Source organism: Oryctolagus cuniculus, chromosome X (genome assembly GCF_964237555.1).
Source record: "Oryctolagus cuniculus chromosome X, mOryCun1.1, whole genome shotgun sequence".
In the NCBI taxonomy this organism is placed as follows: Eukaryota; Metazoa; Chordata; class Mammalia; order Lagomorpha; family Leporidae; genus Oryctolagus; species Oryctolagus cuniculus.
The window spans coordinates 40239618-40383796 of record NC_091453.1 but is presented as its reverse complement, the minus strand read 5'-3'; the positions used below and the strand labels follow the sequence as shown (position 1 = coordinate 40383796).

Genomic DNA, 144179 nt, shown 5'->3' with positions numbered 1-144179 from the left:
TTCTGGGGTCTTATCCAAGAATTCTATCTAGTACAGTATCTTGTAGCATTTCACCTATGTTTTTCTCTAGAAATTTATGTTTTACTGTTTGACATTTAGATCTTTGATCCATTATGAGTTGATTTTTGTATACGGTGCAAGGTAGAGGTCTTGCTTCATGCTTCTGCATACAGAGATCCAATTTCCCAACACTGTTTTTTGAAAAGACTATCTTCCTCCAGGGAGTGATTTTAATTCATATGTTAAAGATTATATTTTTGTGGATGTGTGGATTAATTTCTGGTGTTTTTATTCTGTTCTGTTGGTCCACATGTCTATTTTTGTACCAGTACCAGATGGCTTTGACTTTAACAGACCTGCAGTGTATTTTTAAATATAATTTTTGTCATGCTGCTGGCTTAGTTTTTATTGTCTAAGATTGTTTTAGTTATTCAGGATCTCTTGTGTTTACATATGAGCTTTACAATCATTTTTTTCTAGATCTCAGAAGAATGTCCTTGGTACTCTTGGGGGATTATATTGAATCTATAAATTGCTTTGGGTAGTATGGACACTTTGTATCAGTTCTTTGTGTTTTGTGTCTTCTGTTTCTTTCCTTAAGACTTTGTAGTTGTCCTTGTAGAGATCTTTCACATCATTGGTTAAATTTAGCTTGATATGTAAATGTTTTTTAGTTATTGTGAATGGGACTTTTTAAAAATTCTTTTTCAGCCATAGCATTCTTAGTGTATACAAATGCTATTGTGTTTTGTGTGTTGATTTTATATCCTGCAACTTTACTGAACTCTCTTATGAGTTCCAATAGTCTTTCAGTGGAGTTATTTGGTTGCCCTATGTATAGGATCATGTAATCTACAAACAGAAAATTTGACTTCCTCCTTTGCAATTTGTATCACTTGAATTTCTTTTTCTTGCCTAATGACTCTGACCAAAACTTCTTTATTTAATAGTAATGGTGAGAGTAGGCATTGTTACCTGGTTCCAGGTATTAATGAAATGCTGGAAGTCTTCCAGGTTCAATATGAGGCTAGTTGTGCATTTGTCATACATTGCCTTGATTGCGTTGTTATATTCCTTCTATACCCAGTTTTTTAAGTATTTTTTTTCATGAAAGGATATTGCGTTTTACCAAACGCTTTCTCTGCATCTATTGAAATAATCATATGGATTTTACTTTCCATTTTGTTAATGTGTTGCATCATATTTATTGATTTATATATGCTTTTTTAGAAGATTTATTTGTTTATTTGAAAGACAGAGTCACAGAGAGAGGTAGAGACAGAGAGAAAAGTCTTTCATCCACTGGTTCAGTTCCCAGATGCCTGCAATGGCCGGAGCTGCGCCTATCCGAAGCCAGGAACCTCTTCCGGATCTCCCACGTGGGTGCAGGGGCCCAGTGACGTGAGCCATCTTCTACTGATATCCCAGGCCATAGCAGAGAGCTGGATTGGAAGAGGAGCAACCAGGTCTTGAACCAGCACCCATATGGGATGCTGGTGCTTCAGGCCAGGGTGTTAACCTGCTGTACCACAGTGCCAGCCCTTGATTTATGTATGCTTAACCATCCCTGCATCCCTGGGATAAATCTGACTTGTTCCAGGTGGATGACCTTTTTGATGTTGAACATTTTTGCATCTATGTTCATCATGGATATAGGTCTAAAATATTTTTCATTCTTATATATTTTTCTTGTTGTACAGTTGAGATGATACTGACCTGAAAGAACTAGTTTGGGAAGGATCCCCTCCCTTTCAATGTTTTAAAATACTTTAAGAAGAACTGAGGGTGCTGGCATTGTGGAGTAATGGGTTTGGTTCACCATCTGTGATTCCAGCATCCCATATGGGCGGCAGTTAATGTTCTGGCTGCTCCTCTTCTGATCCAGCTACCTGATGATGTGCTTGGAAAGGCAATGGAAAATGGCCCAAGTCACTGGGCCCCTGCACCCCCACAAGGGAGACCCAGATGAAGTTCCTTGTTCTTGGCTTTGGCCTGGCCCAGCCCTAGCCATTGCAGCCATTTGGGGGAGTGAATTAGTGAATGGAAGATTCTCTCTTTCTTTCTCTCTGTAACTCTGACTTTCAAATAAAAAAAATCTTTAAAAAAAGAATTAGGATTAGTTCTTTAAAATGTTGGTAGAATTCAGCAGTGAATCCTTCCAGTCTTGGACTTACCTTTTTGGGGAGGTTGTTTATTACTGAATCAATGTATGTCTTGGTAATTATTGATCTATTTATGTACTTCTTTGTCTCTTTTCAGTTTTTGATTTAGGTTCTGTTCTATCTATGAGTTTATGTACTCCAGTTTGTTTTGGGTTTCCATTTGCATGATGTATCTTTTTCAAGCCTTTCACTTTTAGTCTATACATATCTTTACCTGTGAAGTGAGTTTCCTGTAGATAGCACATAGTTGGATATTTTTATTATCTTTTTGGCCAATCTATATCTTTTGACCAAAGAATTTAATCCATGTACATCCAAAGTCAGTATTAATAGACAAGAACTAACTCCTGTCATGATGTTTATTGGTTGCTGAGTGTACCTGCTCTGTGAGTGAATTTTGTATTGTTCTGTGTTTTCATAATGTATGATTCCCTTCAGAATTTCTTGCAACCCCCATCTGGTGATGATGAATCCTCTCAGTTTTTGCTTGTCTAGGAAATATTTTATATGTGTTTCACTTTTTTTTTTGACAGGCAGAGTGGACAGTGAGAGAGAGACAGAGAGAAAGGTCTTCCTTTGCCGTTGGTTCACCCTCCAATGGCCGCCGCTGCAGCTGGCGCACCGCGCTGATCCGATGGCAGGAGCCAGGATCCAGGTGCTTTTCCTGGTCTTCCATGGGGTGCAGGGCCCTAGCACCTGGGTCATCCTCCACTGCACTCCCTGGCCATAGCAGAGAGCTGGCCTGGAAGAGGGGCAACCGGGACAGAATCCGGCGCCCCGACCGGGACTAGAACCCGGTGTGCCGGCACCGCAAGGTGGAGGATTAGCCTATTGAGCCACGGCGCCGGCCCGTGTTTCACTTCTAAATGATACATTTATAAGGTATAATATTCTTGGTTCAAAGTGTTTTTCTTTCAAGATTTTAATATATCATCCCTCTTTTGGTCTATAGGCTTCCTATTGAGAAGCTTACTCTTTCCCACACAGTCTTTATTATTATCTCCTAGTCCTTAACTTTTGAAAATTTTATAATATGTATTATAGGGAAGATTATTTTTTGGTTGAATCTAGTTAAGGTACTTTGAGCTTCCAATATCCAAATGCTCATATCTCCTCTAAGACTTGGGAAATTTTCATTTATTTCGTTCAGAGTGATCTCTGTGTTTTCTTCCTTCTCTTCTTCAGTTGTTCCTATAATATGAACTTGGGTTGGCTTAAATGTATCCCATTGACTTTCATACTTCTTTTTAATTCATTTATTTTCACCTAACTGGGTTGTTTCAAAAGTCTCAACCTCAAGATCGGAGATTTTTTTCTCCTGGATCTATTCTGTTGTTGAATCTCTCAATTGTACTTATCATTTCATTAATCTAAGTTTTAAGCTCCAAAGTTTCTATTTGGTACTCTTTTAATAGTTTCTATTCCTTTGTTGTATGTCTGTTTTGTATAATTTATTGTTTTCTTATTTCTTTGAAGTGGCACGCTGTATTCTCTTTCTACTTTTTAAGTTTCCTTGAGATGACTATTTAGGATTCTTCTTCGGGCATTTCATATATTTCCTTAAGATCAGGATATATTTTAGGAGAACTCATCTGCTCTTTTTGAAGATATCATACATCCTTAAATCTTCATGTTCCTTATGTCTCTACATTCATAGCCATGTATCTGTTATAATAGTTGATTCATTTTTCTTTATGGTTTAGTTTTCATTGGAAAATACTTTTTGTTTGAACAGAAAGCAGAATATCACTTGGGTTGTTACTTTGGTTTTGGTTCTGGGTGAGCCCAGAACTGTGTTCTCTGTGTGATTTCTTCAGCTGTAATCAGTGTTAGCAGTTTATATAAATGCCAAAATTTTCTAGCCCACAGCATTTTATAGAAGTAGCAGTATGACTTTGAGGTGAATATGTGCTTTCAACAGTGTATGTCTTCAGTTCCCAGAGAGTTGGCTAATCAATCACACTAGGGTTTGTGATGCCTTTAACCACTTTCCTGTTGCTGTGAGACACAGTAGGTGCTGTCCTCCCAGGCAAATATGAGTGATGGTGGAGCTTCAGGCAACAATAATCATAACCTTGGGACTGTGATGTGGGTGAGACCTTCCCTAGGTCCAATTGGGTAGACCTGAGTGATGTTGGGACTTATAGTTATCAAGAATCTGAATCATAACAGTGGATGGTGTTAAAGTAAACTTGCAAATAGGGTGAATGTAGATTTTTTTCCTTGAGATTGTGCATTGGTCAGTGGATGTCTGGAGCAGTGGGATACTTATAGATGCTATTGGCATGTTCCATTGACTCTGAAGAATATAGCACTAATAGTCACAGTCCTGGAGCTGTAGTTTTCCATAATGTCCTTACCTAGATCTCACACAGTCCAGTTATGCCACCAACCAGAAGCAGAAGAATGAGTGTGAGTTACTTAAGGGGTTGTAGGACCAATAGTGAAAGTCCCATAGCATTAAGGCACATAGGGGATCACCCCTAGTTCCCACAGAGTATGCAAGAGTGATGCTTATTTTGCTTAGGATCTGGGATTCCTGGAAAAGAATCCCTCAAGATAAGACCCAACATCAGATGTTATCTCTAGGAAGGATAAACAACCTTATGAGTCCTGTATTCAGGAATCTTGTAGAACTGGCTGCACCACTCCCTGAATTTAGTGAGTAAATTTTATTCAAAGGGCAAGGAAACTTTAAGTTAAGAGAAGGGAAGCTAGGAAACTGCAGGAAACTAGGACCTGATAATATCTATCATCTGCATAAAAGGCACTATATCGGGGCAGTTTTATTAGTGGTTGTGAAATGGTATCTCATTTGTGGCTTTCATTTACATTTCTCCAATAAGGAATGATGATGAATTTTCTTTCTTATACATATTGGACATTTGCATCATTTCATAAATGTCTATATTCTTTGTTAATTTTTTATGTTTAATTATTTTTATTTATTTGAATGGGAGGGAGGGGAGGAGGGAGGGAGGGAGAGAATGCCTTCCATGCACCGATTCACTCCCCAAAGGCTTGCAACACTCAGGGGAACTGGCTATGCAAAAGCCATGATCCTGGAACTCAATCCAGGTCTACTACATGGGTTGCAAGAACTCAAATACTTGAGCAACCATATGCTACCTCCCAGAAGGCACATTAACAGGAAGCTGTTTCAGAAGCAGGAATAGCCAGATTTTAAATTTGGTTCACTAGAGTTCAGTTGCTCAGGGGTTCTTGTCTTCATGAAAGAATAAATTCAGGCATGAGACAGAAAAGTATTGGTGAACAATGTAGCAAGGTTTAATAGGGTAGGGCATCATCAGAATGGAATGGATGGCACCCCTCTTGACAGAATCTGAGAGTACCCAGCCATTGAGAGAGGTAAGCAAGGTCATATAGTTTTCTTAGGTAGGAAGTCATAAATTTAGCCTATGTGTGTTTGTGAGATAGGCCTGAAGACCAACACCTACTGTGGAAGCTACAGAAGCCCAGCATCTTGCACTTCAAAGTCCTGTTCAGACCCTGACAACCTCTCAGGTGGTCCCAGCCCTTCCCCCAAGGAAAGCTCCCAGGAGAATTTTCTCTATTTGGGACTAAATGGGTTACCTGATAACATGGGGCAATAAAACTTTCAGAGATACCCTAAGGGAAGCTCCCCTACTCCACCAGGGTGCGAGCAAATCTAGGGAGGATTTTGCTAATTTTCTTTTTTTTTTTAAATATTTCTTTATTTATTCAAAAGTCAGAGTTACCCAGAGAGAGGAGAGGCAGAGAGAGGGAGATAGAGTGGTCTTCCATCCGATGGTTCACTCCCCAGATGGCTGCAACATTTGGAGCTGCGCCAATCCAAAGCCAGGAGCCAGGAGCTTCTTCCGGATCTCCCACGTGGGTGCAGGGGCCCAAGTGTTAGGTAGGAAGTCACTTATGAGCTTATGTGTGTGTGACATAAAGGCCTAAAGAGAAGACATCTATGTCCAGCATATGCATCTGCTGACAATGTTTCAGGGGCAGCCCAGTATTCACATTCTGCCCTGCCCCCTTCTACCTGATAACCTGCCAGGTAGAGATCCCCGCCCCTTCTGCCTGACAAATCTTCCACAATCTCCCAGATGCAGCCCAATATCTGCATTTCAAACACCCTGCTCCGGATCCCCATTCTCTAGGGGGTCCTGCTCACCCTTCCTCTGAACCCAGGATGGCGCCAGCTAGGCTTCCTCCTGTCTTGATACCTTCAAGGGAAAACTCAGATAGGAGCTTCTTAATATTTACAGCCATAAAATCCTTTGTTTCAGGAGGAGATGTGTGAAGACAAAGACCCATCTCCTTAAAATCCCCGGCCTCAACTGGGCTGCGCACTTAGCACTCTGCCTCTCTGCTGAGCCACCTGCCTGCCTGGCCAGGTGTAATCTCTCCACTCAACCATGTAACCTCACTCCTTCCTCCCCCCCCCAAGTCTGAGCGACTGCACTCTTTCCGACGTCCTGTCTGGAGAGGTGCCTATCCATTCTTACGGATGTACCTTCCCTAATAAACTTTGCTACTTTTACTTTCCACTACTCTGTATCATGCCTGAATTCTTTCTTGCACGAAGACAAGAACCTTGCATTTCTCTGGTAACAGTTTGGTAACCACGAAAGGATTTTGAGAAGACATCGGAGGTCAGTATTCCTTCCCTCAAGCGGGACTGGATCTGAGGAAGTGACCTTTGAGTGTCCGGCACCCCACAGCTCTCCAAGAATGAGGATGTCCGCCCCCCCCCCCCCCCCCCGCCATGGCTTAGCTAGGGCCGAAACTTCAGAGGGATTGTACAGATCCGGAGGGAAATTAGGAAGGGCAGTTGGCTGAGAGCCTGGAGACCCCCTGAGCTCGCTTTGGCTTCCCGGCGGCCGGACTGCGACCTGAAGACCAGGTCTCTCTCTTGGAGGGACGACTGGTCACACTGCCTACTGCTGTGCGAGCAGGACTTAGCTTCGGTAGAGGCTAATATTGGCCCTCCATGTAAACTCAGACAACTAGGTAGTGGGCAATCTTGAGTGATAGGAGATTCTGAAAACCCATTCAGCCCCCAGACATAAGGGCCTCCAGCTGAGATTCCTAGGGGAAGGTGAGGGCAGTCTCTCACATCTTGTTCTCTGTTGCCTTCTGTCTCCCTCCCCCACTCTTCCCTCTGCTCTCCTCATCTCCATTCCGACACCGACACCGATACCGCTGGCCTGGAGAAAGGGAGAGGGAATTCCACAGATTTCTCCACCTAGGGAAAAGCTGTTACCAGTTAACCCTTTCAAACCTGGTAGAAAGTTTTCTGTCTTTGCAACTTATGGTAGCTCTGGTGCATCTTAAAGTTTTTGTGCGCTGTTACTATTGCTAAGCTTTGATTGTCTGAGGATTGAATCTGGAAAGGAGCTAAAGTTAACCATCTGTTTCAATTGACTGAGTGTTTGCAGTAGTCCTGATTTGTGGGGAGCCGCAGGCAGTCGCCCCTTTTGTTTATGCTTAAACATATGGATGGAGACATCCCAGCACAGACAATTAGGCTAAGGAGATTCCAGGAAGAGGCAGGAAGAACTGTATCTCACTGCTAGACTTCTCACAAGAAATGATGTAGATAATCAACCACACCTGAAACCAGCATTTATTACCTAGGTGTTTTATTATGCCCTTGTAATCTATGATTGATAACATTTTGTGATCTGTTAAGTGGAGGAACTTTTTCGGGAACTCTTTGGGAACTCTTTGTAACCCCAAAAGAATTTTAGATATGTAAATCCTCTGTGTGCCTTCTTGTGTACAACTGGCCATGTTTAAATACTACTGGACTTGTTGAATAAACGAGCCTTGATCAGGATTTGTCTTGGCTCCATTCTTTGCATCCTTGTCCCTACATTCCCACTCTCTGTTTCAGGAAACCTGGTTCTTTGTGCTGCAGGCCGGCACAGTGATTGATCTGGCTTTGGTTGAATTATAGGACGTTCCCAGCACTCTTGGTGAAAGGGCGCACCTACCCAACCCCATGGCCAGTCCTGCCAGGCCCCGGTGTGTGTAGTCTTTCCTGTAAGTGGGGGACCACAGCCTTTCTCTGCACTCTATTCCAGTCCAAGTGGCCTGCTGCACCTAGGCAGGCAAGGCCAGAAATCTCTAGGGAGAGCGCACCCCAGGGCTGCTTTTTTCCTCTCCAATTCAATACTACTGCTGGCCTTACCTAAGGGAGCCAGAACCTTAAGTCATTAACCCTTTCCAACCTGATGGGCTTTTCTCTTTGCAGTTAATGGAAACCTAAGCAATGGGCTCATATGCTGATGATCAGCTCTTTTCTGTGCTGCTGTACCTGACTTAGCTGATAAGAGTTTTCATGTCTCTTGAAGGTTTCATGTTTTTCTATTTGTAGTACTGAGACTATGTTATTTGTCTGTTTTTAATGTTTGAGTGATTACCTAACTGATCAGAAACGTACTAATTTTGGCTAAACGGTTTGACTCTCTGACAGCTTAAATTCTAAACCGAGTCTTCCAACTTTGGGCTTCCAGTTGGATCCCTGGAACTCTCAAAGAATGAGACTCTAAATTTGTTAAAGTAACAGCTGTTTGAGTCCATTCAAATTATGCAAAATGCACTAAAATGTTGTAAATGATGTCAGACCTATGCTGTATTCATGTTTTTGCTTTCCAGCTAGAGTGGTCTTATGAAAACGAGAGTAAATTATGTGTATACAAGCCTTTATATTGTTAACTAAAGTAAGCCAATACAGATTGGTTCAGAGAATTGAGTTAATGCAAAAGCCCTTCGGTTTGCTTGGTGGCTCACTTGCTCAGTTTTACATGTCTTTGATTTGCTTTAAACTTGTTTCTCTTAACAATGAAGATCTTTTCAAAGTTGTAAACATGCAATAGTGTCCCTGTTTGCTGCTCAGGTGTTATCCTTATGTTACTTAAAAGCATGGAAATGTAATTTTGACTTTTAATTCAGATAATGGTGTGGTATTCATTAATAACTCAGTGTTTTAAGTCATCTAGGCATTGGTGCTAAGTAAAACGTGGGAAAATGTATTATGTGTACTTTTCACATAATTCGATAAGAGAGACTGTTTGAGTTTGTTAGCATGTATTCTCATAGGTTGTCCATACATGACAATTCAAGACTATGTAGAAGTAACTATGGGTGAAAAGTTTCAGAAGGTATAAGCAAGTCATGAAGTTTTCCAATGTTTACGATTTTAAGATATTGTTTACAGAGTTTTCTTTAAGTTGAGTGCTAATGCCAAAATTACACTGACCTAAAGCTGAAGTCTGATCTTCTGTTATAACAATGGGGTTCTTAAAAAATGTGCACTAATGTTAGTAAATATCTGGAAATGGTCTAAATCATAAATCTTGGAATCTGTTTTTGCAAAAACTGTAACATCTATTTTAACAGTGTCTGTTTAATTGGTTACTCTGCCATTTCTAAAGTTAGGTCGTGTAAGCTCTTTTGACTCTGTTAAATAATTCTGAGTTATGTGATGATTTTGTGTTCTAACTCTTATGTTCCAGGTTTTTTTTTTTATTTCTGGTTTATTCAACAACAAAAGACATAGAATTCATGTTCTGCCAAAGTAATCTATTGTGTACTCTACTGTCTCTGTTAAGTTCAGATTGATGAAAAGCATTGTTAAATATCATGATCAGGTTTGGTCTAAAAGTGTTAAAATTGCCCTAAATGAATGGCTATCATTTCAGGATGTTAAGGAATTCTGTTTTGACCAGATACTCTAAGTTCTCTTGGCACCTTTAACAGACTTTCTGAAAATCAAAGTTCTAAATTTTCTGGACTTTTGGTATCTCCAGAGGGGCCCCTGGAGATGTCAAAAGATATATCTCTCATCTTGCAGAGATAATAACCAATTGGGCTGTTTAGATTAAAAGTGGTGCCAAGATGTAAAATGATGCTAAACTTCAGTTATAAACATGTTTCTTTCTAGCTGCTCCAGTCTCTGACTCAGAAGCCAGATCCTTTAAAGAGGGACTGACAAAGTCTCCCTCCGTCCAGCTAATGCTGAATAACCAGGCATTGCTGGTTCAAATGTATTGCTAGTTCAAATGTGGATCAAATGGGAGGTCTAGCCAAAAGGGAGAAATTGTTCCTAAAGAGACTTAGAGATGACGGGAGATGGTTATGCGGCAGATGCTAGAGAACTGAGTTCCAGGAGCCCAAGAAAGCTCTAGTGTCCACAGGCTACACGGTGAAAGCCTGGAAGCCCAAAAACCTAAACTTATGGGTTACACGGTAATACTAGTTAAACTCGGAAACCCAGGCCCATAACCCACTGGCTACATGGTAAATATCTGGAAGCCAAAGGATGGCAGAGACCTCTGCCATAATTTCTCCTCTAAGTCAGGCTATGCAGTAAGCACTGGTTAAACTGCAGTTAAATCTGAAAGCCCAGGAAGTCAGGCTAGAGACCCAACTCGCTACCTCACTTCTCCTCTTTTCTCTTCCAGAAGGGAAGTTACTACTGTTCTGCAGGACTCTCCACTGTGATGTACGGTTTGATCCCCAGACCTTATGTAAGGGATGACCTTTTCTGTAATAATGCCTGGCCACAGTATAGAGGACCAAACAGCATAGCCAGAATAAGAGGTTAAACTATGAAATAATGTGACATCTAGATTGATTTTTCAGTGTATGCGGTAAATTTGCAGAACTCCCCTTTTAAACCAAACTGAGGGGGGCGGAGCCAAGATGGTGGAATAGTGAGGACGTGCAATGATAGTCTGGGAAAAGATAGGTTGATAAAAGAGGAATTACAGTAATCACAGGGAAAGGCTCGGGGGAGGGGGTGGAAATGCAGAGGAAACCCTTCCAGATCTAGTGGATGTGACACAGACGACCAGCAGGGAGAGCAGGGATGCCCACGGCTCCGAGTCCACATATCAGCGCTGGAAGGGGAGGTGAGCTCAGTAACCCGAGACGGTGGACAGAGCTTAGAGGGAGCTGGGCTGGAGGCCCCGCTGGGAAAAGTTCACCAGACAGACTACAGGAGAGAAGAGGAAAAAAAAGAAAGAAAGAAAAAAGGAAAAAAAAAAGAGGGGGGGGACTGGTATGGACGAGTTTCTCTCTCCTCCGACCTTGCAAAGGTGAGCAAGAGACAAAGAGCAGGTGCCATTCTGGATATGCATAACAGGTGTGCAACCTCAGGACTGTGAATGACCTCAGAGCTATGCGTGACGTCAGAACTGTGCGCGAACTCAGAGCTCAGTGTGACAGACCTGTGCCTGCCCTAAGTCAAACAGAAAAACCTGACTCTGAGGAGGTGAAATATCAGGAGGTTAGGATTTATTGAAAGGGTAGAGCTAATGAACTGAGGGGTGGGGGGAGACAGTGGGTGAGAAAACTAACAGAGTGCTTTCCAGAGATGCTACAATTCGGTAACCTAGGCAACCTGGTGGGAGACCACAGGAGAAATCGAGCCCAAACTGAGGGCAGTACAGACTCTTTGGGTGGTCTGTGGGAAAAAGCAGATGAATGACATACACATAGAAGCCAGAGAATGGAAGCTAAATACCATCAATTCTGCTCAGCTGCGTGGTACTAATTCCCTCCTGAATAAAAAATTAATTAATTAATTAATAAAAAGAGAGAGATTTAACACTCCTAACCTGAGTGTGTCTCCTTTGGCACACCCTTAACCCTGAAGAACTAAGCAGAACTCTCTGGCCACACCCATCTCAAGCCTCCAAGGCTCCTCCAACAGCAGACAGTCCACTTAACACAGACATAGTTTAAAAAAAAAAAAGAAAACACCACAGTGAGGGAAGAAGAATGCACAATGCCAACCAACAAACACAAAAGCAGAGGGAACAAGATCAACAAAGACAATATGACACCTCCAAATAAACAAAACACCCCAAGCCAAGATTATGAAGATGATGAGATAGAAGAAATGCAAGATACGGATTTCAAAAAATTTATGAGAAGAACATTTAGAAGTTTTCAAAAGCAAATCCTTGAACTACAGAAATCCTTATTGGACAGGATAGAAAATCTCTCTCGTGAAAATGAAATCTTAAGGAGGAATGAAAATGAATTACAGAAACTAGTAGAACAGGAAAGTGTGATAGTGAAGAGAAATCAAAATGAAATGAAGAACTCAATAGATCAAATGACAAACACATTAGAGAGTCTAAAAAACAGAGTCAGTGAAACAGAAGAGAGAATATCAGACTTAGAAGATAGAGCACAGGCTGGTGCCGCGGCTCACTAAGCCTAGTGGTGCATTGTGGTGCCGGAACACCGGGTTCTAGTCCCGGTCGGGGCGCTGGATTCTGTCGCAGTAGCCCTTCTTCCAGGCCAGCTCTCTGCTGTGGAGGATGGCCCAAGTGCTTGGGCCCTGCACCCCATGGGAGACCAGGAGAAGCACCTGGCTCCTGCCATCGGATCAGCATGGTGCGCTGGCCACAGTGCACCGGCCACGGCGGCCAATGGAGGGTGAACCAATGGCAAAAGGAAGACCTTTCTCTCTCACTGTCCACTCTGCTTGTCAAAAAATAAAAAATAAAAATAAATAAAAAAAGAAGATAGAGCACAGGAAAACATACAGTCAAACCAAAGAAAAGAAGAGGAAATTAGAAATCTAAAAAATATTGTTGGGAATCTACAGGATACTATTAAACAAAAAAACAATATTCAAGTTCTAGCAGTTCCTGAAGGCATGGAGAGAGAGAAAGGATTAGAAGGCCTTTTTAGTGAGATACTAGCAGAGAACTTTCCAGGTTTGGAGAAGGACAGAGACATCCTAGTACAGGAAGCTCATAGAACCCATAGTAAACATGACCAAAAGAGATCCTCACCACGACACGTTGTAATTAAACTCACCACAGTGAAACATAAAGAAAAGATCCTAAAATGTGCAAGAGAGAAACGTCAGATTACTCTCAGAGGATCTCCAATCAGACTCACAGCAGACTTCTCATCAGAAACACTACAGGATAGGAGGGAATGGCGAGATATAGCCCAGGTGCTAAAAGAGAAAAATTGCCAGCCCAGAATATTATATCCTGAAAAGCTCTCATTTATGAATGAAGGTGAAATAAAGATCTTTCATAGCAAACAGAAATTGAAAGAGTTCGCCGCAACTCATCCGGCCCTGCAAAAGATGCTTAAAGATGTGTTACACTCAGAAACACAGAAACACGGCCATCAATATGAAAGAAGGTAAAGGAAGAAAACCTACCAGTAAAAGAACATAGCATGATCAAAGCATATACTAGAAAATATCTTTGGGAAAATGGCAGGGCAAAGTCACTACTTATCAATAGTCTCATTGAACATTAATGGACTGAACTCTAAAGTTAAAAGGTACAGACTGGCTGAATGAACTAAAGAACAAAACCCATCAATTTGTTCCCTACAAGAAACACATCTTTCTAACAAAGATGCATGCAGACTGAAAGTGAAAGGTTGGAAAAAGATATTCCATGCCAACAGAAACCAAAAAAAGCAGGTGAAGCCATATTAATATAAGACAAAATAAACTTTAACACAAAAACTGTTAAGAGAGACAAAGAGGGGCACTATATAATGATTAAGGGTTCAATTCAATAGGAAGATGTAACTATTATAAATGCATATGCACCTAATTACAGGGCACCGGTATATTTAAAAGATATGCTAAGGGACTTAAAGGGAGACTTAGATTCCAATACAATAGTACTGGGGGACTTCAATATTCCACTCTCAGAAACAGACAGATCATCTGGACAGAAGATCAACAAGGAAACGGCAGATTTAATCGATACTATTGCCCAAATGGATCTAACAGATATCTACAGAACTTTCAACCCTACATCTAAAGACTTAACTTTTTTCTCAGCAGTGCATTGAACCTTCTCTAGGATTGATTACATACTAGGCCATAAAGCAAGTCTCAGCAAATTTAAAAGAATTAGAATCATACCATGCAGCTTCTCAGACCACAGTGGAATGAAGGTGGAAATTAGCAACCCGGGAATCCCTAGAGCATATGCAAACACATGGAGACTGAACAACATGCTCCTGAATGAACAGTGGGCCATAGAAGAAATCAAAAGGAAATCAAAAACTTTCTGGTAGTAAATGAGGATAACAACACAACATATCAGTACTTATGGGATACAGCAAAAGCAGTACTGAGAGGAAAGCTTATAGCAATAGGTGCCTGCATCAAGAAATTGGAAAGGTACCAAATAAATGAGCTTTCAGCACATCTCAAGGACCTAGAAAAACTGCAGCAAACCAGACCCAAATCTAGCAGAAGAAGAGAAATAATTAAAATCAGAGAAGAAATTAAGAGGATTGAATCCAAAAAAAAATTACAAAAAATAAGCCAAGCGAAGAGTTGGTTGTTTGAAAAAATAAACAAAATTGACACCCCATTGGCCCAACTAACAAAAAAAAAAGAAAAGACCAAATCAATAAAATCAGAGATGAAAAAGGAAATGTAACAACAAACACCACAGAAATTAAAAGAATCATCAGAAATTACTACAAAGAGTCATATGCCAGCAAACAGAAAAATCTATAAGAAATGGATAGATTGCTGGACACATGCAACCTACCTAAATTGAACCAGGAAGACATCAAAAACCTAAACAGACCCATAACTGAGACAGAAATTGAAACAGTAATAAAGGCCCTCCCAACAAAGAAAAGACCAGGACCAGATGGATTCACTGCTGAATTCTACCAGACATTTAAAGAAGAACTAATTCCATTTCTTCTCAAACAATTCAGAACAATTGAAAAAGATGGAATCCTCCTAAATTCTTTCTATGAAGCTAGAATCACCTTAATCCCTAAGACAGAGAAAGATGCAGCATTGAAAGAGAATTACAGACCAATATCCCTGATGAACATAGACGCAAAAATCCTCAATAAAGTTCTGGCCAATAGGATACAACAGCACATCAGAAAAATCATTCACCCAGACCAAGTGGGATTCATCCCTGGTATGCAGGGATGGTTCAACATTCGCAAATCAATCAATGTGATACACCATATTAACAGACTGCAGAAGAAACAAAATATGATTATCTAAATAGATGCAGAGAAAGCATTCGATAAAATTCAACACACTTTCATGATGAAAACTCTAAGCAAATTGGGTATAGAAGGAACATTCCTCAATATAATCAAAGCAATTTATGAAAAATCCATGGCAGCATCCTATTGAATGGGGAAAAGCTGCAAGTATTTCCACTGAGATCTGGTAGCAGACAGGGATGCCCACTCTCACCACCGTTATTTAACAAAGTTCTGGAAGTCTTAGCCAGAGCCGTCAGGCAAGAAAAATAAATTAAAGGGATACAAATAGAGAAGGAAGAAGTCAAACTATCCCTCTTTGCATACGATATGATTCTTTATTTAGGGGATCCAAAGAACTCTACTAAGAGACTATTGGAACTCACAGAAGAATTTGGCAAAGTAGCAGGATATAAAATCAATGCACAAAAATCAACAACCTTTGTATACATAAGCGATGCCATGGCTGAGAAAGAACTGCTAAGGTCAATCCCATTCGCAATAGCTACAAAAACAATCAAATACCTTGGAATAAACTTAACCAAGGATGTCAAAGGTCTCTATGATGAGAATTACAAAATCCTAAAGAAAAAAGTAGAAGAGGATACGAGAAAATGGAAAAATTTTCCATGCTCATGGATTGGAAGAATCAACATCATCAAAATGTCCATTCTCCCAAAAGCAATTTATAGATTCAATGGGATGCCAATCAAGATACCAAATACATTCTTCTCAGATCTGGAAAAAATGATGCTGAAATTCATATGGAGACGCAGGAGACCTCGAATAGCTAAAGCAATTTTGTACAAGAAAAACAAAGCTGGAGGCATCACAATACCAGATTTCAGGACATACTACAGGGCAGTTGTAATCAAAACAGCATGGTACTGGTACAGAAACAGATGTATAGACCAATGGAAAAGAATAGAAACACCAGAAATCAACCCAAATATCTACAGCCAACTTATATTTGATCAAGGATCTAAAACCAATCCCTGGAGTAAGGGCAGTCTATTCAATAAATGGTGCTGGGAAAACTGGATTTCTATGTGCCGAAGCATGAAGCAAGAACACTACCTTACACCTTACACAAAAACCCACTCCACATGGATTAAAGACCTAAATCTATGACCCGACACCATCAAATTATTAGAGAACATTGGAGAAAGCCTTCAAGATATTGGCACCGGCAAAGACTTCCTGGAAAAGACCCAGGAGGCACAGGCAGTCAAAGCCAAAATTAACTATTGGGATTGCATCAAATTGAGAAGTTTCTGCACTGCAAAAGAAACAGTCAGGAAAGTGAAGAGACAACCGACAGAATGGGAAAAAATATTTGCAAACTATGCAACAGATAAGGGTTAATAACCAAAATCTACAAAGAGATCAAGAAACTCCACAACATCAAAAAAACAACCCACTTAAGAGGTGGGCCAAGGACCTCAACAGACATTTTTCAAAAGAGGAAATCCAAATGGCCAACAGGCACATGAAAAAATGTTCAAGAGCACTAGCAATCAGGGAAATGCAAATCAAAATTACAATGAGGTTTCACCTCACCCCAGTTAGAATGGCTCACATTCAGAAATCTAGCAACAACAGATGCAGGCGAGGATGTGGGGAAAAGGGACACTAACCCACTGTTGGTGGGAATGCAAACTGGTTAAGCCACTATGGAAGTCAGTCTGGAGATTCTTCAGAAACCTGAATATAACCCTACCACACAACCCAGCCATCCCACTCCTTGGAATTTACCCAAAGGAAATGAAATTGGCAAACAAAAAAGCGGTCTGCACACTAATGTTTATTGCAGCTCAATTTACAGTTGCTAAGACTTGGAACCAACCTAAATGCCCATCAATAGTAGACTGGATAAAGAAATTATGGGTCATGTACTCTATAGAATATTATACAGCAGTCAAAAACAATGAAATCCGGTCATTTGTAACAAGATGGAGGAATCTGGAAAACATTATGCTGAGTGAATTAAGCAAGTCCCAAAGGGACAAATATCATATGTTCTCCCTGATCAGCGACAACTCACTGAGCACCAAAGGGGAAACCTGTTGAAGTGAAATGGACACTATGAGAAACAGTGACTTGATCAGCTCTTGTCCTGACTGTTGATGTACAATGTAATACTTTATCCATTTTAGTATTTTTTCTTTGTTTTGTTCTAGTACTATTGGTGAACTCTGTAATTAACACACAATTATTCTTCGGTGTTTAAATTTTAACTGAAAAGTGATTCCTGTTAAATATAACAGTGGGAATAAGAGAGGGAGGAGACGTACAATTTGGGACATGCTCAATCGGACTTGCCCCAAAAGGTGGAGTTAGAATCATGCCAGGGGATCCCAATACAATCCCATCAAGGTGGCATGTACCAATGCCATCTCACTAGTCCAAGTTATCAATTTCAGTTCACAATTGATCACACTGACAGGTCTAAGAGGCAAAGAGATCACACAAACAAGACTAGTGTCTGCTAATACTAACTGATAGAATCAAAAAGGGAGAGAATGATCCATCATGGGAAGCGGGATACATAGCAGACTGATAGAATGGCAGATGTCCTAAATAGCCTCAGAATCAGCCCTTAAGGCATTTGGATATGGCTGAAGAGCCCATGAGAGTATTTTAGGCATGGAAATCCAAGACACCTTGGGAAAAAAAAAAAAAGAAGACCTAAATGAAAGATCTCTGCGAGTGAGATTCCAGTGGAAAGAATGGGGCTCCATCAAAGAAGGAGGTACCTTTCTCTGAAGGGAGGAGAGAACTACCAATTTGACTATGACCCTGTCGGAATAAGATCGAAATCGACGAACTCAAAAGACTTCCATAGGCTTGGCAACTCATGACTAGAGCCTAGGGAGATTACTGATGCCATAAACCAGAGTGTCACATTGTTAAGTCAGGCCAGCGCCGTGGCTCACTAGGCTAATCCTCCACCTTGCGACACTGGCACACCGGGTTCTAGTCCCGGTAGGGGTGCCAGATTCTGTCCCGGTTGCCCCTCTTCCAGGCCACCTCGCTGCTGGGGCCAGGGAGTGCAGTGGAGGATGGTCCAAGTACTTGGGCCCTGCACCCCATGGGAGACCAGGATAAGTTCCTGGCTCCTGGCTTCGGATGAGCGTGGTGCACCGGCAGCAGTGCGCCGGCCACGGTGGCCATTGGAGGGTGAACCAACGGCAAAGGAAGACCTTTCTCTCTCTCTCTCTCTCTCTCACTGTCCACTCTGCCTGTCAAAAAAAATTGTTAAGTCAACAACAGGAGTCACTGTGTACTTACTTCTCATGTGGGATCTGTCCTTAGTGTGTTGTCCAATGTGAAGTTATGCTATACCTAGTACTGAAACAGTATTTTACATTTTGTGTTTCTGTGTGGGTTCAAACTCATGAAATCTTTACTTAATATATACTAAATTGATCTTCTGTATATAAAGATAATTGAAAATGAATCCTGATATGAATGGAATGGGAGAGGGAGCGGGAGATGGGAGGGGTGTGACTGGGAGGAAAATTATGGGGGGGGGAAGCCATTGTAATCCATTAACTGTACTTTGGAAATTTTATATTTACTAAATAAAAAATAATAATAAAAAAACAAACTGAGGGATAGATAGGAAATTGCACTTATGACCTCAAAGTATGCAAGCAGGTCACCACAGTTGATCTTACCTAAAAGGTCATAGTTCTCCTCATGGGCATGGTCTTAACTCTCAGGAAAATACTAAGTGTCAGCATTTGTCCATGATCATAGTTTTTCTAGCTCACCCTGATATTAAAAAGATCTCCAAAAATCAGGGTTGGGTTGAGCACCCCCTTGATTGACATCATAGAGGCTGCCTCCATGGTCTACTTTATTAGAGACCAGGAGAATGAGGAGCAAGCTAGCCAGTCAATGGCTGCTTTACAGGATGATCTGCCGTCAAGGAGACCCAGCAAGGCCAGTGCACCCAAAACGGCACCTGTTGCTGATATAAGGAGCCAGGGCATTGGGCAAGCAGCTGTTGTGACAGAAACTGCCTTCTGTCAGCTCTGCCAAGAGCATGGCCACTGGACACAGAACTGCCCTGGGTGTTGAAGGACTCCTGGTTCAGAACCACAGAACCTGTGGCCCTGAGATAAAAGCCTTTGGCTCTGCCCAGCCTCTACCCAGCTTCCAGCTCCAGCCACTGCTATTGAGGGGATGGGCTAAAGTCAGTGAAACAAAATTTGCCTGTTTCTATCAGCCTCCTATTCAGCTATCCTCGAGTCCAGCCATGTAATGCAAGTCAACAGGGTGCCTCCCTTAAAGGAGATTTGCATCTCTTGAAATTCTCTTCCAGCACCCCATGGATAGGTTTGGGCCTCACACACCCAGCCAGGCCTTAAAAGTCTATCCAAGCTGGCACCGCGGCTCACTAGGCTAATCCTCCACCTTGCGGCGCACGCACACCAGGTTCTAGTCCCGGTCGGGGCGCCAGATTCTGTCCCGGTTGCACCTCTTCCAGGCCAGCTCTCTGCTGGGGCCAGGGAGTGCAGTGGAGGATGGCCCAAGTGCTTGGGCCCTGTACCCCATGGGAGACCAGGATAAGTACCTGGCTCCGGCCATCGGATCAGCACGGTGCACTGGCCGCAGTGCACTGGCCACGGCGGCCATGGGAAGGTGAACCAATGGCAAAAGGAAGACCTTTCTCTCTGTCTCTCTCTCTCACTGTCCACTCTGCCTGTCAAAAAAAAAAAAGTCTATCCAAATAGTATTAAGCTTAGAAAGCCCTCCCTGCCAGTTCCTAAAAACAGGGCTGTTAGTAACAGCTAACTCAGATAGTCCTGCACCTATTTGGACAGGTCCTCCCTGAGGACTTAAAGGGCCTATCTCTTGAGGGGGTGCACAATAATCCATAATGTAGATGGTTAAATGTAAATGATTTGTTGGTTTGTCTCTTTTCCCAGCCTGAGACTCTAGTCTTGTACATTGGCTTAACTTCTTAGCAAAACTAGCTACTAGGTATCCAGAGGAAAACAAAGCATTGCTAGTCCATTAGAGTGTTATTTAACCCTTATCCTCACCCCTGGGGAGAGAAAACCTGCCCCAGAGAGGATATGGTCCACGCAGCAAATTCCTACTTCTGCAAACTTCAGGCAGTCCCAGTTTTCTCTATCAGATTCCTAGATACAGGGAAACAGCACAGTTCCTAAACCAGGCTCTCGACAGGCAGTCAAAGCAGAGCCCCCTCCTTTGGGGGAAAGAGCAAACCACAGCCTTTGCTCAGCTGAAGGATGCTATGACTAAAGCCCCTGTGCTAGGACTGCCAAACCCAGGGAGACCCTCCCAGCTGTACATCACTGGGAGGCAGGGAGTCACCTTAGGAGGGTTAACTCAGGATCCAGGACCTGTTAGGCAACCTGTGGGCTACTTTTCTAAAACCTTAGACATGGTTGCACAAGGATGGCCTCACTGCCTAAAGACAATGGCAGCAGCTGCCTTGCTGACAGAGGATGTATCTAGAATTACAGTGGGACAAGATATCGCCCTTTATACCGCACATCAAATAAATTCTCTATTAGAGCAAAAGGACTCTCACTGGCTCACAGATAGTAAAATACTAAAATATCAGGTCCTCCTTCTAAAAACCCCTCAGGTAAAAATAAAGTGGTCCCCTCCACTCCTCTGCTGAGACTATAGACTTGATCTATGCCAGCAGAAGGGACCTAAAAGACAGCCCCCTGACTAACACAGATGAAGTTTGGTTCATAGATGGAATCAGATTTGTCAGACGGGATCTGCTTCTCAGGGTATGCAACAGTTATGGCATGGCACGTTATTGAAGCGTGCTCTGGCCCCAGGAAATTTTGCTCAGTTAGCAGAACTTATCACTTAACCAGAGCTCTAGAACTAGGTAAGGACACGAGAAAATAACTCTCAGGGGTCTATACAGCAAAAGGGAACTTACCTCGGGAAAGACTGGCAAATAGATTTTACACAAATGCCACTCTGTCAAGGCTATAGGTACCTGCTTGTACTTATAGACACCTTTACTGGATAGGTAGAAGCCTTCCCAACCAGAACTAAAAGAGCTCAGGAAGTGACCAAAACTCTCCTGAAGGAAGTTATTCCATGCTTTGGTCTCCCAAAATCTTTACAAAGTGACAATGGGTCTTCCTTCATCTCCCAGACTACATAAGGGATTTGTAAGGCCCTAGGAATAACCAGCCCCTTCACTCTGCATGGAGACCTCAGTCTTCTGGTAAGGTAGAGAGAGCCAACCAGACTCTATGGAAAACACCACAAGTATAAAAATGTGTGCTTGGTAAGGAAGGTTAAAAAGGAAATAGTGTTCTTGGTAATGAAAGTTAGAAGGAAAGAGTTTTTTAATAAGGAAAGGAAATGGTTTGTAAGAATGACTTTATCCTGATGGCTAGTTTACTCTAGGCTGGAATGGAAATGATGGAATGTTTCAAGTAAGTTGAAGAGGGTATGTGGAAGTCACAAAAGGTTATGAAAGAAAAAATATTGGACATGCTAACTGCTGCTCTGAGAGGTATCTGTGCCATGTTCCAGGAAGAATGTTGTCTCTGGGTCAGTCAGACTGGACAGGTACAAACCCAAATTTGTACTTTTCCTGGACAAACCCAAGCATCTCCAGGACCAGGCCAAGCAGGGCTGATTTCTGGCCTGACATCTGGTCATGGAAATCCTGGATATTTCCTCTCCTTGGCCCAATAACTTCTGTAATCTTGCTGCTTCTCTTTGAACCTTATGTTTTTAATGCCCTTGTTTGTTTTGTCTCTAACAGAATAAAAGCTGTCAAACTCCAAATGATCATCAGACAAGGCTTCCAGCCCATTCCATTGGACGACCTGAGCAGCCCTCTGGAACGAGCAGGACAGTCTTTCCAAGGCCACTGTTACACACCATAAGACAGAGAGCAAGAGGAAATACCCAAATCCTCCTCGACGTCCACATGCCAGGTTCGAAGAAGTTACAGAAAACGGAACTCCACCCATAATCCCAAAGAAGAATTTTGGATATTGCCTCTTGAGGGGGGAATGTTAGGTAGGAAGTCAGTTATGAGCTTATGCGTGTGTGACATAAAGGCCTAAAGAGAAGACATCTATGTCCAGCATATGCATCTGCTGACAATGTTTCAGGGGCAGCCCAGTATTCACATTCTGCCCTGCCCCCTTCTACCTGATAACCTGCCAGGTAGAGATCCCCGCCCCTTCTGCCTGACAAATCTTCCACAATCTCCCAGATGCAGCCCAATATCTGCATTTCAAACACCCTGCTCTGGATCCCCATTCTCTAGGGGGTCCTGCTCACCCTTCCTCTGAACCCAGGATGGCGCCAGCTAGGCTTCCTCCTGTCTTGATACCTTCAAGGGAAAACTCAGATAGGAGCTTCTTAATATTTACAGCCATAAAATCCTTTGTTTCAGGAGGAGATGTGTGAAGACAAAGACCCATCTCCTTAAAATCCCCGGCCTCAACTGGGCTGCGCACTTAGCACTCTGCCTCTCTGCTGAGCCACCCACCTGCCTGGCCAGGTGTGATCTCTCTACCATGTAACCTCACTCCTTTCTCCCCACCCCCCCCAGTCCAAGCAACTGCACTCTTTCCGACGTCCTGTCTGGAGAGGTGCCCATCCATTCTTACGGATGTACCTTCCCTAATAAACTTTGCTACTTTTACTTTCCACTACTCTGTATCACGCCTGAATTCTTTCTTGCACGAAGACAAGAACCCTGCATTTCTCCGGTAACACAAGGACTTGGGCCATCTTCTACTGCTTTCCCAGTCCATAGCAGAGAGGTGGATCAGAAGAGGAGTGGCCGGGACTAAAACTGGTGCCCATATGGGATGCAGGCACTTCAGGCCAGGGCGTTAACCCGCTGTGTCACAGCGCTGGCCCTGGAATTTGCTAATTTTCACTCAACAAACTCTTCGGCCAGGACTCTCCATCCTTTGTCCTGGAGGAGAGGGGGAGGTGAATAAACAGACTCCCTTAAAAACCTAGGGAGTCCAAACAGACTGTGCTCAGTCCTCTGTCTCTCAGCTGAGCCACCCACCTGGCCTGTCCAGGTGTATTCTCTCCATTCAACCATGTAACCTGGCTCTCCCCCAGTCCAAGTGACTGGGCACTCTCTGTCTGTCCCTTCCATTCTGAAGGATGCCCTGTCCCTAATAAAGCCATATCACTCTGCTTTCTTTCTCACGCCTGAATTCCTTCTTACATGAAGAAAAGAACCCCATGGCTTCCATGGCCTTCCCTCTGGTAAAATTTCAATGGGGAGAATACACCTGACAGGCCAGGTAGGCATCTCGGGAGAGACTGAGCATGTAGTTTGCATTCTGACTTGGATTTACCATCACATTAGGAGAAAACATTGGATACACTCTGCAAGACATTCGCATAGGCAAAGACTTCTTGGAAAAGACACCAGAAGCACAGGCAATCAAAGACAAAATTCACAAATGATATAACATCAAGATGAGAAGCTTCTGAACTGCAAAAGAAACACTCAGCAAAATGAAGAAGAAACTGACAGAATGGGATAAAATATTTGCAAACTACACAACTGATAAAGGGCTAATATCCAGAATATATAAAGAGCTCAAGAAATTCAACAAAAGCAAAGCAAACAATTCAATAAAGAAATGAGCAAAGGACTTAAACAGGCATTTTTCAAGAGAGGAAATTCAAATGGCCAATAGACACTTGCAAAAATGCTCACTTCACTAGCCATCAGGGAAATGCAAATCAAAACCACAAGATTCCACCTTATACCAGTTAGAATGGATAGCATACAGAAATCAACAAACAAATGCAGGAGAGGATGTGAGGGAGAACATACTCTGATTTACTGCTGGTGGGAATGTAAACTGGTACAACCACTGTGGAAGACAGTATAGAGATAACTCAGAAATCTGAATATAGACCTACCATAGGATTCAGTCAACACACTCCTCGGATTTTACCCAAACCAAAAGAGAGCAGTACATGAAAAAAATATCTGTACTTCCATGTTCATTATAGCACAATTCACAATAGCAAAGATATGGAATCAATCCAGATGTCCATCAACTAGTGACTAGATAAAGTGTGTATACACACACACACTACAGATTACTACTCACCTGTGGAAAAAAATGAAATATTGTCTTTTGCAACAAAATGGACACAACTGGAATGTGTTATGCTTAGTGAAATAGTCCAGTCCCAAAAAGATAGATACCATATGTTTTCCATGAACTGAGGTAACTAATAGAGTACCTAAAATGTAATGTATTGGAGTGAAATGAACATTTTGAAATTCAGTGTTTGTTTTTTTTTTCTTTTTTCTTTTTTTTAACTTTTATTTACTGAATATAAATTTCCAAAGTACAGCTTATGGATTACAATGGCTTCCCCCCATAACGTCCCTCCCACCCAAAACCCTCCCCTCTCCCACTCCCTCTCCCCTTCCATTCACATCAAGATTCATTTTCAATTCTCTTTATCTACAGAAGATCAGTTTAGCATACATTAAGTAAAGATTTCAACAGTTTGCTCCCACACAGAAACATAAAGTGAAAAATAATAGATGATTTTTTAAATGATGATGAAATCAAATCAGACCTATTGTCATGTTTAATCCCAGTGAGAGTCAAGTTGGGAATTGATAATTTCTCCTTCTTTTTTTTTTACAGAAGATCAGTTTAGTATACATTAAGTAAAGATTTCAACAGTTTGCACCCCCATAGAAACACAAAGTGAAATATACTGTTTGAGTACTCGTTATAGCATTAAGTCTCAATGTACAGCACACTAAGGACAGAGATCCTACATGAGGAGTAAGTGCACAGTGACTCCTGTTGTTGACTTTACAAATTGACACTCTTGTTTATGGCCTCAGTAATCTCCCCATGCTCCAGTCATGAGTTTCCAAGGCTATGGAAGCCCTCTGAGTTCTCCGACTCTTATTTTGTTTAGACAAGGTCATAGTCAAAGTGGAGGTTCTCTCCTCCCTTCAGAGAAAGATACCTCCTTCTTTGAAGACCTGTTCTTTCCACTGGGATCTCACTCACAGAGATCTTTCATTTACGTGGTTTGTTGTTGTGTTTTGCTTTGTTTTTTTTTTGTTTTTTTTTTTTGTTTTTTTTTTGTTTTTTTTTGCCTGAGTGTCTTGGCTTTCCATGCCTGAAATACTCTCATGGGCTTTTCAGCCAGATCCGAATGCCTTTAGGGCTGATTCTGAGGCCAGAGTGCTGTTTAGGACATCCGCCATTCTATGAGTCTGCTGAGTATCTCGCTTCCCATGTTGGATCACTCTCCCCTTTATTTATTCTATCGGTTAGTATTACCAGGTACTAGACTTGTTTATGTACTCCCTTTGACTCTTAGTCCTTTCATTATGATAAATTGTGAACTGAAGTTAATCACTTGGACTAGTGAGATGGCATTGGTACATGCCACCTTGATGGGATTTAATTGGAGTCCCCTGGTATGTTCCTAACTCTACCATTTGGGGCAAGTCAGCCTGAGCATGTCCCAAATTGTACATCTCTTCCCTCTCTTATTCCGACTCTTATGTTTAACAGGGATCACATTTCAGTGAAATTTCAACACTTAAGAATAACTGTGTATTAATTACAGAATTAAACCAGTCATATTAAGTAGAGCAGACAAAAAAACTACTAAGAGGGATAATGTATTAAGCTGTTCATTAACAGTCAGGGCTATGCTGATCAAGTCACTGTTTCCCATAGTGTCCATTTCACTTCAACAGGTTTCCTTTTTGGAGTTGACTCAGTTGTCACCAATCAGGGAGAACATATGATATTTGTCCCTTTGGGACTGGCTTATTTCACTCAGCATGATGTGTTCCAGATTCCTCCATTTTGTTGCAAATGACTGGATTTCGTTGTTTCTTACTGCGGTATAGTATTCTAAAGAGTACATATCCCATAATTTCTTTATCCAGTCTATTGTTGATGGGCATTTAGGTTGGTTCCAGGTCTTGGCTATTGTGAATTGTGCTACGATAAACATTAGGGTGCAGACCGCTTTTTTTGTTTGCCAATTTAAATTCCTTTGGGTAAATTCCAAGGAGTGGGATGGCTGGGTCGAACGGTAGGGTTATCTTCAGGTTTCTGAGGAATCTCCAGACTGACTTCCATAGTGGCTTGACCAGTTTGCATTCCCACCAACAGTGGGTTAGTGTCCCTTTTCCCCACATCCTCGCCTGCATCTTTTTGTTGCTAGATTTCTGTATGTGAGCCATTCTAACCGGGATGAGGTGAAACCTCATTGTGGTTTTGATTTGCATTTCCCTGATTGCTAGTGGCCTTGAACATTTTTTCATGTGCCTGTTGGCCATTTGGATTTCCTCTTATGAAAAATGTCTATTGAGGTCCTTGGCCCATCTCTTAAGTGGGTTGTTGGTTTTGTTTTTGTGGAGTTTCTTGATCTCTTTGTAGATTCTGGTTATTAACCCTTTATCTGTTGCATAGTTTGCAAATATTTTTTCCCATTCTGTCGGTTGTCTCTTCACTCTCCTGACTGTTTCTTTTGCAGTGCAGAAACTTCTCAATTTGATGCAATCCCAATAGTTGATTTTGGCTTTGACTGCCTGTGCCTCCTGGATCTTTTCCAGAAATTCTTTGCCTGTGCCAATATCTTGAAGGGTTTCTCCAATGTTCTCTAATAACTTGATGGTGTCAGGTCGTAGATTTAGGTCTTTAATCCATGTTGAGTGGATTTTTGTGTAAGGTGTAAGGTAGGGGTCTTGCTTCATGCTTCTGCACGTGGAAATCCAGTTTTCCCAGCACCATTTACTGAATAGACTGTCCTTGCTCCAGGAATTGTTTTTAGATCCTTGATCAAATATAAGTTGGCTGTAGATGTTTGGGTTGATTTCTGGTGTTTCTATTCTTTTCCATTGGTCTATCCATCTGTTTCTGTACCAGTACCATGCTGTTTTGATTACAACTGCCCTGTAGTATGTCCTGAAATCTGGCATTGTGATGCCTAAGGCTTTGTTTTTGTTGGACAAGATTGCTTTAGCTATTTGAGGTCTCTTGCGCCTCCATATGAATTTCAGCATCATTTTTTTCCAGATCTGATAAGAATGTCTTTGGTATCTTGATTGGGATTGCATTGAATCTATATATTGCTTTTGGGAGAATGGACATTTTGATGATGTTGGTTCTTCCAATCCATGAGCATGGAAGATTTTTCCATTTTTTGGTATCCTCTTCTATTTCTTTCTTCAAGAATTTTTAATTCTCATCATAGAGATCTTTAACGTCCTTGGTTAAGTTTATTCCAAGGTATTTGATTGTTTTTCTAGCTATTGTGAATGGGATTGATCTTAGCAGTTCTTTCTTAGCCATGGCATTGCTTGTGTATACAAAGGCTGTTGATTTTTGTGCATTGATTTTATATCCTGCCACTTTGCCAAACTCCTCTGTGAGTTCCAATAGTCTCTTAGTAGAGTACTTTGGATCCCCTAAATAAAGAATCATGTCATGTGCAAAGAGGGATACTTTGACTTCTTCCTTCTCAGTTTGTATTCCTTTAATTTCTTTTTCTTGTCTGATGGCTCTGGCTAAAACATCCAGAACTATGTTAAACAGAAGTGGTGAGAGTGGGCATCCCTGTCTGGTACCAGATCTCAGTGGAAATGCTTCCAACTTTTCCCCATTGAATAGGATGCTGGCTGTGGGCTTTTCATAAATTGCTTTGATTATATTGAGGAATGTTCCTTCTATACCCAATTTTCTTAGAGTTTTCATCATGAAACGGTGTTGAATTTTATCGAATGCTTTCTTTGCATCTATTGAGATAATCATATGGTTTTTCTTCTGCAGTCTGTTAATGTGGTGAATCACATTGATTGATTTGCGAATGTTGAACCATCCCTGCATACCAGGGATAAATCCCACTTGGTCTGGGTGGATGATTTTCCTGATGTGTTGTTGTATTCTATTGGCGAGAATTTTATTGAGGATTTTTGCGTCTATGTTCATCAGGGATATTGGTCTATAATTTTCTTTCAGTGCTGCATCTTTCTCTGGCTTAGGGATTAAGGTGATGCTGGTTTCATAGAAAGAATTTGGGGGGATTCCATCTTTTTTGATTGTTCTTAATAGTTTGAAAAGAAATGGAATTAGTTCTTCTTTAAATGTCTGGTAGAATTCAGCAATGAATCCATCTGGTCCTGGGCTTTTCTTTGTTGGGAGGGCCTTTATTACGGTTTCAATTTCTGTTTCAGTTATGGGTCTATTTAGGTTTTCTATGTCTTCCTGGTTCAATTTAGGTAGATTGCATGTGTCCAGGAATCTATCCATTTCTGATAGGTTTCCCTGTTTGCTGGCATACAAGTCCTTGTAGTAATTTCTGATGATTCTTTTTATTTCTGTGGTGTCTGTTGTTATGTTTCCTTTTTCATCTCTGATTTTATTGATTTGGGTCTTTTCTCTTCTTTTTTTAGTTAGTTGGGCCAATGTTTATTTTTTCATTTTTTTATTTTATTTTATTTTTTGTTCAGGAGGTAAGTAATACTGCAAGGCTGAGCAGAATGGATGGTATTTAGCTTCGCTGGCTTCTACCCAAAGAGTCTATGCAGGCTTGGTTTCTCCTGCGGACTCCCACTGGGTTGCCTAGGCTACTGAACTCTCCCCTTTTATTATGTATATCTCAGCTCTTTGTCTCTTGCTTGCCTTTGCAAGGTTGGCAGAGAGTGGAACTTGTCTGTACCAGTATGCCCCCACCTTTTTATTTATTTATTTATTTATTTATTTATTTATTTATTTTTCCTTCTCTCCTGTAGTCTGTTGGACTTTCCTGCTTCCAAACCCGCGTCCCTCTAAAATTCTGTCCGCCGTTTCCCCGCCAATGTCTCCGGTTACTGAGCTCACCTCCGCTTCCAGCGCTGATGTGTGGACTTGGAGCCCTGGGCGTCTCTCCTCTCCCCGCTGGTGTCTTTGTCACATAGACTCCCCTTCCCGCACTGACGCTCAGACTCTGCAGCTCCCGTGGTTTGGCTTCCGCGTGGTGGGCGACCCTGCTCTCCCAGTAGGTCCTTTGAGTCACAGCAAATAGCTCCGGAAGAGTTTCCTCTGCAATTTTTTGCTGATCCTTTTTCTGAGGCTACCGTAACTCCGCTTTTATTAAACTAACTTTTATTAAACTAAACTTTTATTAAACTAAATATCGGTGCACGCCCTCACTATTCCGCCATCTTGGCTCCGCCCCCCCTCAGTGTTTGTTTATACCCCTTCTCTCTTCTTTTGAAGGACAGTGGTTTGTTGTTGTTGTTGTTGTTCATACAATTTTTTGAACACTTATACTTTGTGTAGAGTTAACTTTATGATCATTAAGTAAACTGAAAGTAGATCTTGGTAAAAATCAACAGTAGAAATGGGATAGGGAGGACGAAGGCTTGGAGCATGAGTTGGAGGGAGGGCTGTGTGTAAAATATTATGATTTTCCTAAATCTGGATATATGAAATACATGAAATATGTATAAATTAAATAACATTTTAAAAAATAATGAAATTCTGCCATTTGTTGCAAAATGGATGCAACTGGAGGACATCATGTTTAGTGAAGTAAGCTGGACACAGAAAGATAAATACCACATGTTCCCCCTGTTACTGGAGAATGGCAGGGTCCTTGTCTTCAAGCAAGAAAGAATTCAGGCGTGAGAAAGAGAGTAAGTGCAAAGCAAATAGCAAGGTTTATTAGGGCAGGGACATCTGTAAGAACAGATGGGCACCTCCTCAGACAGAACCTGAGAGAGAGTGCCCAGTTGCTCAGACCGGGGGAGAGCGAGGTTACAGGATTGAGTGGAGAGAATACACCTGGGCAGGTCAAGGGGGCAACTCAGCAGAGAGGCAGAGGGCTGAGTACACAGTCTGGTTGAGGCCGGGCGTTTTTAAGGGGATGGGTCTTTGTCTTCGCACATCTTCTCCTCCTGGAACAAAGGACTTTTTGGATGTAAATACTAAAAATTCCTTTCTGAGTTTTCCCCCTGAAGTTATCAGATAGGAGGAATCCTGGAAGGCACCACCCCGGTTAGAGGAAGGATGAGCAGGACACCCTGGAAGGTCGGGATCTGGGCAGGATATTTGAAATGAAGATACTGGGCTGCACCTGGAAAATTATCAGGCAGAAGGGGCGGGGACCCCCATCTAGCAGGTTATTGGGTAGAAGGGGCAGGGCAGGATGTATATACCGGGCTACCCCTGGAAGGTTATCGGGATGCATATGCTGGACATAGATGTCTTCTTAGGCCTTTGTCACACACACATAAGCTCATATCTGACTTCCTACCTAACGCTCCCTTATATGTGTGAGCTAAAATTAAAGAAGTAAAAAAAGAACAAAAAAAAGGAAGAAATGCCTTTGTACATCAGTAATGATGCAAATATAATTTCACCAAACTTTGTTTTATACCTTTGTCAAACCAATGGTTAAGAATGCTATACTACTATAGTTTCAATTATCTATGATTATTTTAAATTTTACTGTATATGGGTGAAATGGTCATCTTTACATTTGACTGTTTATAGCACTTGCCTGTATTCCTGCTACAGTAGGATCTTTTTACTTTTTCGTTGTTGTTCTTTATTTGATGGATCATTAAGCCATTGACTTTAATGTAAATTAAAAATGTTATCTCAAAAACTAGAAAAAGAAAGAAAGAAAGAAGGAAAGAAAGAAAGGAAAAATAAAGGAAGGAGGAAGTAGGAAGGGAAGATCATTATATTCTTTGAATTGTATCTGTGTACTATATTCAAAATATCAAAAGCAAACATTTAAGCATTAATTCAAAATATCTATGATTATCAAAGAATCATAAATAAATAAAATGTTGCATAGGAGAATCTTTTGATGAATGTGATTTGAAACTATTTTCTCTGATTTTCTGGGTTGTCTTTTCACTTTCTTGATTCTATCCAATTTATGTATTTATGTTGTGTGTTACCTGTGGTTTTGCTGTCATATATTTAGATAGGAAGTTAGAAATAGCCTATGTGTGTGAGGGGCCTGAAGAAAACAAAAGTTTCTTTGGAGAAGAATGTAACAACCTCAGAAACACACCTTGGAAGCAGCCCAGTATTTTACACTACAAAGTACTGCCTATATCCGGATGACTTTACAGGTGGTCTCAGCTTTCTCCCACAAGGAAAGCTACCAAGGAGAATCCTCTCTGCTCAGCACTAATGGGCTACCTGGCTGGATAACACTGGGCAATAAAACCTTCACAGTCTTTCTCCAATGAAGGCACCCTAGGGAAAGCTCTTCTACCCAGTGCCAAGTGAGATATCCACTAAATGAGATAATAGCACTGAGTAATGGAATCTTGGGAGGCATGTTACCTAATTCACACTCCTTTGTCCTGGAGAACAGGGGTAGGGGAAGGAGAAACAGCAGAAATAACTGGACTCCTTTGCCTTATAAGCCCCAGTCTGAATGCAAACTGTGTGCTCAGATCTCAGGTCTCTGAGCCTCCCATCTGGCCTGTCAGGTGTATTCTCTCTATTAAACCATGTAACTTTGCTTTCTCCAGCCTGAATGACTGGGTATTTTCTCTCAGATTCAATCTGGGGAAGGCCCATCCATTCTGATGGATGCCTTAATCCATTAAACCTTGTTACCTTGCTTACCACTCCTCACTATCTCATCTCTGAGTTCTTTCTTTCACCAAGACAAAAACCTATCCCACCCATCTCTGCTAATAATATGTAAGAAATATTTGTCAAATCCAAGGTTATGAAGCTATATCTCTATGTTTTCTTATAAGAAATTTATGTTTGTAGGTCCTATATTTATGTCTTTGACCCAGTTTTAGTTATTTACTATATATTGTGTGATGATAACTGAATGCATTATTTTTCCCATAGATATCTAGTTATCATAGCACTTTTTATTGAAAAGATAATTCTTGGCACATTTAACTGTCTCAGCACATTTATTAATAATTTACTGTAAATATGGACTTACTTCTGGGCTCTAAATTCTATGTCACTTCTCTCTATACATCTATACCAATACCACATATTTTTTAATCCTATAGCTTTGTGGTAAGGTTTGAAATTGGGAAGTGTAAGTTCCTGAAAAATGTTCTTTTAAAAGATTGTTTTGTTTCATGTGAATTTTAGGAATTGACCTTTTCTTACCTGAAAAAAAAAGAACATTGGGATTTTCATAGAGGTTACATTGAATCTGTGAATAAACTTGGGGAAGAATTGTCTTTTAAACAATACTGTCTTTCAGGACGTAAATATGAAATTTCCCATGAATATTGAATATCTGTCATCTTTCAATTATTTCAACTGTTTTATTTAAATGTTTTTCTAAGTTATGTTATTTTTGATGCTATTGTAAATGGGACTATTTACTGTAATATTGTGCAATATATATTTGATATTTATTCTCCTTTTCTGGTGCACATCTCTTAAAACTATTGAAATTTCTTGAGTGTTTTTTTGGATGCTAAAGAGATAAATGCTGGTTGGGGATCCTTAGATAGCCTCAGGATGAAATCTGGACACCAGAAATAGCAAGGCGTGATAACAGCATTGGGAAGGAGAGGGGCTGAAAGTTGGATTGATTGCAAGTAGCTAATGATGCAGTCATATCTACATAATGAAGTGTCCATAAAACCCTAAAACTATAGGATTTGGAGAGTTTCTAGATAGCCAGATACATGCAGGTTCCTTGGAAGCTAGCATCCTGAACAAGGCATAAAAACTCCAAATCCCTTTCCACACTTTTTCCTGTGCATCTTTTCAATTTGACTAGTCATCTCTATCCATTGTAATATCCTTTATAATAAATGCAAAAATATAAGCAAAGTCTTCTGCGAGCTGTTCTAACAAATTAATTGAACCAAGGAAGGGTGTCCTTGCAACCCTGATTTATAACAGATCTTTCAGAAGTGCTAATGTGAAGTGGGAGACAGTCTGTGGCACTGAGCCTTTTACCTGTGGGATCTGATACTATCTCCAGGTCAACTACAAATAGACATAGCTTTACAACTTTCTTTCCAATCTAGTTGCTTTTTATTCATGTCTCCAGGTAGATACTGTCAGAATTGAATTGAATGATAGGATACCCAATTAATATCTGTTGAAAAATTACTTGCTTGGTGTGTGTGGAAAATCTCCATGTATCTGGTGTCAAAAGTTTTTTGAGTGACTGCATGAGAGTAGGAAAACATTTTATTTTCCTTATCACCTATATTTACTTATTTCCCGTTTTGGATTGCTCAGTGCTGGTGTACAGAAAACAAATTATTTTGGCTCTTTACTATTTTATTCTATCTTCATTTGGGCTGCTATAACAAATTACCATAGACTGGTTGATGTAAACAGCCAGATATTTCTTTCTCACAATTCTGAAGGCTGGTCAAAATACTGGTCAATCTGGTTCCTAGGAAAGCCCCTCTTTCTGATTGCAGTTAGCTTTTTTCTTATCATACCCTCATATTTAGAAAAGGAGAAGAGAGAGGGAGTTAGGAAGTGGGAGTGTGTGTGTGTGTGTGTGTGTGTGAGAGAGAGAGAGAGAGAGGGAACTCCATATTGTATGGGCACATGGGGGCTCTACCCTGATGACCTAACTATATCCTAAAGACCTTAATATAATTATTATAACAATTGTTTTATTGTAAACTTGGTATTGATGTTATTTTGTTCAAGTGGACAGATTAATAATTTATTTACAAGTACAATTTATAGAAAATTTTTAAATGTCTGAAGCTAGGCAGAAACGAAGAAATTATTTTAAAATCCTTGTGATGAATTTTATACAAAGGATGTTTTCAGAACATATCTAAAAACCTGAGCAAATACTGTATCTATATGGAAAAACACAGGGCATGAAATTGCATATGCAAAAGTATCCTTGTTTCTCTTTCAAAGAAAGTAAAGGAAATAATGAGTGTTAGTATTTCACTATGAGCCCTAGGAGATGGGAGGTGGCTTAGTTGAACTGCTTCGTACCAATTTTCTGAATTTTACAGTGTTCACTTGTGCATGTAATTCACTTGCAACTGAGGAAAAAGGAAAACACGGATGAAAAGAAGTAAAGTCTGGGCATGACAAAAAAAAATTGAGTAGATTGGATCAGGATGGCAGTCTGAGCACTAAACAGCAGCATATTTCATTCATCCCTCCAAATTCCCTTAAAATCTCAGGAAAGGCAGGTTTTTGCATAGAAAGAATAACTCCATAAGGGCACGCTGAAACGAAAGGGTGAATTCCTGGAAAATGGAAAGCAAAGGAGGCAGAGACACTAAATGCATGGAGCTTCTCCTCAGGGGTTAGGCGGTGCAGGATCCTGCTCCTCAAGACCAGTGGCACTGGGAGGGGCCCAGGAGCACATCCCGGGCCCGGAGGTGTGGTGTGGCTTGATGGGGGCGGGGGTGCCGCTCAGTGTTTGGCAGGAAGTAGAGGCCTCTCTTTTGGCAGGAAGCTGCGCTACGGAGAAGAGGGAGGAGACTGCTGCAGTAACTGCGTCTGGTGGAACCCCGATGTGGCAAGAGGGGCCGCCGCCGCCGCTGATCGGGAGGCGAGCGCTGGGGACGCTACCGCTCTCCTCTTCGCTAAGCCCCGCCGCCCTCCTAAACTCATTCCTTGCGTCGTCGCCTCACAGCTTTTGCAAGCATCCAACTGGTCGCCTGCTGATCCTCCTTCACCACAGGCTCACAGCTGAGGCAGCGGCGAGGTGTCCGATTTGGGCACGTGAGCCTCTCAATCCGGGACGGTGGGCAATCCGCACCCCCAGGCCAGAGTAGTGTTGGACACAAGGCGGGGGGAATGGTCGGATGCCCATTTCTTCCTTTCTAAGTCACAGCTCCCTTGCACTAGCTCAGCGGGAAGGAGCTGGGGAGGAAGGGTACTCCAGGCACACAGCCAGCGTCCTTGGTTTTCAGCTTTGCCATATAGCTTTTGGGAAAAATAAGTGTGGGTGTACAGGGTACTCTGAATAAGACTAAAAGCTCACTGTGTTATGCATTGAATTTATTTATTGTTTTTAATTTCCTTTTCGGTCTGCCTAGTGACTCCTGCTTGCAGGCATGAAGACCCCATTTGGAAAGGCAACTGCAGGGCAGAGATCCAGGACAGGCGCAGAACATGCCAGTGTATCTGTTACCGTGATGAAGAAGAAGGTTGCACAAAAGAAGCAAAGGAGCAGACTCACCTCCCAGCCTCGAAGGAATATCGTGGGTTGCAGAATTCAGCATGGATGGAAAGATGGAGATGAACCCTTAACACAGTGGAAGGGAACCGTTCTGGATCAGGTACCTGTAAATCCCTCTCTGTATCTTATCAAATATGATGGATTTGACTGTGTTTATGGATTGGAACTTCACAGAGATGAAAGAGTGTCATCACTTGAAGTCCTTCCCAATAGAGTTGCATCATCTAGAATCAGTGACACACACTTAGCAGAAATCATGATTGGCAAAGCAGTGGAACATATTTTTGAGACAGAGGAAGGTTCCAGAAATGAATGGAGGGGGATGGTCTTAGCTCAGGCACCTGTAATGAGCTCATGGTTTTACATTACTTATGAAAAAGACCCTGTATTATATATGTACCAGCTCTTAGATGATTATAAAGATGGTGACCTCCGCGTTCTTCAAGATTCCAGTGATTCTCCTCCAGCAGAGAGGGAGCCAGGAGAAGTTGTAGACAGCCTAGTAGGCAAACAGGTGGAATATGCCAAAGAGGATGGTTCCAAGAGAACGGGCATGGTCATTCATCAAGTGGAAGCAAAACCCTCTGTGTACTTCATCAAATTTGATGATGATTTCCATATCTATGTCTACGATTTGGTAAAAACATCTTAAAGATCATCTTGAAATTTGCTAAGTATGTGAAACTGTAAAATCTGTAGACACAAAATGTTTTCATTGCTTTCCAGTTTGTAAAAACCAATTCCCTTTTTGCACGTTTTTGCTCAGTAAGTTTTGGAAGAAACTTTTTTGCCCTTCTTTCCAGCCTTTTCATTGGTTCCTCTCCACAGGAAAATGATTTCACTAAGGGTGAGGTCTAACATCCATTGACCCATACTTTTATCTTGGGTGATGTTAATAGATTAAAGGTAACCTAAACACCTCTCACCTCACTCTTTTTGATACTTGGACCTTCTGCATTCATTGGATTGTGAAGCTTCCTGAGATATCCTATGTGACTGGCTGGGTAGAGTATTTGCAATCTGAAATCTCCCCATAGATGGCTTCAAAAGTCTTAACTTGGAAAGGAGTGGGAAGCCCAATTTGGTCACCTGCCCAAGTTGCATTTTTAATTCTAACTTACTAAAAACTATGGCTAGAATTTTGCTCCCTTTCTGCTACTTACACCTATTATTACTCAACTGCTTCTGAATCAGAGTAATCACTTTGCATTTTAATATATAAACCTAGGCTGAGTAACCTTACACAATTGATGAAGGCAAGCACTTGAGGACTAAATTCCAAGTGGAGAGATCAAGATTTCTGGTGGAGATGAATTTTGGTGCTCAGAGGCATTAAGAGCTCTCTTTTCTGTAATAGTTCTAGAGATATCTACAGACATAGAGTGGATTTTAACAGATGCAAGCTGCATAGGCAGACTTCAGCACAAGTGGGGTTTGCTAGCCCCATGGAGCATTAAACTTGGCCCCAGATAGAGTCCTCAGTCATTGGGGCAAAGGCTGGTTTTAACCAGGGGTGACAGGCATGTCCAGATCCTCAAATTGAAAAAGCAAAAATCTGGAATCCGACTGATACAGATTTCTATCTTGGTCCAAGAGAGACTCTTCAAAAATTTTAATTAGGTTTTAGTTTTGATTCTTAGCAAACTTCAGAGTTACAACATAGGAGGTGAACAGGTTATTTACAAGAAGCAGGAAAGATTGAAAACAGGATTTGCTTATTTGCATAGATGGGAAGACTCATCTATCCTAGTGTCCCAATGGGACTATGAAACATACTCAGTGTTAGATAATCTGTAGGCCTAATGATGTTTTAAGTGCTGGCATTGGTAGATAAAAATCTAACAGGTTTTTTTTAAGTGTTCTGTTTTTCAACTCTATTCTGTTTCTTGGTTGGCCCTAAGAAACTCATATGCAGATAAGACTGAACACTATGGCAACAGAAAATTAAGCAAAGGAAGGGATTTTGTATTTTCCATTCTTGATGGCATTAAGTGAAATTTAACAAAAACCTAGAAAAAAAAGCTTGAAAAATTAGTAAGGTTTTGAAGAAGAGTACCGGGCCAAAGCCAGTGCTTTCTCATTGGGGTTCTGACATAAACTCTGTTAACAGTAGAAAGTTAATAAGACCTTGAACGTATGCATATTTGGGGCTGGTACTTATGACAGTACAATCAATCACTTGGGAGATATCTTCCAAATTAGTTTAAGTTCACAGGTCATGGAGTCCAGACTACTGGCACAGAGAGCCTGGCATCATGCTGAGGATGAAACCAAGAAGATATTCTTTTTCCCACATGTTTTTCTGTCTACTTTCCTTCTTTCTGGTGGCACTAAGTCTCATCTATGACATTTGACTGACAATAGCAATATGGGTCTGTATTGCCCTAATTCCTGGAACATAAATTTGCTTGGGGTACCAGTTCTAGTGGCTGGGAATTAGTGTGCTTTCTCATTTTTTTTTTTTTGGATGGGAGGTTGATACCTTAATAATCTATTGTCCTATTGACTCTTTGGACTCTGAAAATGTGTGACATGCAATTGTGGGGTTAGAGTAATTCAGCTCCTGAGGTCCTGAAGGAACTACACCCAATCAAGAGGAAGACAGCCCAGGCTGCAGCTGCTGAAGGATTCCCACTCATATTTATCCAGACATCTTTGTGAGATCTATATGGCTGAAATGAGAAAAACAAGACATTAAGAAAGGCAAAAATTTGGACACTAATTCCTTTGGACTTTAATAGAAATTTAATTTGGAGCATTTATTTAATGGTTGGGGAGGGTATTGTAGAGTTCAAATTAAGGCATTTTCATTACGTTGTTGACATTGTATTATCTGCACTATTTAATGATGTTTTCAGAGGTCGTTTTATAATTTTCGTAAGTTATGTCAGGTAGTATGGCTAGACATAATTGTAAATTTTAGAGATAAAGTAGTGGATTTTTAGATGGGGGTGTAATGTAACCTTGGAGTTAATTTAATTCCTGCCCTATGATGACCCATTTCAGAGGCTCTGAAGGACTTAACTAGACTTGCTCACCAATTTTACACAGATGGTAACAGAACTTTCCTAAGAAAGGTGTTTCTGGTCTCTCCCTAGAAGGGGACAGCCAAGCCACATGCCTGTTTGTTGACCAGAGCCTGAAGTGTTAACTACTGTGGCTTAAAAGGACAAAAATGTCTAAAAGTGTGATGAAGTCTATCCTCTGCCTCTCTCCATGTTCCTGACTCAAGAAAATAAAAGAATTTTACCTCTCAAAAATATTTGGAAGAAAATTTCTGCCCATAACCTCTTAATATTTATTTTGGTATGGGGGGAGGAGTAAATCTAATGAAACTGAGTAAAGGGTTATAAAGGATAGGGAGCTTAGGCTCTTCTTGGCTCATCAACTCATTCCTCACAGCAAAGTATGGGAAAAACTTCAGTCTTTCAGTACATGGCTGGGCAAACGTTTGCTCAGTAGACCTAACTTTCTGCTTGAGGAAGGGAATCCCTAAGTCTTTAGATTTGGGGTAGAAGTTCGCTTTAGCCTCAGGTCCAAGCTGTGTTCTCCAATCTAGCTCTATCAACAATGAAGCTAGTATCTATTTTTATTATTTTTAATATATAAATTGGTTTTTAAAAACAAATAGTGTAGGTTTGTGGTAAAAGTCAAACAATACAAAAGGATATACAGTAAAGAATAAGTCTCTTTTCCTAATTCCCACCCTGGCCTCAGTCTTCTAGTCCTAATTTCCAAAGGTAACCACTGTTACCAGTTACTTTTGTATCCTTCCAAAGATATTCCATGTATTTACAAGCGTATTGTGTGTGAGTATGTGTGTGTATCAGTTTAAAAAAAAACACAAATGGTGGCATAGTATACATGCCGTTCTGATATTTGCTTTTTTTCACTAAATAACATATTAAAGCTGATATTTTAATCCCTATTTGATTCCTGTGTATATTTTTTAGTTGGTTCAGAATCTGGAAGGGAAGGAGGTGTGACTAATTCAAACCTTCAAGCCCTAACCCAGATTATTGCAAATTTATATGACCCTACGAACCCACAATTTTGGCCAGCCAAATTTTTTTGAATAGTAGAATATGAGATATATGTTAACATGATATATTTTGTGGGAGTAACTCCTTTAAAGAGGCCAGTATATTTTTATTGAGGGAAGTTAAAGGAATAATCAACTTTACATTGAAACTGTGGGAAAAGTTAAGATGATATAAACAGTAATCTAAAAATTAAATGAACAATTTTTTTTCTATTTAACCTTGAATTCACATCTGTTTTGTGCAAATTTATGCCAATAGCTTTGAGTTGCTGTTTCTGTGAAAACTTTCCTCAATGTAACAGGAACCCAAACATGTTTAAACAGTTACCAAAATTAATTGATTCATATAACTGAAAAAAGGAAAAGAAAAATCTGGAAGTCAGATGGATGGGTTTCAGGCATAGGGCCTGTGACTCTTTAGGTTGCTTCCTCTGTGTGTCAGTTTCATTCTCAGCCTGCCTTTCCTTATGGTACTAAACTATACCAGTAGTTCTAAGCTGCAACAATTCCAGCCCGGAAAAAGATAGATAATCTCTGTCCAGTGATGTATTCTGAGCTGGCTAAGGTCACATACCTGGACCTCTGCAGTTTCATGGATGAAATACACTGATTATTCAAGTCATTGTTCCATTTGTGGACCCTGGGGTGTATCTCCCTAGTACCAAACGTATTTTAGATAAAACCAAGGGCTTTTGGGAAGCAGTCCCAAATGTCTATTATTCCTTCTTTCTTTGAGTACCTACGATCCATGGACCTTTTCTTGCCACATATCCAATTTTTAAAATATCTACACATATATGTGTTGAGTTTATATTCCCAAAAAAGAAAAAACCTAAAGTATCCAGTTACTGAACTTAGCATTAAGTTCAGGACCTCTAGTTGATATGTGTCCATCTTTGAATCCATTTTCTGGCCTGTCTTTCTTAAATTATAAACTGTTCTTCACCTCAACATACCAAATCTGAACTAGTGTTGAGATAAACAGAAATCTGATAAAAACTATTTGTAAAGTGGAGGAAATAGGAACCCATACACAGAAGTTTCTGGTCCAAAGCAAATATCATGCCCTGTTACACAAAGACTCCATATCCTGGAAGTTGATTGAATCATCTAGTCAGAGCCTTGTTGTTTTCTGGGAAGGTCACTCTTGGAGGCATATCTTGACCAATAACAGTATTTTACTGTTGTTGTCCATGACTAGAGTTTATTCAGTACAGTAGGCCTCAAACTTTAGCACATACTATAATCACCTGGAGAATTTGTTAAAATAAAGATTTCGAGGGCACACCAATACAGATTCTCATTTAATAGGTCTAAAGTAGGGTCCAAGAATTTATAAAACTTATCATATTTATAATAATTTCTCATCTGAGATTGCTGTTGGTCCAGGAACCGCACATTGAAAATCATTGACTTGTAGGTGGTAATTGAGTAAAGCCAAAGTCATTGTTTCCTAAATTTACCTGAAGCAAGGATTCACCTGTAGTGCTTCTTTAAAACAAATTTCTGAGCCCCATCTTCAAATTGTCTGAAGAGGCACCTGGGAAAGCTATACCAGACAGTCTAGGTGATTCTTACCATCACTAATGATTAGGAAACGGTGAATGGTAAGAGAAATCAGGCTTGCCCCCTATCTTAACTCCTTACAAGTCTTTTGTCCTTGTTCTCACTAGTCTTAGTTTGGGGTGAAGAACTTGGCTTTTCTAATCTTGTAAAGTTCCAAAATATCCACATGTCTTTCAACTAGAATTTTAGGAAACCAGTGAAAGTTAAAATTATATTTTCTTCCCTCAGTGTTTTAGGAAATGCCTGTTTCCATGAAGGAATATCATATCATTTAACTTGACCTAGGAAATGCAGATCTGAGGACCACATTATCTCTAGACAACATGAAATAGGAGAAAGAAATGATGATGTCAACTGACTGAACATTAATTCTAGGTTCCATATTGGGCTAGTCACTTAAATCTTTCTAAGCCTATTTCTTCATTATGATAGTGGGAATAGAAAACCTAAATAGACCAATAACCAAGATGAAGATTGAATCAGTAATAAGGACCTCCCAACAAAAGTCCAACAAAGAACTAAATGAGAAACTATATCCTTAGCACATAGCATTATGCTGCACAGGTACTTAACAAAGATTAATTCCCAAGAGGGCAGAGCCCATGTCATTTTGGTTAAACCACATGTTTAGTAATGACATTTAACTACTGAATATAGTTCCAGAAATTCTGTTTTTAAAATGTGAAAAGAATTATTTAAATAATTCTTCGGGTCTACATGGCTCTTTCCTTTCCTGTTAAAAGAGATTGCAGGCCGGCTCCGTGGCTCACTTGGTTAATCCTCCGCCTGCGGTGCCGGCATCCCATATGGGCGCCAGGTTCCAGTCCCGGGTGCTCCTCTTCAGTCCAGCTTTCTCTTGTGGCCAGGGAAGGCAGTAGAGGATTGCCCAAGTGCTTGGGCCCCTGCACCTGCATGGGGAGACCAGAAAGAAGCACCTGACTCCTGGCTTCAGATCAGCGCAGCGCTGTCCGTAGCACCCATTTGGGGAGTGAACCAACGGAAGGAAGACCTTTCTCTCTGTCTCTCTCTCTCTCTCTCTCTCTCTCACTGTCTATAACGCTACCTGTCAAATAAATAAATAAAAAAAAGATATTGCTTTCCCAGAGAACTCATTAATTTTCATAGTATTCCTGGGTGGTTAGAAGATCAGAGTATTATTCTGTTTTGGAAATTCAATCATCTGTTTATTCCAACTACTTTTTTATGGATTTTGCAAGTACTGATGAAGGAGACAGATACTGTTCATACTCTCAAGAAGCTAAGATTCTTATGGGGAAGAGAGACAAAGGCCACAAAGATGTACACAGATAACCTACATAATTTCGAAGGATGGCAAATTGTATGAAGTAAACAAATCAGAGCAATGAAACAGAGATTGATTGAAATAAGGGAGATACTTTAGCTAGGGGTTGTCTGGGAAAGGACTGAGTGCATATTTGAGCAAATAACTGAGTGAAAGTAAGACAGTCCTTTGAAAGTCAGAGGTAGAGAAAGAGAGAGAGGGTGAGCAAGTGCCGCCATCTGCCGGCTCACTCTCCAAATAGCAACAATGACCATGGCTGAACTAGGAGCTAGCAGCTCCATCCAGGTCTCCCACGTGGGGGGCAGGGGCCCAAAGACTTGGGCCATTTTCTGCTGCTCTTCTCAGACCATTAATAGGGAGCTATATAGGAGCCAGGACTCAAGCTGGTGCCCATCTGGGATGCCGGTATCACAGTGACAGCTTTACACAGTATGCCAGTCCTGGGCTAAAGATTCTTATAATTGTGGCTGAAAAAAGGTGCATGTTTAGTTTGTTTCCAAGTTCCTGGTTGATCAACGTTACTTGTACCCTTCCTTTGGTTGGTTGATGATGTCATATTCATTAAGGAATTTATGATGACCAGGTGAACTTCAATTCATCTTGGGGAGGAGGTGTGTATTACGTGTAGGTTGTAGTTATATTCAGATCTGGAAGTTCCCTTCCAGGACCTGGAATTTCCCTAAACAAACCCCTCCGGACAAGCTGTTTAGTAATGTATTTACACTGAGACCTATACCCCATGATTCTTTTCTGCTGTTCGGTACAGCTAACATCATCTCTCTGTTGTTTTTCTAGTATTTTTAGAGGTCAAAGAATATTACAGAGCATAAGATAGTGTTTTTAATCATTATCTTGAATCTTGACAATAAATGAAAGGTCTAGGAGCTCACTAATTAAATGGAAATGGGTCAAATTTCCTTCCTTACCCTAAATTCACGAAGTAGATACATAGCATAGAGTTAAAATTTAAGCCTATATATAATGCAATCAATGTGTGTACCTATTTTTCTGGTTATATTGTCAAGCATACACATTTGCTCCATTTTGTTTATATCACTTGTTGCTTAAAGGTGTTGGCATAGCAATAGCATTTGTTGAACACCTATTATGCACCAATCACATCTTAATCTTCATAAGACACTGGAAACTAAGTGTTACTAGTTCCATTTTACAAATGAGGAAATCAAGCTTAAATAAATAAAAGAAACCAGAGTCACAGAGTCAGTAAGATTGCTGGACATGAACCTAGGTCTCTTGATTCCAAGTAATCCTCTCATCATTATTTTCTAGCAATATTTTCATGATGAAATGGGAAAGAAGCGGGAGCACTAAGGGACAAGTCAAAGTAAATCATAGCTGACATCTTCTACACAACTTGTTCATATTCTCCCTTCCTCATCACCCTCCCTCAACATGCACTTTGTTTCTACTGTTAAATCCACTTATTTATTCATTTGTTCAACAAATTTATTTAACCCCTGCTTTGTTCCAGACACTGTACCTAGGCACTTGGGATTCATGTTAACAAAACAGTCCATGATGCCTGCCTCATGTAACTTACATTCAAGCAAAGGGAGGTTATAGTAAATAATAACTATAATAAATAAGTATATTATTTGGGATGTCAAAAACATGATAACTGTATGCATAAAAGGAAAATTAGAGCACAGCAAGAAGGAAGAAGTGTACAATATTCAACAGGAAGATTAAAGAGGATTTTATGGAAATAATAACAATTGAGTAAATAAATGAATGAAAAGATTTAGCCAATCATATATCTAGAAGAACTACTCAAGAACATGTCCTTAGGTAGCCATGTTCATAGACCAGTAAGGAGGCTGGTTTGGCTGGTGCCATATGGGTGAGGGAAACATAGTAGAAGTCATAGAAGAAATAAAAGGCCAAATTACGTAAGGCCATGTAAAGCATTGTGGGGATTTTGGCATTTACTCAGTATGAAATGGGGAGCCTTTCACAGATTGAGTTCTCCTGGAAACAAACCCTGAAACAAAATTAATCCTGCATAAATTGTATTAGGCAGTCACTTTGGGGTCAGTACTTGTGGAAGAAATGGGGGAAAAAAGCAGAAGCATCTAGGGAGAAATCAAGTTCTCAAAAAGATTCAATGATAGTATCAGCCATGAACACAGAAAGCTCTGGAGCTAGAATGGCACTTAAGGATTGGAACAAGATCGACAAGCCTGTAAATCCCTAGAATGATGAATTGCTGGAGGTGAGATGTCCCAGGAAGGAAGGTGACAAAGCAACTAAAGCAATTCCTAGTGTGTATGACAGCTGAAGCAGGGTAATGAGTCTGTCATTTAAGGAGAACTTGGGTGTTGCCTCTCCATGTTCACAAAACCATTGCATATTTTGAACAGAGAACTGAGCTAACTTAATTTTTAAAGGAACTCTGCTCTTCAGAACATAGGCCATAGTGGGAAAAGTGTGGAAGCCAAGGGACTAGTTGAGATATTGTATCCAGTGTGCGAGATGATATCTGAGTGGTAACAATGGAGGTGGTGAGAGTTATTTGGATTTGGGATATATTTTCAAGGAATAGCTAACAGGATTTTCTCACAGAAATGGAATATAAGAGAAATACAAAAGTCATATATGGCTCCAAGATTTTTGTATTAAACAACTGGAAAGATGGAGTGGCTTTTGACAAAGATGTGGAAGTCTGGGTGTAGAGAGGAAATCAGGATTTCATTTTCAGACAAATTAAGTGTAAAGGTATTTTTAGGATACAAGTGGAGTTGTTGAGCAATTATTGGATAGATGAGTTATACTTAAGTGAAGAAGTCTGACTGAGCTAGATACATACATTTTGGGATTTCTTTATGTAAATAACATTTTGGAACTCTATGAGATCACCTTCAGGAGTGGGTGCACATATAGAAGAGCAGATGACCGTGGATAGAGACATAGTGAAAGAGATCAGAGGTGGGCATTTGACACAGTGATTAAGACACCACTTGTAGGAGGGCATCGTGGTACAGCAGGTTAAGCTGACACTTATAATGTCCCACAACTCATGTTGGAGTGTTGATTAAAGTCTTGGCCACTGTGCTTCTGATTCAGTTTTCTGCAGCTTGGGACCCTGCCACCACTTGAGAGACCTAGCTCAAGTTCCAGAATCCTGGCTTCTGCCTGGCCCGGTCCCAGCTATTGCAGGCATTTGAGGACTGAACCAGCAGATGGAAGATCTCTTTCTCTATCTCTCTCTGAAATGAAAATAAACAAACATTATTTTTAAAATACACCACTTGGTACACCCATATCCCACATCTCACACCAGAGTGCCTGGGTTCGAGTTCCAGCTCCACTCCCGATTCCAGCTTCCTGCTAATGCACATCCTGGAAAACAGCAGTGATTACTGAAGGAGATGAGTTCCTGTCATCCATGTAGAATGCAAGGACTGGGGTTTTGGCTCCTGACTTCAACCTTGCCTGGCCCTGTTACAGACATTTGAGAAATTAACTAGCAGATGGAAAATTTCTTTTTCTTTCTCTCTCTTTTTCCTTCCCTCGCTCCAATAAATATAATAAACAAATAATTTTTTAAAAAGATATCAGGAAGAAGAGGAGACAGAAATAACGAGACTACGAAATCATCCCCAGTGGGGTAAGAGGTGAACAAAGAGTGGTATCCTAGAAATCCTTCCTTCTTAGCCACACTTTTCCCCCTAAATCTCTTTCTGACATAGTCTTAACATTCAATCTCAAATATTATCTCCTCCAAGATGCTTTTTTTGCTTTTCAGCTCCTTTGAATAAACTGCCCGCCACCAAGAACCCATGCATGACATTCTTTTCATTATATCAAAAATAATGTGTCCACCGGTCTGAGCACCCTCAAGTCAATCCTTCCTCAGACACTTCTAATTCTGGAAAGATTTGAGGGATAATGTGGTTTCCCTCAACTCACCCCAATGTTATGAATGAGAGCATCAGACTAACATCAAACACCTAGAAGGTAAGAGGTTTATTTTTTATGTTCTGTCCCCACCCCATAGCAGCAGAAAGCAAATGAGGTGGATGGAACATCACAGAAGAATACCTTAGTCTGGCAGGGGTGGGTGGGGAGATGGGAAGTGGACTGCCAAAAGCCTAGCTCAAAACTTATCTAACTAAACACAAAGAAAGAAGTCAGAGCCAGTGAAAGGCGAGCCCTTAATTCACCTAGGGCCCTATTATATCTGTCTTTTATATTACATTTGCACAGCCAAGCACTACTTAGACATTATCATTCAGTGATATGGCTTTTCATAGTAGTATTTAGTTATGGAACACAGAATATTTCTGGTGCACATGGCCTCAGCAGAGTCAGTAGTTATTTAATCTTCCCCATGCCCATCAGGCATAGTACTTGATCTTGCAGTCTTTGTCCACCCCACCCACCCAGATCTACTGAACACATCAATTCCCATGAATATTTGATTCATTCCGTGGATATGTGTTGATTTGCTATTTGCTGCAGAGCTGGACCCATCTGAAGCCAGGAACCAGGAGCTTCTTCTAGGTCTCCCAAGAGAGTGCAGGGACACAAGCACTTGAGCCATGTTCCTCTGTTTTCCCAGGCTATTAGCAGAAAACAAAATCAGAAGTGGAGCAGCTGGGACTTTGAACCAGCACCCATATGGAATGCTGGCACCCCGGGTGGAAACTTTATCTTCTACAGCACAGCATTGGCCTCTATTTGCTGTTTTTGATTCCCATGGAAATATTCCTTGACTATGGGATCTCCCATCCATGAACACTAGTAGATAAATCATTGTACACACAATGTCAGATTCAGTCACTCACACAATAATTCAAATGGCTCATGGTCACTCTTTTCCAGAACCACTCAAGACAAGATTCTTGTGATGCTTTTGATTCCTCTGTGTGCGACTGTGACTGTTTCTTATGAGAGTCCATTCTGTATGTAAGAGAAAATTGAGGAACAGTAAAGGTAAAAAGCCCCATAGTTTTCTAATCCTAACCTTCTTTTTTTAAAAAAAAGTATTTTATTTATTTGAAAGGCAGCATTAACAGAGAGAGAAGGGAGAGACAGATAGATATTCTATCTGCTAGTTCACTCCTTAAATAAGGCACAACAACTGGGCCTGAGCCATGATAAAACTAGGATTCTGGAACTCCATTCAAGTCTCCCACATAGCTGCTAGGGGCTCAAGCATTTGGGTCATCCTCCGCTGCCTTCTAAAGCACATTAGCAGTAAGCTAGATCAGAAGTGTAGCAATGGGACTCGAACCGGCACCTACATGGGATTCCAGCATCACAGGCAATGGCTTAACTTGATGTGGCACAACACCAGCCTCTAATCCTATTCTCTTGTCCCATCTTTCCATCTTCCTTCTGCTTAACTTACTAACTCACTAAAATGTAAATAACCTGTACATAAGAGAACCACCAGCTAAAGGGCATGAAAAGAACAAATATTCCAAGGTTGATTATGTTGAAAGTATTACCCTGGACAAGGAAAGATGGACATTGGAATGAATTTTAACATGTTCAGTATTCCACTGAAATTGATTATTCCTCTTAAAGTGCATGGTGTCATAGAATGGAAAAAAATGTAACTTGTAATTTTGCATGAAGAATTGGGCTATAATACATACTTTGCCTGGAAAGAAAACCATCCCTTCTGTCTGTCATTCAAGGCTTGTTATGACCTGGATCCTTCCTCCTTTTTCAGTTTTACTAGTTACTGATCCTTAATTATATATTTCTAGTTGCTGCTACTTACATTCCAGACCACTTACCTCAATGGTCCAAGTTGTTTCAAGTCTCTTGGCTTTTGCACTTGTTTCTCCTGTCTGGAATGCATCTCCTCCCACTACATGTCCTAGGTGAAAACATGCTCAATTTTTCAGGACTCATTTAAAAATTTCATCACTGAAGTTTTTCCTTAATACCCTCGCTTCACCAATTGCCCCTTCCTTTGTACTGACATAGCTTCCATCCCTCTGTTATAATAGTTACTGCTTCTTCCTCACTTCCTCCCCCAAATGACATCTCTTCAGATGCAATGGCTGTGTGGTCTGATTCCCTCTCTATATCTTAGACATTGTTGAGCACATGATAGACATTAAGAAGTGTTTTTTGACAAATTGGCTAGCTGAGAGAGGTGAATCAGACCCTGGGTCATTTCCTCCTAAAACAAGAAGAAAGTGATTTGCCTTATCAGTCCACAGAAGAACAGAAGAGGAAAAAAGTTGAGGTGACATTAAAAATCTTAATGGTCATTCTCTCAGACAATACCACCATTGCAGGCCAGAAGCTTGCCTCTCTTTTCACTCAAGAAGAAATGGAGAAGTAATATATCTCTCAGGCAGCCAATCAGCAATGGGCTGAAACTCCAGTCTTGGACTCCTGATATCAGACCTTAAATGTTGTGCATCACCCTCCATGAATATGAGCAGGAATTGTAGTTCAAGTCTGACCTGGATGCACTCCAGGTAAAAGATTTTCACCATATGTTACTTGTAGCCCTAAGGATGCTCAGCTATGCTCATGGGTGATCTATGGGCAAGCTCATTTAAGCTAAGAAAATGTCACAAATAGAACAAGGTTCCTCTTGATGCCAAGCATCTATCCCTGGCCAGCCTTGAGATGACAGTTTTCCTCATCTGTCACTGAGTTGAACAAACCAAGGGGAGAGCAACAGATGGTGGGGAGCCTTCTTGCTCCACTTTTACAAGTTATTGCCTGGAAGACATTAAAGAAATCAGTCAGTTTCTCTTCTCCTTGAACATATCAATTCTTGAAACAAAATTAAAGGCATAAGGAAGTAATGGTGAGAAGCGGCAGCCATGTGCCATGCACCTCATTGGTTTTTATGCTATTCTAATTGCATCATGAGGAAATAAATACTTGTGAGGTGAATTGGATGTGTAAGTATGGAAAAAGCTATTAAAGAGGCAGATATTTGGCCTAGCAGTTAAAATGCCACTTGAGATGCCTGCATACCATGTCAGAGTGTCAATTCCTGGCTCCACTCCCAATTCCAGCTTCATGCTAATGCACACTGTGGGAGGCAGTAGATTATGGCTGAAGTGCTTGGGTTCCTGTTTTCCATGTGGGGGATCCAGATGGAGTTGCAGGCTCCTGGCTTTAGCATGGCCCACACAAACTATTGTAGGCATTTAGGGAGTGAACTAATAAATGGGAGATCTCTGTTTCTCTGTTTGTTCTCTTTCATTCTCTTTGTCTTTCTACCTTTAAAATAGATAAAGTAATTTTTTTAATTTGATGGTATAAATCAGAGAATGAATGTTACTATTGTAAATAAAATTCAGATGAGAAATAAGTGTAAAAGCCAGAAACCAGTTGAATATCTGCAGTTATTATAGCTATAAAACATGCTTTTCTGTGCCACTGTAAGAATTATAAGAGACTTTAGAACCGTAATTTGAGGAATTGATGTTCAGGAACTTTATTCCTATTGGTAGTTAAAGTTCACATTAACAGCAGCTTAAACTTGGACCTGTAACCGGACACCTTTGAGAGTGTATGGAGAAGGTATGAATGAAAAGGAAGGCACTACCATAGAAAACCAAATCACAAACAAGAAAGAAAACTTTCCTCCTGATTGTTCCGTTTGAATCTGTGAATTTAAAGGTGCTTTAGGCCATTTCTCCCCTTTTTTCTTAGTATTGTTAGCCAATATGTTGTTTTAATTTTCTGTCACAAACAAAAAGCTTTTGACTAATATGTTACCTTTTTGTTTTCTCTCTTTCCCTGTCACATTCTGTACCAGTAGGGGAAATGCCAACTAACTGATTAGATATATAGATGTTTGTTAACAGGGTACATGGAAATGAGGGCTGTACACATAGGCAAACAAGGAACCCTGGTGAGTACAGAACAATAAAAGATCAGAGCTTTGTGAATCTTGGAGATTATCTTCTACACTTTCTCCTTTGTTAGAGTATGAAATAGGTCACGAGAGGGGAAAAGATTTAAAGCAATTTAAAGATCCTAAAGAAGCAAAACCTCAAACCAGTACTTCCTGATTGTTGGTGTTTTCTCAATTTTTTCACAGAAGATAAAATGTTAAAGATAGATTTGTAGACCTTATTTTTATCCCTACCCATTTTTTCTTTGTTCTTAACTACAGTTGATTCTTCCTGCTGTATTTTTTATTTCATAAGTATCATATATGTGTGTGTAGTTTTTTAAATATCTTTGAATTTTTTACCCATATGATGTGCATGTCGATCATTTTATATCCTGTTTTTTACTTATTATTTTTGCAACATTTCTATGTGGTTAACATTCCATTATGTGGCTATACAACAACATATTTATATATTACCAAAAGATAGTTTTTTTATATAATTGTCAGTTTGGGGATTTTTTTAGTTTTTGTTATACAATATTCTTACACATGTCTCCTAAATTTCTCTAATGCAAATGTGTAAAATTGCTAGGTCATACGGTAGGCACAGCTTCACTTTTACTATACTAGCAAGCATCTCTTTAAGAGAGTTACATAGGTGTGTCAAGTGGAACCAGTGTCTGCTCTGAGTATTTCACAAGATATGATGAGGATCCAAGCAGAACAAGTGTGGAAACACTTGTGAAAGTGTTCAGTAGTCCTGTGCCATGAATCATCAGGGGGAAAATTTCAGTCAGTGTGCAAGCATCTGTGCCCCTAACAATTATCATAGGTAAACATAGGATAAATGTCAACCATTCCTATGAATGAGTTTCTAATAGTCTCTTCCAAGAGAATCAGCAAAAACAATTACATTAAACTATTTCAAATTATTGTGAGGACTTTAAATATGATACAAATATAAGGGGAAAAATTCCTATTTAATATAGTTGGAAGAGAAATATTAACATCAGCTTCTGAGCAGAAAACTAGCCCTTTAAACATTCAAAAGGCTAATTACAGACTTAACAAATTGTAATATGGTTTTGAATGTTTTCACAGAACACTAACACAACTCCTTATTTCCAAGAAGAATGTAGAAAAGTCAACTACATGTTCACAATTTAATCCACATTTAGTTATATTTTTCAGCTTAAAAGGCCACTAATTGAAAAGCAGAGCCAGCTCTGCTGCTCAATAGGCTAATCCTCCTCCTGCGATGCTGGCACCCTGGGTTCTAGTCCCGGTTGTGGCGCCAGATTCTGTCCAGGTTGCTCCTCTTCCAGTCCAGCTCTCTGTTGTGGCCCGGGGGGGAGGGTGCAGTGGAGGATGGCCCAAGTGCTTGGGCCCTGCACCCACATGGGAGACCAGGAGAAGCACCTGGCTCCTGGCTTTGGATCAGCGAGGTGCGCCGGCCACAGCGCACTGGCCGCAGCGGCCATTGGAGGGTGAACCAACGGCAAAAAGGAAGACCTTTCTCTCTGTCTCTCTCTCTCTCACTGTCTACTCTGCCTGTCCAAAAAGAAAAAAAAAAAGGCAAAGCAAAGCAAAGCAGAGCAAGGGGTGCCGTGGCTCACTTGGTTAATCCTCGGGCTGCGGCGCCGGAATCCCATATGGGCGACGGGTTCTGGTTCCGGTTGCTCCTCTTCCAGTCCAGCTCTCTGCTGTGGCCTGGGAGGGCAGTGGAGGATGGCCCAAGTTCTTGGGCTCCTGCACCCATATGGGAGACCAGGAAGAAGCACGTGGGGGCCATTTGGGGAGTGAACCAACGGAAGGAAGACCTTTCTCTCTTGTCTCTCTCTCACTGTCTATAACTCTACCTGTGAAATTGAAAAAAAAAAGAAAAGAAAGAAAGAAAAGCAGAGCAAAACAAAAGAGATCTTTCCTAAATATTGGTTGTATTTTTGGTTGGTTGATTATTTTAATGCACTTTCCTTTCTCTTGGGTTTGGTTTTTGGGTTAAGATGATAGCTACTTGGTGATGTCTCATCCACTCTTATTTCCCACTTAATGATCCATGATATTCTAGGGGACATCAGTGATTATTTGCCGTACTTTGGCAGAAATTTCTACCAAATGTCATTGTGGATAGGGCTTGACTAAGAATCTCTTGTCAACCGATATATATTTAGACAAAATGACAAAAATAAGACCAACCTGGAAAAAACTAAAATTATGTTTGTAAAAGTGCAGTTAGGTTTTGTAGACTGAGTAGGACTCCCACATAGCTAGAGATAAGCACAAGACAGAGGATGATCAAGTTTCAAATCTATGATGAGTTGGTGAGTTTATTCTAACATTGTAATCTAAAAGGGGTTTTCCGAAAAGAATTAAGGAGTTTGAAATCTATTTTTCAGAAAGAAGGGAACATATTGATGATTTTTAACAGAGTGACAATAGGATCAGATGCATGTTTTCAAAGGTCCAGCAGAATTATGAAGTATAGATTAGGGCTGGAGTGGCTAGAGGCTAGGAAATAAATATATTTCAAGAGTCCACATAAAATCATATGGAACTCACAAAGCCGTTTCCTCAAAAGTAAAAGTGCTTCACATTTTACAATTTTCAGATGAGTTATCCTTAATATTATTACCACACATGCACTCATGAGCAGGTCCTCAGGTTATTCTATTCTAATCTTGACATTGTAGCATGTTTCAACTTCTGGTGATGCTGATCCTCGGATAATTATCTCTGCTTGGAGCAACTTTTATCCATGTGTGACTACTATGAAACCAAAACTATGGCTTCTTTTTTAATTAAATCCTAAGAGTGGGCACACTCTTAAATTTTATGAAATTTTACTGAAAGTTTAGGAGTATTAAAAGGAAAATGTTACACTGAATATATAATTTAAACTATTCAGGCATTGACCCATCCTATTTTTTTAAAGATTTTATTTGAGATGTAGAGTTACAAAGAGAGAGAGGGAGGGACAGAGAGAAAGGTCTTCCATCTGCTGGTTCACTCTCTAAATGGCCACAAAGGCTGGAGTTGGGCCTATCTGAAGCCAAAAGCCAGGAGCTTCTTCCAGGTCTCATACTTGGGTCTTCCAGGTCTCGCACTTCTTCTGGGGCCCAAGCACCTGGGCCATCATCTACTGTTTTTGCAGGCCATAAGCCAAGAACTAGAACAGAAGAAGGGCAGCCAGGACATGAGCTAATCCCCATATGGATGGTGGTAAGCTTAGCCTATTATGCCACAGCTCTGGCCCCAATCCTATATGCTCTTTTTAAAAAAATATTTAATATATACAAGTTTCATTATTTCATATATACAGATTTAGGAACATAGTGATACTTTGCACCCTACCCTCCCTCCCACCAACATTTCAACCCTTCTTCCTCCTCCCTCTCCCATTCTCATTCTTAATTTTTACAAAGATCTGTTTTTAATTTACTTAGTGATGGTAAAGTCAACCCTACCCTACACTAAGTAAGAGTTCAACAAATAGTATTCTTAAAGGTTTACTCTTCTGTCCTCCCTGACTCCATTTGGCTTAAGACAGCTCACCTTCCATCTACTGGAAATGTTCACAGCATCTCCATATCTCTCTACAAGGTGGAGTTCAGGACCAAATTTTCACCAATCTTGGATACTGGAAGGCATAATTTTCCTCCTCACTCCTATTCAATACATGATCTGCCTCCTAGGTCCTTATTTCCTTTATACGCAGTAAACTGGACAGTAACAACTTGTTCAGTGTGTTGGAAATACCATCTCAACTCCAGTAGTGTGGTCTATCTTTGTCACTTGAAAAAGATCACATAGTAGTTGATGCATTTCCTACATTACACATAGGCCATCAACAATCTGATCAAAGTTAGGCTATGGCAATTCCAACACAGTTTGTAAGCATCAAATTACCGTATACTTCTGATCCAGCTCTCTACTATGGCCTGGGAAAGCAGTGAAAGTCAAGACAACAAAGAGTGATGTGAACCCTGAACGCAGCTGTTGGGATTCTTCAGCATTCAATGCGAATGATTCTGTCAATCCTATGATTACAGGTAGAAAATATCACATTTGTACCAATTACTTTCTTCATTTAAAGTAGTAGTTTGTGTGGAACAGTTTGTACAATCTTTCTTCTTGAACAAAAAAATATCCCTTAAGGAGCTGGTGCTGGGGTGCAGTGAGTTAAAGCCCCAGCCTACAGCGCTGGCATCCCATATGGGTACTGGTTCATGTCCGGGCTGCTCCTCTTCCAATCCAGCTCTCTGCTATGGCCTGGGAAAGTAGTAAAAGATGGTCCAACTCCTTGGGCCCCTGCACCCACGTGGGAGACCGGGAAGAAATTTCTGACTCCTGGCTTTGGATCAGCTCAGCTCTGGCCGTTGTGGTAGTTTGGGGAGTGCATCAGCGGAATGGAGGACTCTCTTTGGCTCTACTTCTCTCTGTAACTCTGTCTTTCAAATAAATAAAATAATTCTTTAAAAAAATCCCTTAAGAACTTCACCCATCTATAATAAATCAGAGAATCATACGTCTCCTTAACAGAGACTAAAAGGAATCCATAAAATATGATGAAACTGGGACTGCATCAAAGGAAGATGTTGTGGGAGTACCTCCCATAATCTCAAATTCTGTTTATTTTTTTTGACAGGTGGAGTGGACAGTGAGAGAGAAAGAGACAGAGAGAAAGGTCTTCCTTTGCCGTTGGTTCACCCTCCAATGGCCGCTGTGGCCGGTGCACTGCGCTGATCCAATGGCAGGAGCCAGGAACTTATCCTGGTCTCCCATGGGGTGCAGGGCCCAAGTACTTGGGCCATCCTCCACTGCACTTCCTGGCCACAGCAGAGAGCTGGCCTGGAAGAGGGGCAACTGGGACAGAATCCGGCACCCCGACCGGGACTAGAACCCGGTGTGCCGGCGCCGCAAGGCGGAGGATTAGCCTAGTGAGCCACAGCGCCGGCCTCAAATCCTGTTTAAAACTCACTCCAAAGACCCACCATATTTTATCTGGAAAGAAAATACCTAAAGATTTGATTTCACATCTCACCTCATAGAAATTCATTTACAACTGCACAAATATATAGTATGTGTATGACAATGTTCTTGGGGGCATTATTCATAGTAACTAATGTTTGGAAATGATATATATCAACACTGATTTGCTAAAGATACATGCCTTCCCTGTACAATGGAATATTATATAACATGGTAACTGCACAAAATAACCTAGAGACATGTCAAAATGATATTAAGTGAAAAAGGCAGGTTATACAGAAGGATATATGCTATAGTGCCATTTTGTAATTGTGTGTATGTATAAATGCACATGTACACTATGGTGTATATACATGTGTGTGTTCCCTATTCCCGTTTTTCTCTACACACATGTATGAGCTATTGTATGCTCATACCATACACACGGGGACAATGAGTAAGACTGAATCTCCAGTTTACAGTAATTTGATGCTTAATAACTGTGTTGGACTTGCCATAGCCTAAAAATGTTAGGGTGTGAATTAGCTAGTGCTTACCATTCATTATTTTCCCTCAGACACATCATTTCTTTTTTTAAAAGATTTATTTATTTATTTGAAAATCAGTTACACAGAGAAAGAAGGAGAGACATAGGGAGAGAGAGAGAGGTATTGAATCCTGTAGGTCACTCCCCAACTGTCCTCAATGGCCGGAGCTGCACTGATCCAAAGCCAGGAGCCAAGTGCTTCTTCCAGGTCTCCCACTCGGGTGCAGGGGCCCAAGGACTTGGGCCATCTTCCACTGTTTTCCCAGGCCATAGCAGAGAGCTGGATCAGAAGTGGAGCAGCTAGGACCTGAACCAGTGCCCATGTGGCTACACCACAGTGCCGGCCCCATCAATGGTACTTAAGATTTATCCATATTGATATATATCCATATTGATGGACCTGCCCATCGTACCTGTTCTGTCCCCAGGTTCTAAGTGGACAAGGACGAGCCCAGACATGAGCGTGGGTAGCCCAGGGCCCCATGTTGCCTGTGGATAGGAGGATCAGCTTCCTGCCTGCCCCCTAGGAAGTGAGGATTCCGCCACACTCCTCTGACCATGCAATGACTCTGACCATGACCTGCAGCTTCCAGGGTGTGTGTGCGGGGGAAGAGCCACCCCGTTAACCTCTGCTTGCCGCTTTCTACTTATTTATTTTGGTGGTGGGTTGGGGGAGGCAGAAGACCCAGAAGCCATGTGGGAACCAGGGGCAATGTTGGCAAGGCCAGTGGACAAGTGTAGATCCAGTACCAGCATGCATGGTCCTAATTCCTTCCTTGGCGGCGAGGAAACCTATTACAATGTCCTGGAGTCACACACCAAGATACGTTACCCAATTAGGGAAATAAATTTGCTAAGAAAAAAAAATCCATATGATTTATTTTACTGTTGTTTATTTAGTTATGCAATTTATACACATTCTATTATCCTATTCATGGACATATGAGATTTTTTGGCTGTTCTTTGGTCTTTTAGTTCTTTGCTGTTAATCAGAAGCTGTTGCTATGAACATTACAGCACAATGTCTCCTACTGAGTATGTAGAACAGTTGGTGGCAAGCCTTTAATCTAGCAATTCAGACACTGTTTAAGATGCCCATGCTTTACAATTGGACTACCTGAATTTGATACAGGGCTCCACTCCTGACTCCAGGTTCCAGTTAATGTAAACCTGGGAAGGCAGTGGTGATACCTCCAGTAATTGATTTCATGCCATCAACATGGGAAACCAAGGTTGAGTTCCTGGCTCCTGAGTTCAACCCTGGCCCAATCCCAGCCATTGTGGGCACTTATAAAGTGAGACAGAGATGAAAGCTCACTCTAGCTCTCTCTCTCCCCCTCTCTTTCTATAACCCTTTCAAAAAATAAAGTGGAATTTCTAGGATACAAGCATATTTTGATTCTTAATGAACACTGTGACACTGAACCCTCAACATAACTTTTTTATTTTTTAAAGATTTGTTTATCTATTATTTATTTGAAAGGCAGAGAGAGAGAGAAAGAAGGGGAAACAGAGAGAGAAATCTTTTCATCCACTGATTCACTCCCTAGATGGCTACAGCAGCCAGGGCATGGGCCAGGAAAAGTCAGGAGCAAGAAACTCCATCTGGGTCTCCCAAATGAGTAACAGGGGCCCGAGTACTTGGGCCACCATCTGAAGCTTACCCAAGCTCACTAGCAGGAAGCTGGATCAGAAATGGAGTATCTGGGACTCAAACTGATACTCAGATATGGGATGCCAGGTTGCAGAAGGAGGATTAGCCCATTGCACCAAAAACTGGCAATCTATCTTTTTCGATTATTCTGAATAGTTTGAGGAGAATTGGAGTTAGTTCTTCTTTAACAAATTCCAATTCTCCTCAAACTATTCAGAACAATCAAAAAAGATGGAACCCTCCCAAATTCTTTCTGTGAAGCCAGCATCACCTTAATCCCTAAGCCAGAGAAAGATGCAGCACTGAAAGAAAATTACAGACCAATAACCCTGATGAACATAGACACAAAAATCCTCAATAAAATTCTCTCCAATAGAATACAACAACACATCAGAAAAATCATCCACCCAGACCAAGCGGGATTTATCCCTGGTATGCAGGGATGGTTCAATGTGCGCAAATCAATCAATGTAATACACCACATTAACAGACTGCAGAAGAAAAACCATATGATTATCTCAATAGATGCAGAGAAAGCATTTGATAAAATACAACACCCTTTCATGATGAAAAATCTAAGTAAATTGGGTATAGAAGGAACATGCCTCAATACAATCAAAGCAATTTATGAAAAATCCATGGCAGCATCCTATTGAATGGGGAAAAGCTGCAAGTATTTCCACTGAGATCTGGTACCAGACAGGGATGCCCACTCTCACCACTGCTATTCAATATAGTTCTGGAAGTCTTAGCCAGAACCATCAGGCAAGAAAAAGAAATTTAAGGGATACAAATTCGGAAGGAAGAACTCAAACTATCCCTCTTTGCAGACGATGTGATTCTTTATTTACTCCACAACAATAAAACCAACAACCCACTTAAGAGCTGGGCCAAGGACCTCAACAGACATTTTAAAAAGAGGAAATCCAAATGGCCAACAGGCACATGAAAAAATGTTCAAGATCACTAGCAATCAGGGAAATGCAAATCAAAACCACAATGAGGTTTCACCTCACCCCGGTTAGAATGGCTCACATTCAGAAATCTACCAACAACAGATGCTGGTGAGGATGTGGAGAAAAAGGGACACTAACCCACTGTTGGTGGGAATGCAAACTGGTCAAGCCACTATGGAAGTCAGTCTGGAGATTCCTCAGAAACCTGAATACAACCCTACCATACAACCCAGCCATCCCACACCTTGGAATTTACCCAAAGGAAATGAAATTGGCAAACAGAAAACCTGTCTGCACCTTAATGTTTATTGCAGCTCAATTCACAATAGCTAAGACCTGGAATCAACCCAAATGCCCATCAACAGAAGACTGGATAAAGAAATTATGGGACATGTACTCTATCGAATACTATACAGCAGTCAAAAACAACGAAATCTGATCATTTGCAACAAAATGGAAGAATCTGGAAAACATTATGCTGAGTGAAATAAGCCAGTCCCAAAGGGACAAATACCACATTGTTCTCCCTGATAGGTGTCAACTAACTGAGCAACAAAAAGAAAACCTGTTGAAGTGAAATGGACACTATGAGAAACAGTGACTTGATCAGCCCTTGCCCTGACTGTTGATGAACAACTTAATACTTTATCCCTTTTAGTATTTTTTCTGCTTGTTCTTCTTAATACTATTGGTTGAATTCTGTAATTAATACACAATTATTCTTAAGTGTTGAAACTTAACTGAAAAGTGATCCCTGTTAAATATAAGAGTGGGAATAAGAGAGGGAAGAGATGTACAATTTGGGACATGCTCAAGCTGACTTACCTCAAACGGTAGAGTTAGAAACATACCAGGGGATTCCAATTCAATCCCATCAAGGTGGCATGTACCAATGCCATCTCACTAGTCCAAGTGATCAATTTCAGTTCACAATCGATCATAATGATAGGACTAAGAACCAAAGGGATCACATAAACAAGACCAGTGTCTGCAAATACTTATTGATCGAATAAAAAAAGGGGATAGAACGATCCAACACGGGAAGTGAGATACACAGCAGACTCATAGAATAGCGGATGTCCTAAATAGCACTCTGGCCTCAGAATCAGCCCTTAAGGCATTCGGATCTGGCTGAAAAGCCCATGAGAGTATTTCAGGCATGGAAAGCCAAGACATTCCTGCAAAAAAAAAAAAAATAACCTAAATGAAAGATCTCCGCAAGTGAGATCCCAGTGGAAAGAACAGGTCATCAAAGAAGGAGGTACCTTTCTGTGAAGGGAGGAGAGAACTTCCACTTTAACTATGACCTTGTCCAAATATGGTCAGAGTCGGCAAACTCAAAAGGCTCTCATAGCCTTGGCAACTCATGACAAGAGCCTAGGGTGATTACCGACGCCATAAACAAGAGTGTCAGTTTGTTAAGTCAACAACAGGAGTCACTCTGCCCTTACTCCCCATGTGGGATCTCTGTCCTTAATGTGCTGTACATTGTGATTTAATGCTGTAGCTAGTACTCAAACAGTATTTTACACTTTCTGTTTCTGTGTGGGTGCAAACTGTTGAAATCTTTACTTAATATATGCTAAACTGATCTTCTGTATGTAAAGATAATTGAAAATGAATCTTGATGAGAATGGAAGGAGAGAGAGAGCAGGGGGTGTGAGGGAAGTTTGGGGGTGGGAGAAAGCCATTATAATCCATAAGCTGTACTTTGGAAATTATATTCATTAAATAAAAGTTTAAAAAATAGCAATCCAATTTTGTTTTTTTAAGTAAGGGAAATGATTATAATAGTTCAAGGAGACAGTGTTAATAAAATTAAAAGGAAAGAAATATAAAATGACTGAACTTTTGGACTGGTTGGATTGATTGCGAGTAAGAGTTGATGGTGAACAAAAGATTTGCTTTTACAGAAAAGTTGACTTTAGGAATCTAAAGTGCTTCTAGTTACTCTGCAAAGATAGGAGTTCTTATAGCTCAACCAAAGACACTGGTAACTTTGGTGAATTGCTAATTTTCTTACTTTCTTACTTTTGCTGTATTATCTATTTTCCTAATAAAAGTGTTAATAATAACTACACTTTGGGGACACTCATTATATGGCAGATAGTATGATTAAAGTATTTTACTTGGAATCAGCATTGTGGATTACAGGATTAAGCCACCACCAATGACTTCATCATCCCAGTTGGGTGCCGGTTCCACTCCTGACTGATCCACTTTTGATCCAGCTCCCTGCTAATGCACCTGAGAAAACAGCAGAAGATTGCTCAAATACATAGGCCCCTGACATCCACATGAAAAACTTGGATAAAGCTCCTCCTGGTTTCTGACTTCGGCTTGGTTAAACTGCAGCCATTACAGCCATTTGAGGAGCAAACCAGCAGATGGAAGATCTCTCTCTGTGTGTGTGTGTGTGTGTGTGTGTGTGAGAGAGAGAGAGAGAGTATGTGTGTGTGTGTCTTCCCCCCTCTGTCATTCTTTTTAATAAATAAATCCTTTTCAAGATAAAATACTTTACTTGCATTTTCTTACCTAATACTCAAACAATTGAATAGTGACATTATTATGCCTGTTCACCTAAGGAAGTTGAGATTTAAGAGGTTATTATTCTTTCCTTGAGTTATTTTCAACTCTTATTTAAAAATTTCAAACAAATACAAAAGTAGAGAAAATTGTATAATTACCCCCATGTATTTATTACTTATCTTTGCTTTTCCCTACTTCTCCCTCTTTCCACTACTCTATCAACTTGAAACAAATCCCAAGTATATCATTTCATCCATAAGTATTTCAGTATATACCTCTAAAAGGTAAGGGCAATTTTATACGTAAATACAATACCATTTTCGCATCAAAAATAACATACAAACAAAATGAATATCTATTTAAGAGTTAAAATTTACCAATTTGTCTCATAAATTATTTTTATTTAACAATTGACTTGTTTAAATAATGATCTGTATCTGTCTTTCATTTCTGTAAAAAAATACTTGAAAGAAGCTATTTATGAAGAAAGGAATGCTTATTTATTTCACAGTTTTCAGAGGCTCAAAGTCCAAACAACATGGTGCAGGTTCTATCAAGGGACCCTTGGTAGATGAGCACATATGGCAGTAGGGTACAGGAAGAGCACACCTGGAAAGACAGGAAGCTAAAGATAAACCAGGTGGAGCCAGACTCAGGCTTTTATAAGAGTCATTTCATAAAAACTAACCAGAATTCCACAAAACAAAAAACTTAATCAGAATAGGCATCATGACGCAGCAAAATAAGCTGCTGCTTGAAATTCCTGCATCCCATATCAGAGTTCCTGGTTTGAGTCTCAGCTACTCCATTTCCAATCCAGATTCCTGATAATGCATATCCTGGGAGGCAAAAATAATGGTTCAAATGGGAGCTCCCTACCACCCATGTGGGAGAATCAGATGGAGTTCTAGACTCAAGATTTTAGCCTGGCTACTCCCAACTGTTGCAAGTATTTGGAGAGTGAACCAATGGAAAGAAGATTCTCTCTCTCTCTCTCTCTCTCTCTCTCTCTCTCTCATCTCTCTATCTCTATCAGATCTATATTTCTTTATCCTTTTCAAATAAATATAAATAAGTAAATAAATAAACTAACTTTTAAAAATACCCTAATCCCTTTTTTTTTTTTTTGGACAGGCAGAGTGGACAGTGAGAGAGAGAGAGAGAGAGAGAGAGAGAAAGGTCTTCCTTTTTGCCGTTGGTTCACCCTCCAATGGCCGCCCCGGCCGGCGCACCCCGCTGATCCGATGGCAGGAGCCAGGTGCTTTTCCTGGTCTCCCATGCGGGTGCAGGGCCCAAGTACTTGGGCCATCCTCCACTGCACTCCCAGGCCATAGCAGAGAGCTGGCCTGGAAGAGGGGCAACCGGGACAGAATCCGGCGCCCCGACCTGGACTGGTCGTGCTGGTACCGCAAGGCAGAGGATTAGTCTATTGAGCCACGGCACTGGCCCCTAATCCCTTTCAAAGTCATTCCCCAACCAGTGACTTAAGTACCTCCCATTAGAACTTAAGAAACTCCCTGAACTATTATAATCATTTCCCTTATTTAAAAAAACCTACATTCTCCCAACATTGACACAGTGAAGGCCAAGTTCCTAAAATGAGAACACTTGGGAAGAAACAACCAACATCCAAACTGTAGAAGTATCCAAATGAGGTCCATATTTTGCCTTTAGTTGATAGCTATCTCATGATTCTTAGGGGTTGGCAATTGGCTCACCAGTTAAAACACCGCATGGGATGCCCACATCCCATATTTAAATGGTTCAAGTTCTGGGCCTGTTTCAAATTCCATCTCCTTGCTAATGTCCATTCTGGAAGGAGCATGGGATGACTCAGTCGAGTCCCAGCCATTCTTGCAGGAGACCTGGACAGAGTTCCTGGCTCCTGGCTTTGGCTTGGCCTGCATACGGCTGTGGTGCTCATTTGAGGAGTGAACAATTCAGTAGAAGCACTCTGTCTCTCTGAATCTGTCTCTAAATTTTTGTTTATCTGTGTTTCAAATAAATAAATAAATAAATGTTTTTTAGAAAAAATCATTTAATCTATGAACAATAATGCATTTTAACATCAAGAGATTGTTATTCCCAAGGTCTATGACCAAAGATGCAAAGATTCCTCACACTCTTCTAGAAGTGACCATATGGCAGTTCCACTCAAGAATGTACACAAGCAAAAACCAATATAGTTTATTAGTAATGACTTTGTCTTGCCATTTTCCCATAAATATTCCTATTTTTTACTTTGTATTTCCTTTGTACTTTCACTGGGAGATTTTCTGCCTTCACTTACTTTCATAGTGATGACCATGCTTCTCTGTTTCTAATCTATAGTCTAAGATGCAAAAGATGTATCATTCTTGGGTTCTTCTTCCAAGTTAATTAAATTTATCAAAAAAAAAGAATGCTTAAAAATAAAAAAATAAATTAAACCTCAGAAAGGTTTACTTTTATACAATTAAAAAGTATTTTTTTCTTATTGAAAAAACAATCCTCGTGTTCTATTGCACAGTAGGGTAACAATATAATAACATATTGTGTATTTCTAAATAGCTAGAAGAAAGACTTTTGAATGTTTACAATACAAAGAAATCTTGAATATATAAAGTAATGAATGGTAATTATCCAAATGTGATCATTAAAATGTATGCATGTGTTGAAATGAAAAATGTGTTATTTGATCAATAAAAAGAAATCCAAAAAATACCAATATAGCTGAGTATAGGATTAATGGAATCAGTAGTTGTCTTTCTTTGGTGAAATAGAAGTATAAGCGTATTCCCAAAAATGCCTTTTTTTAAGATTTGGCTATTTATTTATTTGAATATCAGAATTACATAGAGGGAGAGACACAGAGAGAGAGCGCTTCCAACTGCTGGTTCATTCCCAAGATGGCTCCAATGGCCAAGGATGGGCCAGGTTGGGAAATTTATCCGGGTCTCCAACATGGGTGGCAGGGGCCCAAACACCTGGAGCATCTTCTGCTGCCTTTTCCAAGCCATCAGCAGGAAGCAGGATTGGAAGTGGAGCAAACAGGACAAGAATTCCCACTAATATGTGATGCCAATGTTGTAGATGGAGGCATTATCCCTTATGCCACAACATCAGCCCCCCCAATACATTTTAATCAATCTCCTTACAAAGGTTACTGCATATATAGTTTTTTATTATTAAATTTATTTTATTTATGTAGTTTTGAGTACAGAACTATAAATGCAGTTTGAATCTTGGGTCTTAGGCAACTGCAAAAATGATTTCCATATCAACTTTAATGTTTCCTAATTAAATGATGGTTCCACAAGATTCTAAATTATTGCATTTTCCCTTTGGAGTGACTCAAGCATGTATTTAATCTGTATGCATGAATTGCATATCAATTTTGGGAAAAATATTTTCAGAAAAAGCAGCCCATGAGAGTCTCTAATAAAATTACTGAATGTGTAATATCTTATTTTCTATGATGGTGGTTTCCATGAAGTCTCTAACATATTCAGGACTTACATTTAATAGCGACCACTGCAAACAAAGGAACATCTAGACAGAGGAGTGGTTTGCTTACAAACTCATCCAAACATCATATTTACCATGTAGTGATTGCTTTTCTTCATTTTGCTTGTCCAACTCAGAATTTCTTTAGGCTATATTCCACGTTTCCTTTTTCTAATTCATTCTTTTTTTGTAGCTGAACTCTCATATCTTCTGCAAAACCATGGTTATCATTCGATCTCACAGTGGTGCCTCCTTTCTCTGATCTCTAGAATCTCTAATGATTTCCAATTTATTTTAACTAGGTTTCTCTTCTCAATTAGACAATAATATTGAAATTAATACCCATATTTATATTTTCCCTAGACAGTGTTACAAGCATAGCAAATGTTGATATAATCCAGAGTTTCATCTCTTTATACTTTTTACATTGACCCTGAGAGTTCCCGTTTGTCTATGCACTCAACAAATATTTATTGAACAAGTATAGTAAAGATGAAAAGAGAAAAAGACATAAAGTGGTGAAACATGTAACTCCTGTCCCCATAGCAGATCTTAAATTGAATAAATTATCCATTTAGGAAAAGAAATAACTTAGACCTCCAAACCTAGGCTGAGAGCTAACACACTATAAATTTTGGATGAACCAAGCATGCCATAGGGTCTGCTGATAAAAAACAAATATTTCTAAAACCACTTTATTGAGGTATTATTGACATATAAAATCCTATTTCATGAAAGCATTTTTATGAATTGAGAGTCAGTATACACCGGCCAGCGCCGCGGCTCAATAGGCTAATTCTCCACCTGCAGCACTGGTCGGGGCGCTGGATTCTGTCCCGGTAGCTCCTCTACCTGTCCAGCTCTCTGCTGTGGCCCGGGAGTGCAGTGGAGGATGGCCCAAGTCCTTGGGTCCTGCACCCGCATGGGAGACCAGGAGAAGCACCTGGCTCCTGGTTTTGGATCAGCATGGTGCGCCAGCTGCAGCACACACATTGGAGGGTGAACCAACAGCAAAGGAAGACCTTTCTCTCTCTCTCTCTCTCTCTCTCTCTCACTGTCCACTCTGCCTGTCAAAAAAAAAAGAGTCAGTATACAACTATAAACCATCAACAACATCAACGTCATAAATTAATCCATTAATCTCCATGTTTCTTCCCAACTTATATTATTGTTATTGGGTGTGTGTGTGGGTGTGGGTGTGTGTGCATGTGCCCGTGTGTGTGTGACTGAGACACACACACAAGATACAGGTCTTAGGAGTTACTGAAGGCATGGAAAGAGAAAATAGATTAGAACGTCTATTTAGTGAAATAATTACAGAAAATTTTCCTAGTTTAGAAAAAGAAAAAAAAAGGGGGGGCACCGGATTCTGTCCCAGTTGCCCCTCTTCCAGGCCAGCTCTCTGCTGTGGCCAGGAAGTGCAGTGGAGGATGGCCCAAGTGCTTGGGCCCTGCACCCCATGGGAGACCAGGATAAGTACCTGGCTCCTGCCATCGGATCAGCGCACCGGCCGTGGCGGTCATTGGAGGGTGAACCAATGGCAAAGGAAGACCTTCCTCTCTGTCTCTCTCACTGTCCACTCTGCCTGTCAAAAAAAAAAAAAAGAAAGAAAAAGAAAGCAAGAAAAAAAAAGAAAAAGAAAGGGTCGCTCAAGTAGAAAAAGCACCTAGAACTCCTAACAGACATGACCATAAAAGATATTCACCACTACACATTGTAGTCAAACTTTTCACAGTAAAATATAAAGAAAGGAATCTAAAATGTGCACAAGGGGCCAGCGCCGTGGTTAATGCCCTGGCCTGAAGCGGCAGCATTCCATATGGGTGCCGGTTCGAGACCCGGCTGTTCCACTTCCGATCCAGTTCTCTGCTATGGCCTGGGAAAGCAGTAGAAGATGGCCAAAGTCCTTGGGCCCCTGCACACATGTGGAAGACCCGGAAGAAGCTCCTGGGTTCTGGCTTTGGTTTGGCATGGATCTGGCTGTTGCTGCCATCTGGGGAGTAAACCATCAGATGGAAGACCTCTCTCTCTCTCTGCCTCTCCTCTCTCTGTGTAACTCTTCCAAATAAATAAATAAATTAAAATAAAATAAAATGTTTACGAGAGAAACATCAAATTACTTTCAGAGAATCTCCAATTACACTCACAGCTGACATCTCATCAGAAACACTACAGGCTAATGGGGAATGGAGAGACATAGTCCAAATCTTAAGAGAAAAAAAAATTGTCAAAAAAGAATACTGTACCCTGCATAGCTCTCATTTATGAATGAAGGTGAAATAATGACCTTCTTTAACAAACAGAAATGGAAAGAATTTGCCACTACTCTTCTGTAATTACTCTATATTGGAACATCCAAATACATAAAACACATATTAATAGACCTAAATATAAAATAGACCCAAATACTATATTATTAGTCTTACAGGTAAAATGGCAGTGAAGAAAGGTGATCTTGGTTCTTGTCTCACATGAAAGAAGAATTTCCATGCAGACAATGAATTGAGCAAAACGAGATTTATATAAGTCATAAACCTGCCACAGCAGCCAGGAGTGGGGCTCCAAGAGAAGCAGACTGGAAAAACTGTGACAGTTGAGTCTTTTAAGCACAATTTTTGGGGAAAAAAATGGAACAACAGCTAACAATCGATGAGAGGGTGGGGACAAAACCCATCAAAAGCCAGATTTGTAAGCCTGTTTATCTTGTCTAGCTTACTCATGATAAAACAAAAAGCCATTGGAAAGTTGTAATTGGTAACTTTTCCTTTCTAGTCTCATGATAAACCAAAACTCAGAAGGGTAGAATCACTACTTCCTTCCTTCTTCTGATAAAACAGGAAAGTCAGGAATGGGATTTGGCACTTGTGTCTTGCTCAAAGTAACTTCTGGGAAGAAGCAAGCATTTTGTACCCTCTTAAAGAGATTTTCCTGTTCCTCATTCTGATTGGACCATCCTAACTGTGTATTAGTTTATCTAACTCCTTACAGTAGGAGACTTTACCACTTCACTTTCAGAAATGGAAAAACAACCTACACAGAAAACCAATGATCAATTGGGCCTAACCTATATCTAAGTAACTTTCCAACAGTTGCAAAATATAAATTCTTCTCAACACTACATGGAATATTTTCCAGGTTAGATCATATGATAAATCACAAAATAATTCTCAACAATTTAAAAACATAGAAATCATACTGAATGTTTTTCTGACCGCAATGCAAGAAAACTACAAATCAACAACAAGAAAAATGTTTAAGTACACAAACACATGGAAATTAAACAACTTACTGCTGATCAATAGATCAAGGGAAAAAAAACAGAAAGGAAATTTTAAAAATTCTTGAAATGAATGAAAATGGAAATACAACATTCTGAAACATATGGGACACAGCAAAATCGGTGCTACAAAGGAAGTTTAATTGTAATCAAAAACCAGAAATCAAAATAACAGAAAGATATCAAATAAATAATTTATCACTAATGTCAAGGAACTAGAAAAATAAGAATAAATCAAATCCAAAATTGGTAGAAAAAAATAATAAAACTCAGAATGTTACCAAACAATGCCACAAACTAGTTGGAGTCCTTGAACTAGAATTCCCAAACTGAATCGACTCGCCTCATGGGCAGAAAGCCAATCAGCGGCATTGAGGTGGTGGAAGAAAGTAGGTATTTATTGCAAAGCTAAAGTGCAGAGAAGCCAGGCAACTACTGCTTAATTCCCAGGCTCCTCAAGGGTTAGGGGTGAAGATTCCTATAGATTGAAATCAGGCTGAGAGACATGTGAGCGGCTCATGTCCAAATTCCTGGTTAATTAGTGGAACTCCCGAACTTCCTTTGTTTGGTCAGTGATGCTGTGCCCTCTAAGGAATTTATGATGGCCAGGTGGGCTACAGTTGGTCTGTGGGTTATGTCAGGCTGACAGTTACATTCTGCTCAGACCTGGAATTCCCTTGCACAAATCACCCCGGACAACACTTATAATCAAGGTTCTTATCTATTGGAGAAGTAAATGTCTCCTTGAGTTCACTGATTAGAAACTTGCAAGGCCAGCTGGATCACTCTCTTAAGTCAGTGAATTCATTTTGACAAAGGGCAGACAAGGACATCTTGGGCTAAGGCAGATAGACAAGAGGCTGGATCCTGCTCTTATGTTATGGGGGTTTGATTTCAAGAGACCAAAAAAAAAAAAAAAAGTTTAAAAACCAATACAAAAAACACAGTGAAATAAAGAATTGGTTCTTTGAATAGATAAAAAATTAATAAATCCTCTAAGATGTAACCAAGAAAAATCAGAGAAATTTCAAATACATAGAATCAGATGAAAATGGAGACACCACTCAAACAAAACCAGTGAGATTCTCACAGATTAATGTCACAGATCAATGTCACTCCTTCTTAAATTATTTGAAATAGAAGAAGAAGGAAAAAGGATCTATTGGTCTTTTACTAAAGTATTTGTGCATTGGAGAAAAAAATAAGTAATCAGGCCTTCTGGGGACTACTGGACACCAGCTGTGAAATGATACTGATACCAGTAAACCCAAAACGTCACTATGGCCCTCCAGTCAGAGTAGGGGCTTTTGTAGGTCAGGTAAATAGCTCAGATAAAACTCATGATGGATTCAATGAGTACTCAAACCCATCCTTTGTTATTCCCCAAAGTTCCAGAATTAATTTCAATAGACATACTTACAAGCTGAAAGAATCACCACATTGGTTCCCTAACTAGTGGAGTGAAGGCTGTTATTGTGGGAAAGATCATGGATTCTCAAATGAAAGCCATTTGAGCTATCTACACCTAGGAAAATATTAAATGAAAAGCAATGCTGAATCCTTTCAGGGATTGCAGAGATTAGTGCCACCATCAAGGCTTGAAAGATGCAGGGATGATGGCTCCTACTACATCCCTATTTAAATCTCCTTTATGGCCTGAAGAGAATACAAGTCAATCTTGAGAATGACAGTGGGTTATCCTAGCCTTATTGACGTGGCAATTCCAATTGCAGTTGTGGTTTCATTGTTTGGGTAAATTAATACATCTCCTGGTACATGACAGGCAGTTATTGATCTGACAAGAAAAATTTGCTTCACACAGTCTACCAGGCCCACCAGAAGCAGTTTCCTTGCAGCCAGCATGACCAGCTATATACCTTCACTATCTTACCTTACATTATATCTACTCTCCTGCATTATACCAGAGTTTAGTTTGCAGTGATTTTGATTTCATTTCCCTTCCCTTCCACAAGATAGTCCACTAGAAATACATTGATGACAGTATGCTGATTGAACCAAGAGAGAGAATAAGCGACTATCCTGACTTACTAATAAGTAATTCATTTGCATATCAGAGGGTGGGGAAAATAAAACTAAAATCAGGAGCTTTTCTATGTGATCCCTCCAAAGACCAAGGAAGAGGCCCAATGTCTACTGGGCCTATTTGGATTTTGAAGGTAATCTATTCCTCATTTGGGTGTGTTACGCTGGCCCATTTACCAAATGACCAGAAAAATGCTAGTTTTGAGAGAGGCCCAGAAGAAAAGATGGCTCTGCAACAGTTCTAGCTGGCTGTGCAAACTGCCCTGTCATTTGAAATCATATGATGGCGTTTGAAATGTCAGTGGCATACGGGATTATGTTTGGAGCCTTTTACAGGCCCCTATAGGTGAATTGCAGTGTATACTCTTTGGATTTTGGAATGAGGCTCTGCCATTAGATGCATAACTACTCTACTTTGAGAGAAAATTATTTGCCTGCTACTAGGCCATAGTGTAAACAAAATGCTTTACCATGTACCACCAAGTTTCCATGTGAACGAAGATGCCTATCATAAATCGACTGTTATTTGACCCAATAAGTCATAAAGTTGGACAAGTGCAAGTCACTCCATCACCAAATGTAAGTAGTATATGCATAAATGGACTTGTGGGGAGCAACTCGGACTAGACTAAGTTACTGGAATTAAGACTTATTCTATGCATCTGCTCTCCCACAATATGGCACTGAGAAGGGAGAAGCAGCTTCTACACAGCTGCCTCCAGTTCAACCAATAAACTGTAGGACTTGCTCCTGATTGGAGGAGAGCAGCATACTCAGCGTGTGGGTAGCAGAGTTGGGATTGGTGGAAGAGGACTATAAAGGAGGAGAGAGACAACATGCACCAGGAACATCTAAGGGGAACACCTATTTGAAGGAACACCTGTGCAGCCCCCGAGAGAGCCGGCCGGCGGTGTGCCGCTCCCCTGCGGAAGTGGGGAATGTGGCAGGGGGAACCGCCCTTCCACGGAGGTGGAAGGGACGGTAGCCAACCCGGGAAGAACCAGCAGCAAACCCGGGAAGGGCCGAGCAGACAAAAGAACAACGCAGGGTCCTGTGTCGTTCCTCCACGAAGACAGGGAGCGACATAATGGTGCCGTGACTCGGATATGAAGCCTAGGCAGGGTTCAGTGTCGCTCCTCCACGAAGAGGGGGAGCGACATAATGGTGCCGTGACTCGGATATGAAGCCTAGGCAGGGTTTAGTGTCGTTCCTCCACGAAGAGGGGGAGCGACATAATGGTGCCGTGACTCGGATAGGAAACTTAGGAGGGAAGAAACGGGAAGAAGTGGGAAAATAGCGGAGAGAGAGACTAGCAAACAGCCTAGGGAAAAGCCGGACGAAAAAGGTGCCAGAAGAAGCTATTGAAAGCCTAGGCATAGACTCAGATATGGACTACGGGGGGAAGCTGGGAGAAATCTCTAAGGTCGAAAGCGAAAGTGAAAGCTAGAACAAACAGACTTGGATACGGACTGTGGGGAGAAGCCAGGAGAAATGAGGGAGGAATATTGTTGGAAGAAAACTTAGGGAAACATACCAGGTAGAGAAAAATGTTAGGGAAATTGAAGCCGCGGGGGGCAGGCCGAGGCGGAGACGTAAGCCAGTTTGGAATTCTTTAAGTCAGCCCGGGGGGCAAAAGGCGAAAATCTGGAACCAGAGGCAGAGACGTGGGCCGCCAGGTTGGAATCCGTCAGATTAGCCCGGGGAGCAAAGGACGGGAAGCCAGACCGAAAGGCGCAGACGTGTGAGCTAGGTTGAATTCGCCAGGTTAGCCCGGGGAACTTAGATTGAATACTAGTGGCAGAAACGTGAGCTGGGGCCATGTGACTCGCGGAAGCCGCCGTGTGCAGAGAGAGCACGGGGCGTGAATAGATAGGGAACGCGGGGCTGGCGCAAGGCCGTGGTGCAGACGCGAAGGGCGTGGAGACCGCGGAGCGCACGAAGCCAAGCCGCGCAGATGGGAGAAGCGCGGGCTGAAGCGGCTCAGAGCCGGGAAGCCACCGAGAAGCAGCCTCGGGGCGGGCGCCGGGAAGCCGCAGGGATAAGAGAAACAGAAGTTTAGAAGTAAAATGAGAGAAAAAGGAATGCTGGTAGATAGAAGTAAAATAGGAGAGATAGGAATGCCCGGAGATAGAGAAAGAGAAAAATAAGGCCTCCCCACAACATGGCAATGAGAGAGCTTGGATTCGGTCTGCCTGATTAGGGAGGTGGTGAGCACCTGCGGGCGGCTAGCAGCTTATGCGCCGCAGGTCACCGAAGACAGGCACGAATTAACATCAGTAAGTCTCCCCACAATACGGCAATGAGAAGGCTTGGATTCGGTTTGCCTGATTGATAGGGCTTGTAAGCACCTGCAGGCGGTTCTGGCAGAGCATGCGCTGCAGGGCACCAAACACAGGCACGCATCAGCGCCTAAAAACCTCCTCACAACATGGCGAAGAGAGGACCCGGATTTGGTTTGCCTGATTGATAGGACTTGTAAGCACCTGTGGGCAACTCTAGCAAGCAGAGCAGAGTGTGTGCCATGGGGCAACGAAGACAGGCGCGTATCAATGCCAAAAATAAAAAGAAAGGGGGATCTGTGGGGAGCAACTCGGACTAGACTAAGTTACTGGAATTAAGACTTATTCTATGCATCTGCTCTCCCACAATATGGCACTGAGAAGGGAGAAGCAGCTTCTACACAGCTGCCTCCAGTTCAACCAATAAACTGTAGGACTTGCTCCTGATTGGAGGAGAGCAGCGTACTCGGCGTGTGGGTAGCAGAGTTGGGATTGGTGGAAGAGGACTATAAAGGAGGAGAGAGACAACATGCACCAGGAACATCTAAGGGGAACATCTATTTGAAGGAACACCTGTGCAGCCCCCGAGAGAGCCAGCCGGCAGTGTGCCGCTCCCCCGCGGAAGTGGGGAATGTGGCAGGGGGAACCACCCTTCCACAGAGGTGGAAGGGACGGTAGCCAACCCGGGAAGAACCAGCAGCAAACCCGGGAAGGGCCGAGCAGACAAAAGAACAACGCAGGGTCCTGTGTCGTTCCTCCACGAAGAGGGGGAGCGACAGGACTCATGCAAGTTGTGACGACTCAAGAAAGTTACACCAAGAAGTGGCCCAAGTGCTCATGGATCTCACTCCTGCTACATTACCATTTTCCTCCCAGTAATTTGACAAAAGAACACAAAAGGCTATGTCCTGATTTACAGATCGTTTTATCATATATAGGCACAACTTGATTGTGGATGGCTGTGGATGCTTTCAGGATCTTCTTGTCCTTACCTTTATGGCACTATATATATATATATATATATATATATATATATATATATATGGATGGCACTATAGTCTGTTTCTGGAAATTTCCTGGAAGATAATGGTAAAGTGAAATCTTCCCAGTGGGCAGAACTTTGGGTAGTGTATCTGGTTTTACACTTTACTTGGAAGAAGAAATGGCCAGAAATGCCATTATATAGCCACTCATGGATTATAGACAATGGTTTGACTGGATATTCAATAATTTGTATAGAGCATGACTGGTAAGTTAGTGACAAAGAAATCTAGAGAAGAGGTATGTGGATGGATATATTTTAATAGGCAAAATGTGAATATATTTCTGTCTCATTTGAATGCACACCAAAGGGTTACCTGAACAGAGGATAATTTTAATAATCAAGTGTATATGATGACCCATCAGTTGACTTAACACAGCTTCTCACTCTAGCCACTCTTGTCATTGCCCAGTATGTTTATGAACATAGTGTCATGGGAGCAGGGATAGAAGTAATGCATGGGCTCAGCAACATGGACTTTCAATCACTGAGATCATATTGGCTACAGCCTCCACTGAATTGCCAATTTGCCAACATCAGAAAGCAACACTGAGACTCCACTATGACACGAGCCTCTGGTGTAATGAAACAGCTACCTGGTGAAAGTTCATTACACTACACTAATTACATCGTGAAGAGTAGTATTTTTCCTTACCAGAGTAGATATTTACTATGGATATAGACTTGTCTTCCCTGCCTGCAATCCTTCTGCTCAAACCACCATTCATAGACTTACAAAATGCCTTATCGACATAGCATTTTTTCTCAATCAATAGACAAAGAAAGCCATTAATAGCTCATACTCATGTAATTCACTGGTCGTAACATGTTTTCTACCATCCTGAAGCAGCTAGACTATTAAATTGGTAGAATGGCTTTCTGAAGATGCCATTAAAGTGCCAACTAAGTGACAATATTTTGTAGCTCTGGGCCCCAGTTCTCCAAAAAACTGTATATGCTCTGAATCAACATCAATATATGGTACCGCTTCTTTCATAGCCAGGATTCATGGTACAGGAATCAAAGCATGTGGCACCACTTACTGCTATCTCTACTGACTCACTAGAAAAAATATTGCTTCTCATTCCTGTGACTTTGTATTCTTCTGTCCTGGAGGTTTTAGTTCCAAGAAAAACAAGGCTTCCATCAAGAAACACTAATTTTTCCATTGAACTTAAATTTAAGAATACCACACAGCCACTTTGGGATCATCATGCCTCTGAGTGAACATACTAATAAAAGAATAATCCTACTATTTGTAGGAAACTAGGCTACCATTTCACAATGAAGATAAAGAAGAATATATATGGAATAAATGAAAATTCTAGGGCCATCTCTGAATATTACCATGCCCTGTGATTGAGATTAACGAAAAACTGCAACACTCCAATCCGGGAACAAATACTGATGGCCCATACCCTTCAGGTAAAAAATTTCCAGGTAAAGAACTGTGATTAGCTGAGATGCATTCTGAAGGCAAAGGGAATACAGGATGGGTAGGAGAAGAATAGAGTAGTTTTAAATGCCAGCTACAACTTAGTTCCAGAAATGAGTACAATAGTCATGAGTATTTTATCCCTATGTTGTTAAAAATGTTTGCATATATATGTTTAAGTATGCATATATTAAGCAGATATTCTTTTTAAAAAAGGATTTTATTTACGTATTTGAAAGGCAGTTACAGAGTGATAAAGAGAGAGAGTGAGGTCCTCCATTGGCTGGTTCAATCCCCAAATGGCCACAAAGGCTGGAGCTGGGCCAGGCTAAAGCCAGGCTCCAGAAACTGCTTCCAGGTTTCCCACATGAGTGCAGGGTCCCAAGCACTTGGGCTATCCTCCATTGCTTTACCAGGTACATTAGTAGGGAGTTGGATCAGAAGTAGAGCAACCAGGACTTGAACTGGTGTCCATGTGGGACACTTGTGTTGCAGGCAGCAGCTTTACTATGCCACACTGGCCCCAAGTATTGTTAATTTTATATCAAAGTGTGAAACTTATATCAGGTGAATACTAAATATCAAAGATTTTATCTCTTTACTAGGGGATAAATTACTAGTGTTTATATTCATAAATTTCTGTGTTGGTGGGAATGCAAACTGGTCAAGCCACTATGGAAATCAGTCTGGAGATTCCTCAGAAACCTGAATATAACCCCACCGTTCGACCCAGCCATCCCACTCCTTGGAATTTACCCAAAGGAGTTTAAATTGATAAACAAAAAAGCGGTCTGCACCCTAATGTTTATTGCAGCACAATTCACAATAGCCAAGACCTGGAACCAACCTAAATGCCCATCAACGGTAGACTGGATAAAGAAATTATGGGATATGTATTCTTTAGAGTACTATACCGCAGTAAGAAACAACGAAATCCAGTCATTTGCAACAAAATGGAGGAATCTGGAACACATCATGCTGAGTGAAGTAAGCCAGTCCCAAAGGGACAAATACCATATGTTCTCCCTGATCGGTGACAACTGACTGAACACCAAAGGGGAAATCTCCTGAAGTGAAGTGGACACTGTGAGAAATGGTGACTTGATCAGCATAGCCCTGACTGCTGATGGACAACTTAATACATTATCCCTCATAGTATTTTTTTTTGTCTGTTCTACTTGATATGACTGGTTTAATTCTGTAATTATCACACAGTTATTCTTGAGTGTTGAAAATTAACTGAAATGTGATCCCTGTTGAACGTAAGAGTGGGAATAAGAGAGGGAAGAGATGTGTAATTTGGGGCATGCTCGGGCTGACTTGCCCCAATTGGTAGAGTTGGAAACATACCAGGGGATTCCAATTCAATCCCATCAAGGTGGCATGTGCCAATGCCATCTCGCTATTCCAGGTGATCAATTTCAGTTCACAATTGATCATAATGAAAGGACTGAGAGTCAAGGGGAGCACATGGGCAAGTCTAGTATCTGCTGACACCAACCGATAGAATGGATAAAGGGGAGGGTGGTCCAGCATGGGAAGTGAGATGCTCAGCAGACTCATAGAATGGCGGATGTCCTAAATAGCACTCTGGCCTCAGAATCAGCCCTGAAGGCACTCGGATCTGGCTGAAAAGCCCATGAGAGTATTTCAGGCATGGAAAGCCAAGACACTCTGGCAAAAAGATCTCTGTGAGTGAGATCCCAGTGGAAAGAACAGGTCTTCAAAGAGGGAGGTGCCTTTCTCTGAAGGGAGGAGAGAACCTCCACTTTGACTATGACCGTGTCCAAACAAGATAAGAGTCGGAGAACTCAGGGGGCTTCCATAGCCTTGGAAACTCATAACTGGTGCATAGGGAGATTACTGATGCCATAAACAGGAGTGTCAATTTGTGAAGTCAACGGCAGGAGTCACTGTGCACTTACTCCTCATGTAGGATCTCTGTCCTTAACGTGCTGTACACTGAGGCTTAATGTGATAACGAGTACTCAAACAGTATATTTCACTTTGTGTTTCTATGGGGGTGCAAACGATTGAAATCTTTACTTAATGTACACTAAACTGATCTTCTGTAAAAAAAAAAAAAATTAATTATCAATTCCCAACTTGACTCTCACTGGGATTAAACATGACAATAGGTCTGATCTGATTTCATCATCATTTAAAAAAAATCATCTATTATTTTTCACTTAATGTTTCTGTGTGGGAGCAAACTGTTGAAATACTTACTTAAGGTATGCTAGGCTGATCTTCTGTATATTAAGATAATCGAAAATGAATCTTGACGTGAATGGAGGGGGAGAGGGAGTGGGAAGGGGGGGGTTGTGGGTGGGAGGGATGGTATGGGGGGGGAAGCCATTGTAACACATGAGTCGTACTTTGGAAATTTATATTCATTAAATAAAAGATAAAAAAAATTTCTGTGTTGCTAAATAGCATATTTTTCTAAGCATTTCTTGTAAGAAAATCCTGCTGAAGATGAACTCCTTCATTTCTGTCTAGGAATATCTTTATGTCTCCTTTATTTAAGGACAACTTTGCTAGGTACAGTATTTGTATTTAGCAAGGTTAGCACTTTGAATATATTATCCTACTGTTTTGATTTGTAAGGTCTCTGCTGACTTTATTGGAACTCCCATGTATGTTACTATATTATTTACTTCTTTTCTCCTGCTGCTTTCAGGATCTTCTTGTCCTTACCTTTAAAAAATTATTCATTTTTATTTGGTACAGTGGGGTGAATGAGATAGAGAGACAGAGATTGCTTGCATTCACAAGTTCACTCCCCAAATGCCCACAACAACCAAGGCTGGGCCATGCCTGCAACTCCATCTGGGTCTTTCTCATGGGTGGCACAGACCCGATATTCAATGCATCACCTACTAGCTCCAAGATTGTGCATTTGCAGGAAGCTGAAACAGAAACAGGTACAGGACTCAAATCAGGAACTCAGATATGGGGTGCAGACACCCTATGTGTCATTTTAATCACTACACCAAATGCCTGCCCAGTCCTTAATTTTTAAGAAATGTTTGCATATATATATGCATATATATATGATACACACACACACACACGCTGATACAGAGTACTCCCATCTACTGATTCACTCCCAAAAGCCCTGCAACATAGCCAGAGCTGAACCAGGCCAACACTGGGAGATGGAACTCCAATCTAGGGTCCCCTATGTTGAACATAAAAACCCTACTACCTCAAGCCATCACCTGCTGCCTGCCTACTGGGGAGCACATCAGCAGGAAGCTGGAATCAGGAGCAGAACGGGAAGTCAAATCCAGGTACTCTGATATAGGATGTGGGCATCCCAAATGGTGTCTTTTTTTTTTTGACAGGCAGAGTGGACAGTGAGAGAGAGAGAGAGACAGAGAGAAAGGTCTTCCTTTTTGCCATTGGTTCACCCTCCAATGGCCACTGCGGCCGGCGTGCTGCGGTCTGCGCATCACGCTGATCCAAAGCTAGGAGCCAGGTGCTTCCTCCTGGTCTCCCATGCGGGTGCAGGGCCCAAGCACTTGGGCCATCCTCCACTGCACTCCCGGGCCATAGCAGAGAGCTGGCCTGGAAGAGGGGCAACCAGGACAGAATCCGGCGCCCCGACCGGGACTAGAACCCAGTGTGCCAGCGCCGCAAGGCAGAGGATTAGCCTATTGAGCCACGGCACCGGTTGTCAAATGCTGTCTTAATTGCTATGCCAAATGCCTGCCTCAACAACTTGTAAATTTTACATTGTGTGCCATTCTGAGTGATGTGGGTGAGACTTGCAAGAATGGTACTGAATTCTGAGTCCATGAGGGCCATCCTGGAGCCCACATTGATAGAGGTCAACCTGAAGTCTGGATCCAGAGGAGCTGAGGTAGTCTTAGGGTGTACCTTAAACTTGATTCTCCAGAGGCTGGACAGGAACTCTGATACCTAAGTCCAATATCTGGAGCCTGAGTCTATGGGGGCTGCTCTGGCACTAGGCCATGCTGGAACCTGAAGCAACAGGGGAAGATCTGGATCCTAGATTGAAAGGCATGGAGCTAGGGTCTGAATGGGGTACTTTTGGAGTCTCAACTTTGGAGCCACAATATGGCCTGGCATGACTCTACAAAGGTGGGCCTGGACCTTGAGTTTAATGTAGCAGATCCAAACCCCAAGTCCTCTGGAGCATGGGTGAAGAGAGAAACCCTCATCTCCTTGAGCCTGTCTGGTTCTAGGGCCAGTATACACCCTAGGCTGGTCTAGTTCTTAGGATTGCAAATGCTGGCCTCCTGCCTGATGCCATTGGGATTATTCGGTAGTGTGAAGCTGCTGGGACTATCCAGGAGCCTGTGTCTGCTAGCACTGGCCTAGAAGCTGAGTGTGAAAGTGCTGGCCTAGATACTATGACAGCAATGGCAGCGTGGGTACTGGGGCCTTTACTGTTATCCTGGAAACAGGGAAGATCCTGGAGTCTAGGTCCACAGAGGACCTTCTAGCACTGAAATCTATTCTATAGGCCTGCACCCTAGATTTACTGGTGCAGCCCTGTGCCTTTGGAGCAAGGTGCCAGTCCGGATGGTGGGCCATGTAGACTAGCTCGGTGCTAGGTCTAGACTCTTTCCACAGGTGATCACTTGGTGTTTATGGCTAGGGTTACTGACCTGGCACTGAGAGAAGTCTGAAGCTTGGGGCTGCAAGGACTGGTGTGGTACAAAGTGACTTAGATCTTCCATCTACAAAATCTAGCCTGGAGCCTGGGTCTGTGTATACCAGATGACTAGGAATAAACAATTGGCCTGGTGCTAGGGTGGACCCAAATCCCAGGACCACTGGGGCCTGCCTGGTGCTGAGGCCAGTTCAAAAACTGAGACTACTTGGGTTTTCCTGATGCCAGAGTAGGCTTGGATAATGGGGCTGTAGAATCCACCCAAAATGCCATTTTCTATACTAGATTTTAATGAAGCATGTCTAGTTTTTGGTAACCAAGGAAAATTCTTATTCTCAATTCCCTCTTCTTTCTCCATACAGATAAGTATTTCTCCATGTTAAACTTATTGTCTAAAATTGCAGGAGGGGTGACATGGTAACATAAAGCTGTCCTTCTTGCATGATTCAATGTGTAACTTCTGTGCAACACCAAAGTGCTCTGATCTTTCTCTTGGTTTCTTTAGCTCTTGTGAATGTATTTTGTGTGAAAGTTGCTTTTCAAGATGATGTTTCTGTAGGAGTCCTATTCTACCATCATGCATCACAGAAACTGAATGAAAAGTTAGGAGAAGTTGCCTTGAGAATTGCTACTCAGGGCCGACGCCGCGGCTCACTAGGCTAATCCTCCGCCTTGCGGCGCCGGCACACAGGGTTCTAGTCCCGGTCGGGATGCCGGATTCTGTCCAGGTTGTCCCTCTTCCAGGCCAGCTCTCTGTTGTGGCCAGGGAGTGCAGTAGAGGATGGCCCAAGTGCTTGGGCCCTGCACCCCATGGGAGGCCAGGAGAAGCACCTGGCTCCTGTCATCGGATCAGCGCGGTGCGCTGGCCGCAGCGCGCTGGCCGCAGCAGCCATTGGAGGGTGAACCAATGGCAAAGGAAGACCTTTCTCTCTGTCTCTCTCTCACTGTCCACTCTGCCTGTCAAAAAATTAAAAAAAAAAAAGATAAAAAAAGAGAATTGCTACTCAGATGCCTTTCTTTTTTATTTTTTCACAACTTTAAGATATTATCCAAAAGCAATATTTCATAATTTAAAGTGCATAAATGGATGGTTTCAGAAATTTATAGATGTGTGCAAATATCACCATAGTCAATCTGAGAGCAATTTCATTACCCCACAAAATCTCCTTCGGCATCACCCCTGAATCATACCTTAAAGGATATCCCATCCTTACGCAAATATTATCTATAGATTTGCCCCTCCTGAATATTTCATGTATATGAAACTACATAGAATGTAGTACTTTGGGTGACTAGCTTCTTTAACATAGCATATTTTCTTTTTTGCTTTTATTTTAAAGATTTATTTATTTATTTGAAAGTCAGAGTTACACAGAGAGAAGAAGAGACAAAGAGAGAGGTCTTCCAACCACTGGTTCACTCCTCAATTGGCCACAAAGGCTGGAGCTGTGCCGATCTGAAGCCAGGAGCCAGGAGCCAGGAGCCAGGAGCCAGGAGCCAGGAGCCAGGAACTTCTTCTGGGTCTCTCACACGGCTGCAGGGGCTCAAGGACTTGGGCCATCTTCTACTGCTTTCCCAGGCCATAGCAGAGAGCTGGATTGGAAGTGGAACAGCCAGATCTCGAACTGGCACCCATATGGGATGCCGGCACTGCAGGCAGCGGCTTTACCCACTATGCCACAGCATAATGTTTTCAAGATTTATCCTTGTAGCATGTATTTATACTTCTCTCCTTCTTATGATAAAATTAATATTCTATTGTATGGATATGCCACGTTCTGTTTGCCCTTCATCAGTGAATGTATACTTGGATTGTTTCCATAATTGGCTGGTATGAAAAATGCTATTATAAATATTCCTGTATAATTTTTGTTTGAGCACTTGTTGCACTATTTTTAGTTTACACACACACAGATATATATATATATATATGTGTGTGTATATATATATATATATATAAAACACTCCTTTATCACATGGGAGGAACCACAAAATTGTTTTCCACAATGGGTGCACCACTTTACATTTCCACCAAAAATACCAGTTTCCAGTCTCTCCATATCCTCTCAAACATTTGTTATTTTGCTTTGCTTTTTTTAATTAGAACTATCCTATTGGACACAAATCAGTATCTTATTGTGGTTCTGATTTGCATTCTCCTGATGACTAATGATGTTAAGTATGTTCATTTGCACATATTTCTGATTTCCACACTTTATTTGCAGAAAATGTATTCATATCATTTCACAGTTTTTGAGTTTTTTCTGTTATTGGGATTAAGTATTTTTATATATTCTAGATGCAAATCCTTCATGAGGTATACCTGTATTGTCGGCAAAAATGTTCTCCCATTCTGTTGATTGTCTTTCTACTTAAAATTTATTTTATTTTATTTATTTGAAAGACTGCAGCAGACAGACACAGATCTTCTATTCATTTGTTCACTACCCAAATGCCTGCAATAGCCAGGAATAGGCCAGCCTGAAGCCAGGATGTGGGAAGTCAATCTGTTTTTCCCACATGTGTGGCAAGGATCCAACACTTGAGCCATCACCCTCTGCTTTCAAGGTTGTGTATTATCTGGAAGCTAGCACTAAAAGCAGAACCAGGAATCAAACACAAGAACTCTTATATAGAATAGAGGCATCCCAAGAGAAAATGTAACTGCTGCACCAAATACTTACCCCTGTCTTTCCACTTCCTTGATGGTGTCCTTTGAAACAAAGTTTAATTTATATCAGTACTACATAGTTTGGCTTGTTGAAAATTTTAAGTGAAATTTGGAAATGTTATTTCATGTATATGTGTACACACACACACAGATCATCCATCCCCAGGTTCACTCCCCCACTGCCTGCAAAGGTGGAGGCTGAGCCAGGTAGAAACCAAGAGATCATAATGTATCCAGACCACCTACACCAATGGCAGTAATCACTACTTCAGCTATCACTGCTACCTCCCAGGGTGCACATTAACAGAAAGCTGGTATCAGAAGCAGATCTGGGACATGAACCTAGGTGCTCTGATATGGGTTGTGGACATCTTAAGTGGCATCTCAACTACTGCACCAAATGCCCACCCTATGTCTAAAATATGATTTGGAACTGGCGCTGTGGCATAGTGGGCTAAACCTCTGCCTACAGCACTGGCATCCTATACCGGTATCGGTTCTAGTCCCGACTGCTCCACTTCTGATCCAGCTCTCTACTATGGCCTGGGAAAGCAGTAGAAGATGGCTCAAGTGCTTCAGTCCATGCACCCATGTGGAATACCTGGAAGAAGCTCCTGGCTCCTGGCTTCAGATCGGGTCTGCTCCAGTCATTGAGTCTATCTGGGGAGTGAATCAGAGGATGGAAGACCTTTCTCTCTGTTTCTCCTTTTCTCTGTCTGTAACTCTACCTCTAAAATAAACAAATAAATAAGTAATCTTTAAAAAATAATAGAAAATAAAATAAATATTTCCAAAAAAATAAAAAAATATAATAATTAACACCATACTCCCATTTGCAATTTTTTAGATACTTTGATTCTGGGGCTGGGCACTAAGTTCAGTGAACTGAATCAAACACTCAAATTTCACAAATATTCTAAAACTTTATTATATCCTGTCAGGAGATTTAATTACTTATTTGAACACATTATATATTGGCCATGTTTATATAACATTTTCAAATGTATTATTATATGCTTAGGAAAATATGTGTAGATTTTGTTGTAATTGAGAAGACAAAATTTCTCTTTTCTACAACCCTAGAAGACAGTTATTATAGTTTCTAGACCATTTTCCTATAAATATCTAATTTATAAACAATTCATAACTGTTTGAAATATTGAAATCTACTTTAGGTGGGCATTTGACTTAGTAGTTAAGACAATTTCATCCCATATCATAATGCCTTGGTTTGATACATCGCTCTGACTCCTGACTTCAATTTCCTGCTAATGTAGACCCTGGGAGACAGCAGTAATGGTTCAAGTAATTGGTTTCCTGACACTCATATAGGTGACCTGCACCTAATTTCCAACTCCCAGATTTGGCTCCAGTCCAGCCCTAGATATTGTGGATATTTGGGAAGTGAACCAGTAGATGGGAGCACTCTTTCTTGCTCCTCTCTCTATCCTTCTCAAATAACTAAATAAATAATTTTAAATGTATAAAGTTGCTAACAAAAATTTTCAAATTCTGTTTCTCTTTTTTCATCCTAATTTAAAAAGTCTTAAATGAAAGTAAAACATTCATAAAAATCAAGCACAGCAACCATCTTGACGAGGGAAATAGTTAAGATGTAGAAGAGCATGGCATAGAAGCTAATGTGGTAGGATACAGATACAATAAAAAAAAAATATGACAGTAAAATGAAGAAACTGTTCTGGGATCTTGATTCATTTTCTGATTTTACCCTTCATCGTATTTCCTGGTGTTGTCACATGCTAATGAATAAGTAGATATCCACTTGTAGAAATAAGGTTGTATTTTGACACTAATTTTAGTTATATTTTATATTTTGAGTTCTTGTGAAGTATGGTTTACTAGACAGTAGTAATACAGATTTAACACAACAATGAGAGACAAAATTTATTGGGACCTTAATGAATTTATGGCAATTTAAAGTTATACAGCAAGGATTAGAATATCACCAACAGAGAGCACTGGTTGGCTGCGTGCAGGACCATCTCATGGGCAATATTTGTTTTAGTGAGTTCATCATGATTCAGGCCATGACCTTCGGTCTTAGAAGTCTACAAGCTGATCTTGCCCATGTCCTAGAATTCATCCAAATTCAGGAGGTAAATTCACGCTGATTACATCATAATACTGAAAGATAAAAATGACAATTTATTAATTTATAATGAGGAATGTGATTATCATACAGGGCAGATATGCCTCTTGAGAAGACAACACCTACTGTCCCTTTTAAGCAGGTGACAGGAAAAGCAAAATTATTAAAAGAGGTCATGATAAACACAAAATCAAATCACAATATGCTAATGAGTTCACGATATATTTGACTGCAACATGAAGATTCTACTGTAGGGCGTAACAGATGTTTTGATCACTGTAGACGCATTTCTCCCAAAAAAGTGCTAACATGTATAACTTTATGACTGCTTTTTTTGGTTTTTTGAGGATTTTTTGGTTTTCCATAATTGATCAATCAGCTTTCTTAGTCTTCCATCGCCTCTTGACACATAACTTATATTTTTCAGGAAATCTGTTTACACAAATAATATAAACAACAGACAAAATTCTTACTTCAAACAAGATTTTACCATTCCTCTGACCTCTTCAGAAAAAAACACAGGTATCAGTCCTTTTTAAGCCTTTTTCTATGTATTGAGAAATATCCATAATGAATGGTTACTGTAGTATAAAGTTTTTTTTTAAAGAAATTTATATATTTTTTCCAAAAGAAACCTTTTATGTAAGGAATACGAACTTCATGCATTTCATAAGTACAAATTTAGGAATACAGTACTTCTTCCTACCATACCTCCCCTCTAAACTATACTCCCTCCACTCCACCTCCTCCCATTTCCAGTCCCATTCTCCAATAAGATCCATTTTCAATTAGTATAAAGTTTCAGATTTATGATTTGGTATATAAGTTAGATTATCCATACACACTGTTGTAAAAATAATTTTTACATTTAAGATTATCATAATGATATTTCTATCATAATATTTCTATAGCAATATGACATAACAAAAAACCCACTAAAGCAAAGGAAAGGACAAATATCATTTGAAATACACTACAGGAAAAAATACAGGGAACAATAGTAATATACACACAATGAATGACATAATAATTTCAGTATGAATACATCAATCAATACAAATAATTTCTCCCTTAAAAAAATTGTAATGACCCACCCAGGGGCTGGAAGAATGGCACAGCAGGATAAGCCAGCATCCCATATCTGAGCATTGGCTTGAGCCCCAGCTTCTCTTCTGATCCAGCTCCAAGATACTGTGCCAGGGGAAGCAACAGAAGATGGTACAAGTACTTGCAACCTGTGAACCTGTGTGGGAGACCAGATGGAGTTCCAGTCTCCAGGCTATGACCTGGCCCAGACTTCTTGTCTACTACAGAAATTTAGAGAGTGAATAGCTAATAGATGTCATCTCTCTCTCTCTCTCTCTCTTTCTCTGTGTGTGTGTTCCAATTATTTTCAAAAAATAAATAAATAAACCATAAAGAAAATAAAGAGGAAATCATGACATATCTCACAAACGGAGGAAGTGGGAAAACAAATAAGCAGTAAAATAAAGGGTTGTGAGGTGGCCACCTAGGTGGGCAATGTTCCGAAGTGAGAGCCGCACAGCAAAGCTACACCTGGAGATGAAAAAGAAGATGCAAAAGGATGTGATATCCTCTAAACAAAACTTCCTCATCTATGTGTCCCTGCTGTGAGTCATTCCTTTTATATATATGTAAAAAAAAAATTGGACAGCATACAAAGACTGAGCATCACACTTGGATGCATGAGATAAATAACTTGCTTACTGTTTCTACTCCTTTCTGCAAATGAGTAGGCCTGGAAAGGTATATGAGATTCTAATTGAATGGTCATAAAAATTGTACTTGTTAAGAACAAGTTAGGTTCTGATAACTGACCTTCATGGCTAAAGTATAAACCTATTTAGGAAGTACAAAGAGACTTGTGGTCACAGTGATCTCTTCTGCCTACGATAGACAGCCTCTTTGAATGTTGGTGTAAAGGTGACAAATGCCAAATGCCATTTTTTTTTGGTTTTTCAGTTTTTAAAAGGGATATTTATTAAACAAGTTTCAGTTATAATACATTTAAGTCTCAGAATTTCATACAAACAATACTACCAAACTCATAAAGTATTGGTATTACATCTTAAAATTGTTCCCAATCTTAAAAAGTGTACACTCAGATGCCTTACAGAATATTAAACCAAGAAGAATTAACAAACATGCCAAATGTTTCCACTTTGAATCATAGACATAGCTCCTATATTTGAATTTACAGAAAAACATGATTCTCAACATGCATCTGGAATTTTCAATGTATTGTGGTATAAGTGCAACATTTAAAATAAGCAAAACTGCTTTAACCTAAATATGCTTCCTGCTTTAGGTAAACTCCTACAACTTAAGAAAAGCTGAACATATTTTTAATAGTTATGATCAACAATTATTTCTGGTAAAAAAAAAACACCTCATCATCCATGAAACAAGAATTTGAGAAGCAGCAGCAAACTTCACGCCACAGAATGGGGTCAAAGTGAAATTGAATGGACATCCTGCAGCCTACTGGAAAAGAGCCAGGAGAGAAGGCAAGGCCTCAACTGCACAAACCAGAAAAAGACAAAGGCATGTCAAACCCTGAAGAAGATAGTATGTCCTGTGACCACAATACACAAACCCAGCAAACCTCTTTCACCACTGGATGAGAGGATGAGGTAAGCAGGGACCTGACAAAGGGAGGGTACAAGTGGCAGGTGATCCATTCCAATAGTCAATACAGATGGTTTTACTTGCACAGGCAAAGAAAGTTCATTCTCCTGCAGGATCCGACCTCCGTGCTCCCACCCAATCTCATCCCGCCTTCCACGCAGAAATCAGTTCTCCACAAAACAAGAATTGGAGAAGCAGAGGCAAACGTCATAATGCAGTAGTCATGTAGAAAACAGAACAAGGACCAAGTGGGGCTTGCATCCCCTCGCACACAGATGAAATACAGGAGGGCAGCCTGTGGCCTCCTGGGGGAAGAGGCAGGAGTCATGGCACAGCCGCACAGCCTCAGCTGTTGGAGCCAGAGACCTGAACTGGGTACAGACACAGGCTTGTGGCACCCTGACACGAATATATTAAGGCTTCCCATCTCCCACCCCCTTCATGCCTGGAAAACCTCATCCACTACTGTTCATGGCATGCCAGAACACTAAGCAGTAGTAAGTGGGGACCAGGAAGCTCAACAATTGGCACCCTTAGCTTGGCTTGGGGTACCCTGCACAGATGCTTTCATGTAAGGGGAAACTGGAACACTCGCTTGCCTGAGTATGCATGGAAGCACATGAAGACTCAGGAAGGGGTGAGAAGGGATTGCTGTTGAACATGAAAAACGATGGTCCCTGTCCACATCTCTGCATTTCCCTCTTCCTACATTTTCCCAAAACAGGTGTTGGATGGGACATTGAGGTTACTAAACATCAGGGTAAACTCCAGAGTACTGTATGCCTGACAGTTCTGAGTGTGTATGTGTGTGTGTGTGTGTGTGTGTCTGTTTCTGTGCATCTGTGTGTGAGCGAGACAGAGCGAGTAGACAGAGAGGTGACACCTGTTTGCATGAGGGTATCTCTTTCTCTGGCCAGAACTCCCTCCAGGGATACATTCAAGTGGAAGAACAAAGGAAATGTTAACTCCACTTTGTGGGCGTCCCCCTGCATACTCCCCAGGTTGCAATGGCCCAGAGTTTTTAAGTTTCTCTCCTAGGAAAGCCTGTGTTTTCCTGCCTGGGGCCAACATCTGTCACAGGTGTGGAGGACTCAAGTGAAGAGGCAAAACATCTTGGGTACTGTGCAAAGCACTGAGCACTGGGCTCCATGCTGCTTCAGAGGTCCCAGTGGCACGGGTTGGGTGGGATACCTGCATAGCAAGGTCATCAGGGTTCCCCATCACACCAGGCTGCATGTGTGTAAACTCATGCTCCCATATTTTGTGGCACGTCTGCTGGGAAAGCATTTAAGAACTGGTCTCATGTGTCCCCCAATCACTCATTTCCTTTCCTGTCTGAATCAGGAGCAGGCCCAGAGCCCCACTTAAGTCGAAGACTACAGAAGTCTATTAGGCTCTAAGCAACACAGCTCTCTCTCCAGATGACCAACAGCAGCAGCAGCAGCAGCAGCAGCACCATGCCCCCGCCCCCCACCCGCAAACACACACATATTTTGCTGGAGAGGGAAAGGTGAAAGGCACACAAGCAACAAGCCCTTGTTCTTGGCCAGGATTCAGGCTCTCACTCAGAGGTGAATCCACACAACACCTCCTAACCCCAGCCCTGCCCCTGAAAACTCCACCATGCAGCAGGGGCTCTGATGTGCTCACTGGAGGGTGCATCCAAGACAAGAAACCAGAGAGAAAGGGTACAGCCTGGCTACACTTGGGTGAGAATCCTCACTGGCCCAAGGCAAGGCCCCTGTGTTCGAGGCGGGGGCTGTTGTTTTTGGTTTGCTGGTGTTTTATTTTGAGGCTGCAAAAAGCAGAGGCCATGGTAGGGCTAGAGGTAGAGGAGGGCTGGGATCAGGGTGAGTCATTTGTGGAGCTACAGTGCCATCCAGCGGCAACTGTGTCTGAAAACACCAAGCACCAGGGAAGCTCGCCTTCAGCCAAGCACAGGGACAGGCAAGGGGATGTGCTTGGCTGAAGAGACTAGGCCCAGGCCTGGAATTTCCCTACCCGGAGACAGAGGCCTGGAAGACAGCGTGCACACCAGGGCGTTTCGCCCTGTCCCTTCACCTGGCGACCTGCCAGCGACCGTCACCACCAGGAGGAGCACAAACACCAGCACCAGCTGCAAACGGGCCAGAGGCCTGCCTGCACTCTAAATTTAGATTCTGGCACAGAAATGCAGACAGCCCCCAAGGGCCTGAATTCAGCCCAGAGGGCGGAGCTTCGCCATAGGCCATTTTGGAGTGAGCCCACGGGAAGCCCCTAGCCTTGGTGTCCATTAGGGGGAGTACCCCGGAGAGTAAGGCCCCAGTCCTCCCCGGGAGCAGAGGAGATGACAGGTGCTGGGGGAGGGACATTTTTCGTATGGCGGCCCCAGGCCACATCCATGGGCAGCCGGCCGCCATGACGGACTGCCCTGGCCCTAGCACCTGCTATAGCAGAGAGCGCCGCGGTAGCAGACCGTGTGTCTGGGAGGGAGCCGGGAGCAGGGGTGAAGGGGGGGGTGAGTGCCAGCCACCAGCTACTTGTGGAGCTGCAGCCGCGGGGACCCCTGCCGCCCCATCTGCCCACTGTTTCGCTCTCGCCTGCTCCTGTGCCGAACCCCCTTCCCTCACCACCAACACTTTCCGCTTGATGGCAGTGTGGCGCCACAGATAAACTGCCAGGCCTGGGTGGCGTGCCCCTCTGCACCAAGGCTCCTCCGCCTTTTGCAACTTGAAAAAAAGGAAGGAAAAAGAAACAAGGGTAGGAGGCCAGGAAAGACACACACACCTGCCACCAAGCCTTAGTCTGACCACCCAATTCAAAGGGACCCTCAACCTGCCTTCAGAGCTGCCAGCTCCCTGGGTCCCGGTGCCAGTCCAGCCATTCCGCTGGCCTTGCAGCCAGACTGCACTTCCTCCCAATGCCGGTGTGGCGTCTAGCCATCCCAACTGCCACCCCAGGTCCCCGTGGCCTGCCTGGGAGCCCACAGGGCCTCAGAGGCGGTGCCTAAAAGCAACTCACTCACAGCCCATTTTGTCTTCTGCTATATAGTCCACTCCTGGTGACTAAGGAGCAGAATAGTTATTTGTAAAACACATTTTAATGAAACTAAAAGGAAAGGAGAGGATGGGTCCTTGGCACTGGAATGCAGGTTTGGGGGAGTGGAGGATAATGGGTATCTTCAAACTAATGAGTGGTTATGTCAAAAACTAACAAAAGGCGGATAGATAGATGTGGAGAAGGAAGGAGGATGGGAGGAAGAGGGGTAGGGAGCAAAGGAATATCATTATGTAATAAGTGTTGTATCTACAAACAGTATTAAATCTGTTAAAAACCAAGAGTCAAACAAACTAATCAAACTACTGGGAGATAGCATTTGGGAGTACAAGACAGATACTTCCTCTTTCCCATTCAAATAGCTGACCACTGAAAATAGTTCTGATTGTTTACCTTCTGGTTTTGATCAGGAGCTGCTGAAAGCTAAAGCGGAGGCTGAAACCTGGTCTCATGGTATATTGATAAGTTTCAGGTTCTGACATCTTCTGGTTTGTAAGTGTAGGGATGATGCACCTCAACATTTGTAGATCTAGTGACAAGCTATAGTCTTGGTTGTTGAAATCTTCCTATATATACATATATACATATAGATAGATATTTTTTAAGACATTTATTTGAAAGGTGGAGTTACAGAGAGGGAAAAATGCAGGCAGAGACAGAGAGGTCTTCCATCTACTGGTTCACTCTCCAAGTGGTCTTAATGGCCAGGACTGGGCTAGACTGAAGCCAGGAACCAGGAGTTTCATCTGGGTCTCCCACGTGGGTGCAGGTGCCCAAGCACTTGGGCCATCCTCTGATGCTTTCTCAGGTGCTTTAGCAGGGAACTAGATTGAAAGTGGAGGAACCTGGACTCGAACAGGCACCCATATGGGATGCTGGTGCTGCAGGCAGCAGCTTAACTTGCCATGCCACACACAGGCCCCATTACCCTATATTTTTAAAACTGGATTGTGTTAAAATGTTTCTTCTTTTCTGTGTCATCAAAAATAAGGGAAAAGTTTGCAATAGTAAGTTTATTCCTTATTCTGATTATTTTTACCCTGGTGGAGATTGACTGCCACTCTCCCACACAATTGATGTGACAAGGAATAGAATTTCTGTATTAACACACAATTCTAAAATAAGAAATATTAGTATTTAATATCTAAATACTCCTACATAATGCATTCTCTATCTCCTTAATTTGAGTTCTTTGTAGACAACTGATTTGATGCTTTTAAATTTTTTTATTTATTTCTCATGTTATTTGAGAGAGAGAGAAACACACACACACACACACACACACAGAGAGAGAGAGAGAGAAGAGAGAGAGAGAGAGAGAGAGAGAGAGAGAGAGAAAGAGAAATGAGAATCTTCTATCCTCCATTTATTTCCTCAAATACCTGTAACAGCAGGGACTGTGTCACACTGAAAGCCAGGAGCCCAGAATTCAATAGGAGTCTCACATGTGGGTGACTGGTACCATACTACTTGAGCTATCACCTGTTGCCCCCCATGGCATGCATTAACAGGAAGCTAAGTCAGAAGCTTAGCTGGAACTTGAACACAGGGACTCTGATATGAAATGTGGGTTTCCCAAGGCATGACTTAACAGTTGTGTGAGTGATTACTGATGCCATAAACAAGAGTGTCAATCGTTAAGTCAACAACAGGAGTCACTGTGCACTTACTCCCCATGTAGAATCTCTGTCCTTAATATGTTGTACAGTGTGAATTAATGCTATAACTAGTACCCAAATGGTACTTTATACTTTGTGTTTCTGTGTGGGTGCCAACTGTTGAAATCTTTACTTAATATATACTAAATTGATCTTCCATATATAAAGATAATTGAAAATGAATCTTGATGTGAAAGGAATGGGAGAGGGAGTGGGAGATGGGAGGATTGCAGGTGGGAGGGAAGTTATGGGGGGAGCCACTGTAATCCAAAAGCTATACTTTGGAAATTTATATTTATTAAACAAAAGTTTAAAAAAACAGTCGTGTGAAATTCCAGCCCCTGAGTTGTTTTCCTCTTATTTTCAATTATGACATATGTCAGGATTAATTAGTAGCATCTATTTCCAAATCAATCTTTCATAATTTTAAAATCACTGCAGGGGCCAGCACTGTGGTGTAGTGGGCTAGACCTCCACCTAAGGCACCAGCATTTGATATGGGCACTAGTTCAAGTCCCAGCTGCTCCTCTTATGATCCAGCTCTCTGCTATGGCCTGGGAGGGCAATAGACATGGCTCAAATGCTTGTGCCCCTGCACCCACTTGGGAGACTCAGAAAAAGCTCCTGGTTTTGGATCAGCCCAGCTCTGGCCATTGTGGCCATTCTGGGGAGTAAACCAGGGGATGGAAATTCTTTTCTGTCTGTCTATCCCTGTCTCTGTCTGTAACTCTCTCTCTCTCACATAAATAATAAAAATCTTGAAAAAAATCACTGCAGTAAATTTCATTTACCATAAAATTTAACATCTATAAAATACTAGAGAACATTTTATTTTTATCTCAGTTAAAAAGACTGCCTTAGAACAGGAAGCTAACAGTCTCTATACAACTGTTCATAAATTTACGAAGATAACTGCTTCCTTAAAATGCCTTTCTCTTTATGAGAAATAAAATATTAAAAATGATTGCCAGTCATTTGGGGGTATTAAAAATCTGTTAGAACAGACTATAATTTTGATTTTACAATATTTTATAGGAAGATGCCTGTCACACAAATAACAGCTTTTGTTTTCCTGAGCTTTTAAATGACAGACGTCCAAACATGCAAACAACTATATAACAAAGTTTCCCAGTCTTCCTGTAAAGAATCAGGCAAATTTGAGACGCAAGAAATCATTGCAATCACTCAAAAGCTTATGTTGCCCCACCAGGACAATAATAAGCACTTTCTAAATAAAAACAACTTTTATGTTCACAATTTAAATTTTATAACATAGGGCCAAAAAAATAGTAGAAATGTGTTAGAGTCATAGCAATTGATATAATTTAAAGGAAAAGAAAACCATAATAAAATCTATGTGATTAATGCTTTAAAAAAGTAGAGCTGTTACTTAGTTTGGTTCTTTGGAAATGTACAATTTAACAAAATAAACGCATGTTATAAAATCTTGCAATCCATGAGTCAGTAATATGTTTAAAATACAGATAAGTGATGGATATCAAAGACACTACTGGCAGACAGAAACAATTCATCAAGCTAAACACTTAAGATTTATGGACTTCACTATAAGTTATATTAAAACAAAGCAAAAACCATGAAGTAAACTAATAAAATTCTTTTATGCCCTTTACTTCTCTTTTACATTGCTAATGAACCAGATGGAAGATGTTACACTGAGAATTCAACATGCCATCTGCCAAGTCAGCACTTGACATGTGCAGTAATAGACAAATACCAAGCACAGAAATGGCAAAGAGGAAGTATTCACTTCTAGAGGCAGAGGAGAGGGAACAAGGAATACAATTTCCAGAGTCTATAACAAATGAACAGGATGTGGAAAAATGAAGTTCACAAGGGAGACAAGGGTGTAAAGATATCAGAGATAGCCAAATGTCCAAAGAAATGAGCATCAAATAACAGTATGTTCATTAAAATAACCTAGTAATATATAAATACAAATACAAGAAAAGGCTTCTGTGTGGTTGGAATGGAGGGATTAGTAACAATAGAGAATAGAGAAAGCCTGTATAAGAAACATGCGGTAAGGAATATGTTAGGCCATGCTAAGACTTTAGATTTTATCATAGGAAGCAGGAAATCATGATAGGATTTTAAGTAGGAAAATTATATGGTTAGATATTTACTTTAGAAATGTGATTCTAGAGGCTACGCCAAGTCAACAGGCAGGAATGGAGGCAGGAGATCAGTATTGTCATTTAGGACAGAAATGGTGAGGGTCCAAACCAGAGTATGGGAATAGTTAGGTGAATGAGGAAGGAAATGACAAATTCCTGACATATTTTGAAGGACTAATCTTTATGACTGGGTGACAGATTAAACAGTGGAGGTACAGAAGAGGAGGAACAGGACATGATGCCCTAATTTTTGGATTGGGGAAATTAGTACTCACAAGAATAAAAACAGGTTTGTGGTGTTGCTGGTGATGATTCAAAGATTCCAGTTTTGGCTGTGTTCAGTTTGCAGTGCTGATAAGGCATCCACAGAGAAAGGGTCAGCAGGCAGTTAGTTACATGTCTCTGAAGGTTTAAAAAAGATTTGTTCTCAAAATACGTATTTGTGAGTCAACTACATATATGTTTAATTTAACTCAGAGCAGTGGGTGAGACTGCCAAGTGGAAATGAGAATTAAAACAAGGATATTTAAGAACAACCCAATCAGGATCAGGGCAGAGTAAGAGCATTCAGAAAATGGCAATGACAGACAGTGGCCAGATATATAAAAAGAGAGCTAGAAAGAAAGATATCACAGAAAGGGAGAGAGGGGCTGGTGGTGAGGCACAGCAGGTTAAGTTCCTATTATCCCATATCATTGCACTAGTTTGAGTCCTAGCTGCTCTGCTTCTGACGTAGCTCCCTGCTAATGTAATGTGCATGGGAATTCAGCAGAAGATGGTCCAGATGCTTGGACCCCTGCCACTTACATGGAAAGCCCAGATAGAGCTTCAGGCTCCTGGTTTCAGCCTACCAGCCCTGGCTATTGTGGACATTTGGGGAGTGAACTAGAAGATGCAGGATCAATCTCTTTCTGTCTCTCTCTCTCTGTCTTTCCCTCTCTGCCTTTCAAATAAGTAAAATAAATCTTAAAAAAAGTAAAGGAAGAAAAGAATTTTAGGTATCACAGAAAGGTTAAGATATATTCACGGGAATTGAGAATAACAGTTATGGTAACCTCTACCACAAAGCATCATGCATAAGCTACTCTTACAAATCTCTGCATTTATGCTTAAAAGTTGCCAGCATTTGGGGCCGGCATTGTGGCATAGCAGGTTAAGCTGCCACCTGGTTCTAGTACTGGCTGCTCCACTTCTGATCCAATCCAGTTCCCTGCTAATGGCATCAGAAGAGCAGCAGAGGATGGCTCAAGTGTTTGGGCCCTGCTAACCATGTGGAAGATCTGGATGAAGCTCCTGGCTTCAGGCTGGTTCAGCCCTGGAAGTTGCAGCTATCTGGGGAGTAAACCAGCGGATTAAAGAACTGTTTCGGGACATGCTCAAGCTGACTTACCTCAAACGGTAGAGTTAGAAACATACCAGGGGATTCCAATTCAATCCCATCAAGGTGGCATGTACCAATGCCATCTCACTAGTCCCAGTGATCAATTTCTGTTCACAATTGATCATAATGATAGGACTAAGAACCAAAGGGATCACATAAACAAGAATAGGGTCTGCAAATACTAGCCGATAGAATAAAAAAAGGAGAGAACGATCCAACATGGGAAGTGAGATACACAGCAGACCCATAGAATGGCAGATGTCCTCAACAGCACTCTGGCCTCAGAATCAGCCCTTAAGGCATGTGGATCTGGCTGAAATGCCCATGAGAGTATTTCAGGCATGGAAAACCAAGACACTCTGGGGGAAAAAAAAAAAAAAACCTAAATGAATGATCTCCGCGAGTGAGATCCCAGTGGAAAGAACGGGTCATCAAAGAAGGAGGTACCTTTCTCTGAAGGGAGGAGAGAACTTCCACTTTGACCATGGCCTTGTCTAAAAATTATCAGAGTCGGTGAACTCAGGGGACTTCCATAGCCTTGGCAGCTCATGACAAGAGCCTAGGGTGATTACTGATGCCATAAACAAGAGTGTCAATTTGTTAAGTCAACAACAGGAGTCACTGTGCACTTACTCCTCATGTAGGATCTTTGTCCTTAGTGTGCTGTACATTGAGATTTAATGCTATAACTAGTACTCAAACAGTATTTTTCACTTTATGTTTCTGTGTGGGAGCAAACTGTTGAAATCTTTACTTAATGTATGCTAAACTGATCTTCCATATATAAAGAGAATCGAAAATGAATCATGATGTGAATGGAAGGGGAGAGGGAGTGGGAAAGGGGAGGGTTGCGGGTGGGAGGGACGTTATGGGGGGAAGCCATTGTAATCCATAAGCTGTACTTTGGAAATTTATATTCATTAAATAAAAGTTTTTTTTAAAAAAAAAGAAAAAAACAAAACAAACAAACAAAAAAGAACTGTTTCTCTTTCTTTCTGTAACTTCGACTTTTAAATAAATTAATAAATCTTTAAAATAAACCTGAAGTAATTTTAAAAGACTTGGTATCTGTAATATGAAAGACAAATACAGGGGCCGGCACTGTGGCGTAGCAGGTGGGGCCGCTGCCTGTGGTGCCGGCATCCCATGTGGGTGCCGGTTCTAGTTCCTGCTACTCCACTTCTGATCTAGCTCTCTGTTGTGGCCTGGAAAGCAGTACAGGATGGCTCAAGTCCTTGGGACCCTGTGCCAACGTGGGAGACCTGGAGGCGGCTCCTAGTTCCTGGCTTCAGATCTGCACAGCTCCAGCCATTGTGGCCAATTGAGGAGTGAACCAGTGGATGGAAGACCTCTCTCTCTGTCTCTCTCTCTCTTTCTCTCTGCCTCTCCTCTCTGTGTAAGTCTGACATTCAAATAAATGCATGAATCTTTGAAAAAAAAAAGGAAGACAAATGCAACAAAAGCTATTTTAACGAAGCAAAGCATTTAAATATGTAAATGCTGAGGCATGACAATAGAAGAAAATAAACTATGCAGAAAAATATACAGAGAATGCTTATAAATATGGTAGCTACAAATGATAACTGATACAGGTTTATTGTTACTGATATCTCAAATGTCCAAGGGCAGAATTTTTTTGTAGATGGCATGATTTTCCAAAATGATGAACAAAACAAAGTAACATCTTATCTTGGTTTATCTGGTAACTGCATTCCTGGAAAAGTCTGTGTGTAGTAAAATTTATATTTTGTATATTAAATGGAGTTCAATTCAAGGCCTAGATTAATATAAACAGATTTTTCACCTAGGTAAACATCCAACGGGATAGTCAAAAGTTGTCTAGGATGTAGAAAATGTCTTCTTTGTGCAGGCTGTCCTGCATATTGCAGAACATTTAGCATCCCTGATCATATTCACAACATGCCAGCGAGCACTCTGCTTGTTATAATCACCTTAATTGCCTTTCATAAACTTTCAAACCACCCCCTCAAGATTGCATTATTTCTTTCTTTCTTTCTTTCTTTTTTTTTTTTTTTTTGACAGGCAGAGTGAACAGTGAGAGAGAGACAGAGAGAAAGGTCTTCCTTTGCCGTTGGTTCACCCTCCAATGGCTGCTGCGGCCGGTGCACTGCGGCCAGCGCACTGCGCTGATCCAATGGCAGGAGCCAGGTGCTTCTCCTGGCCTCCCATGGGGTGCAGGGCCCAAGCACTTGGGCCATCCTCCACTGCACTCCCGGGCCACAGCAGAGAGCTGGCCTGGAAGAGGGGCAACCGGGACAGAATCTGGTGCCCCGACCGGGACTAGAACCCTGTGTGCCGGTGCCGCAAGGCAGAGGATTAGCCTAGTGAGCCGCAGTGCCGGCCTGATTACATTATTTCAATTGGGAGCCACCACTCTAGTCTTATCCAAAGAAGAAAATAAGTCTTTCTCTTGGCTCCTCCCCCTCAGACAACCAGGTTTATTTCTTTTCTTTCTCAGTTATGAATTCTCTTTTCTTCTATATCTTCAGTCTCTTTTCTTACTACTCTCAGTCACTAAAGATGAGCAAATTTCCACCATTACTTTTTAATACTCTCTTGGCTGTTAATCTTTTCACAGTTACATCTAATTTTTTGTATCATCCAGTTTTTATCCTCCCATATCACCTAAACAACTCCTATGAATGGTTATATTAGTAAGACTCAATTGAGTACCTCCTGGTCACTCTTAAACCCATGCAATTTGACTTCTGCTCTCACAGCAAACTGAAAGCAGTAATGCCAGATTCACCAGTAAACTTAATTTACAAATTAATGGCTACTTTTCAGTATTGAACCCTCAAAGTTTATGAAGAATATGTACTATGAAAACACTATGCATGAATTTCACATTTTTTGCACCAAAGGAAATTTATCATTTAATTCTATTTTCCATGAACTTTTAAACACTTATATTCATTTTTATTTATGAAAGACACAAAAATAAGAGAGAGAGAGAGAGAGAGGTCTTCAATCCACTTGGTCACTCCCCAAATGCCCATAAGCACCTGAGCCAAGGGGCCCGACTACACGGGCCATCACTTCTTCCCAGGGTACACATTAGCTGGAAACTGGAATCAGTAGCAGAGGTGGAACTCAATCCTAAGCACTCCAATATGCAAAGTGGGCATCCCAAGTGGCATCTAAACCACTATTCCAAACGTCCATCCCTCCATAAACTTATTAAAGTTGGGCATTAAATTCTTTGAGATTCTCCCTTCATCTTAGGTACATTTATCTGTTCATCTTTTTTCCAGATAATCTGTAAGTTTTGGTGCCCAGAATTTCTTCCTTAACTCATATTTTCCTGTCTATATAATATTTTCTAAATTATCTAATTTATCACCTTGTTTTAACTATCATTTTTGTGATGATGGATATCCTAATCTGTTTATCTGGCCCAAACCTTTCTTGCAGTCACAGACCTTCACCTGATTGCCAGCAATCTCCATATAGCAATCTTACTCAAAATATTGAAAACCTGTTCCTTCTCTTTTATTTTATATCTGTTAGTGATATATTGAGGCTGGAAATTTAAGAATAATTTTCTGTTATCCTGTCTCCCTTGGATGACTCATCTGTGATGGTCTTATGGACATGCTAGTTTGACTAGGCTATAATCCCCAGTTATTCAACCAAACATTCATCTAGTTATCACTGTGAAGCTATTTTGGAGATGCCTCTATAATCAGTTGACTTTAAGTAAAGGGGATTTTCCTAGATAATCTATGTGGATTTTAATTAATCAGCTGAAAGGTTTTAAGGGCAAAGCTAAGGCTTTCCTGAAGGAGAAATTCCATTTGAGAACCTGAGTTTCAGTCCATGCCTGAGAATTCCAGCCTGCCTTTTCTAAAAGCCTATGCTGCAGACTTAAACAAATATCCTGCAATACATTTCTCAATATCTTTCTCTACTGGTTCTATTTCTCTGACTGTACCCCGAATGACATAATATCTAATCAATAATATTTCATTAACCTTTCTCAAATCCATTTCTTCATACTCCATTCCAATCAGCATTGGCTTAATTCAAGCCTTTATTACTTCTCAGGGTTTTCACATAAGTATCTTAAATGGTCTTCTCATTTGAATCTCTTCCTGCATTATCCTCCAACTTGGACACTGTTATGATCTACATCATAAATATGAACATAATTGTGAACATTTTATTCTCCTTAAACTATTCAATGACTTCCCTTCCTAGACTTATCTTCAACCTAATTAACATGGCACACAATGTCTTCATGTTTATGCTCTGGCTTTTATGATCTAGCTTTATCTTTCCACTCCAGGAAAATTTACGGCTACCATCCATCTCCGTCTCTCCAAGAGAACAGGCTATCTTGAACTTTGTTACTTTGGTCATTATATTCTTACCACATGAAGTGCTTTATTTTCCCCTATACCAACATCCATTCATATTTAATACTATCACTCTTTTTTTATAATTCAGATCAGATATTGAGTTACACCGGAGGTCATCCCTGGCATTTGTAGTCTAGGTCATACACTCTTCTGTTATAATACTCTTAGAGTACTCTGTGCCCTTCTCTATCCACAGAGCTTACCAAACCAGTCTATGAACCTTTGGGGTGAGTTAGATGCATTATCTGAGTAACCTCGGAAATACCTCAAATTGAATAGAAGACCTTTAGTATTTTTGTTGCTTGAATGAAAGAATGGATGGATCAGATATTGGGTATCATGTTATGGCTGGCTATTATAATGTGATTGTGCTTGGCAGAATCATAGTCATACAAAGATGTTCACCCTGTAATTCCCAGACCCCTTGACTATGTTACCTTAAAAGGTAAAAGGAAATTTCTTGATGTGATTAAGTTAAGGATCTTGACATAGAGAATATTATTCTGGGTTACCTAGGTAGGCACACTTTAGTTGTATGTGTCCTTAAAAGCAAAGGACCTTTCAAGAGCTGAGTCAGAGAGAATAATGACAAAGGAAGTGGGAGAAATTCTACATATGAGAAAGAATCAATCCGTCATTGTTGGCTTTGAAGATGTGTGATCACAAACCAAGGAATGCAGATAGCCACTATAAGCTGGGAACAGCACCCAGCTGACATCCAGCAAGGAAATAAGGAACTGAATTCTGTCACCAACTGAATGGATATGACACAGATTCTCCCCTCGAGCCTCTAGGAGGTAATGTAGCTGGCCAACACCTTATTTTTGGGCTGATTAGACACTTACTATACTTCTAATCTACAGAACCACAAGATAATATATATGTTGTTGTACGCTCCTAAATCTGTGACAATTTTATTATGATTATAATAGAAAATAAATACAGAATCCATACAAGAAAATATGGAATACTTTTCAAGACAAAGGATTTAGATGATATGACAGCAAGTCAGGATGTAAGATTACAAAGAAAGGAACTTGATCATATCATATTTGCCTATTAAAATGATCATTCTAAAGTAGTATGATAAGGCCCTTACATAATGAGAGACAAAAAGTGGTGAAGCTTATAGCAAAAGGTTCTTAAGGAGACTATACATAAGTTACTACAAAGCCCCTCTGAGAATTATAGAGAGACAACAATCCAGGCTATGTAAATGCTTCATGGTAGGAAAATATGATGACCAAATAAATATGAGAGCTCCCTTTAATGATGAGATCTTCTGCTGTAAAAAACCTAGATAAGAAATATGGTGCTAACTATATACAATAATTCTACCTGTGTCACCGAAAATGTGACTAAAGGCACCACCCAGATATCTATGAAATCATCAAAGAACATCAAGTCCCTTGGAAGGGATGGAGCTGTTTAGTCATTTTGCTAACAAAGCCTAAATTAATAACTGGAAAATAATCAGATAAAGTCACATTGTGGACATACACAGGGCAACTGCCTAGACTCATCAGAAATGCTAATTCATGAAAAATTAAAAGAAAAAGACTGGCAGGTGTTATTCTAGATTCACATACCAGGGGATTCCAATTCAATCCCATCAAGGTGGCATGTACCAATGCCATCTCACTAGTCCCAGTGATCAATTTCTGTTCACAATTGATCATAATGATAGGACTAAGAACCAAAGGGATCACATAAACAAGAATAGTGTCTGCAAATACTAGCCGATAGAATAAAAAAGGGAGAGAACAATCCAACATGGGAAGTGAGATACACAGCAGACCCATAGAATGGCAGATGTCCTCAACAGCACTCTGGCCTCAGAATCAGCCCTTAAGGCATGTGGATCTGGCTGAAATGCCCATGAGAGTATTTCAGGCATGGAAAACCAAGACACTCTGGGGGAAAAAAAAAAAAAAAACCTAAATGAATGATCTCCGCGAGTGAGATCCCAGTGGAAAGAACGGGTCATCAAAGAAGGAGGTACCTTTCTCTGAAGGGAGGAGAGAACTTCCACTTTGACCATGGCCTTGTCTAAAAATTATCAGAGTCGGTGAACTCAGGGGACTTCCATAGCCTTGGCAGCTCATGACAAGAGCCTAGGGTGATTACTGATGCCATAAACAAGAGTGTCAATTTGTTAAGTCAACAACAGGAGTCACTGTGCACTTACTCCTCATGTAGGATCTTTGTCCTTAGTGTGCTGTACATTGAGATTTAATGCTATAACTAGTACTCAAACAGTATTTTTCACTTTATGTTTCTGTGTGGGAGCAAACTGTTGAAATCTTTACTTAATGTATGCTAAACTGATCTTCCATATATAAAGAGAATCGAAAATGAATCATGATGTGAATGGAAGGGGAGAGGGAGTGGGAAAGGGGAGGGTTGCGGGTGGGAGGGACGTTATGGGGGGAAGCCATTGTAATCCATAAGCTGTACTTTGGAAATTTATATTCATTAAATAAAAGTTAAAAAAAGTACTAAAGGGGCATGGCAAATAAATACATTACCCTAAATTGGAAGTTAAGCCAAAAAAAGAAAATAGCTATAAAACATTATTGGCACAATTGATGAAAACTGAATACAGTATAGACAGGAATATTACATTGACATAAAATTTCGTGATGTTGACAACATATACTGAAGTTATGTAAGGTAAGGAAACAATATGGGCAAATTACTGGCAAATAGGGAAGGAATAGAGACAGAATGAGGAAGAAAAAAGAGAACAGAAAAGTATACATGGCAAATGTTAATTGAGGAACCTGGATAAAGGGTAATATCGGAGTTCTTCGAAAGTTCTTTGTAATATTCTTATGAAATTAGAAAGAACAGGTTAAATAACTCAAAAGTGAAAAAGAAAACATAAGGGAGCCGACACTACTGTGCAGCAGGTTAAACTACTGCTTGTAGCGCAGTCATCCCTGCCATCCCATATGGGCACTGGTGGGAATACGGGCTGTTTAACTTTTGATTCAGCTCCCTGCTATTGCACCTGGGAAAGCAGTGAAGATCTCCCAAGTCTTTGGGCCCTTGCACCCATGGGGGAGACCTGGCTTTCACCTGGTTCTGCCCAGCCATTAAAGTTATTTGGGGAGTGAACCAGTGGATGGAAGATTTCTCTATCTTTTCCTCTCTCTGTCTTTAACTCTGCCTTTCAAATAATATAAATCTTTTTTTTAAATTAGAATGTAACAAATATTGAATGATAACAGAAATACTACATATAAAATTTGTGAAATTCTTCTAAAGTGGCAGAGAATTTATAGTATTAAATTTTTAATTTAGAAAAGAAGACTAAAAATTAATGAGCCAGAGGTCCAACTTAATAAATTAAAAAACAAGAAATTCAGAAAGAGAAATATAAACATAAAAGCAAAAATTACTAAAGTAGAAAATAAAATAATCAATGAAGAAGCTTGATGAAACCAAAAGCAGGAAATGGATTAGATTGTGATTATGGTAATTTAGCACACTGTCACAATGATATTAATGGTGGAAAAAAGCATATGATCATGGCAATACATACAAAGCATTTGGTGAAAAAACCTCCATATGTATTCATGATAGGGACTCTTTCAGCCAACTAGAAATAAGAAGGAATTTTCTTAATACAAGAAAGAAAATTTATTGAAAGAATGGTAAAACTTCTGTAGAATTCTCCTAGGAGCAAGACATGGAAATCCTCTACCACTACCATGATTTTTCTCCTTGGAAGATTCTAGATAGTACAGTAAGATAAGCTGAAAAATATAATAAGAAAGAAGAAATTGCTATTATTCATAATTAATTAAAAGATAATCTAATAGAATATATAAATTATTGAAATAAATAGAATTCAGAAAAGCTGTAGTACATAAATCAATATATAAAAATATCAATTGTGCTCCCATTTATCAACAATTGGAAAATGTGGCTAAAAAGATACATTTCATAGTAACACCAGAAACTATTATGTAATTGGGAGTCAATTTATGAATGAATAAATTATAAGTTCATAATTATATATAATAAAATAAATTATAAATTAATATATAAACATCTTACAGATTATAATATTATACACTTTAATTATTTCATATAATGTAGAAAATAGTTTTAGTTTTCTTATTTGGTGTTAGCTCTTTGCTTTTTGTTTGGCTAGTTATTTTTCATGTGTCAAAATCAACTCTTATTCCTCCTCCTCTTAAATTTTTGGTCAAGAAGTTACCTTAAATTTCACAACTTCCAGGTGCAGAACATCAGAAAAAGCAGGGTAGCATTGTAAATAATCTTCACTGTCTTCACTGGGTGAACTATTTTACGAATGCACCAAGGAAATGGAGTCATAATGCAATCCCTTTAGACTGAAAAACAGTAAAATAAAGTGAAATCATTCCTTCTGTTACTGCCCATTTCTCATTTCTCCTGGCTTCCTCAAGTCCTTATGCTCCACTCTGCCCCTATTTCAATGCTATATGATATATTCTTACAAAACAGCTGTGCAAGGGAGCTTCAAAAAGTTTATGGAAAATGGAACTAAAAGATATCCTGCATTTCCCATGAACATTTTGAAGATTTCTAGTTTACATAATATTTAGAAGGGGTGCATTACATAGTAGTTTAGAACACAGACTCTAGAAACAAACATTCTGGATTCAAAGCCCAGTTTGGTCATTTAAGTGCTGTGTAACTTGGTAAAACTTAGCTTTACCTATACAAACCTCCCTAGTATAGTTGTTGTGGCTATATATATTAAACTATGCAAAGCCTTTTTGGAACAATGTCTGACACATACAAAGTGTTCAACGAATATTAGCTATTATTCTAATTTTCAGTTATTTGAATCGCTGGGGGAAATTAAATAATGGTTATATTCTTGCCCTGCACAGGCCCTTTTACTTTTTATCTGAGTGTTTCTCTCCTTGTGCCTCCCACTATCTCATCCCCACTACCAATTTAGATAGAGGTAACGATGAGGGAAGTAATGCTTTTATGGAATGAAGTGATATTTTCAAGTGAAAAAGAGCTCATTATATCTTTCTGTACTACCACCAAATCCAATACCCAGAATCTCCTTCGTTGTTATTGTGACTTCATCAATTATTGATTCATTTACTCAAATATCTGTTTCTCTCCTACTTTTTACCAGGCACTACATGTTGATAATCTACCCCTTACAACTCCAAGTACAATGTTTACCTATTGCAGGGGATCCATTAAAGTTCATTTCATGAATAAAGAATGGATCCCTCTCTCTTGATTGTAAGATTATAAGATATTTGATTATAAGATATTTGATATCTTGTATCATATTTGGTTTCATTGTTTCATTCTATAAAGCTCATCTAAACAGGAGACTGCTTTGCTAATAGTAAGAACTGGACTCCCAAAACACAAATAATACCACTTATGTAAAAACCTTCTATATTACAACTGCTTATGAAATAAACTGCACACTTCTCAGCACAACATTTAAGGCCCTGTAACACTGTACCATCACCACCTAGTCCTTCTGATAGATTCACAGTTACAGCCAAGCTGGTTCCGAGAATAAGCTTGCTTTCAGACTTTCGTTCTGGAAACAGCACAAGGCCTAAAAAGCGTTCCCTCCCCCTCCACATGGCAGATGTCACTCACCCTTTAAGGCCCACCCAAAGTTCCCCCTTCCTCTTTTGATGGCTCATGATTACTACCAGGCAGTGACTTGGTCCATCCTCCATGCTTCCTGAATACCTTGAACAAGCAAACATTATGGCACTTGGGTTTGACCATCATATTGTAACTTTTAAAAAACAAACTTATTAAACTCTCCCACCTTAGAAAGAAAGACACACTTCTGAAGCCTCACCTTACAATCCCTTCTGTTAGCACAGTGCTGGGCATAGACATTATTAGGCTTTCAATACATTCTTGTTAGTGGTCTTGCACTAGACATTTTTTAAAGGAAAAATTTTTGAATACACACAAAAGTAGAGAAAACAATATAATAAACCCCAACCTGTACATCACCCAGCTTTAATTTTATCAATTCACAATCATTTTTTTGTATCTCCCTATCTTGGCTTCATTAAATTATTTTCAAGCAAAAGAAGATTCAAGTCTATTTCTTAAAAAAAAACTATCTAATCTAAAATATTAAAATTATTTAATGCCACTAAATATCATTTCGTCCAAGCACATTTTGTGAAGCATCTGTTTAATGCCTGCACATTCTTTCTTCTATTTTCAAATCGTGGAAAAAAACAGGGAAAATGCATGATTTAAGTTTTAGAGAGCCTGGATGTCCCTGATGAGAAAGAAAGAATCTGACCTGGTTTGGGGTGGCAGAAATATATTCCCCTACTTCTCCGGAGGAGGAGGATGCGACTTCAGGCCGGCTGATGCAGGAGGAGGTGCGGAGGGGAGAGTGGTACTACCTCCGTTTGGAGTTCCTTCCGGATAATCCCAGCGCGGAGCTAGGAGACAGCGCTTTTTTGGAGGCTTGGCTTCCCGCGTATTTCCAGGTGGGAGTGTGGACCTCCCGGAGGCACAAGGTTGGTCCCCCATAAGGATTACTGGACCCGGGGCGTCAGCTTTCTCCAGTTGGCCCTGGCAAAGCCGAGAGACCTGAGATGGCGGCGGGTCCCCTCCGGGCACAGAGCTTCCTCCCGCTTTCGCTCTTACCGTATTTCCTGTATCCTGAGACGTATATCCCCTCTCCGCCTCCACCCCTCGCTCCCCACCCCATTTTAACGTTTCTACAAGGATATGTCTTAGAAAACGATGCATATGTTTAATTTGATGCACCCTGCCCCCTCAAGTCTAACCAAACCTCTGGAGGGTTTTATATAACTTATGCAAGAAATTCAAGTTTACCTCTAACTGGTAAATTGCATGGCTTATGTGGGGAAGGTGTAATGGGAGATAGAAACCACAAAATTATTTAAGAGCTTTACAGTCTTGATGCAGACTCACATTAGAAGCACGAGCTTACCTACGACTGTTTAAAAAGCAATATAAAAACATGTAACTTGACTAGGCTGCAAACAAGCATACTGGCTACAGAAATTGAATGGGAAAAATAATTCACCGTATGTCATAGAATCTAAGGTCACTGTTTTTATATTTTAGCAAGTTGGTGATTTTTGAAGGCTTACTATATACTGATTTTTTCACATTTCAACATCAAGGAAGTCTGTTAAACCTGACAGTAGTACTCTAGACTTTTTCATCTTTTTTTTTTTCTTTCTTACAGCAGTGGGAAATAATGACTCATTTTGCTGTTGCTGATATGTTATATTCTATAATATATGGTAAATAGCCAGAAGAAGGTACCTGGTATCTCAGAAGAAAAGGCTTTTGGAACTTCTTAGACCTTAGTCTCTCCAATAGCCTTCATATCTATCCCCTTTTGACTATGGAAAAACCAGGTCACACTTTCTCCAGTACTACTCTCAATATTTTTTAATGGGGGGAAGTTCAATAGTGTCAAAGTACAACTAGCTTGTAATCAGTTTTGGTAACTCAGGCTTTGGGATCCTTAAGTAAATTCTTGGAACTTTGGTTTCCAGGGCATAATAATTTCTTTCCTGCAAAACTGTCACCATTAATCAAGGATAATACATTTGAGGCATTTCCTACCATAACTACCCCTCCTCTCCACTTCTGAGTATCCAGCACAGCCCTTTACACAAATTAGGTACTTAGTAAAGGTTTGGGAGGAAAAAAGACAATGTAGTTTTGTACCAGATGCTACCAATAAAGATGGGAAATTCAAGTGCAACAGTAGCTTTAAAACAAAGCTTTAAGGCTAAAAAGGCAGTTGGGACTAGACATCACACAGAGGTGATAGTTGAAGTTGTGTGCATGGATGATATTTCCAAAAGAAAATACAGAGAAAGGAGAAATGAATTAAAAAACAGAATATTGAGTACTTAGAAAAGAAGCCTGCTGCAAAGGGCTTCCTGAGAAAAAGTGGCTAAAGCCAAGAAAGAGAGCTGGAAACCCAGGGTTGCTCAATCTCCGCACTATTGGCATTTGAAGACACATCATTCTTTGTGGTGGTGGCCTACCCTGTGCATTGTAGAATGTTTGACAGTAGTACTCCCCATATGCCCCACCAGGTGTTATACTCCAAAACATTTTACAACATTGCCAAATGTTCCTAGGGGAGGGGAGAATCCCTAGTTGAGAAACTTTGATCTATCCCTAATCCTCCAAACTTACTTCTTACCTTGTCTTCTACATCTCAGTGAATGTTATGCCCTTCCTTCAGTTAAACAAGTCAAACATTGAAGTCTTTATTTAATATTTTGTTATTTCTAAAAGTAAATGAAATAACATTTTCACTTTATTTTTATGTAGGTCTCTAAATCTGCAAGATTAAAGACATTGATAGTAATATTTGAAATTTATTGTTCAATAAATTAAGAGAAATACATGTTAATTTTGATAAAGTGATGGGAACTAAAATTTTATCAACTACAGGTTGGTTTGACTTATGGTAAACATCTGACTTCAGGTGAAAACAGCCTCAACTTAGAACTGCTGCTGTCAACCTAGACTGTTAATACTACAACTCGATTTATTTTTATTTCTGGAAAATATTCACAGTATAAATTGTAAAGTAACATCTTAATCACTTTTAAGTATTATCAGAGTGTTAAATATAAGCATATTGTTGTAAAACCAACCATCAGAACTTTTTAGTAACTATTAAATAAAACTGCATTTCCTCCTCCCCATTAGATCCCTGGAAACCACTAATATACTCACAACTATATTTTTGTATGCTTCTTATTTTTTAAAGATTTACTTATTTATTTATTTGAGAGGCAGAGTTACAGACAGAGGGAGAGACAGAGATCTACTATCTGCTGTTTCACTCTCCAAATGGCCGCAACGGCCGGAGCTGGGCAAATCTGAAGCCAGGAGTCAGGAGCTTCCTCTGGTCTTCCATGCGAGTACAGGGGTCCAAGTGCTTGGGTCATCTTCTACTGCTTTCCTAAGCCATAGCAGAGAGCTGGATTGGAAGAGGAACAGCCAAAACTCCAACCTGGCGCCCATATGGGATGCTAGCATCACAGGAGGAGGCTTAACCCACTGTGCCACAGTGCCAGCCCTTATTTATTCTTGTTAAATTTGAAAGGAGGCTGTATCTCTTCTGAAAAACAATGGATTTGATGGTCCTGTGCATGCTAATTTATTTTTCCAGCATCTGTGTGTTTTAAGTAAGTAGTAAATGATAATTTCCCTTTAATATTATTTTGCTGTGTGTTAATATAATATTGTGCACTACTAGCACAAATAAATAAATAAATAAATAAATTGTCATTATTAGCAGCAAAAAAAATCCTTCCAGGTTTCCAAATATTTTTTTCTCAGTCATCTTCTCCAAATTAAGCTTTTTTCCCCTAAAAAATAGTTATTACTTAACCTCATCTGATTCTCCAGAGTGGCAAGAACCCAAGTACTTGGGCAGTCATCTGCTGTCTCCTAAGTGCATTACTGCCTCTCAAGTGCATTAGCAGGGATCTGCACTGAAAGAGGAATAACTGGTCTCAAACCAGCACTCCAATATTGGAAATTGGTGTCCTAAGCTGTGACTTAACCCTTTGTACCATAATGCCCATCCCCTAAGCTTTTTTCCATCAGTGAACCAGCTGAATGTGAATCATATAACCAGAAGAGAGCACTCTTAGCTTGGACTGTCAAGCCAGATTTGCAAAGTGCTATAGATCTGCATTTCTTTTATAATGTACAGTGCTCAAAGGATGAAAACAGAGAACAGAACAAAACTCATTTCTGAGTGATAGTAACCTGTGTTTATTTATTTTTTAATTAGGAAATTAGCTGATTTGTTTTTATTTCTTTTGGAAATCAGTTTTTCATCTCAAATCCAGGAATGTTCCTTTCCCATTTGTAAATACAAAAGGCATCTATGTTCATAATTTTTAGCTACCAATATAAAGATAAGAACTACGGTGTTACTTTAGCACTCTCATGAAAAGAGAAACCAGTCTTTGTTGTTTTTTGACTTAATGAAATCATTTAGCAGTTTTCTCCATATAATTCATTCTGTCTTCCCACTTCTTAATCTCTTTAAAAATATTTATTTATTTGAAAGGCAGAGTTACAAAATTGAGAGGAACACACACACACACACACACACACAGGTATCTTCTGTTTGCTGGTTCACTCACCAAATGACCACAATGGCCAGGACTAGGCCAAACCGAAACCAGGAGCCAAGAGCTTCTTCCAGGTCTCCCACATGGGTGTAGGGGCCCAAGCATTTAGGCCATCTTCAGCTGCTTTTCCCAGGCATGTTAGCAGGGAGGGGAGTTGAACCAGTACCTGTATTAGATGGGAGTGTCAGTGGCTTTACTAGTTACACAACAGCACCAACTCCTTTTTAAAATATTTTTAATATCTGCATTCAATCCTAGTGCCTGAATACCATAATTTTTGTTTAGTTTTCAGAAGATGGGTATTTGTGGACATAGGCTATTTCAAAAATTTTTGTTGAAAATTAATTAATTATAATAAAAATTCATCTTTTATAATGTACAATTAAATGTCTTAAGTATATTTACTAAGTTGTTGATCCACCACCACTGTTTAATCACAGAATATTTCCATCATTTCAAAAAGAAACTATGTACCTGGAAATAATTCACAATACCCCCTGGCCCCCTCATCCCTGACCACCACTACTACACTGTCTCTATGGATTTGTCCATACTGGAGATTTCATATAATTCTAATCATACAATATGTTGTCTTATGCCTTTGGTTTAAGCATAGTATTTTTGACTCATGATGCTTTACCATGTATCAGTTGGCAATTCCTTTTTATTTATTTTATTTTAAATTATGTTTAAAAAACCTTTTGAAATTTACCTCTGTCTCCATGGTCTACATTAGCAAGAACCTGGGATTAGGAGCCAGAGACAGTAATCAAACTCAGGTCCTCAAATGTGAGAAGAAGGCACAAACACTCTTGCTCCATCGTAATTGTTTTTAAGTGCATAGTGCACATTATTTTGCAGCCAATATTCAGAACTCTTGATCTTGTATAAACTGAAACTCTATATCTATTATTGGCAAGTCAGGGGAAGAGCCCAGGGTAAATGTCCCTCCCCTCCCAATGCCCTTACCTAGGGGATTCTCTAAGCAGAAGGCCAGAATTCAGGAGTCTGCCAACTCAGAGGACCTTGGAGCTAGGCAGGTTATTATAGCGGGCATCCTGGCCCTCCAGTAGGTGGCAATCTCCTGCTTCAGCAGCACTTGAAGTCCATGAGCTGCTGGTACTCCTGGTTCTGCTACTCAGGGTTAATATGCCCATCCCTCAGCTGGGCTTCCATACTGCTGATCAGCGCCTAGATCTGCCCCAGCTATGCCATGAAGTGGGCCTCTGTCTCTGCCAGGGTGCCTTATAGGCTTGCTCTCATGCTGAGCTACAACTACAGCTCCATCTTAAGACTCTGGAGGGAACAAGGCAGGTAACTGACATTGGACCTGCTTATTTGGAATTGCTCTGTGTGGCCAGCCACCTCTCAATTCAACTCCTTTGGCTGGCTGGTGAACCAGGCTTTGGCATCCTTCTGGTTCTTCTCAGTCATGACCTCATATTATATTCTCATTTACTCAGGATCTTCATTAGGTCAATATCTGAAGCAGAACCCATCTCCACATTGACCTGGGCACCCACCTGGCCCCTTAGGGCGGTGATTTACTCACCGTTGCTCCTTTTGTGGAAGGTCAGCTCCTCCTTCAGCTCTTCAATCTGCATCTTCAAGTCAGTCCAAGGCAGAGTCAGTTCATCCAATACCCAGCGCAGGCCAGTGATATCGGCCTTCATGCTCAAATGCAGGGCTTGCTCCATCTCAATCTTGGTTCAGACGTTATTCAAAGCTATATACAGGGCGTTCAGGAGTTCTCAATCGTGGCACCAAGAATCATGTCCTGCATGTCCTCAATATCCTTGAAGTAGTGTCTGTGTACTCTGGAGTGCCCAGATATCAGCTTTGGGTACTAGTCATGAATGTTCACCTACAGCTCAGTGTTGACATGCTCCTGGGCACTCACCTTGTACAGGCAGGAGGCCAGGCAGTCATTGAAGTTGTGCATAGTGATCAATCTTCTCATTACCAGCAAGCAACCTGTCAGACCCAGCCAAGGTGCCTGCACTGCCACGGTCATCCCTGAAGGATAATGAGGACATGAAGTAAGCAGAGTACACAGAAATGCTGTGGCCACCTGAGCCCCCATGGAAGCTGGGAGTATTGAAGGAGCCCTCAGGTCCAAAGTTCACAGAGCCGATGCCCAGCCCTCAAAAAAGACATTGTGACAGAGGCAGAGAGAGAGAGAGAGAGAGAGAGAGAGAATCCATCCACTGATTTACTCCCCAAGTGGCTGAAACAGGGCTGGGCCTGGCTGAAGCCAGGAGCCAGGAGCTTCATCGGGGTCTCCCATGTAAGTGCAGGGTCCCCAGGACTTGGGCCATCTTCCACTGCTTTCCCAGGCGCATTTATCAGGGAGCTGGATCATAATTGGAGCATCCAGAACTTGAACTGGTTTAGATTTGTTTGATCCATTGAGTTTGTTAATGTTTTTATGTGGTGTAAAATACAAGTCCAGTTTCATTTTTGCCTGCTGAAATCCAGTTTTCTCAATACAGTTGGTATAAACCTTTCTATCCCCATTGAGTGGTCTTGTCACACTTGCCAAAAATCATTTGCCCATATGGGCAAGTGTTTATTTCTGTGTCCTCTATTTCATTCATGTGAATATTGGTCTTTATGTCAGTATGGTACTATTTTAATTTTTTGGTTATTATATCCTTGTAATAAGCATTTTTAAAAAATATTTATTTATTTGGACAGCAGAATTACAACTGAAAGGAACAAAGAGCTTCCATCTGCTGGTTCACATCCCAAATGACCAGAGTGGCTGGGGCTGGTCCAGGTCAAAATCAGGACCAGGAGCTTTATCTGTGTCTCCCACATGAGTAGCAGGTGCCCATTCACTTGGTCCATCTTCTGCTGTTTTCCCAGGCATATTAGCATGGAGCTGGATTAGAAGTGAAGCAGCCAGGACTTGAACTGATCCTTATAGGGGATTCCAGAGTTACAGGCAGTGGGTTAACTTTCTGGGCCACAATGCCAGCTCCTACAATAAGCTTTTATCTTTTTAAGGTTTTATTTATTTATTTGAAAGACTTACAGAGATACAGGGACACACACACACCAAGGGGGGGGGGAGGAAGGGGGGGAAGGGAGAGGGAGAGGGAGAGGGGAGAGGGAGAGGGAGGGGAGAGAGGGAAAGGGAGAGGGAGAGGGAGAGGGAGAGAAAATCTTTCATCTGCTGGTTCATTCCCCAAATGACAGCAACTGGCCAAAGCCAGGAGCCAGGAGCTTCTTCTGAGTGTCTCACGTGAATGTAGGGGCCCAAGTACTAGCATCATCCTCTGCTGTTTTTCCACGCTCATTAGCAGGGAGCTGGATTGGAAGTGGAGTAGCCGGGACATGAACCAGTGCCCATATGGGATGCTGGTGCTGCAGGCAGCAGCTTTATCTCCTATGTCTCAATGCCAGCCCAGTAATAAGCTTTGAAATCAGGAAGTAGAGACCTCTAACTTTTCTTAAAAATATTTATTTATTTATTTGAAAGGCAGAGTTGCAAAGAGGCAGAGGCAGAGAGAGAGAGAGAGAGAGAGAGAGAGAGAGAGAGAGCGCTCTTCCATTGACTGGTTCACTCCCCAAATGACCATAAAGGTTGGAGTTGGGCTGATCTGAAGCCAGGAGCCAGGAGTTTCTTCCAGGTTTCCCACATGGGCTCAGGGGCTGAAGGACTTGGGCCATCTTCCACTGCTTTCCCAGGCCATAGCAGAGAGCTGGGTTGGGGGTGGAGCAGCTGGGACTTGAGCCTCCGCCCATATGAGATATCAGCACTGGAGCTTGCAGCTTTACCAGCTAAGCCACAGCACCCGCCCTGAGATCTCTAACTTTGACCTCTTCCAAATACCTTTTTTTTTTAAGAACTATGTAATTTTTTTTAACTAAATATTTTATTTATTATTTTTTAGATAACATATTTTTAATTTACATTATGGCCAAAGGCTCAATGTTCCATTTGAATAAAGAGTCCAATAGGGGCCCGTGCTGTGGTGTAGCAGTGCCGGCATCCCATGTGGACTCCAATTCAAGTCCTGGCTCAAGTGCCAGATCCTCCACTTCCCATTGAACTCTCTTCTGTGGCCTGGGAAAGCAGTGGAAGATGGTCCAAGTTCTTAGGCCCCTGCACCTGCGTGGGAGACCTGGAAGAAGTTCCTGGTGCCTGACTTCAGGTTGGCCCTGCTCTGGCTATTGCGACCATTTGAGGGGTGAACCAGAGGATGGAAGCCCTCTTCCTTTCTCTCTGCATCTACCTCTCTGTAACTATGCATTTCAAATAAAATAAATATATTTTTAAAAAGAGTTCAACAAATAAAATGTAAGAAGTCCATAGTTTGAGCAGGAAAAAAGACAAGGGCTATAAACAACAATCGAATGAAAAGATGCTCAACTTTATTCATATATATTTCAAAATAGTCACACAATCATTAAAACTACAGTAATATATAATCCTATTAATTTGACAAATATTTAAATCAAAATTGGACAAAATAATGCATTTGCAGCAAATTTGATATGCATAGGTGTTTCTTTTTCATTCTTATTTATTTATTTATTTTTTAAAAATTCAAATCCTACATATAAGAGAGAACATGTGGTATTTTATCTTCCCGTTTCTGGCTTATGTCACTCAAGCGGTCAAGATTGTTTTGGTTATTCACAGTCCTTTGAAATCTGATTTGAATTTTAGAACAGATTTTTTAAAATTTCTGCAAAAAATAGCACCGTTTTTCTAAAAAGTTATATACATGGGGACTGCATTGAATCTGTAAATCACTTTTGGTAGCACTGACCTCTTAACAGTTTTATGTTTCCCAAGACATGAACATAAGGTATCTTTCATTTGTTTGTGTCTTTACTTTGTTTCAGCAATATTTTATAACTTTAAGTGTACAAGTTTTTCTCTCCTTGGTTAAGTTTATTCTTTTTTTTTTTTTTTTAAGATTTATTGATTTATTTGAAAGTCAGAGTTACACAGAGAGAAGAGAGGCAGGGAGAGAGAGAGGTCTTCCCTCCGCACTCCCCAGATGGTCTCAACGGCTGAAGCTGTACCAATCTGAAGCCATGCAGGTGCAGGGGCCCAAGGACTTGGGCCATCTTCTACTGATTTTCCAGGCCATAGCAGAGAGATGGATTGAAAGAGGAGCAGCCAGGACTAGAACATATGGGAATATGGGATGCCGGCACTTCAGGTCAGGGCGTTAACCCGCTGCGCCACAGTGCCAGCCCCAGTTAAGTTTATTCTTAAGTATTTTATGATTCTTACTGCTATTGTGAATGGAATGGCCTTTTAAAATTATTTTTCAAAATATTTACCATCTTGATTTTTTAAAACATTTTAAAAATTTATTTTTATTTAATTTGAAAGGGAAAGAAGAGAGATCTCCCATCCACTGGGTTACTCTTAAATGCCCACAAAAACCAAGGTTAGGCTAGGCCAAAGTCAGAAGCTAGAATCTCAATCCAGGTATCCTACACAGGTGTCAGGGAACACACTATTTGAACCATAATCTGCTGCCTCCTGGGGTGGGCATTAACAAATAGCTGGAATTGGGAAAGGAGCCAGGACTCCAATACAGGCACTTTGATATTCGATACATATGCCTCAAATGTTATCTTTTTAAAAAATATTTAAATTATAGAATTTTCATGTATTTCATATATACAGATTTAGGAACATAGTGACACTTCTCCTCTACCCTCCCTCCTGCCCATGCTCCAAACTTTCCTCCACCTCCCTCTCAAATTCCCACTCTTAATTATTACAAAGATCTATTTTCAGTTTACTTAATGAGCATATAGTTAACCCTACACTAAGCAAAATAATTCAACAAATAGTATGAAGAAAAAAAAAATCATTCCTCAATGGAAGAGACAGGGCTGTAAAGAATCATCAAATCTCAAAATGTCTATTTCACTCCAATACATTACGTTTCAGGTATGCTATTAGTTACCTCAGCTCAGGGAAAAAATATGGTATCTGTATTTTTGGGACTGTTTTACTTCGCTAGCATAATGGTTTCCAGTTGTGTCCATCTTGTTGCAAAAGACAAGATTTCATTTTTTTTACAGCTAAGTAGTACTCCATAGTGTATATATACCATAATTTCTTTATCCAGTCAACTGTTAATAGCTGGGTTGATTCCATATCTTAGCTATTATGAATTGTGCTGAAACAAAAATAGGGGTATAGAGAACTCTTTCAGATGCTGATTTGTTTCAGTTAGGGTAAATTCCCAGTATTGGGATGGCTGGATCATGTGGTAGGTTTATATTCAGATTTCTGAGGTATCATCATACTGACTTCCACAGTGGTTGCACCAGTTTACATTCCTACCAGGGTACCTTTTTCCCCATATCTTTACCCACATTTGTAATTTGTTAATTTCTATATGAGAGACATTCTAACTGGAATGAGGTGAAACCTCATTGTGCTTTTGATTTGCATTTCCCTGATGGCTAGTGATCCTGAGCATTTTCTCAATTGTCTGTTGGCCATTTTAATTTCCTCTCTTGAAAAATACCTTTTCAAGTTTTTTGCCCTTTTCTTAACTGAATTGTTTGTTTTGTTGTTGTTAAGTTCCTTAAGCTCTTTATAGATTTTGTATATAAAAAGAATCATGCTTTTATTAAGTAAACTTTACTCTGTTTATACCCCTCTGGCCATGGGACTATGTCTACTACAGTAAACACATTGAGAGAATTTTCCTAAACGACTCTCAAAGGAACTTTTATATTAGTTATTAAGAGAATACATTGGTTTCTATTTGGTGTGTTATGATTTCAGGCCTCTCTAACAAAGAGCATTAGAATAAAGATTCAGGGGCTGGATCTGTGGCATAGCTGGTAAAGCTTCCACCTTCAGTGTTGGCATTCCATATGGGCTGCTCCACTTCCGATCCAGCCCTCTGCTAAGGCCTGGGAAAGCAGTGGAGGATGCCCTAAGTCTTGGAGATCTGAAAGAAGATCCTGGCTCCTGGATTCGGATCAGCCCACTTCCAGCTGTTGCAGCCATTTGGAGAATGAACCAGTGATCCTATCTCGCTGTTTCTCTCTCTCTCTCTCTCTCTCTCTCTCTCTGTAACTTTGCCTCTCATATAAATAAATAAATCTTTTAAAAAAAGGAAATGTCGTCTTCCCTTGCCTTATTTCCAACTGTTATATGGCTTTTATTAACAGTTAAGCAAGTTTTTGGTTTGACATAATTTTGATTGCTCTTTCAACTCTAAAGCCACAATCTCTATTGATATTCAACTACTACAACAGAAAGTTACCAAGTGGTAGAGTTCTCATCTATCGCATAATTTTGTTTCATCTTGCAAGTTAGGGAAGCCCCTTGCTTGCTCTGGAGGAATTTCTTTATTTGTTTACTGAGACACTATCCACTTTTGTCACTAAGGGCAATTAAGTATTTATTCTTAGTGATTTCCTTCCATCTTTTTCCAACTGTACTATAGCTAATAGAAATTCCTATAATGTGTGACATGTTATTATCAGAATTTGCTGTTACATGTCCAGTGTAAATTTCTCCTATTTTAGAATCTCTTCCTTTTTTCAGCCTGCTCTTACATTGCCACATCTCTGGGAATCTTATGGTCATGTTAAGGGAAAGGCAGTTCCTTCCAGAGGAAAAAAAATCCTTGATAATATCTGAAAGAAGTTTATAATTAGCAGTTGGATTTAACATTGGATGGATTTACAAAGTAGTCCTGGAGGAAATGCTTTGAGATTAGAGACACACAGCAAGATCTTAAAAATCACATATTTGTTTCTGAAGCAAGGAGATATTGTATGAATAAAAAATGAATTCCCAAAGAGAATGATGTAATGCTGTGATTTTCACTTTATGTCATGTTACCCAGAAATAAATTCATCCTCAGCAGTGTTTTATCTTTCAGGAATAAAATTCTAGTCATTTTGAAAAAAAAAGTGTGATTGTTTATTTTTGTGATTTATGTATCAGAAAGTGGTTAATTCCGGGTGATAGACATTGTGAATGGTTTTTAATTTCTCCTTTATTTTCTATATTTTACACATTTCTATAATGATCTCATATTGATTTTAGAGTTTTCAATGTAAATATGTTTTGAGAGGTGGGCATTGTGGAGCAGTGGATTAAGTCACTGCTTGTGATACTCACATCATGTATCAGAGTGCCATATCCAGCCCTGGCTACTCTGCTTCCAGTCCAGCTCTCTGCTAATGTGCCTGGGAGGCAGCAGGTGATGTCTCAAGTGCTTGTGTCCCTGCCACACATTTGTTAAAAGATTTATTTATTTGAAAGGCAGAGTTATAGAAAGAGAGACAGAGAGAGAGAGAGAGGTCTTCCATCTGCTGGTTCATTCCCCAAGTGCCCACACAGCTGGAGCTGAGCAGATCCAAAGCCAGGAGCCAGGAGCTTCTTCCGGGTTTCTCACATGGGTGCAGTGTCCCAAGCACTTGGACCGTCCTCTGCTGCTTTCCCAGGCCATTAGTAGGGAGCTGGATCGGAAGTGGAGCAGCCGAAACTTGAACAGGCACCCATGCGTGATGCTGGTGGTGCAGATGGAGGCTATACCTGCTATGCCACTGGGCCAGTCTCCTATTTTTATTTATTTGTAAGACAGAGTTACAGAGAGAGAGGGGAGAGATGCAGAAAGAGAGATCCTCCATCTGCTAGTTCATTTCCCAAATGGCCTCAACAGCCAGGGCGGGGCCAGGCTGAAGCCAGGAGCCAGGAGCTTCCTCCATGTCTTCCACATGGGTGCAAGGGTCCAAGAACTTGGGTCATCTTCGAATGCTTTCCCAGGTGCATTAGTAGGGGGCTGGATTGGAAGTGGAGCAGCTGAGACTCAAACCAGTGCTCATATGCTTGCTTACATTGCAGGTGGTGACGTAAGCCACTGTGCCCTTAGCAGGCAGTTGGGTCAAAACTTGAGCAGCAGAAACTCCAACCTGTACCTACATGGGATGCCAGCACTACAGGCAGAGGCTTAGTTTTCTACACCACAGCATCATCCCCCTAAAAATAGTCTTTTCAGTAAATGATGGTGGTAAATTTGGATATCCACAAAAAGAAGAATGAAACTACATTCCTTTCTCTATTCATATGCAAACTTCGCCTCAAAATGGATTAGAAACCTATATGTGAGACCTGAAACTTTGAAACTACTGAAAAAAAGATAGGGAAATTACTCAAGTCTTTTGAATGGGAAATAATTTTCTAAGTCTTACCCCTAAAACATAGGAGTTAAAAATAAAAACAGAGAAACAGTTTCCATCAAACTAAACAGTTTCTGCACAACAAAGGAAACAGCCAACAGAATGAAGATCTGTTTCCATGTATTGTGCAAAAATATTTGCAATCTGTATATCTGACAAGAGGTTTATATCCAGAATATTAAGGAACACAAACAGCTCAATAACTAAAACCAGAAAACAAAATTTCAAATAATCCAAATACAATGTGGGCAGTAGATCTCAATGAAAATATGTGAATGGAAGACATACATGAAAAAGTGCTCAACATTGTTAATCACCAGGGCTATGCAAATCAAAACCACAATAAAATATCACCTCATTCCAGTAAGATTAACTAGCATTTTAAAGATAAAGATAGCAAATGTTGGTGAGACTGTGGAGAAAAGTGAACCTTTGTGCAATGTTTGTGGAAATGCAAATTAGAAATAACATTGTCAGAAATAGTACGGGCATTTCTAAAAAAGCTAACAATAAAACTACCATATGAAATACCTAAAAAATAAAACTACTATATGGAATTCAATATACACCCTCACCAGGGTATATGACCAAGGGAAATGAAATCTGTTTGTTGAAGAGACATCTGGACTCCCATGTTATTTGCTGAACTAGCCACAATAGCCAAGAAAAGGAACAAATCGTGCCCATTCACTGATGAATGGATAAACAGATGTGATACATATACGCAATGGAATATTATTCAGTCATGAAAAAGGCTGGAATCTTGTCATTCACCTCAACATAGATATAACTGGTGCTTATTTTAAGTGACAAAAACAAAGCATAGAAAGAGAATTATCATATGATTTTATTCATATGTGCCATCTAAAAATAGGTGATCTTATATATGTTTAAATTATACTATTGGTTACCAGAGAATGGGGAGGGTAGAGAGGAGGACAAAATGAAGAAACATTGATTTATGGATACTAGGTTACAGCAAAATCAGAGAAGTTTGGAACTCTAGAGCACAGTAGGACAATTTTAGATATTTCTCTATTTATAAAATGTGGAAGATAGAATTTTTGATTTTTTCACTTTAAAGAAATGGATCTCTGTCCTTAATGTACTGTACATTATGATTTAATGCAATAACTTGTACTCAAACAGTATTTTTCACTTTATGTTTCTATGTGGGTGCAAACTGTTGAAATCTTTACTTAATATATGCTAAACTGATCTTCTGTATATAAAGAGAATTGAAAATGAATCTTGATGTGAATGGAAGGGGAGAGAGAGTGGGAAAGGGGAGGGTTGTGGATGGGAGGGAAGTTATGGGGGGGAAGCCATTGTAATCCATAATATGTACTTTGGAAATTTATATTCATTAAATAAAAGTTAAAAAAAGAAATGTTAAATGTTCAAAGATATCAATAAATTTACCCCATTTGGATATTACACAATGTATACATGTACCAAAATGTCACATAGTACCCCATAAATAGGTACTATGTTTATGTCTTCAAAATTAAAAAAAATTATATGTGATGTATTACAAAATGATAAAGGGGCCCATTCTCTATGAATTGTGCCTACCAACAGACCATTAATATGTGAGGCAAAAAGTGATAAATCAGACTTGTAGACCAATGGAACAGAATAGGAACTCCAGAAATCAATCCATGCATCCACAATCAACTTATCTTTGATAAAATAGCTAAAATCAATCCATGGAGCAAAGATAGTTTCTTTAACAAATGGTGCTGGAAATCTGGGTCTGCACATGCAGGAGTATGAAACTACATGCCTACCTTATACCTTAACAAAAATCCATTTAAAATGGATCAAAGACCTAAATCTATGACTGGATACCATCAAATTACTAGACAACATAGGGGAGACTCTGTAAGACATTGGCATAGGCAAAGACTTCTTGGAAAATACCCCAGAAACACAGACAATCAAAGCCAAAATTGAATAATGGGATTAAATCAAGCTGAGAAGCTTCTGCACTGCAAAAGAAATACTCAGCAAAATTTCAGGGACGACTGGCAGAATGGGAGGAAATATTTGCAAGCTACACAACTGCCAAAGTATCAATATCCAGAATCTATAAAGAGCTCAATAATTAGGCAAAAGACTTAAAAAGGCATTTTTCAAGAGAGGAAATTCAAATAGTCAACAGCCACTTGAAAAAAATGCTCAAAATAACTACCCATTAGGGAAAAGCAAATCAAAACCACAATGAGGTTGCACTTTACCTCAGTTAGAATGACTCACATAGAGAAATCAGCAGATGACAAATGCTGGCAGGGATATGTGGAAAAAGTACCCTGGTCCACTGTTGGTGGAATTGTAAACTGGTGCAGCTACTGTGGAAGACTCTATGAAGATAGCTCAGAAATCTTAAATATAGACCTATCATATGATCCAGCCATCCCACTCCTAGTTTTTTACACAAAAGAAAAAAAATCAGTATCTTAAAGTGTGATCTACACCCCCATGTTCATTGAAGCTCCATTCACAATAGCTAAGATATGGAATTGATCCAGATGTCCATCAACTGTTTACTGGATAAAGAAATTATGGTATATACACACTATGGAATACTATTCAGCTGTTAAAAATGAAATCCTATCTTTTGCAACAAAATGGATGCAACTGGAAACCATTATACTTATTGAAATAAGCCAGGCCCCAAAGACAGATATTATATGTTTTCCCTGATCTGGGGTAACTAATAGAGTATCTAATATGTAATAAATGTATTGAAGTGAAATGGACATTTTCAGATTTGATGACTGTTTATAGCCCTTGTCTCTATTGTTGAGGGAGAGTGTTTTTTTTTTAATACTATTTTGAACTCTTTACATAGCACAGGGTTAACCTTATGATCATTAGGTAAACTGAAAATAGATCTTTGTAAAAGTTAATAGTGGGAAAAGAGAGGGATGAGGAAGAAGGGTTGGAGCATGGTCAGGAGGGAGGGTAGTGTGAAGTATCACCATGTTTCTAAATCTGTACATATGAAATACATGAAATGAATAAATAAATTTTAAAAAATTAATAAAGTTTTAAAGTGTAAATAAATTTTGAAATTGATGTGTAGCCTTTTCATAATGTGCATTTTCCATGAACTTTTTGAAGACTCTTTTTTTAACTTTTATTTAATGAATATAAATTATAAAGACTTAATAAATTATGTATAAAATATGTATGAAGAAATCAACAAAACTCCAATTAATAAAGGCAAGGGACAAAATAAATGGGATATATTTCATGATCATAGACAGAAATAGTTAATATTTGTTCTTCAGGTATCAATAAACGGATCTTAAATTTTATCTGAAGGTGCAAAATGCTAGTCTACACAGTATTTCTAGAAAAGAATAAAGTTAGAGCACAAACTACCCAACCACAAGAATTACTAAAGATACACTAATCAAGACAGTATGGTATTGACAATAAAAATAGATAAATAGAATAATATAGAGTCCACAATACCGACCTACGTGAGTATAATGAATTGATCTTTTTAAAAGATTTATTTATTTATTTGAAAGGCAGAGTCACAGAGAGGCAGAAGCAGAGAGAGAGAGAGTAAAAGAGAGAGAGAGAGAGAGAGAGTAAAAGAGAGAGAGAGGCCTTCCATTTGCTGGTTCACACTCCAAAGGCTGCAAAGGGTGAAGCTAGGCCAATCCAATCCAGGACCAGGAACAGCAGCTTCTTCTGAGTCTCCCACATAGGTGCAGGGGCCCAAGAACTTGGGCTATCTTCTGATGCTTTCCCAGGCACATTAGCAGGGAGCTGGGTCAGAAGTGAAGTAACTAGGTCTTTAACCAGTATCCATATGAGTTGCTGGCACTGGAGGCAGCCCCATTGCAGGGCCCATCAACTGATCTTTGATAAAGGAGCAAAGGACATATAGTAGAGTAAGAATAGTCTGTTCAATAAAGGGTGCTAGAAGAATTGTTTATCCATATGCAAAAAAATTACACTCTTTACAAAAATTAACTCAGAATGGATCACAAATCTGAATGTAAAATGCAGAACTATAAAACTCCTAGAAGATAAAATAGGAAAAAGTTTAGATGATGTTGGGTTTGTTGATGGCTTTTCTAATATAACACTATAAGGATAATCTGAAACAAAGAACTGAAAACCAAATTTCATTAAAATTAAGAATGTTCTGATCGATGAAAGACATTCTCAAGAAAATGAATTGGGAAGTCACAAATTGGGAGGAAATATTTGCAAAAGAAATATGTGATAAAATATTGTTATCTAAAATATATAGAGTTTGTAAGAGTCGATGATAAGAAAACAATGTCATTTTTACTAAATGGGCCAAAGACCTCAACAGATACTTCACCAAAAAATATATATGAAAAGTAAACAGCATGTAAACAGATGTTCTGCATCATTTGTCATTAGGGAAATGCAAATTAAAAATCACTGGAGGATGGGCATTTGACTCTTGGGATGCCTGCATCCCATATTTGAGTACCTGGGTTGGATTCCTGACTCTAGTCTCCAATTCAGCTTCCTGCTAATTTTCAGCATAAAAGGCAGTAGAGTTGCTGGTCCACATCACTCATATGGGGGACCCAGATTGAGTTCCCAACCCGTGACTTTGGTTTGAGCCAGCCCTGGCTGTTGCAGGCATTTAGGTAGTGAACCAGAAGATGGGAGATCTTTCTCTGTCTCTCTGTTTCTCTTTCTTTCTCTGTGTCTTGCTGCTTTCAAATAATAAGTAAAAATTAAAGCAATATATCACTATGGAATTATTAGAATGGCTAAAATCAGAAAATAGATAATACCAAGTACTGATGAGTATGTGAAGCAAAAATTAACTCAGAATGGATCACAAATCTGAATGTAAAATACAGAACTATAAAACTCCTAGAAGATAAAATAGGAAAAAGTCCCATTCATTATGGGTGGTAAAATATTTTAGAAGACAGTTTGTCAGTTTTTTACAAAACTAAACACACCTTCATAATAGGACTTAATAATTGTGTTTTTTGGTATTTACCCAAAGGAGCTGAAAACTTTTACTCACACAAAAACCTGCAAGTAGATGTTTACAGTAGCTCTTTTTATCACGTCAAAACTTGGGTAACTCAGTGGATGAATAGATAAATAATTAAGCATCCAGACAATGGAATATTATTCAGTGTTAAGGAAAATTAGCTACTATGTCATGAAAAAACATAACGGAAACTTGATTGCCTATTATTAAGAAGACAATCTAAAGAGGCTGCACACAATATGATTCAACTTTATGACCTTCTTGGAAAGGCAAATCTGTGGACAGTAAAATGATCAGTTCTTGATGGTGGTTAGGATGGAGGAACGAATGAATAGCTGAAACACAGATGACTTTTAAGGCAGTGAAACTATTCTGTATATAGTATAATGGTGAATACATGTCATGTTAAGTTTATTCATTCCCGTAGAATGTTCCATAGGAAGAACAATCCCTCATGGAAACTATGAAATTTGAGTGATAATATATGACAATGTAGGTTTATTAATTGTAACATACCACTCTGGTAGGAGATGTTGATAGATAAGGAAGGCTATGCATGTGTAGGAGTAGAGGGTATATGGAAAGGATTCTCTGTACTTTTCATTCAAGTTTGTTGTGAACCTAAAACTACACTAAGAAAGATATAAATATATAAATGTATAAAGGTACACTTTGCTAAGTGGAATGAGTCACAAGTAAAAAGATAAATCTATGATTCAACTTATACTTGTATGAAATATCTACAATGGGCAAGTTTATAGGGGTTGAAGGTCGATTACAAGTAGCAAGGAGCTGAAGATAGGGAAAAATAGGAAGTTATTGTTTAATGTATATAGTTTCTCTTTGAGGTGATGAAAGTTTTGTAAATAGAAGATGATTTTACAGCATATCTATGTAAAATGGTTTCTATTTAAAATGATTAAAATTTTATTTTTATTGATTTATAATATGTAAATTTTATCATAATACTAAAAAAAAATAAGGGTGGCCTTAGAGAATTGAGAGAGTTCAGGGATTTTGTTTTGATATTCCCCAATCTAATGCTCAGATTCTAAGACAGGAGAAAGGTACTTGTGCCAAACTCGAATTTGAGTTTATTCACCTAATAGCAACTAAAAACGCCTTGTAGTGAACCCCACTGTTTGCCTATCCAGCAGTCGCTGCCAGCATTTTCCATGATAACAGAACTTCAAGTTTTTTGTTTGTTTGTTTGATTTTGGAAAGTAATGTGCTTTAAAGGAAACTATCTTTCTCCAGAGAAGAGAATATATTAAGATATATTTAATATAGTTTTCGGTTTTGCGTTTTTCTTGTCAGTGACTGGTATGGGAGTAGGCACATGGCCCATTTAGGATTGATGTTATTGATGAAAATGTATGCTGAGGGTATAGGGCATCTGAGAAGGATTTTCCTAGCTTAAAAATAAATGTTTTGGTCCTAGAATTGTGGTACAGTGGGTTAGGCCACCTCCTGTGACACCTGCATCACAAATGAGCATTGGTTCAATTCCTGGCTGCTCCACTTCTAATACAGCATCCTGCTATTGCACCTGGGAAAGCAGCCGAAGATGGTCTAAGTGCCTGGGCTCCTGTCACCTACAAGGGAAACCCAGATGGGGATCCAACTCCCGGCTCTGGCCTGGCCCAACCCTGTTGTGGCCTTTTGGTGAGTGAACCAGCAGATGGAAGATCTCTCTCTCTCTCTCTCTCTCTCTGTCTCTCATTCTCTCTTTTTCTGTATCCATCACTCTCTGTAACTTTACCTTTCAAATCAGTAAATAAACCTTAAAAAAAAGTTTGGGGTGGATATTTGCCAAAGCAGTTGGTATGCCACTTGAACATGAGCATCCCATAGCAGAGTGCCTGGATTCAAGTCCTTGCTTGTTCCCAATTCCAGATTCCTGCTAATGCACTCCCTGAGCCAACAGTTGATGGCTCAAGAAGTTGGGTCCCTGCTACCTATGTGGGAGACCAGGATTGAGTTCCTAGCTCCTGGCTTCAGCCTGACTCAGCATCGGCTGTTGAAAACATTTAGAGAGTGGACCATCTGATGGGAGATCTCTGTTTGGCTGGCTGGTAATCTTTCTGCCCTTGAAATAATAATTAAATACATAAATAAATATTTGAATAACTATAGGTAATGAAAGCTTATAATTAGAGACTTTAAACTGCTTTCATTTTACTACCCATATCCTTCATTTCTTTGTCATTATATAAATATTCCTAAAGAATGTGACTTATGAGGGAAAGAGAGAGAGAGAGAGAGAGAGCGAGCGAGCACATTGTTTTGGAGAGAACATTCTTTTACTTACTTCTTTGTCTTCAGACTGCTATATAAGGGTAAAATGTTTTACGCTGCTATAGCCATTTGGTGAATATAGCAAAGAAAGCTGAACATGATCTTGAAAAGGTTCTAATAAAGTCATAAAGCTGCTGATATAACAGTGGCATAATTGATCTACCTTAATCTTGTTATGTGAGAAAATAAATATTCCCTAATTGTTGAGTCTGTCCTCTATTTCTTTTTTAAGATTTATTTATTTGAAAGACAGAATTAAGAAGAGGAAGAGGTCGAGAGAGAAAGGGTCTGCTGGTTCACTCCCCAAAAGATCGCAACAGCTGGAGCTGATAAAGGATCCAAGAGCTTTTTCTGAGTCTCCCAAGGGAGTGCAGGGGCCCAAGGACTGGGGCCGTCTTCCACTGCATTCCCAGGCAATAGTAGAGAGCTGTATTGGAAGAAGAGCAGCCAGGACTCGAACCAGCAGCCATATGGGATGCGGGCACTGCAGGCGGCGGCTGTACCCGCTATGCCCGGCACAGTGCCAGCCCCAGAATCTAGCTTCTATTTCTTACAGGCAAATATATCCTCACTCCAAACCATACCAATTCCAGCACAATGTTTCAGAAACTTGGTTGGTTCTTTGACTGACAGAAATATAAGGTTTACAGAGACAGGATCATTCACATTTCCTTTTTGAAAAATCCCTGCTTTATCTCCATAATTTAATTTGAGGATAAAGGAAGAAATTGCATATGAAATGAAATCATTTAGTTTAGCCATATTTATATTGGATAATTTGTCCATTCTGTACTAGAATTGCATGGATAGACTGAAGAAAATTAAGTTAGATTTTGAGAATGAAATAGCCTGCCTTTCTTGACGCCAACATTGAAATTTTGATTACAATACTTAGTCTTTTCCATATATCTTTGTACTTTCTGATATTGTTCTTTTTTGCCTAGAATACATCTGTTACATTTCTTCTTCTGGCTAATTCTTATCATCTGGTAAGATTGTTTAATCATATCCTCCAGGAAGATTTCAAGATTGCTTAGTCTTTACTTAGTGTTATTATGAAATTGTGTGCTTGCCTCTCCATCACACTTAAAACCTTATATTGAATTTACTTGTTCATGCTTCTTTTTCCTGGACTAAAGTCTAAAACTCTTAAGAATGGAAAAAGCATCTATTTATTTATTTATCCTCAATGTTCACCATGTTTTCTATCACATAGAAAATGTTAATAAATGATTTATTGGAACTATAGAGGTCATTTGAATAATTATCACAATAAAGTTATTAAAATAAATGGACCTAGTGCATCTGAGTTTAAAATTCAATCAACTCACTAGCCAAAAATGCATTCCTAATAAATGTTTATTGGTTCTGTTGGAATCAAGAAAAAGATCAGGAACAATTCTCCCATAACCCCAAATTCTACTCTTTTGTTAATATCACCAACACCATCATCTCCCTGCTTCTTTCCTCTGCTTTCTTCTCAAACTGTAGAATAAAAAGCTTGACATTTTCATATGGGAAGCTAGCAGGAGAGGGAGCCAAGTATGTCATAGCAGGGGAGGAGGCTTCCTAGTATTAAAAAGGGAAACTCAGTTCAAGCACTAAAGCACATAACCAGGGAGAGGAAGGGAGGCATTCCACAAGCAGAGCTGAGCACCAGCAGGGCAGCAAGGCTGAGCGGGACTGAGGCTGTGTTTGGCCATATCTCAGTGATTGGAGATTCAGGGTAACTTCTCCACTGACTTCAGTTTCTTTCCTTTCCAGTCTACTGCTCTGGAGTTCAGAAGCCTCTGTACTTTAGCTGGATATACACATGTCTCTCTGTGTGTGTTCTTTCTCTGTGTTGAGAGAGGACTGCATGTGAAACCTGCATGAAAAGCAGGCTAGAGATCCAAAAGCAGGCAAGACTCTTCCTGAAGGAGAATTCTGAAAATCCAGATTTTTTTCATCATCAGTTAATTTTAAAATTATAAAATATTTTTGAAGCATCTGGGTGCTAGAATTTCACTTCATGACCGAAATTCTACTTGGAAAAGGAAAGAACTGCTGCTGAAGATTTTTCTCCGGCAAGTAGAAGAAAAGCTATCTCTTAAAATTTTCTGCTTTGCTTACATTTTCAGCTCATCTGTTACCTACTTTGATTTCTTGGATCTCTCTGAACTGGAGCAACTTAAAAGGTGGGAATCACATTGTAAATTTAAATGGGTGTGTTCATTCTGGTGAGTGCATATTTAAGACAAAATGGTCGTGGGTGGGGGAGGAGGATGAGGAAGAAAAAGGCGGTGGGGGTGATGGGAGAGAAGAGAGGAGCTATTAGGACACACGGATTTCAGCTTTAACAAAATCGGGACTCATTCATAAACTTATTTCTTCAGAAAAAACTTCCTTAGCACTTTCAGAAAGAAATCAGAAACTGCTATAAAGAGGTTACAATATGGTGTTTTGATATATCTGACTTGTTTTTTCCTTTTAAAAACATTAGATCTTGGATACAATACTATAATTAGCAGCAGGATTATTTGACTACAAAAAGCAAAGGATGTACTAACTACTTTCCTGAATGACTTTAAAATGTTAAAATGTGAAGCACAGCTCTCAGGGGCTTGCAGTATACAGCTGGGTTCAAAGACTTAAAAATCCGGTTTTAACCATATGTTCATATTATCTCTTTTATTTCTGCCTTGCAGAGATTTTTATTTCTTTGATATACTGAGGGCAGCTAACCACACGCACATATCAGTCTTTGGTTTATGTGCAGAAGAGAACAAATGAGACATTTCAGGTTTCCCTAGAATGTTATTTCCCAAATTGACATATGGTTAGATGAATGAATTACTTTTTGACTTCTCTTGAACAAAGCCTGACAGACAGAAAACACTGTGATGGAAAAAGGAAGAAAGGGGGAGTATCAAAATATTTTAGATACAAAAGATATTTTTACATTGCAAATACACGCCAACAGATAAAATCCTCCTGTTTGGAAAGCAGACCCTCCTTGACTTCATGTAATGATAATATGCCATGGGTGCTTTTGAATTGAAGCTGTTTCATTATTGGAGGAAATACCTCCACTTTTATTTCTTAAAAATAAACTCTTTTTGATATCTTAGTTAACTAAGAATAAGTTCTGTTCATGTATAAAACTATGTTCCTGATTGTGCCACAGAAAGGCAGCAGTTTAAGGTCCTGGGCAGTTCTAGTATTGACTTTTCTCCTTCAGATTTCTTCCTCTAGTAGTAAAGGTTCTCTCCTAACAATTTATCAAAAAAAACTTCATTGTTAATCTGAGAGCCAAAATAGATACCCAACTTCACTCATCAAACTGAATGTGGCTCTGATTCATAGGATTTTAGACCATCAATTGACTTAGGTACAGGTAACTTTAAAGCAATTAAAAAGACAAAAAACCTTGAAATAAGAGAATATTAATTTCATACTCTAATTTTTCTGATGCTTAATTTTGTTACAAAATGACCTGTACAATGAAGAACAACTATCTTGGACACTTATTGCTTATGAAAGGAACAAATAAAACTTTATTGCATTCAAAAATCTGCAAAATCTAGTGCAAATACGTTTCTTGTTCATATACTCAAAATGGATTTCTATAATGAGTTTCTACTCATATACTATGGGATTATGAAAATAATGAGATCAATATCACATTTGTTTGCTGGTGATTTATTCACCATTCAGCATTTACTTCTCTCTATGTTCACAGTGCTGGGGATCCAGATATTTAAATAAAGACTATTATGTATATTCATAGATATTAGACACAGATATAGAAATTAAAAATTTGTGGTAATTTCTCCCATAGAGGTTATTTCTTAACTGCAACAATAGTAGAGAATATGAAAAGACAGGTGGGAGGTCAGAGAAGATGTTTCATTTTAGCAATTTTTTATTGGATCACTATGAAACTTCTAGTGCTGTATTCAATTCCGTGGATAGCAATTCTTCACTGCTTTTCCCAAGAGAAGCTAAGGGAGCTAATGTAACCAAACATTTGTTAAGCATTTGTTATGTGCCATCAATATGTTACATATTTTATATGCATTGTATATAATTTCCTCATCTTATTAAGATTTTTATTATATTCATTTTAAAGATTAGTCCACTAAGGATTAAAAAGAATATTAGTTTGTCCACTGAGTATGTGGCAGAGCTGGGATTCCAACTCAGATGTGCTCAAAGTCATTAGGACATTTTTTCTCAAGAAGTGGTAGTGGCGGGGGGCAGTTGGGTGAGTAAAATAAAGGAGGAAATATCAGGGCCGGTGCTGTGGCTCACTTGGTTAATCCTCCGCCTGCGGCACCGGCATCCCATATGGGCGCCAGTTTCTAGTCCCGGTTGCTCCTCTTCCAGTCCAGCTCTCTGCTGTAGCCCGGGAAGGCAGTGGAGGATGGCCCAGGTGCTTGGGCCCCTGCACCTGCATGGGAGACCAGGAGGAAGCACCTGGCTCCTGGCTTCGGATCTGCATAGCGTGTTGGTCATAGTGGCCATTTGGGGAGTGAACCGGCAGAAGGAAGACCTTTCTCTCTCTCTCTCTCTCTCTCTCTCTCTCTCTCTCTCAATAACTCTGTCAAATAAATAAAAAAAATTTTAAAAAAGGAGGAAATATCAGACAGAGAGAATCATAAATTTAAGGCATATGTACCTGAAAACGTGGATGAGTTTGGTGAACTGAGCCTAGATACAACATGGCTAAAGTTTAGGATCATTTTGTGGGCAAGAAAGGGAAAGATAATTGGAATTAAAGCCTGAAGGCAAGGCAAAGTAGAGAGTGTAGAGCATTTAATATAACACATTTAATATGGCTGTTAAAAATCTATAATCTTTCAGGAATTGTTGACAAAGTTTATTCAAGGAAGACCAAAATAAGTTCTGCATTTTAGTAAGGTAATTCTAGTTATAGTATGAAGGGCAGATTAGTAAGTGGAGCAATAGTCTCTGAAAAGTTGTAAAAGACTGTGTCTATTTTTCCTCTAAGAAACAGGAATTGTAATAGTATTTAGATATATGAAAATAGATCCACCGGCGCCACGGCTCAATAGGCTAATCCTCCACCTGCGGCGCCAGCACACCGGGTTCTAGTCCTGGTCAGGGCACCGGATTCTGTCCCAGTTGCCCCTCTTCCAGGCCAGCTCTTTGCTGTGGCCCAGGAGTGCAGTGGAGGATGGCCCAAGTACTTGGGCCCTGCACCCGCATGGGAGACCAGGAGAAGCACCTGGCTCCTGGCTTCAGATCAGCGCGGTGTGCCGGCCACAGCGCGCCGGCCGCAGTGGCCATTGGAGGGTGAACCAACAGTAAAGGAAGACCTTTCTATCTGTCTCTCTCTCTCTCTCACTGTCCACTCTGCCTGTCAAAAATAAAAAAAAAAAATAAAATAAATAGATCAGAAGAGGACTGGTTTCTAGTAACTGCTTCAAAAATATTAACTATTGTTATTATTGAAACTACTATTACTATTATTATGTGAAAGGGTAAGAAACTGTATGAATTCATTAAATCTAAGGATTTAAAGTTTAATATAGAAATATGAGGAGGAGGCTAACCTTATTTGGGGCTTGAATTGGTATTTCAAGTATAGATGGATATATAGGCAATGAACTAATATTTTACAGAATGGGAGAAGGAATGAGTAAAGGCAAAAATGATCATATCATGGGCATGCAACATTTTTCTACATGTAAAGAAGTCTTAGCAAATATAATCAAAAGGGAACAAGAAAGTTTAGTGTTTAAGAATGTAGACACCGGAGTGCTACTGCTTGAGTTTGAATGCCACATCATTCACTTATTTGTTGTATATTGGACAATCTTTTTTCTTACCAGCTATTTACTAGTTGGGGATAATAATACTACCCACCTCATTGGTTAAGAATGATGTCTAGAACATAGTAAGTTCTACATAAGTTTAATTTTTCTTATCATTATAAACAGAATATGACTAGCTTATAGGTAGTTTTGAATTTCAGGGTAAGGGGTTTGTATTTGATATATAGCCCAAGTGGAGCTACTAGAAATGGGTAAACAGAGTAGAACGTAATGTGAGAATAACCAATCTTGTAACAATATTTAGGATATCTTGGGGATGAGGGACAGAGGATAGATGTTGATAGATAGAGACCAGATATGCCCAGATGAATTATGTTCTTATATTAGTATAGAATGAATCTGCAAAATATAGTGCTGAGAGTGAAAATACAGGAATGAAGAATGAAATATTTAATACAATAACATATACATCTATCTAAAATCACAAAACCCATTTTATAAGAATACATATAAACAAAAAGAAACTTATCCGGATGGTTGCCTTTGATAGGGACAGGGTCAGAAATGGAAATTGAGAGTGAGAATATATTAGAACTAAATAAAAATCACAGAGAGGGTTTCTTGCATGAAATTTGATGACATGATGTGAGTTGATGAGTATGATCATCTAATACACCTGCATTCAGAAAAATATTTTAAAAAATTGCAAAGCTAAATATTGTACTATTTCTCAATACAACTTTTTAAATGTAAAATTAATCAGTAAAAGATTATGCTTCTTGATGTGTAGTTAGTGTGTATGTGTCTCTGTGTGCGTACAGAAAATTAATTTAATAAAAATAATTTCCACATTGTAAGCTCATATTCAAGACCAATCTGTTTTGCTTTTGCAGATCAATATGGCCTGGCCAGAGAAATCAAGTTGTACCAAACAAAGTGAGGATTCCAGTCATTTCCCTGAGATTATTGAACTCAATGTAGGTGGTCAGGTGTATATCACTCGCTATCCTACTTTGGTCAGCATTCCTGGTTCCCTGCTCTGGGAAATGTTCAGTGAAAAGAATCCTTGCTCCCTGATCCAGGACAACAAAGGGAGATTCTTTGTAGATCGAGATGGTTTCCTGTTTCGCTATGTGTTAGACTACATGAGAGATAAGCAAGTAGTGCTTCCTGACCACTTTCCAGAGTGGGGTCGGCTCCAGAGAGAAGCGGAATACTTCAAGTTGCCAGAGCTTGTCAAGATGTTGACTCCTAAAATAAACAAGCTCAACTTAATTGGCACTGACATATGCCAAAGTGACCTAGACGAGCTGTCCCCCAACACTGACACCATGTATAACCTCTCTTCAAGTAATATTATCCAAATTAGTGGCCCTGTTAATCCCCTAGCTCTGAAAATGGGAACTGGTTCTGGCCTCAAGAAGGCAGGCTTCATCACTATTGGCTATCGAGGCTCCTATACTCTGAGTCGGGACAGCCAAACAGATGCTAAATTCCGCCGTGTAGCCCGAATCATGGTGTGTGGCAAGATTTCATTGGCCAAAGAAGTGTTTGGAGATACTCTGAATGAGAGCCGAGATCCCGATCGTCCTCCTGAGCGATACACTTCTCGATACTACCTCAAATTCACTTTTCTGGAACAAGCCTTTGACAAACTAGCTGATGCTGGCTTCCATATGGTAGCATGCAACTCCACTGGTACCTGCACTGCTACTCCTGATCAGACAAATGATAAGATCTGGACCTCTTATACTGAATACGTTTTCCACCGTGAGTAACACTTAGAAATCATCTGGAAAATATAAACCAAAAAGCCAGCTCTGCCTCCCCTTTCTGTTCCTGCATACGTGTTCTCCTGTAGAAATAGACACATAATCCTCTGTCTAATTTTGGAAAGTGTCACTACTGTCACCATTACTAATTAAACCTTCTTTGGTACCTTCCTTGTTACACATTACCCAATTTTGTATGGCTTTCAGTATGCCTTGGAGTGTGGAGCTGGATGCCTTTAGGGGAAAAATATTCAATGTGGAGGCATATGTACATGCTCATTACAATAGACAATAGAGATATTTGTTGGGCAAACACAGACAAAACCATAGATTCTGTTGAGAAATGATGAGCAACGGTTTCTAAATAGTTTCTTAGCACCACATTGTGGATATGCTTAAATCCCTTGTTCTTATAGTTACCTAGGAAAAGTCCTTTAATCATATATGCTCATTGTGAACCATATATTTAGAGTAAATATGAATATATATACACATATTTTTTTTCACTAAATCTCTTTCTCTCTCTCTCTCTCTCTCTCTCTCTCACGCACACACACACAAAATGTGAGGGCACTATTGTTCTTAACAGACTGGGTAGAAGAAGGTGATAAAAATCGCCCAGGAAAGGTCAGTAAGTTCTAAAATTGCCAATTATTTTCAATAGTGAAAAATGAAAAATTGCATATGTAATTATTTCCGAGAATTTAAATTGCTTTTACTTGAAAAGGATAGTGAGGATATATATCATGACTATTCCACAGACATAAGCATGTATGCCATTTTAAAAGATTTTGCCCAAAATATGTTTTATCCATATAGATAAAGGAATGGCAAGTAAATAACTACTTCATGTGAATACATATATGTAGTGCTTTAGTTTTCACTAAATAGTTGGATGTATATGTCAGCTGTTTACTGTTGCTTTTTATTAACTAATTGAGTGTGTGTGTGTGTGTATCTGGGGTAGGAGTAGGAACAGAGGCAGTACAAAAGGAAAAAAAAGGAAAAGGACTAAAAAACCCCAAATAAATAAACTTTTATTTGATGGAATTCCTAGTGATAATTTTTATTAGGTAGGTTGAAAACAAAATCCTCATATGAAAACATCTAGTATTTGAGACACATGGTTGAATTACTGGAAATTATGAGACATGTCATGAAAGGGACTTGAAGACACATTTTAGAGGATCTTTATCTCTTTTTGAATAGCTTAACATTTCATTGATCAAACAGCCTTATTTTTCATTTATTCTGTCTTTATGCTTCTTCTTTGCCCCAACACCATTCTCTGTTGCACTTATTGTCTTCTGATTTATTTTCCAGTCAGGACTCTTTTGAGTGAAAGAAGATAAAACTCATTGATAATGACTTGAGAAAAATAAAAAAAAATATGTATCAGGGTGTGAGTGATGTCATAGCAGTCCTGTTGAGTCCAAGGACCAAAATGGAGTTCAATTCAGTTTCAAAGGACCTGAGAACTGTCAAAAACTGATGATCTCTCTTGTCTCTCAGAAACCAGACGGCTTTAGTCACCTCTAGAGCCTGTTAGTTTCATATTTCTCCCTCCATACAGTTCACCTTCTTTTTCTTAGTAATACCTTACCTGAAACATTCATGTAAGCTCTTCAATGAATTTGCATTCTTGTCTATACTTTCCATAATTAATGTCTTTAATGACTTATCTCATATCAAAATACCAATCATGTGGAGCCTTGGACAGAGAGATTAGTTGGCAGTAGGCTCAATTCTAACAGGGGACTGTAATTGACATTTCTGCATGAATTACCAGATGTGCTTACACATAGCACACAATAAATGTTTAGTGTGTAACTGACTATTTGATGAGTCTTTCCACAGGTGTCAGGATCCAGATCAATGGATGTGATACATTTAGAATGTGGTCAGGGAACATTTTGCATGTTCTTCCAATATAGCTGTGCTAACTGCCTTCTGATGGATGGCGGATGGTTTTAGAAGATAATCAAGCACTTAATCTAAGACCTAAGCAACATTTTAGAGAGGATATTTACTAGCCCTAACTCTTCTACCATGTTTCTGATATTCTCAGGTTGCAACAGCTCCATCTCTCCAGTAGGGAGAAGGCTATTATTTGTTCCACCAGTTGTATATATATTACAGTTAGTATGTAAAGGTAGGGAGATGGACAATGATGGCTTTTTGCTCTATGTAATTTCCTCAAGCTTGGTCTCAAAGAAATATAGCTAACCCATTTTAGAGAGATTTGTAATATTTTTTAGAACCAGGACTTTTATCCTGTCATAAATTTACTGTACTCTTGTATTAAAATTATTTCCAAAATATTGCCACTTTCTCTTCAAATTGTGATCATACTAGTTCAATTAAATAATTATCCTATCACCTACCAGAAAGGCAGTAGGAAAAAGAATGGTTATAAGTTGTAGGAATCTCTCCAAGGTTTGTGTTGTTCATTAAAGAACATAGGAAGATTCATAAGCTAAATAAGGGGTATCTCATTGACTAGGCAGGTCATTGCATATTTGTTTTCATTTGAGAGCCTTTATTAAGATAGGTGTTCATAGGTAATTGCTAAAACTTAAAGTTATAAAGTTTTATAACAAGGGATTTGTTTGAAGCATTAGAAATTGAATTTAGTTGATTTTGTAGAAAAGGAAATCATTTAATATGTGTTCAATATATTCGTTTATATAATGTATTAAATAATGTGACTCTTGGGCATTTTCACTACTGTAACTTGCACTGTCTATACCACTAGCAATGAACACTAATACCACTGCCTCTAGAATCTCTATAATTATTTTCTCTACTATCATCCATCACCCATCGTCAAAATGAACTCTAGACAATCCCTATTTCTTCCTGTCACTAGTTTGCCACTCCGGGCAAATGTGTCTATCTGGTAGAGATTTAGTGTGTCAGCACACTAAAACTCGAAGAGAGCTTGAGAAAGCTCTAGAACTTTCACTTATTAAAATAGAAACAAGCTCCTAAATATAAGGTTTTATGATCTTGGATGGCCTCGAAAATGACTGCTGTCTACTTGGACTCAGAAGAAAGTCAATTGAGCTGTAAAAAGCAAAAAACATATTGCATACTCTCTTATCCATATGGTGAAAATTTACAAAATGTTAGCTGATAAAGCTTATTTTTGTGTCTGTTTTTCTTTAAAATATTAACAATGGTTTCAGGTCTTCAGTTAAGTTTAGGGATTTGCATTAGTTTGAAAAAAACAAACCTAAAAGACAGTATTACATGTTACTTCATGGAAGTAGCACATCTATGTATTTTATAAAATTTATTTGCTTTTTTCCCAAAGAAAACTTTATTTAAGGAATACAAACTTCATACATTTCATAAGTACAACTTTAGGAATATAGTGATTCATCCTACCATACCTCCCCTCCTACCCCCACTCTCACCCCACCTCCTCCTCTCTTTCCCATTCCCAGTCCCACTCTCCACTAAGATCCACTTTCAATTAACTTTATACACAAAAGACCAACTCTATACTAAGTAACGAGTTCATCAATTTGTACAAACAAAAAACCTGTCCCTCAACAGTCAAGAGAAGGGCTGTTCAAAGTCATTGCATCTAAGTTGATTTCACTTATTTTTTTTTTCTAATCAACTTTAAAGAAGCACCCAAGAATGATATATCTTTTGTGAGCACTTAGACATAACTATAACTTATGAGACATAAGAATATCCTCTATTTAATACATTAATATAAAGTAAATCTTTGAGAATAAGTTTTATCATTAATTAAGGAAGCACCTAAGAAAGCAAGCAATGGAGTTGAACACTTAGGCATAACTAAAACTTATGAAACATAAGAATATCCTCCATTTAATACACTAAAATAAAATAAATCTTTGAGAGCAAGTTTTACTGTTAACTTTCATAATACAACTCTTTGAGGACAGAAGTCCTGCATGGGAAGTTAATATGCAATGACCCCTCTTATGCATGATGTCATTGATCACCTCAGGCTCTTAAATGAGCTGCCTAGGCTATGGAAACCTTTTGAATCCACAAACTCTGTCAGTGTTTAGGCAAAGTTGAAGTTCTTTCCTCCTTTCAGAGAAAAGTACATCCTTCTTGATGACCACTCTTTCCACTGGGGTCTCACCTAGGGAGGTTCTTCATGTAGGGACACTTTTTTTTTCATGAGTGTCCTGCCTTTCCATGCTTGAAATGTTCTCATGGGCTTTTCAACCAGACCAGAATGCCTTAAGGGATGAGGTCAGAGTGCTACTTAAAGTGATCGTCATTCTTTGAGTCTACAGCTATGTCTGAATGGGAGTCTTTTTAGTAATTATGGTTTGAAGCTAATAGTGCTCAAGCATTTTAGTAGAAATTTTAAAAGAATAAAATTGTTATTTGAAACTTTGTTACATAAAATAAATAAAATCAATAAAGCGACTACTCAAACAATATGCAATATTTTATGTTTATTACTGTTCTTGAAAACCCTTTTGGAACTCTAGGGTTCCACCCAGCATAGTTTGTATCTCTCTGTGTGTGTGTGTGTGTGTGCATGTGTTTTGAGTTATTCATTATTTCTATTTTTTATTTATTTAATTTTAAGATTTAACAACTTTTAACATTTTTGTCATACTTCACATGAAGACATTTTATATACATACACATATACGGTATTTTTTCTTGATAACAGGGATATTAATATCACAAATATGGGATTTGTGACAGTGATTATAAAGCAGGGAAAGGAAGGTATATTGTCTTATACATGGTATAATTCAGTGAAGCAATATTTATAACTATATAACATGAAATTAAAAATTCATTGCTTTGAAATCAAAGCAATTTTTCTAAGAGGGCAGAAGCAAGGAATTTTAAATAATGTCTAGGGTCAGTTTAATGAAGGATTTGTGAAAAACCCTAACTCTTTAAGTTCCCACAGTGGGTTATAATTTTATGGTTTGAAGCAGTTGTTCATGTTTTAGCATTTCAAGGAGAAACAGTTTTACAGCCAATAATTTGACCTAATATCTAAACATTAGATCAACTCTTAAGTGTAAGCATAGTCCTGGGTGTTTTACCTATGCTATTTCATTTAATCCTTAAAATAATCCTGAGAAATTGTATTTTTTACTATTTAATGTGAAGAATTTAAAATAATACTAGGGAGTCTTATCATTTATTGAGCATCGATAAGGAACTGCATGGTTTTTATCCATTATTTAATTTCAATCTTTTAAAAATATTATTGAAGTTTTAGGTGCCATCACACTTCAGGATCTTACTGTGAATTCAGAACCAGTTGAAAAACAGACACAGAATTAAAAGATGAAACTATCAGTTTTATTATTGTCAAAACTAAACCTGAGAATGTTCCTTAAATCTGTGGTTACAATTCTAATTCTTCCCTCCAACAATAAACATTTGGTAGAGGAACAAGATCGGTAGTTCATATTCTGCATGGGCAGATAAATTATGGGAATGCTTAAATCATGCTTTAAGCATTTTGTGGATAGATTACTTTGCAAAAGAACGACTATGGGTCATATTTGTGAAAAATTTTTCACCAATATCACCAAGAAGATAACCACTTTTTCTTCCATGAGGAGGAATTAAGTGAGGAAATGAAAAAGAACTCTTCCCAGAAGACTTATTTTTCGATTTAAAAAAATTGAGAGGCACACACATGTGCACATGTGCACACACACACAGAGAACTCCCATCTGTTGGTTCACTTGTTGAAATTCCCACACCTATCAAAGTATCAGGCCTGAACCAGGACCAAAGCCAGGAAGCTGATATTCCTCTGGGAATTCAATCCAAGTCTCCTAAGTAGGTTGCAGGAACACAAATCATTTGAACCATCACCACTGTCTTTCAGGATCTACATTAGCAAGAAGCTGGAATCAGGAGCTGGGGCTGGGTATAGAATTCAGGTGCTCACATGCAGGTATAATAATCTGAGTTAACCAGTTCACCAAATTGCTGCCCCTAAATTTTCAAATTTAGAAGTGCGGATAGGAACTTGGGAGAGGAAAATATTGATTACCACTTATACCTATGAGTGACATGTTATTTATTTATTTATTTATTCATTTATTTTATCCCATTTTAGAAATGAGGAAAGTGAGATTCAGAGGTATGAAGTCGCTTGTTATAAGTCACTGATTTTGTAAGAGAGAATGATAAGCTTAAAACCTAGGTCATTTTGTCTCCAAAATCACAGTATTTCACATTGTACCCTGAGGAAAACTACTTGAGTTTAACCTTAATATAGGTATGATTAGGCTATAGATTCAGCTGCATTTGACAGAAAATTCAAAATATTTATACAAATCTTAAGCCAGTTCCAAATTGGAACATTTCTATGCTAAGACAACAGGGGATTAGGCTCATTTTATTTTGCATTTCTTTGCTGCTATGGTCCAATACAACCAAGAAAAATTAGACAGTGAGAAGCAGAAAAGAGAAAGGCCAGCTCCTTTCACTTCATGAACATGACACTGAAATTCTCTATATCACTTTTGCTTCACATCATACTGTCAAGAGCCTAGTCATATAGACTCATCTATCTTCAGAAAGGTCTGGAAAATATAATCTTTTTTTCCTGAATTGTTATATATGTAGTTAAAATGTCTATGTTTATAGGAGAAAATAGTTATCAAGAGGACAAATAGCAATCTATGGCATACTTTTGTAAGAATGACATAAGGGAAACTATAAAAAGTATATTATTGTGTAAGGGGTATAACTCAATGAAGACAACATTTCTAATTACCTATATATCAAATAATATAGCATCCTTTTTTTTACTGTTTTTATTTGCTGTTCAAAAATATACATTTTTCCTAAGTTGTCAGAATGCTGTAATGCTTATGGCCAGGTAAGTGTGTTAGCAGCTCAGATTATAAGATAGAAGTGACACGTGTGAAAACAATAAGAATGCCTAAGCTAATTCACAGTACTCTCAGATATCTGCCCAATTTTCATTTATGAGAGATAGTGTTGGATTCGACTGAGCAGGCAAGATTGGTCAATATGGGTCAAAGGCTTTATCAAATACATAGAATTCCTCCATCAATTATGTATAAAGTTCAGGCTGAGGATTCAATTAGAACAAGAAAAAAAGAAAGAACAAAAATGAGGGAGGAACAAATTGAAGAAAGAATCAACACATTTTGAGTTAACATTATATTTTAGTCACTGTCAAATAGTTTTAATACATTATCATGGGGGCGGTGCTGTGGAGTAGTGGGCAAAGCCGCTGCTTGCTGTGCCGTCATCCCAAATGGGCGCTGGTTCAGGTCCCAGCTGCTTCACTTTGATCCAGCTCTCTGCTATGGCCTGGGAAAACAGTAGAACATGGTCCAAGTCCTTGGGCCCCTGCACCTGCGTGAGAGACCCTGGAGAAGCTCCTGGCTCCTGCCTTCAGATTGGCACAGCTCCGACCATTGTGACCAACTGGGGAGTGAACCAGCGGATGGAAGACCTCTCTCTCTCTGCCTCTCCTCTCTCTGTGTAACTCTGTCAATTTAATAAATAAATCTTTAAAAATATATTATCTTATTTAATCTTCACAATCACTCTTGTGAATGTTATATTCTTTTTTACAGATGAGGAAATGGAGGGCCACACAGGTTAAATAAAACATAGCATACATATGGTAACTATGCTTAATATTGAATTCTTTTTTTTTTTTTGACAGGCAGAGTTAGACAGTGAGAGAGAGACAGAGACAGAGAAAGGTCTTCCTTCCGTTGGTTCAGCCCCCCAAATGGCCGCTATGGCCAGTGTGCTGCAGCCAGCACGCTGCGCTGACCCGAAGCCAGGAGCCAGGTGCTTCTTCCTGGTCTCCCATGCGGGTGCAGGGCCCAAGCACTTGGGACATCCTCCACTGCCTTCCCAGGCCACAGCAGAGAGCTGGACTGGAAGAGGAGCAACTGGGACAGAATCTGGCGCCCCAATTGGGACTAGAACCCGGGGTGCCGGCGCTGCAGGCGGAGGATCAGCCTAGTGAGCTGCGGCGCCGGCCTTAATATTGAATTCTAACACTTTTTGACCTCATAATATGCATTCCGTATCACATTTGGATAGAGGGGTGGAAACCAAAGGAAAGGGATTTGATGAATAAATACAAAATCAGAGTAAATAACCTAAAGTTTATTTTACCCCATGGCCAAAGATGTGACTCATTGTAGGGCTAGGCTCTGTCTCCCTTTATGTTAGTTTTGATTTAAGGATTGGACTATCCAGGGTTACAGCAGCAATTTCAGATAATCTGATTCAGAAGGAAAATTGGATTGGGGTAGCAGGACAACATGTGCCTTTTCAGAGCCAAATCATGGTGTGAAGGAGTCTCAGAACATTGTGATGAATTTCAACCCCACTCTCAGATCACAACATTCATATATGTTTCATTATAAAATTATCTTCCTTGTAGTAAAGGCGCAGCAGTGCTATCTTGGGGGAACTTAAAGATTTGTTAGAACACTATAATTGTTACACAGAAGGATAAATATTCAAGCTACAAGTTGTCTTAGTGACAATATAATCCAACTTCCCTATCTTACTTGGAAAAAAAAAATGATTCCCAGGAAATTCCAGGAATCTAGTAGTAGAGTGTTTCCTAGAATCTAAATTTCTTAGATCACCCAATAATAGCTCCACTTTTCACCACAATGCAATCCTTATCCCATGGGAAGTAAGAAAAATGTGATCTATAGCATAGAATAATGAAATGACTCTTAAATTATTCTTCTTTTAAAATTGCATTCATACTTTTACACACATAAATAATTCCCACACATAATAACATTCAACTTTTAGGATTTTTAGAAAGTAGAGTAGAATACCCCTGAAGTAGTGTAGATTATATTATTCCAACTGTTCAAGAAAGGGGCCGGCGCTTGGTACAGTGGGTTAAAGTCCCAGCCTGCATCGCCAACATCCTATAATGGGAGCTGGTTCGAGTCCTGGCTGCTCCACTTCCAATCCAGCTCTCTGCTGTGGCCTGGGAAAGCAGTAGAGGATGGTACAAGTCCTTGGGCCCCTGTGCCTGCGTGGGAGTCCCGGAGAAGGCTCCTGGCTCCTGGCTCCTGGCTCCTGGCTCCTGGCTCCTGGCTCCTGGCTCCTGGCTCCTGGCTTTGGATCAGCTCAGCTCTGGCCGTTGTGGCCATTTGGAGAATGAAACAGTGGAATGGAAGACTTTCCTCTTTCTCGCTCTGCCTCTCTCTGTAACTCTGTCTTTTTTTTTAAAACTTTTATTTAGTAAATATAAATTTCCAAAGTACAGTTTATGGATTACAATGGCTTTATCCCCCCCATAACTTCCCTCCCACCCTCACCCCTCCCATCTCCCACTCCCTCTCCCCTTCCATTCACATCTAGATTCATTTTCAATTATCTTTATATACAGAAGATTGATTTAGTATATATTAAGTAAAGATTTCATCAGTTTGCACCCACACAGAACATAAAGTGTAAAATACTGTTTCCATACTAGTTATAGCATTAACTCACATTGAACAACATTAAGGACAGAGAGCCTACATGAGGAGTAAGTGCACAGTGACTCCTGTTGTTGACTTAACAATTTGACACTCTTGTTTATGGCATCAGTAATCTCCCAAGGCTCTAGTCATGCGTTGCCAAGGCTATGGAAGCCTTTTGAGTTCGCCGACTCCAATCTTTTTTAGACAAGGTCATAGTCAAAGTTTTGAACAGTTTTAGGTTGACATAAAAATTGAGAGAACCGTTCCTTGCCACACTCACACACAGCTTCCCCTTCATAATATCACAGTGAGGTATATTTGCTTCACTATAGTATAAACAATAGTTTCACTGCCCTAAAAAGCTTTATAATCCACATATTCATCTCTCCCTGCCTCCAAACCCTTGGAAACCATCAAGTTTTTTTTTTAAGATTTATTTATTTATTTGTAATAGAGAATTAGAGAGAGAGAGAGAGAGAGAGAGAGAGAGATGTCTTCTATTCACTGGTTCACTCCCCAAATGGCTGCAACAGTTGAGGCTGGGCTGGTCTGAAGTCAGGTAACCAGAAACTTCTTTCAGGTGCCTCACCTCGGTGCAGGGGCTCAAACACTTGGGCCATCATCTGCTGCTTTCCCAGGCACATCATCAGGGTTCTGATTTGGAAATGGAGCAGCTGGGACTCGAACTAGCACCAATATGATATGCTAGCATCTCAGGGAGCAGCTTTATCAGCTATGCGACAATGCCAGTCCCACCATCAACCTTTTTAAAGTCGCTTTATTTTTTGTCCAGCATGTCATGTTATAGCATGAGGCCTTTTCAGATTGGTAAGTAATATGAATTACTCTTTCAGTTAGTAAGTAATATGCATTTAAGATTTTTCCATGTTTTTCATGTCTTCATAGTTTCTTTCCTTTTAACCTTCTGAATGTCTTGACATAATAATAATGTAATAATAATTACATGATAAATAGCAATTGAAATTTTCAATCCCATCTTTTCCCCTAGTTTCATTCCTACATATTGAGTTGTCTGAAAAATATCTCATTGATGTACCAATACCTCAAACTCAATATGATCAAATCCAAATTCATAATCTTTGAATCTCTATTCTCTACCCTGACTCAAACCCAGGAATTCTAATTTTTCATTTTGATGTAATTATCCTGAACTTCTTTTTGGCTTTTTTCCCCCTGCCAACTATGCCCACTAAATTATAATTTTTTTGCTGATTCTGCATGTAAACTATCTCTCTTCGTTGTTTCTTTCCAACATCACTGCCAAATTTTCTAGTTCAGGAACTTTGGCATGGGCAGATTTCACAGTATGCTTACTGGTTTTCCTGTCTCCTATTTCTCCTTCTATCCCCTGCATTTTAATTCATCCTCCAGATAGGTCTAAGAATAATCTTACTAAAATCCCACTTTTGCATGTGATTTTCTTGCTCAAAAAATCTTCAATAACTTCCTCTAGCAAATAAAGTCTG

General features: G+C 39.9%; 2 protein-coding genes, 1 long non-coding RNA gene and 1 pseudogene across 22 annotated transcripts; 2 read left to right on the top strand and 2 right to left on the bottom strand.

Moving 5' to 3' along the window:
- The first annotated feature begins 34462 nt into the window (after positions 1-34462).
- SPIN3 (spindlin family member 3) lies at positions 34463-50139 on the top strand. 4 transcript variants are annotated; one of them, XR_011385393.1, is made up of 5 exons: positions 34463-34900; positions 35218-35460; positions 46038-46249; positions 47117-47227; positions 50037-50139. XR_011385393.1 is itself a non-coding variant. In XM_008272686.4 (2 exons), exon 2 carries the CDS (start codon positions 35236-35238, stop codon positions 36010-36012), a length of 777 nt encoding a protein of 258 aa, XP_008270908.1. In that variant the 5' UTR covers positions 34641-34922; positions 35218-35235; the 3' UTR covers positions 36013-38634. The 4 variants fall into 4 exon arrangements, 2 of the variants coding, with proteins under 2 accessions (XP_008270908.1, XP_051683689.1); XR_011385392.1 differs by lacking the exon at positions 50037-50139 and having other exon boundaries at positions 47117-47245; XM_008272686.4 differs by lacking the exons at positions 46038-46249; positions 47117-47227; positions 50037-50139 and having other exon boundaries at positions 34641-34922; positions 35218-38634.
- Positions 50140-83528: 33389 nt separating this feature from the next.
- On the bottom strand, positions 83529-105675 carry NBDY (negative regulator of P-body association). 16 transcript variants are annotated; one of them, XR_011385388.1, is made up of 6 exons: positions 105311-105673; positions 104638-104733; positions 103229-103364; positions 102548-102604; positions 93513-93639; positions 83529-83794 (listed from the first exon to the last, which is right to left on the bottom strand). It is a non-coding gene; the product is annotated as a negative regulator of P-body association (long non-coding RNA). The 16 variants fall into 16 exon arrangements; XR_011385389.1 differs by having other exon boundaries at positions 104638-104725; XR_011385384.1 differs by lacking the exons at positions 93513-93639; positions 102548-102604 and adding an exon at positions 104849-104927.
- Positions 105676-110185: 4510 nt separating this feature from the next.
- LOC108178686 (keratin, type I cytoskeletal 19 pseudogene) lies at positions 110186-128444 on the bottom strand (annotated as a pseudogene).
- On the top strand, positions 127273-137655 carry LOC100347604 (BTB/POZ domain-containing protein KCTD12). Of its 2 annotated transcripts, XM_008272685.4 has the most exons (3): positions 127283-127393; positions 127788-127844; positions 132341-137655. In XM_008272685.4, the coding sequence occupies exon 3, from the start codon at positions 132347-132349 to the stop codon at positions 133223-133225; it is 879 nt and encodes a 292-aa protein (XP_008270907.1). In that variant the 5' UTR covers positions 127283-127393; positions 127788-127844; positions 132341-132346; the 3' UTR covers positions 133226-137655. The 2 variants fall into 2 exon arrangements, with proteins under 2 accessions (XP_008270906.1, XP_008270907.1); XM_008272684.4 differs by having other exon boundaries at positions 127273-127844.
- Positions 137656-144179: the final 6524 nt, after the last annotated feature.

Coding starts and splice junctions, on each gene's coding strand:
- LOC100347604 (XM_008272684.4), top strand. CDS start 132,347: ATGGCCTGGCCAGAGAAATCAAGTTGTACCAAACAAAGTGAGGATTCC.
- SPIN3 (XM_008272686.4), top strand. CDS start 35,236: ATGAAGACCCCATTTGGAAAGGCAACTGCAGGGCAGAGATCCAGGACA.